Raw genomic sequence first — 144,179 nt, 5'->3', positions numbered from 1 at the left:
CCCTCTGTCTGAAACGCTCTGTTTGAGCGTTTCAGGAGCAGTGTTTCTCTCTTTGGCGTGGACTTTGGGCTTTATAACTTTGCAGACATTTTACATGCACAAAAAACTTTATAACACTCTAAAGGAGAGATGAAAAGCACAAAAGCATAATAGGTCCTCTTTAAATCATTTTTGCAAAGAAGCATAAATATGTACAAGTGAAAAATGAATAAATTGACTCACTCATCAGTGTCTTTGATTGCTTTTTGTGGTGTCTTGTTCTTCTCATAGTCCCTGTGTGACCGACTGAAGAATTTAAGAAAAGTCAAAGATTAATTTGTGGGTTTTGTCTGAAAAGATCTCAATCAATCATGAGCATAATAACAGCAGTATTATAACAAGACAGGTGTTCAGTGCTTCTTAAAGTGAAAAACATAAGTGCCAGTACTCTGTTATTCACATGTCTCACAGTAATAAGTTTATAATTACCAGTTCCAATGGTCCCGTATAAGCAGGGCGGTGACGATTGCAGCAACGCCACAAACACAAGCAAACACAAACACAAACACAAACACAAACACCGGCCACAACCACGGACACGATGATCAGAGTGAAATCTGTAAGAAAAGAGGGAAATTAGTGACACTCATTCATAAAGCAACTACAGATCAAATGGTGTTATTGATCTGAGACCACCTAAAGGTAAAATTACAGAAATCCTCACTGTTATTAGATCCAGATTCCAACAGACCTGAACTATAGTGTATTTATGAATCAGGATGTTTGGAAGTGTTTCTCACCATCATCAGACGACTGTTTGACCTCAGGAATCATCATAGACACCTCTATCTGAGGACCAGAGAGCACTCTCACTGCACATCCAACCCGTGTGCTGTTGCCATGGAGACCAGACAGCCCAGCTGTAGTGGTGACAGTGACTGTGCCGTTGGTGTTGGTGACGCTGGTAGAGTTGTAGTGAGGGACAGTCAGTGTTACTGTGGGAGCAGGTCGAGCTGTGGCTGAGCAGGACACAACTGTTGATTCACTGAAATGAAGAAAGGGTCCATGCAGCTCTGCAAAGATAAAATATTGAAATGTTAAAACATTGCAGAGAAGACAGAGAGTTATATAAATGTCTCTAATAACACAGCAGATTCTCACCATAGAGCTGCAGGCAGGTTGTAGCATTGAGAGCACCTTCAGAGAAGGTGTTAAACAAACAACGATAGCACCCTTCATCCTCCTCCATCACCCTCCTGATAACTATTGAGGTGTTTTGCAGTCCATTATATCTAAACTCCATTTTATCTGTAAAGTCAGGATTCACTGTTTGACCGTAGATTCTGTGGTAATAAGCAAGGTTCTTCTCTCCCTCAGGTAAAATCTTCAGCCATGTGACTTGCAGAACATCTCTGGATTGCATCAGGTGACAGTATAAGCAAGCTTCGTCTCCTACAGCTGCATCCACAGTGTGCTGGGTTTCTATCAGAGCTGTTAGACCTGCAGGAGACACAACTCATATAAATTATTATAAGATACACCATAGAAATCAATTCAAGACATGTTTAAAATGTGATCAGAAATCTGTCTGTATTATAACTACGCACACCCATTAGACACTGAATGTATGTACAGTATGTAGTAGTCTATTGTTATGATGACCCCAGTTAGGTCCACTCATTGCCACACCATGTTCTTTAAATATTCAGTTTTCTCTTTAATCTGACTTAATTTACTTTGTTTAAATATAGCTAATATATTTTGTTAAACTTTCAAAATGATAAAATATGAATTAACCAATGCAAAAGTATTAACAAAGCGTAATGAAGCAGTTGCCATAAATAATAAACATACTGTAGTCACACAGCTACGCTTGCAGTTACTTACAGAACTTACATAATAAAGACATGTAGTGAACATAAATTATAACATTAAAACATCATTGCTTTATTAACCAAACAAATATAAATTAATATGTGTAACGAATCAGAGAATAAATGATTAAAAACACATCAACTATACTACTATGATATAAATAATGAATTAACCAATGCAAAATCATTAACCACCGAAACCATGCGTAATTACGCAGCAACATCAGACTAAACATGCAGGAATCACACAGCTGCGCTTTCAGATTAAGACAAACAAATGACATAATGGCTAGACCTTTATAACATTGCTGTATCATCTCTTTCTCACCTTTCTGAAAGACTCCCAACACACAAAGGAAATGTAAGACTGCACGGTGCGCCATCCTGATATTGTACTGAATCTACCGCCAAATCTACAGAAAGTGAAAGTATCTGTACAACCAGGCCGTGGACCAATCAGGGAGAAGGAAGGACACTTCATCTCAATGAATCATTACCAGACTGCTGTTCAGCAACTCAGTACACTGAACTAATGATTCAAATCAACAGTTGTCTAATATCATGGCAGAGGATGATAATTACAACCACAGGCTATGAGCTATTAAAGTCCAGGTTTATAAATGAATTAAAATGCATGAATGTAGGTCTATCATTGACATGATGAACAGGTGCCACATGCACATTTAAAGAGGTTACTTTCCCAAACAAAACAGGAGGGATAAATCCTGCCTACATGTGTGTTGACTCAGCAGAGATCACATTAAATGAGAAAAGTTGATCTACAGGAGAACAGATTAAATATCTGAAAGCAATACAGAATACCTGAGAGCCTTACTGCATTATATTCCATTATATTTTGTCACTTGCCACCTGAATTTTGTGTTTTCCTTTACATAAATAAGATACATATCCACCATAAAAGGATGCAGATGTGCACGAGACATTTTCGCCACAGCTGGTTCAGTCCCAGAGGACAGATGTTATGTTATTTATTCTCATAATCATGTCAATTATGTGGATGTAAATCTTTCTCTTGCAACGTTTAACACATGAAAGTCATAAAACAATTAATTGATAAAACATTATAGTAACACATATAACAACTCAACCCAAAAATAAGTATTAAAAAATATTCTAGTCAGGGACACTAAGAAAAATATCAACTGCTTCAGAAATATTTATTAAAAAAATAGAACAAGTTTAATATTTTGTGGCAAAGTTACAAGTCAATTAACGCATACATGGATTTAAACTTAAATCACTGATACAGGTATATGAGTTCATGATGAGGGAACAAAACTACTATAAAAAAAAGCATATCTTCACCATTAAAAGTTAAACAAAATAATTTAGATGTGTTGACATTCCTGGATTAAGTAAACCAACTACTACCATTTCAAGTTATTCCAAATCAAGTTTGCTGCAATTAAAAGACATCAAACTTACCAGCTGACAGATGAAAGTCCACAAAGACAAAGTGAGCTCCCTGTGCTTGAGGTGCTCTCTGTGCTACAGGTAATGTGAGACTGGAGCAGGAGAATCCATGCTTCAGAGATTTAACTACGACTGAACTGTTCCCAGTTTCCTGCTGCTGACTTTCAGCCCCTGATCTGTCTGAACAGCCTCAACTCTACTGCAGTACATGAGAGGAAAGCAGGTCCTCTAGTGGCCATGTTGTGCACCTGCTGCTAAAAATATGCAGCAGACATTCAATGTAAACTCTGTTAGTGTTTCAACTCTTAGTCTATATATTTTATCTTCATATGAAGTTTAATGAAGTTTATAGTCTAAATATGAAAAAAAAAAAAGCAGCAGCAGAAAATGTATATATAAAAATACGTACAAAACAAAGGATGCTTCATCTGGATGCAACAGTGAATTAAAACTATCACCTAAATTATATTTCAAGATCAAAACTACTGATCTGCTGGAATCAATGAACTGGTGCAGACATGTTCTCTGTGTTGGGGCATTAACAGTCTTGTGGGTTATTCTGTGGTATTAATTAGTTAACTGAGTTGAAAGATAACTTTCTTCCTTTCAGAGATGATGGTTTTGGGTGGCTGTGGTTTTTATCTTTCTCAGTAGACGTCTGTAGCCGCAGCTCGTTCTCTTCCTTCATTAAAGGTGTTTTGGTCCTTCAGATAAAAACAAGATATTAGTCAGTTTCCAAATCATTCAGAACAACAGTGATGAGGATAAACATGCAGACTGTGAATACACAATGTATTGCAAGTTGGTAGCCTGGTTCACCTCCAACATCTCCCATTTGATCAGTGATTCCTCCAATTCAGTCTGATTATCAAGCTAGTTGGTAGGTAGGAAAGTGAAGCCCCCAAATAGACAGAGTGAAGACAGATTAAAGAGGACCTATTGTGCTCATTTTCAGGTGAATACTGTATTTTAGGTTTCTACTAGAACATGTTTACATATTTTAAAGTTCAAAAAACGCTTTATTTTTCTCATACCGGATGTGCTGCAGCACCTCTTTTCACCCTCTGTCTGAAACGCTCTGTTTGAGCCCCCCTCCCTCCCAAGAAGCCCAGTCTGCTCTGATTGGTCAACTGGACCAAACTCTTCGGGATCTGCTCCAGCTCTGCATTAACTTGCTTTGTTTAAGGGCGTACCAAACTAGCAGTTATGCAAACGTGTTACTTAGTGACATCACCACATTACGGAAGAAAAGGTGGGGCTTCAAACAAGGTGTTTCAGGCAGCTCAGGAGCAGAGTTTCTCTCTTTGGCGTGGACTTTGGGCTTTGTAACTTTGCAGACCTTTTACATGCACAAAAAACTATATATCACACTAAAGGAAAAAGGAAAAAGCATAATAGGTCCTCTTTAAATCATTTTTGCAAAGAAGCATAAATATGTACAAGTGAAAAATGAATAAATTGACTCACTCATCAGTGTCTTTGATTGCTTTTTGTGGTGTCTCCTCCTCCTCAGAGTCCCCGTGTGATCGACTGAAGGATTTAAGAAAAGTCAAAGATTTATTTGTGGGTTTTGTCTGAAAAGATCTCAATCAATCATGAGCATAATAACTGTGAGACAGCGGTATTATAACAAGACAGGTGTTCAGGGCTTGAAGTGAAAAACTTAAGTGCCAGTACTCTCTTATTCTCATGTTGGCATGTGTATCGGCCGGTATCAGCAATCTGTTGCGACTTATTCCTACTTATTCATTATTTTTTTAAGCATGTTATACTGTGACAGTCATAATCATCTATTATTACACCTGGGCTATGAATCTTCTATAGTAGTCCTATAATACTCCAATAATATTCCAACTGGAACATTACAGGGTTAAGGTGGTGTGTTTAGTGTTAACAGTTAAAGTGCTTTCCTGTGTTATCTGTAGCCTATAGTAGGGTATCATTCAGGTTTTTGGAGCAGTGTCCCAGCCAGGATGCCCCCCCCCTCCCTCCCAAAAAGCCCAGTCTGCTCTGATTGGTCAGCTGGCCAACTCTGTTCCGCTCCAGCTCCGCTCTAACTAGATTTGTTTGAGGGCGTACCAAACGAGCTGTTATGCAAACATGTTACTTCAAGCGAGGCGTTTCAGGCAGTTCTCTCTTTGGTGTGGACTTTGGACTTTGCAACTTTGCAGACATTTTACATGCACAAAAAATATTACACAAAAGCATAATAGGTCCCCTTTAAATAATTTTTGCAAAGAGGCATAAATATGTACAAGTGAAAAATGTATAAATTGACTCACTCATCAGTGTCTTTGATTGCTTCTTGTGGTGTGTTCTTCTTCTCAGAGTCCCAATGTGACCGACTGAAGGATTTAAGAAAAGTCAAAGATTAATTTGTGGGTTTTGTCTGAAAAGATCTCAATCAATCATGAGCATAATAACTGTGAAACAGCGGTATTATAACAAGACAGGTGTTCAGTGCTTCTTGAAGTGATAAACACAAGTGCCAGTACTCTCTTATTCACATATCTCACAGTAATAAGTTTATCATTACCGGTTCCGATGTTTCCTTATAAGCAGGGTGATGACGATTGCAGCAACACAAACACAGGCCACAACCACGGACAACACGATGATCAGAATGAAATCTGAAAGAAAATAGGGAAATTATTAATGACACTCATTCATAAAGCAACTACAGATCAAATGGTATTACTGATCTGAGACCACCTAAAGGTAAAATTACAGAAATCCTCACTGTTATTAGATCCAGATTCCTCATCAAAACCTGGAAAATAAAAACAACAGACATGAGCTATAGAGCATTTATTAATCAGGATGTTTGGAAGTGTTTCTCACCATCATCAGACGACTGTTTGACCTCAGGAATCATCATAGACACCTCTATCTGAGGACCAGAGAGCACTCTCACTGCACATCCAACCCGTGTGCTGTTGCCATGTAGACCAGACAGCCCAGCTGTAGTGGTGACAGTGACTGTGCCGTTGGTGTTGGTGACACTGGTAGAGTTGTAGTGAGGGACAGTCAGTGTTACTGTGGGAGCAGGTCGAGCTGTGGCTGAGCAGGACACAACTGTTGTTTCTGTGATGTGAAGAAAGGGTCCATGCAGCTCTGCAAAGATAAAATATTGAAATGATAAAACATTAGAGAAGACAGAGAGTTATAGAAATGTCTCTAATAACACAGCAGGTTCTCACCATAGAGCTTCAGGCAGGTTGTAGCTTTGAGAGCACCTTCAGAGAAGGTGTTAAACAAACAGCGATAGCACCCTTCATCCTCCTCCATCACCCTCCTGATAACTATGGAGCTGTTCTGCAGTCCAGCATATTTAAACTCCAGCTTACTCTGAAAACCAGCATTCACTGTTTCACCAAATCGTTCACTGTAAGTAGCCATGTTCTTCTCTCCCTCAGGTAAAATCTTCTGCCATGTGACTTGCAGAACATCTCTAGATTGCATCAGGCAACAGTTCAAGCATGCTTCGTCTCCTACAGCTGCCTCCACAGTGTGCTGGGTTTCTATCAGAGCTGTTAGACCTGCAGGAGATGACAGCTCACATTGTGTTAGGATGTATTTTTCTCTTTGCAAACTATGATATAAATAATGATTTAACCAATGCAAAATCATTAGCCACCGAAATGATGCATAATTACACAGCAACAACAGACTAAACATGCAGGAATCACACAGCTGCACTTTCAGATTATCAGAATAATAAATTACATAATGGCTAGACCTTTATAACATTGCTGTATCATCTCTTTCTCACCTTTCTGAAAGACTCCCAACACACAAAGGAAATGTATAACTGCACGGTGCGCCATCCTGATACTGTACTGAATATACCGCCAAAACTACATAAAGGGAAAGTTTGAATAAAGTCTTCCTCCCTGTAAGGTACATCCAGGCAGCAGACCAATCAGGGAGAAGGAAGGACACCTCAATCAATCAATCATTAACAGACTCCTGTTCAGCTACTCAGTACACTGAACTAATGATTCAACAGTTGTGTCTAATATCCTGGAAGATATATAGCTAAATTATTAGTCTATATTTATCCATTAGGTGTTATTAATTCTAAGGTCTAAGGTCTTTCCGACAGGTGAAGAGGAAGATAAAAGGTTTATGTACACAGGTCTCATATATTTTCAAATAATTTATATATTTTGGAGGGAAGATGGACTTTGTTTCTGTGTCCCATGATATATATTTACAGATAATTAAATGGCCCTAGAACTATCCATATTTATACATACACATATATACACACATATAATGTATATACACACATAGATACATACATATAAACACATATACTGTATACATATATATATAAACATATATATATAAATAAATATATATACAAATATACACACACTTATGTTATTATTATATAGTTATATATATACATATAAACACACATATATATACACGCACACACACACAGATACTGTATATATGTAGCGTATTTGAGACACACCACAAAATCACCACAACTTTCTTTGGGGTCTTTTTTTACTGTAGTGCTTTAATGATACAACATAAAATAACAATGTAAAATAAATGCAAAATAAACTAAATATGCTCTGCCTCACATGTCAATGCAATTACAGGGTGAACACAGTGACTCCACGCATGTACACACACAACATTAGAAGAGTAACGACACACACATTAGTTTTATGCAAATCCCACAAGAAACTACATTACCCATAATGCCACGGGCCAGGAGGCGCGACTCTTAAACCAGCGGCGGCACTTCAAACGAACACAGTAGGCAACAATGCGATGCTAACTCTGCAATAACTTTAAAACACCTTGCAGTACAGACTTCCACTTTATACATTAAAACTGTCTTCTATCATTCTTTCAGAATATAGTCACGGTATCGTGAATTAACACTGAAATGACATTTAGAAACGTGATTCTCCGTCAACATAATTGTTTCTGTATCAGGTCCAAACACACACTGACAGACACCTTCTCACATCTCGCATGTACCACAGTTCAACTGAGGGGTTCAACAATGAAAATACCAACATACTTATATGAAAATAAAGGATAGATTATATATTACCCCTTTTGTTTGTGTTGACAACAATCTCACGACATTGTTAAGATTAATCTAGCATAATCATTCAATATTAAATAAAATTGTAAGAGTACTAGAAATCCGTAACCCCCTCTCATCATTGGCAAATGGAATATCCCCTTTTTGAGACAATACCATTTCACACAGTTTAAGGGGAGTTAAAGTTAGCTGGAATACCAAAACACACCATTACATATATAAAACAAACAAAAACATGTAGTGAACAAAAGTTAAATCACTTATAACATTAAAACATCATTGCTTTAATAACCAAACAAGTACAAATTAATATATGGAACGAATCAGAGAATAAATTATTAAAAACACATCAACTAATAGTAACACACATACAGTAGAATCTTTACTACAGTTAATGTGCATCAGAGGTTCATTGAGAAATAAATAACTTGAGAACACAAACATCAAACATTAAAGCGCAAAGAAAAGTGCAACACATTTATATATTATGTCTATTTTGTAATATATTGTGAAGAAATTATCACTACATATGTAGCTAGATATAAATATGCTGGATTTGGAATAAAACAATCACCTGATTGCTTCACACAACTTTCACAATAAATTAATTCATAAGTAGATTTAAACATATTTCAATTTTTAGTACAGGTCACTGATACAGATATATGAGTTTATTATAAGAGTATTCTAAAAAAAAAAGTGCATGTTATTATCAGTAAAACATTTATATCTTCATAGACAGGTCCTGGAGAGTTTCAACATAAAAAGTTAGACAAACTAATTTAGATATGTTGACATTCCTGGATTAAGTAAACCAACTAGTACCATTTCATGTTATTCCAAATCAAGTTTGCTGCAACTAAAAGACATCAAATTTACCAGCTGACAGATGAAAGTCCACAAAGACAAAGTGAGCTCCCTGTGCTCTCTGTGCTACAGGTAATGTGAGACTGGAGCAGGAGAACTGAACTGTTTCCAGTTTCCTGCTGCTGATTTTCAGCCCCTGATCTGTCTGAACAGCCTCAACTCTCCTGCAGTACATGAGAGGAAAGCAGGACCTCTAGTGGCCATGTTGTGCACCTGCTGCTAAAAATATGCAGCAGACATTCAATGCAAACTCTGTTAGTGTTTCAACTCCTACTCTATATTCTTTTATCTTCATATGAAGTTTATATTCTAAGTATAAAGAGCAGCAGCAGAAAATGTATTTAAAAAGACGTACAAAACAAAGGATGCTTCATCTGGATGCAACAGTGAATTAAAACTATCACCTAAATTATATTTCAAAATCAAAACTACTGATCTGCTGGAATCAATGAACTGGTGTAGACATGTTCTCTGTGTTGTGGTACTAACAGTCTTGTGGGTTATTCTGTGGTACTAATTAGTTGAGTTAAAAAAATTATTTTCTTCTTCCTTTCAGAGATGATGCGTTTGGGTGGTTGCGTTTTTTATTTCTCCCAGTAGGCGTCCGTGGCCGCAGCTCGTTCAGTTCTGTCTTTAAAGGTGTTTTGGTCCTTCAGATAAAAACAAGATATTAGTCAGTTTCCAAATCATTCAGAACAACAGTGATGTGGATAAACATGCAGACTATGAATACACAATGTATCGCAAGTTGGTAGCCTGGTTCACCACCAACATCTCCCATTTGATCAGTGATTCCTCCAATTCAGTCTGATTATCAAGCTAGTTGGTAGGTAGGAAAGTGAAGCCCCCAAATAGACAGAGTGAACACGGATTAAAGAGGACCTATTGTGCTCATTTTCAGGTGCATACTTGTATTTTGGGTTTCTACTAGAACATGTTTACATATTTTAAAGTTAAAAAAACGCTTTATTTTTCTCATACCGGCTGTGCTGCAGCACATCTTTTCAACCCTCTGTCTGAAACGCTCTGTTTGAGCTCCCCCCCGTCCCAAAAAGCCCAGTCTGCTCTGATTGGTCCGCTGGTCTTCTCTGTTGTGATTGGTCAACCGAACCAAACTCTTCTGACTCCCCTCCAGCTCCACTCAATCTAGCTTTGTTTGAGGGCGTGCCAAACTAGCAGTTATGCAAACGTGTTACTTAGTGACATCACCACGTTACGGGAGAAAAGGTGGGGCTTCAAACAAGGTGTTTCAGGCACCTCAGGAGCAGTGTTTCTCTCTTTGGCGTGGACTTTGGGCTTTGTAACTTTGCAGACCTTTTACATGCACAAAAAACTATATAACACAGTAAAGTAAAAAGCACAAAAGCATAATAGGTCCTCTTTAAATCATTTTTGCAAAGAAACAAAAATATGTACAAGTGAAAAATGAATAAATTGACTCACTCATCAATGTCTTTGATTTCTTTTTGTGATGTCTTGTTCTCCTCATAGTCCCTGTGTGACCGACTGAAGGATTTAAGAAAAGTCAAAGATTAATTTGTGGGTTTAGTCTGAAAAGATCTCAATCAATCATGAGCATAATAACTGTTAGGCAGCGGTATTATAACAAGGCAGGTGTTCAGTGATTCTTGAAGTGGAAAACACAAGTACCATTACTCTCTTATTCACGTCTCACAGTAATAAGTTTATAATTACCGGTTCCAATGTTTCCGCATAAGCAGGGCGATGACGACTGCAGCAACAACACAAACACCGGCCACAACCACGGACACGATGATCAGAGTGAAATCTGAAAGAGAGGAGGGAATTTATTATTGACACTAATTCATAAAGCAACTACAGATCAAATGGTATTATTGATCTGAGACCACCTAAAGGTAAAATTATAGAAATCCTCACAGTTATTAGATCCAGATTCCTCATCAAAACCTGGAAGATAAAAACAACAGACATGAGCTATAGAGTATTTATGAATCAGGATGTTTGGAAGTGTTTCTCACCATCATCAGACGACTGTTTGACCTCAGGAATCATCATAGACACCTCTATCTGAGGACCAGAGAGCACTCTCACTGCACATCCAACCCGTGTGCTGTTGCCATGGAGACCAGACAGCCCAGCTGTAGCGGTGACAGTGACTGTGCCGTTGGTGTTGGTGACACTGGTAGAGTTGTAGTGAGGGACAGTCAGTGTTACTGTGGGAGCAGGTCGAGCTGTGGCTGAGCAGGACACAACTGTTGATTCTGTGATGTGAAGAAAGGGTCCATGCAGCTCTGCAAAGATGACATATGATATAAAATTACAGAGAAGATAAAGAGTTATAGAAATGTCTCTAATAAGACAACAGTTTCTCACCATAGAGCTGCAGGCAGGTTGTAGCACTGAGAGCACCTTCAGAGAAGGTGTTAAACAAACAGCGATAGCACCCTTCATCCTCCTCCATCACCCTCCTGATAACTATGGAGGTGTTCTGCAGTCCAGCATATCTAAACTCCATTTTATCTGTAAATTCAGGATTCACTTTTTGACCGAAGTCTTTGTGGCTAGAAGCAAGGTTCTTCTCCCCCTCAGGTAAAATCTTCAGCCATGTGACTGTCTCAACATCTCTGGATTGCATCAGGTGACAGTATAAGCAGGCTTCGTCTCCTACAGCTGCATCCACAGTGTGCTGGGTTTCTATCAGAGCTGTTAGACCTGCAGGAGACACAACTCATATATTATAAGATACACCATAGAATTAAATTCAGAACATGTTTAAAATGTGATCAGAAATCTGTCTGTATTATAACTATGCTCACCCATTAGACATTTTTGTAAATAGATCACTATCCCTCTGAACTGGAGATCACAGAACTCCATTTCACAGTGGAAAAGATCTCCTTGGAAAATGTACTATCCAGCTCTACAACTGAATGTATGTACAGTATATAGTAGCCTATTGTTATGATGACCCCAGTTAGGTCCACTCATTGCCACACCTCATTCTTTAAACATTCAGTTTTCTCTTTAATCTGACTTAATTTACTTTGTTTAAATATAGCTAATATCTTTTGTTAAACTTTGGAAAAGTTAAAATATGAATTAACCAATGCAAAAGTATTAACGAAGCGTAATGACGCAGTTGCCATAAACAATAAACATACAGGAGTCACACAGCTACGCTTGCAGTTAAATAAAGATAAATCACAGTCCTAATAATTCCATAATCCTATATAGGTTAAAATTCGGGAAACACACTGTATTATCTCTTTCTCACCTTTTTGAAAGACTCCCAACACACAAATGAAATGTAAGACTACACGGTGCGCCATCTTAGCCTTTCTGACAGGCTGGTGCAGTGAAATAGAGGAAGATAAAAAGTTGCTGTACTCTAGTCTCATGGACTTTGATCTGAAATGGATTACCAGATCATTAAAGGGCCCTACAACTAGAGACACACCTCACTGACAAACAACACCTCACTGTCATATATATATATATATATATATATATATATATATATATATATATATATATATATATTTGCTGGTTACTTACAGAATTTACATAATAAAAACATGTAGTGAACATAAATTATAATATTAAAACAGCATTGCTTTAATAACCAAACAAGTACAAATTATTATATGGAACGAATCAGAGTAAATTATTAAAAACACATCAACGATTAGAAACTCCTTTCACCCCACAGGTTATTAATCCAGTGTTTGACAGGGATGAGTTAAAACAATATTAACAAACTTAATATAGTAAGATCTTTACTACAGTTACAGCCATAAGGTTAATGTGCATCAGAGGTTCATTGACAGATAAATAACATGAGAACACAAACATCAAACATTAAAGTGCAAAGAAAAGTGCAACATATTTTTATATTATGTCTATTTTGTAATATATTATGAATAAATTATCGATACATAGAAAACTAGATATAAATATGCTGGATTTGGAATAAAACAATCACCTGATTGCTTCACACAAATTTCACAATTAATTAATTCATAAGTAGATTTAAACATATTTCAATTTTTAGTACAGGTCACTGATAAAGGTATGAGTTTATTATAAGAGTATTCTAAAAAAAAAGTGCATGTTATTATCAGTAAAACATTTATATCTTCATAGACAGGTCCTGGAGAGTTTCAACATAAAAAGTTAGACAAACTAATTTAGATATGTTGACATTCCTGGATTAAGTAAACCAACTAGTACCATTTCATGTTATTCCAAATCAAGTTTGCTGCAACTAAAAGACATGAAACTTACCAGCTGACAGATGAAAGTCCACAAAGACAAAGTGAGCTCCCTGTGCTTGAGGTGCTCTCTGTGCTACAGGTAATGTGAGACTGGAGCAGGAGAATCCATGCTTCAGAGATTTAACTACGACTGAAATTTTCCCAGTTTCCTGCTGCTGACTTTCAGCCCCTGATCTGTCTGAACAGCCTCAACTCTCCTGCAGTACATGAGAGGGAAGCAGGACCTCTACTGGCCATGTTGTGCACCTGTTGCCAAAAATATGCAGCAGACAATCAATGTAAACTCTGTTAGTGTTTCAACTCCTACTCCATATTTTTTGATCTTCATATGAAGTTTATATTCTAAGTATAAAGAGCAGCAGCAGAAAATGTATGTATAAAAAGACGTACAAAACAAAGGATGCTTCATCTGGATGCAACAGAGAATTAAAACTATCACCTAAATTATATTTCAAAATCAAAACTACTGATCTGCTGGAATCAATGAACTGGTGCAGACATGTTCTCTGTGTTGTGGCACTAACAGTCTTGTAGGTTATTCTGTGGTACTAATTAGTTGACTGAGTTAAAGAAATAATTTTCTTCTTCCTTTCAGAGATGATGGTTTTGGGCGGTTGTGGTTTCCATTTCTCCCAGTAGGCGTCTGTAGCCGCAGCTCGTTCAGTTCTGTCTTTAAAGGTGTTTTGAACCTTCAGATAAAAACAAGATATTAGTCAGTTTTCAAATCATTCAGAACAACAGTGATGTGGATAAACATGCAGACTGTGAATACACAATGTATCGCAAGTTGGTAGCCTGCTTCACCTCCAACATCTCCCATTTGGATTCCTCCAATTCAGTCTGATTATCAAGCTAGTTGGTAGGTAGGAAAGTGAAGCCCCCAAATAGACAGAGTGAAGACGGATTAAAGAGGACCTATTGTGCTCATTTTCAGGTGCATACTTGTATTTCGGGTTTCTACTAGAACATTTTTACATATTTTAAAGTTCAAAAAACACTTTATTTTTCTCATACCGGCTGTGCTGCAGCACCTCTCCACCCCTCCCTCCCAAAAAGCCCAGTCTGCTCGGATTGGTCAGCTGGTCCACTCTGTTGTGATTGGTCAACCGAACCAAACTCTTTGGACTCCGCTCCAACTCCGCTCTAACCAGATTTGTTTGAGAGCGAGCCAAACTAGCTGTTATGCAAACGTGTTACTTGGTGACATCACCACGTTACGGAAGAAAAGGCGGGACTTCAAGCGAGGTGTTTCAGGCAGTTCAGGAGCAGTGTTTCTCTCTTTGGCGTGGACTTTGGGCATTGTAACTTTGCAGACATTTTACATGCACAAAAAACTATATAACACACTAAAGGAAAAAGCACAAAAGCATAATAGCTCCTCTTTAAATCATTTTTGGAAAGAAGCATAAATATGTACAAGTGTAAAATGAATAAATTGACTCACTCATCAGTGTCTTTGATTGCTTTTTGTGGTGTCTTGTTGTCCTCAGAGTCCCTGTCTGACCGACTGAAGGATTTAAGAAAAGTCAAAGATTTATTTTTGGGTTTTGTCTGAAAAGATCTCAATCAATCATGAGCATAATAACAGCAGTATTATAACAAGGCAGGTGTTCAGTGCTTGAAGTGGAAAAACACAAGTGTCAGTACTCTCTTATTCTCATGTTGGCATGTGTATTATTTTTTTAAGCATGTTATACTGTCAGTCATAATCAGCTGTGATTATTATACCTGGGCTGTGCATCTTCCATAGTAGGCCTATAATACTCCAATAATATTCCAACTGGAACATTATAGGGTTAAGGTGGTGTGTTTAGTGTTAATAGTTGAAGTGTTTTCCTGTTATTTGTAGCCTATAGTAGGGTATCATTCAAGTTTTTGGAGCAGTACCCCGGTCAAGATGCTCCCCCCCTCCCAAAAAGCCCAGTCTGCTCTGATTGGTCAGCTGGTCCACTCTGTTGTGATTGGTCAACCGGACCAAACTCTTCGGACTCCGCTCCAGCTCCACTCTAACTAGCTTTGTTTGAGGGCGTGCCAAACTAGCTGTTATGCAAACGTGTGACTTCAAGCGAGACTTTTCAGGCTGTTCTCTCTTTGGTGTGGACTTTGGGCTTTTTAACTTTGCAGACATTTTACATGCACAAAAATAATACTCAAAAGCATAATAGGTCCTCTTTAAACAATTTTTGCAAAGAGGCATAATTATGTACAAGTGAAAAATGAATAAATTGACTCACTCATCAGTGTCTTTGATTGCTTTTTGTGATGTCTCGTTGTCCTCAGAGTCCCAGTGTGACTGACTGAAGGATTTAAGAAAAGTCAAAGATTTATTTATGGGTTTTGTCTGAAAAGATCTCAATCAATTATGAGCATAATAACTGTGAGACAGCAGTATTATAACAAGACAGGTGTTCAGTGCTTCTTGAAGTGGAAAAACATAAGTGTCAGTACTCTCTTATTCTCATGTTGGCGTGTGTATCGGCCGTTATCAGCAATCTGTTGCGACTATTCCTATTTATTCATTATTTCTTTAAAGGGACTGTTTGTAACTTCTTACACTTGCACTCTTATAAATCATTGCGGGTTCCAAAACAAACTACACAGAAGCACCAAAACCACAAAGTTATATCTAGTGAAGCCCGTCTTGCAAAACAGTGTCAACTAATCCTGCTCCAGCCCCGGACCACAGCCAGAAGACACAGGTGAGACTGTAACCCTGGTCTCCAGGGCCGGAGTCGACACTGCACTCTGCTCCTCTGCTCCTCTGCCTGCCTGCCTGCCTGCCTTCCCTCACACACCGCGCTCGTTCTCACTTGCTCCACCTCTCACGTGCATGCGCGCACACTACACACTGCAGAAGAGTTACGTTATTGTCTCTGACCAAAACTCCGATGTCTCCCCTGTTTCTTCTGAACACAGTCGGGAGGCTGAAGCAGGAAACACAGTATCAGCATTGATTCATGGAGAGACCTTCGTCTGGTCAGCTAACATTACTGCCAAGCAGCTGAAATATAGAGTGATATTGTCCATTTAGCTGATGTGTGTCACCTCACTGTTTTGACCGATGCTCGTTCATGTCTATGTAGAGTGAGCACAATTGCGAGCGCGAGCAACAGGACGCTGACTTTCGTTGACTTAACAGCCACAGGTGTCGCTGTCAACAAGCAGTTTCTGATTCTTAAAAACAGTCCCTTTAAGCATGTTATACTGTGTCAGTCATAATCAGCTGTGATTATTATACCTGGGCTGTGCATCTTCTATAGTAGGCCTATAATACTCCAATAATATTCCAACTGGAACATTATAGGGTTAAGGTGGTGTGTTTTGTATATTTACCCGTGGTGTTAATCGTTAAAGTGCTTTCCTATGTTATTTGTAACCTATAGTAGGGTATCATTCAGGTTTTTGGAGCAGTGTCCCAGTCAGGATGCCACCCCCTCCCAAAAAGCCCAGTCTGTTCTGATTGGTCAACCGAACCAAACTCTTTGGACTCCGCTCCAGCTCCGCTCTAACTAGCTTTGTTTGACGGTGTGCCAAACGAGCCGTTATGCAAACGTGTTACTTGGTGACATCACAATGTTACGGAAGAAAAGGCGGGACTTCAAACAAGGCGTTTCAGGCAGTTCAGGGGCAGTATTTCTCTCTTTGGCGTGGGCTTTGGGTTTTGTAACTTTGCAGACATCTTACATGCACAAAAAACTATATAACACACTTAAGTAAAAAGCACAAAAGCATAATAGGTCCCCTTTAAATCATTTTTGCAAAAAAAAAAATGAATAAATTGACTCACTCATCAGTGTCTTTGATTGCTTTTTGTGGTGTGTTCTTCTTCTCGTCCCAGTGTGACCGACTGAAGGATTTAAGAAAAGTCAAAGATGAATTTGTGGGTTTTATCTGAAAAGATCTCAATCAATCATGAGCAAAATAACTGTGAGACAGCGGTATTATAAAAAGACAGGTGTTCAGGGCTTCTTGAAGTGAAAAACATAAGTACCATTACTCTCTTATTCACATGTCTCACAGTAATAAATTTATATTTACCGGTTCCGATGTTTCCGTACAAGCAGGGCGATGACGACTGCAGCAACAACACAAACACAAACACAGGCCACAACCACGGACAACACGATGATCAGAGTGAAATCTGTAAGAAAAGAGGGAAATTAGTGACACTCATTCATAAAGCAACTACAGATCAAATGGTATTATTGATCTGAGACCACCTAAAGGTAAAATTACAGAAATCCTCAGTTATTAGATCCAGATTCCTCATCAAAACCTGGAAAATAAAAACAACAGACATGAGCTATAGAGTATTTATGAATCAGGACGTTTGGAAGTGTTTCTTACCATCAGCAGATGACTGTTTGACCTCAGGAATCATCATAGACACCTCTATCTGAGGACCAGAGAGCACTCTCACTGCACATCCAACCCGTGTGCTGTTGCCATGGAGACCAGACAGTCCAGCTGTAGCGGTGACAGTGACTGTGCCGTTGGTGTTGGTGACGCTGGTAGAGTTGTAGTGAGGGACAGTCAGTGTTACTGTGGGAGCAGGTCGAGCTGTGGCTGAGCAGGACACAACTGTTGATTCTCTGACGTGAAGAAAGGGTCCATGCAGCTCTGCAAAGATAACATATTGAAATGATAAAACATTACAGAGACCATAGAGAGTTATGGAAATGTCTCTAATAAGACAGCAGGTTCTCACCATAGAGCTGCAGGCAGGTTGTAGCATTGTAAGCACCTTCAGAGAAGGTGTTAAACAAACAGCGATAGCACCCTTCATCCTCCTCCATCACCCTCCTGATAACTATGGAGCTGTTTTGCAGTCCAGCATATTTAAACTCCATTTTATCTCTAAAGTCAGGATTCACTTTTTGACCAGAGTCTTTGCGGCTAGCAGCAAGGTTCTTCTCCCCCCCAGGTAAAATCTTCTGCCATGTGACTGTCTCAACATCTCTAGATTGCATCAGGTGACAGTACAAGCAGGCTTCCTCTCCTACAGCTGCCACCTCAGTGTGCTGGGTTTCTATCAGAGCTGTTAGACCTGCAGGAGACACAACTCATATAAATTATTATAAGATACACCATAGAAATCAATTCAAGACATGTTTAAAATGTGATCAGAAATCTGTCTGTATTATAACCATGCACACCCATTAGACACTGAATGTATGTACAGTATATAGTAGTCTATTGTTATGATGACCCGTTAGGTCCACTCATTGCCACACCATGTTCTTTAAATATTCAGTTTTCTCTTTAATCTGACTTAATTTACTTTGTTTAAATATAGCTAATATATTTTGTTAAACTTTCAAAATGATAAAATATGAATTAACCAATGCAAAAGTATTAACAAAGCGTAATGAAGCAGTTGCCATAAAAAATAAACATACTGTAGTCACACAGCTACACTTGGAGTTACTTACAGAACTGACATAATAAAAACATTTAGTGAACATAAATGATAACATTAAAACATCATTGCTTTATTAACCAAACAACTATAAATTAATATGTGTAACGAATCAGAGAATAAATGATTAAAAACACATCAACTATACTACTATGATGTAAATAATGAATTAACCAATGCAAAATCATTAGCCACCGAAACGATGCGTAATTACGCAGCAACAACAGACTAAACATGCAGGAATCACACAGCTGCGCTTTCAGATTATCAGAATAATAAATGACATAACGGCTAGACCTTTATAACATTGCTGTATCATCTCTTTCTCACCTTTCTGAAAGACTCCCAACACACAAAGGAAATGTATAACTGCACGGTGCGCCATCCTGATACTGTACTGAATCTACCGCCAAAACTACATAAAGGGAAAGTTTGAATAAAGTCTTCCTCCCTGTAAGGTACATCCAGGCAGCAGACCAATCAGGGAGAAGGAAGGACACCTCAATCAATCAATCATTAACAGACTCCTGTTCAGCTACTCATTACACTGAACTAATGATTCAACAGTTGTTTCTAATATCCTAGAAGATATATAGCTAAATTATTAGTCTATATTTATCCATTAGGTGTTATTAATTCTAAGGTCTCAGGTCTTTCTGACAGGTGAAGAGGAAGATTAAAGGTTTATGTACACTAGTCTCATATATTGTCACATAATTTATATATTTTGGAGGGAAGATGGACTTTGTTTCTGTGTCCCATGATATATATTTACAGATAATTAAATGGCCCTAGAACTATAAACATATATATATAAATAAATATATATACATATATACACACTTGTTATTATTATATAGTTACATATAAACACATATATATACATCCACACACACAGATATATACTGTATATATATATATATATATACAATGTATATATTATTATTTTCAGATTATATATATATATATATATATATATATATATATATATATATATATATATATAATTATACACACTGTATATATGTAGCGTATTTGGGACACCACAAAATCACCACGGCTTTTTTTTGGGTCTTTTTTTACTGTAGTGCTGTAATGATACAACATGTGACAGGGACTGCATCAGTTCACAACTTCTCCTCAGACTACTGTGAGGGAAACATAAAATAACAATGTAAAATAAATGCAAAATAAACTAAATATGCTCTGCCTCACATGTCAATGCAATTACAGGGTGAACACAGTGACTCCACGCATGTACACACACAACATTAGAAGAGTAACGACACACACATTAGTTTTATGCAAATCCCACAAGAAACTACATTACCCATAATGCCACGGGTCAGGAGGCGCGACTCTTAAACCAGCGGCGGCACTTTAAACGAACACAGTAGGCAACAATGCGATGCTAACTCTGCAATAACTTTAAAACACCTTGCAGTACAGACTTCCACTTTATACATTAAAACTGTCTTCTATCATTCTTTCAGAATATAGTCACGGTATCGTGAATTAACACTGAAATGACATTTAGAAACGTGATTCTCCGTCAACATACCTGTTTCTGTATCAGGTCCAAACACACACTGACAGACACCTTCTCACATCTCGCATGTACCACAGTTCAACTGAGGGGTTCAACAATGAAAATACCAACATACTTACATGAAAATAAAGGATAGATTATATATTACCCCTTTTGTTTGTGTTGACAACAATCTCACGACATTGTTAAGATTAATCTAGCATAATCATTCAATATTAAATAAAATTGTAAGAGTACTAGAAATCCGTACCCCCCTCTCATCATTGGCAAATGGAATATCCCCTTTTTGAGACAATACCATTTCACACAGTTTAAGGGGAGTTAAAGTTAGCTGGAATACCAAAACACACCATTACATATATAAAACAAACAAAAACATGTAGTGAACATAAGTTAAATCACTTATAACATTAAAACATCATTGCTTTAATAACCAAACAAGTACAAATTAATATATGGAACGAATCAGAGAATAAATTATTAAAAACACATCAACTAATAGTAACACACATACAGTAGAATCTTTACTACAGTTAATGTGCATCAGAGGTTCATTGAGAAATAAATAACTTGAGAACACAAACATCAAACATTAAAGCGCAAAGAAAAGTGCAACACATTTATATATTATGTCTATTTTGTAATATATTGTGAAGAAATTATCACTACATATGTAGCTAGATATAAATATGCTGGATTTGGAATAAAACAATCACCTGATTGCTTCACACAACTTTCACAATAAATTAATTCATAAGTAGATTTAAACATATTTAAATTTTTAGTACAGGTCACTGATACAGATATATGAGTTTATTATAAGAGTATTCTAAAAAAAAAAGTGCATGTTATTATCAGTAAAACATCTATATCTTCATAGACAGGTCCTGGAGAGTTTCAACATAAAAAGTTAGACAAACTAATTTAGATATGTTGACATTCCTGGATTAAGTAAACCAACTACTACCATTTCATGTTATTCCAAATCAAGTTTGCTGCAACTAAAAGACATCAAATTTACCAGCTGACAGATGAAAGTCCACAAAGACAAAGTGAGCTCCCTGTGCTCTCTGTGCTACAGGTAATGTGAGACTGGAGCAGGAGAACTGAACTGTTTCCAGTTTCCTGCTGCTGATTTTCAGCCCCTGATCTGTCTGAACAGCCTCAACTCTCCTGCAGTACATGAGAGGAAAGCAGGACCTCTAGTGGCCATGTTGTGCACCTGCTGCTAAAAATATGCAGCAGACATTCAATGCAAACTCTGTTAGTGTTTCAACTCCTACTCTATATTCTTTTATCTTCATATAAAGTTTATATTCTAAGTATAAAGAGCAGCAGCAGAAAATGTATTTAAAAAGACGTACAAAACAAAGGATGCTTCATCTGGATGCAACAGTGAATTAAAACTATCACCTAAATTATATTTCAAAATCAAAACTACTGATCTGCTGGAATCAATGAACTGGTGTAGACATGTTCTCTGTGTTGTGGTACTAACAGTCTTGTGGGTTATTCTGTGGTACTAATTAGTTGAGTTAAAAAAATGATTTTCTTCTTCCTTTCAGAGATGATGGTTTGGGTGGTTGCGTTTTTTATTTCTCCCAGTAGGCGTCCGTGGCCGCAGCTCGTTCAGTTCTGTCTTTAAAGGTGTTTTGGTCCTTCAGATAAAAACAAGATATTAGTCAGTTTCCAAATCATTCAGAACAACAGTGATGTAGATAAACATGCAGACTATGAATACACAATGTATCGCAAGTTGGTAGCCTGGTTCACCTCCAACATCTCCCATTTGATCAGTGATTCCTCCAATTCAGTCTGATTATCAAGCTAGTTGGTAGGTAGGAAAGTGAAGCCCCCAAATAGACAGAGGGAACACGGATTAAAGAGGACCTATTGTGCTCAGTTTCAGGTGCATACTTGTACTTTAGGTTTCTACTAGAACATGTTTACATATTTTTCTCATACCGGCTGTGCTGCAGCACCTCTTTACACCCTCTGTCTGAAACGCTCTGTTTGAGCCCCCCCCCCTCCCAAAAAGCCCAGTCTGCTCTGATTGGTCAGCTGGTCCACTCTGTTGTGATTGGTCAACCGAACCAAACTCTTTGGACTTCGCTCTAGTTCCACTCTAACTAGCTTTGTTTGAGGGCGTGCCAAACAAGCCGTTATGCAAACGTGTTACGTGGTGACATCCCCATGTTACGGAAGAGAAGGCGGGACTTGTTACAACCCGGCTCTTAGGTTGCAACAAAAATGGGAGTGGAGACGAGGTAAATGCAAAAAGTAACAAAGTTTATTACAAAACACTAATTCATGAATAAATGTAAAGATCAGTATCAGTAATCAGTGGTGTAGGAGTGCATGGATGCGTGTGTGTGTGGGTGCATGGAGAAAAAGAAGAATAGCCGCGCCGCGATGTCCACACAAATGGAGTGATGTCATCATGTCCCCGCCTCAACCAGAGCCTGCAAAAAAACAAAGAGACCAGCGAGCCAACACACACCTAGTGGGGGGGAGGGGTCGTCACACTCCCCCCCATCAAAAAAGGAGTTCCAATAAGAACACCGCAACCGCTATTCACTAAATCAACTACAAAACAATTTACTTTACCCACGATTGATGTTTTTCATTTGTAATATCATTTCTAAACTATAGTTGTAACACTATACTTAAAACTATATCAAAATCCATACTGACCGTTTGTAGTTTATTCCCCAGCAGCCAACCAACCTCCGTCCCGCCCACTCAGCAACTCCGGCGCCTGAAGAAGCATTTAAGGTGACAGAACCTGGACATAGCAGACCAGAGGGGTTAACAATTCAGTCAGACAAATATTTAAGAGCTAGGCGCTCTAGATAAGGCATCGGCCACAACATTATCAGAGCCTTTGATGTGGCGAATGTCCAAACAATAAGATTGCAAATACAACATCCATCGCATCAACCTGCGATTTGGGCAATGTACTGAGTGCAAAAAAGTTATGGGATTATGATCTGTGTACGCAACCAGAGGAACACTAGAGCCTACATAAACATCAAAATGCTGTAAGGCCCAGATGAGTGCCAGGGTCTCTTTCTCAATCACCGAGTAGTTCAACTGAAATGAGTTCAACTTTTTTGAGTAGAAACTCACGGGACGATCCACACCACTACCATCCGTCTGGAACAGCACCGCCCTTGCCCCCACATCACTTGCATCCACCTGCAGTTTGAAAGGTTGATCCATGCAAGGAGCACCTCCAGCAGGTAAACACACTTCAACGAGGCATTTCAGGCAGTTCAGGAGCAGTGTTTCTCTCTTTGGCGTGGGCTTTGTACCTTTGCAGACCTTTGACATGCACAAAAAACTATATAACACACTAAAGTAAAAAGCACAAAAGCATAATAGGTCCCCTTTAAATAATTTTTGCAAAGAAGCATAAATATGTACAAGTGAAAAATGAATAAATTGACTCACTCATCAGTGTCTTTGATTTCTTTTTGTGGTGTCTTGTTCTACTCAGAGTCCCTGTGTGACAGACTGAAGGATTTAAGAAAAGTCAAAGATTAATTTGTGGGTTTTGTCTGAAAAGATCTCAATCAATCATGAGCATAATAACTGTGAGACAGCAGTATTATAACAAGACAGGTGTTCAGTGCTTCTTGAAGTGAAAAATATAAGTGCCAGTACTCTCTTATTCACATGTCTCACACTAATAAGTTTATAATAAATATAATAAATAATAATAAATACCGGTTCCGATGTTTCCGTGTAAGCAGGGTGATGACGACTGCAGCAACAACAAAAACACAGGCCACAACCACGGACACGATGATCAGAGTGAAATCTGAAAGAAAAGGGAAATTAGTGACACTCATTCATAAAGCAACTACAGATCAAATGGTATTATTGATCTGAGACCACCTAAAGGTAAAATTATAGAAATCCTCACTGTTATTAGATCCAGATTCCTCATCAAAACCTGGGAAATAAAAACAACAGACATGAGCTATAGTGTATTTATGAATCAGGATGTTTGGAAGTGTTTCTCACCGTCATCAGACGACTGTTTGACCTCAGGAATCATCATAGACACCTCTATCTGAGGACCAGAGAGCACTCTCACTGCACATCCAACCTGTGTGCTTTTGCCATGTAGACCAGACAGCACAGCTGTAGCGGTGACAGTGACTGTGCCGTTGGTGTTGGTGACACTGGTAGAGTTGTAGTGAGGGACAGTCAGTGTTACTGTGGGAGCAGGTCGAGCTGTGGCTGAGCAGGACACAACTGTTGATTCTGTGACGTGAAGAAAGGGTCCATGCAGCTCTGCAAAGATAAAATGTTTGAATGTTAAAACATTACAGAGACCATAGAGTTATGGAAATGTCTCTTATAACACAGCAGGTTCTCACCATAGAGCTTCAGGCAGGTTGTAGCAATGAGAGCACCTTCAGAGAAGGTGTTAAACATACAGCGATAGCACCCTTCATCCTCCTCCATCACCCTCCTGATAACTATGGAGCTGTTCTGCAGTCCAGCATCTTTAAACTCCAGCTTACTCTGAAAACCAGCAAGCACTCTTTCACCAAATCGTTCACTGTAAGTAGCCATGTTCTTCCCCCCCTCAGGTAAAATCTTCTGCCATGTGACTTGCAGAACATCTCTAGGTTGCATCAGGTGACAGTATAAGCAGGCTTCGTCTCCTACAGCTGCATCCACAGTGTGCTGGGTTTCTATCAGAGCTGTTAGACCTGCAGGAGATGACAGCTAAACATTGTATTAGGATGTATTTTTCCCTTTGCAAAATATGATATAAATAATGAATAAATGCAAAATCATTAGCCGCCAAAACGATGCGTAATTACGCAGCAACAACAGACAATAAACATGCAGGAATCACACAGCTGTGCTTTCAGATTATCAGAATAATAAATGACATAATGGCTAGACCTTTATAACATTGCTGTATCATCTCTTTCTCACCTTTCTGAAAGACTCCCAACACACAAAGGAAATGTATAACTGCACGTTGCGCCATCCTGATACTGTACTGAATCTACCGCCAAAACTACATAAAGGGAAAGTTTGAATAAAGTCTTCCTCCCTGTAAGGTACATCCAGGCAGCAGACCAATCAGGGAGAAGGAAGGACACCTCAATCAATCAATCATTAACAGACTGCTGTTCAGCTACTCAGTACACTGAACTAATGATTCAACAGTTGTTTCTAATATCCTAGAAGATATATAGCTAAATTATTAGTCTATATTTATCCATTAGGTGTTATTAATTCTAAGGTCTCAGGTCTTTCTGACAGGTGAAGAGGAAGATTAAAGGTTTATGTACACTAGTCTCATATATTGTCACATAATTTATATATTTTGGAAGGAAGATGGACTTTGTTTCTGTGTCCCATGATATATATTTACAGATAATTAAATGGCCCTAGAACTATAAACATATATATATAAATAAATATATATACACACTTGTTATTATTATATAGTTACATATAAACATATAAACACATATATATACATCCACACACACAGATATATACTGTATATATATATATATATATACAATGTATATATTATTATTTTCAGATTATATATATATATATATATATATATATAATTATACACACTGTATATATGTAGCGTATTTGGGACACCACAAAATCACCACGGCTTTTTTTTGGGTCTTTTTTTACTGTAGTGCTGTAATGATACAACATGTGACAGGGACTGCATCAGTTCACAACTTCTCCTCAGACTACTGTGAGGGAAACATAAAATAACAATGTAAAATAAATGCAAAATAAACTAAATATGCTCTGCCTCACATGTCAATGCAATTACAGGGTGAACACAGTGACTCCACGCATGTACACACACAACATTAGAAGAGTAACGACACACACATTAGTTTTATGCAAATCCCACAAGAAACTACATTACCCATAATGCCACGGGTCAGGAGGCGCGACTCTTAAACCAGCGGCGGCACTTCAAACGAACACAGTAGGCAACAATGCGATGCTAACTCTGCAATAACTTTAAAACACCTTGCAGTACAGACTTCCACTTTATACATTACAACTGTCTTCTATCATTCTTTCAGAATATAGTCACGGTATCGTGAATTAACACTGAAATGACATTTAGAAACGTAATTCTCCGTCAACATACCTGTTTGTGTATCAGGTCCAAACACAGACTGACACACCTTCTCACATCTCGCATGTACCACAGTTCAACTGAGGGGTTCAACAATGAAAATACCAAAATACTTACATGAAAATAAAGGATAGATTATATATTACCCCTTTGTTTGTGTTGAAAACAATCTCACGACATTGTTAAGATTAATATAATACAATCATTCAATATTAAACAAAATTGTAAGAGTACTAGAAATCTGTCCCCCCCTCTCAATCATTGGCAGATGGAATATCCCCTTTTTGAGACGATACCATTTCACACACAGTGTAAGGGGAGTTAAAAAAACAAACAAAAACATGTAATGATCAGTGAAATCACTTATAATATTAAAACAGCATTGCTTTAATAACCAAACAAGTACAAATGAATATATGAAATGAATCAGAGAATACATTATTAAAAACACATAAACGATTAGAAACTCCTTGCACCCCACAGATTATTAATCCAGAGTTTGACAGGGATGAGTTAAAACAATATGAACACACTTAATATAGTAAGATCTTTACTACAGTTACAGCCATAAATGTAATGTGCATCAGAGGTTAATTGAGAAATAAATAACATAAGAACACAAACATCAAACATTAAAGTGCAAAGAAAAGTGCAACACATTTATATATTATGTCTATTTTGTATATTGTGAATAAATTATCGCTACATATATAGCTAGATATAAATATGCTGTATTTGGAATATAACAATCATCTGATTGCTTCACACAACTTTCACAATAAATTAATTCATAAGTAGATTTAAACATATTTAAATTTTTAGTACAGGTCACTGATAAAGACATGAGTTTATTATAAGAGTATTCTAAAAAAAAAAATGCATGTTATTATCAGTAAAACATCTATATCTTCATAGACAGGTCCTGGAGAGTTTCACCATAAAAAGTTAGACAAACTAATTTAGATATGTTGACATTCCTGGATTAAGTAAACCAACTAGTACCATTTCAAGTTATTCCAAATCAAGTTTGCTGCAACTAAAAGACATCAAACTTACCAGCTGACAGATGAAAGTCCACAAAGACAAAGTGAGCTCCCTGTGCTTGAGCTGCTCTCTGTGCTACAGGTAATGTGAGACTGGAGCAGGATAATCCATGCTTCAGAGATTTAACTACGACTGAACTGTTTCCAGTTTCCTGCTGTTGACTTTCAGAAAATGTATATATAAAGACGTACAAAACAAAGGATGCTTCATCTGGATGCAACAGTGAATTAAATCCATCACCTAAATTAAATTTCAAAATCAAAACTACTGATCTGCTGGAATCAGTGAACTGGTGCAGACATGTTCTCTGTGTTGTGGCACTAACAGTCTTGTGGGTTATTCTGTGGAACTAATTAGTTAACTGAGTTCAAATCATTTTCTTCTTCATTTCAGAGATGATGGTTTTGGGTTGTCGTGGTTTTTATCGTGGACGTCTGTAGCCGCAGCTCGTTCTCTTCCTTCATTAAGTGTTTTGAACCTTCGGATAAAAACACGATATTATTCAGTTTCCAAATCATTCAGAACAACAGTGATGTGGATAAACATGCACACTATGAATACACAATGTATTGTAAGTTGGTAGCCTGGTTCACCACCAACATCTTCGATTTAATCAGTGATTCCTCCAAAAAGTCTGATTATCAAGCTAGTTACATGATAGGTACGTTCAGCCTTCATTTGGTAAAGAGGACCTATTGTGGTCAGTTTCAGGTGCATACTTGTATTTTAGGTTTCTACTAGAACATGTTTACAAGCTTTAAAGTTCAAAACACACTTTATTTTTCCTCATACCGTCTGTGCTGCAACACCTCTTTTCACCCTCTGTCTGAAACGCTCTGTTTGAGCTCCTGCCCCCTTCCCAAAAAAAGCCCAGTCTGCTCTGATTGGTCAGCCGGCCCACTGTTGTGATTGGTCAACCAAACCAAACTCTTTGGACTCCCCTCCAGCTCCACTCAATCTAGATTTGTTTGACAGCGTGCCAAACTAGCCGTTATGCAAACGTATTACTTGGTGACATCACCACGTTACGGAAGAAAAGGCCGGAATTCGAACAAGGTGTTTCAGGCAGTTCAGGAGTAGTGTTACTCCCTTTGGCGTGGACTTTGGGCTTTGTAACTTTGCATACTATATAACACAAACTATATAACACACTAAAGCAGAGAGGAAAAGCACAAAAGCATAATAGGTCCTCTTTAAATAATTTTTGCAAAGAACCAATGTAGGATAAATACGTATAAGTGAAAAATGAATAAATTGACTCACTCATCAGTGTCTTTGATTGCTTTTTGTGGTGTGTTCTTCTTCTCATAGTCCCTGTGTGAACGACTGAAGGATTTAAGAAAAGTCAAAGATGTATTTGTGGGTTTTGTCTGAAAAGATCTCAATCAATCATGAGCATAATAACTGTTAGACAGCGGTGTTACAACAAGACAGGTGTTCAGTGCTTCTTGAAGTGAAAAAACATAAGTGCCAGTACTCTCTTATTCACATGTCTCACACTAATAAGTTTATAATTACCGGTTCCGATGTTTCCGTATAAGCAGGGTGATGACGACTGCAGCAACACAAACACAAACCACGAACAACACGATGATCAGAATGAAATCTGTAAGAAAAGAGGGAAATTAGTGACACTCATTCATAAAGCAACTACAGATCAAATGGTATTATTGATCTGAGACCACCTAAAGGTAAAAGGTAAAAATAAATCCTCACTATTAGATCCAGATTCCTCATCAAAACCTGGAAAATAGAAACAACAGACATGAGCTATAGAGCATTTATGAATCAGGATGTTTGGAAGTGTTTCTCACCATCATCAGACGACTGTTTGACCTCAGGAATCATCATAGACACCTCTATCTGAGGACCAGAGAGCACTCTCACTGCACATCCAACCTGTGTGCTGTTGCCATGTAGACCAGACAGCCCAGCTGTAGAGGTGACAGTGACTGTGCCGTTGGTGTTGGTGACGCTGGTAGAGTTGTAGTGAGGGACAGTCAGTGTTACTGTGGGAGCAGGTCGAGCTGTGGCTGAGCAGGACACACCTGTTGATTCTATGACATGAAGAAAGGGTCCATGCAGCTCTGCAAAGATAAAATATTTGAATGTTAAACATTACAGAGACCATAGAGAGTTATGGAAATGACCCTTATAAAACATCAGGTTATCACCATAAAGCTGCAGGCAGGTTGTAGCAATGAGAGCACCTTCAGAGAAGGTGTTAAACATACAGCGATAGCATCCTTCATCCTCCTCCATCACCCTCCTGATAACTATGGAGGTGTTCTGCAGTCCAGCATCTCTAAACTCCAGCTTACTCTGAAAACCAGCAAGCACTCTTTCACCAAATCGTTCACTGTAAGTAGCCATGTTCTTCTCCCCCTCTGGTAAAACCTTCTGCCATGTGACTTGCAGAACATCTCTAGGTTGCATCAGGCAACAGTTCAAGCAGGCTTCGTCTCCTACAGCTGCCTCCACAGTGTGCTGGGTTTCTATCAGAGCTGTTAGACCTGCAGGAGATGACAGCACACATTGTGTTAGGATGTATTTTTCCCTTTGCAAAATATGATATAAATAATTAATTAACCAATGCAAAATCATTAGCCACCAAAACGATGCTTAATTACGCAGCAACAACAGACAATAAACATGCAGGAATCACACAGCTGCACTTTCAGATTATCAGAATAATAAATGACATAATGGCTAGACCTTTATAACATTGCTGTATCATCTCTTTCTCACCTTTCTGAAAGACTCCCAACACACAAAGGAAATGTATAACTGCACGGTAGGCCATCATTGTTCCACACTGTACTGAATCTACCGTCAAACCTACAGATAGTCAAAGTTGTCATTACGTAGGCTGCAGGTGTACGCAGGTAACGTCCAGGTAAATTGATCTCGGTGGGTGCCAAATAAACACCTATTGACCAACAATGTAGCAACCAATCCTTACCAAATAAATAAGGGCATAAAATATAATCATAACAAAAGTGTTATTAATCAATAAATGGCAAATTAGCTCTTTAAAATGTGATAGAAAGAGCTCCTATTGCCCCCCATGCCACTGCAATGGTACATCCAAGCCTCGGACCAACCAGGGAGAAGGAAGGACACCTCAACTCAATCGTCAACAGACTGCTGTTCAACTACTCAGTACACTGAACTAATGATTCAAATCAACAGTTGTCTAATATCATAGCAGAGGATGATAATTACAACCACAGGCTATGAGCTATTAAAGTCCAGCGGTTTATAAATGAATTAAAATGCATTAATGTAGGTCTATCATTGACATGAACAGGTGCCACATGCACATTTAAAGAGGTTACTTTGCCAAACAAAACAGGAGGGATTTGTTATTTTTTTCACATAATCAAGCGAATTATGTGGATGTAAATCTTTCTCTTGCCACATTTAACACATGAAAATCATAAAAAAAAGAAAATGGATTGATAAAACACTATAGTAACACATATAACAATCTAACCCCAAAAAAAATATTAAAGATATTCTAAAGCCAGGAACACTAAGAAAAATATCAACTGCTTCAGAAATGTTTATTAAGAAAAGGTTTAACAAGTTAAATATTTTGTGGCAAAGTTACAAGTTAATTAATGCATACATGGATTTTAAACTTAAGTCACTGATACAGATATATGAGTTCATGATGAGGGAACAAAACTACTATAAAAAAAAAGCATTTCTTCACCATAAAAAGTTAGAAAAACTAATTTAGATATGTTGACATTCCTGGATTAAGTAAACCAACTACTACCATTTCAAGTTATTCCAAATCAAGTATGCTGCAACTAAAAGACATCAAACTTACCAGCTGACAGATGAAAGTCCACAAAGACAAAGTGAGCTCCCTGTGCTTGAGCTGCTCTCTGTGCTACAGGTAATGTGAGACTGGAACAGGAGAATCCATGCTTCAGAGATTTAACTACGACTGAACTGTTCCCAGTTTCCTGCTGCTGACTTTCAGCCCCTGATCTGTCTGAACAGCCTCAACTCTACTGCAGTACATGAGAGGAAAGCAGGACCTCTAGTGGCCATGTTGTGCACCTGCTGCTAAAAATATACAGCAGACATTCAATGCAAACTCTGTTAAAAAACAAAAAGCAGAAGCAGAAAATGTATGTATATAAAGACGTACAAAACAAAGGATGCTTCATCTGGATGCAACAGTGAATTGGTATAAAACTATCACCTAAATTATATTTCAAGATCAAAACTACTGATCTGCTGGAATCAATGAACTGGTGCAGACATGTTCTCTGTGTTGTGGCACTAACAGTCTTGTGGGTTATTCTGTGGTACTAATTAGTTAACTGAGTTGAAAGATAACTTTCTTCCTTTCAGAGATGATGGTTTTGGGTGGTTACGGTTTTTATCTTTCTCAGTAGACGTCTGTAGCCGCAGCTCGTTCTCTTCCTTCATTAAAGGTGTTTTGAACCTTCAGATAAAAACAAGATATTAGTCAGTTTCCAAATCATTCAGAACAACAGTGATGTAGATAAACATGCAGACTGTGAATACACAATGTATCGCAAGTTGGTAGCCTGGTTCACCTCCAACATCTCCCATTTGGATTCCTCCAATTCAGTCTGATTATCAAGCTAGTTGGTAGGTAGGAAAGTGAAGCCCCCAAATAGACAGAGTGAAGACGGATTAAAGAGGACCTATTGTGCTCATTTTCAGGTGCATACTGTATTTTGGGTTTCTACTAGAACATGTTTACATATTTTAAAGTTAAAAAAACTCTTTATTTTTCTCATACCGGCTGTGATGCAGCACCTCTTTTCACCCTCTGTCTGAAACGCTCTGTTTGAGCTCCCACCCTCCCAAAAAGCCCAGTCTGCTCTGATTGGTCAGCTGGTCCACTCTGTTGTGATTGGTCAACCGGACCAAACTCTTCAGAATCTGCTCCAGCTCCGTATTAACTTGCTTTGTTTGAGGGCGTGCCAAACTAGCAGTTATGCAAACGTGTTACTTAGTGACATCACCACGTTACAGAAGAAAAGTTGGGGCTTCAAACAAGGTGTTTCAGGCAGCTCAGGAGCAGAGTTTCTCTCTTTGGCGTGGACTTTGGGCTTTATAACTTTGCAGATATTTTACATGCACAAAAAACTATATAACACACTAAAGTAAAAAGCACAAAAGCATAATAGGTCCTCTTTAAATCATTTTTGCAAAGAAGTGAAAAATGAATAAATTGACTCACTCAGGAGTGTCTTTGATTGCTTGTTGTGGTGTCTTGTTCTCCTCAGAGTCCTTGTCTGACCGACTGAAGGATTTAAGAAAAGTCAAAGATTAATTTGTGGGTTTTGTCTGAAAAGATCTCAATCAATCATGAGCATAATAACTGTGAGACAGCGGTATTATAACAAGACAGGTGTTCAGGGCTTCTTGAAGTGAAAAACATGAGTGCCAGTTCTCTTATTCACATGTCTCACAGTAATAAGTTTATAATTACCGGTTCCGATGTTTCCGTACAAGCAGGGTGGTGACGACTGCAGCAACAAAACAAACATAAACCACGAACACGATGATCAGAATGAAATCTGTAAGAAAAGAGGGATATTATTGGTGACACTCATTCATAAAGCAACTACAGATCAAATGGTATTATTGATCTGAGACCACCTAAAGGTAAAATGATAGAAATCCTCGCTGTTATTAGATCCAGATTCCAACAGACCTGAGCTATAGAGTATTTATGAATCAGGATGTTTGGAAGTGTTTCTCACCATGAGCAGACAACTGTTTGACCTCAGGAATCATCATAGACACCTCTATCTGAGGACCAGAGAGCACTCTCACTGCACATCCAACCTGTGTGCTGTTGCCATGTAGACCAGACAGCTCAGCTGTAGTGGTGACAGTGACTGTGCCGTTGGTGTTGGTGACGCTGGTAGAGTTGTAGTGAGGGACAGTCAGTGTTACTGTGGGAGCAGGTCGAGCTGTGGCTGAGCAGGACACAACTGTTGATTCTCTGACGTGAAGAAAGGGTCCATGCAGCTCTGTAAAAATAAAATATTTAAATGAGAAAACATTACAGAGAAGACAGAGAGTTATGGAAATGTCTCTAATAACACAGCAGGTTCTCACCATAGAGCTGCAGGCAGGTTGTAGCAATGAGAGCACCTTCAGAGAAAGTGTTAAACATACAGCGATAGCACCCTTCATCCTCCTCCATCACCCTCCTGATAACTATGGAGCTGTTCTGCAGTCCAGCATCTTTAAACTGCAGCTTACTCTGAAAACCAGCATGCACTCTTTCACCAAATCGTTCACTGTAAGTAGCCATGTTCTTCTCTCCCTCTGGTAAAATCTTCTGCCATGTGACTTGCAGAACATCTCTAGGTTGCATCAGGTGACAGGTTAAGGAGGCCTCATCTCCTACAGCTGCCTCCACAGTGTGCTGGGTTTCTATCAGAGCTGTTAGACCTGCAGGAGATGACAGCACACATTGTGTTAGGATGTATTTTTCCCTTTGCAAAATATGATATAAATAAGAATTAAACAATGCAAAATCATTAGCCACCAAAACGATGTGCAACAGACAATAAACATGCAGGAATCACACAGCTGTGCTTTCAGATTATCAGAATAATAAATGACATGTCTAGACCTTTATAACATTGCTATATCATCTCTTTCTCACCTTTCTGAAAGACTCCCAACACACAAAGGAAATGTAAGACTGCACGGTCCGCCATTATTGTTCCACACTGTACTGAATCTACCACCAAACTTTAGTGGAAGTGAAAGTTTATGTAGATCTAGGCCGCGGACCAGTCAGGGAGAAGGAATGATCTTTTCTCCTTTCTTTTTTTCTCCAACAAGCACACTAGATGGTGCTATCACCTCACAGGACATTTCCTTGTTTTAACTCTCCAAAGTTCTATGTCTTGGTTTTTTTAAATTTGTGGCTGTGTTCCATGATGTATATTTACAGATAATTAAATGGCACTAGAACTATCCATATGTATACATATATATAAATATAGACACATATAGATATACATATATATGTGGTATACAGTATATTTGTATATATCTACACATACTGTAGATATACATATATACACACATATATATGTATACATTTATGCACATATATATACACACACACTAACTGTATCTGTATATATGTGTATACTGTTTATATGTATGTATAAGTGTGTGTATATACTGTATGTACTGTATAGATATATACACAGTATATACTGTATATACATATATAAACATATATACAAACATACTTATATGTTATTATTATATACTTATATACATACATATAAACACACATATACTGTATATATATATATATATATATAACAAAAACATGTAGTGAACATAAGTGAAATACCTTATAACATTAAAACATCATTGCTTTAATAACCAAACAAATACAAATTAATATATGAAATGAATAAGAGAATACATTATATTTATATTTATAAAAGATATAGAATTTTTTTTTTCTTCATATGAAGTTTATTGTCTAAATATAAAAATACAAAAAGCAGCAGCAGATAATGTATGTATAAAAAGACGTACAAAACAAAGGATGCTTCATCTGGATGCAACAGTGAATTAAAACTATCACCTAAATTATATTTCAAGATCAAAACTACTGATCTGCTGGAATCAATGAACTGGTGCAGACATGTTCTCTGTGTTGTGGCACTAACAGTCTTGTGGGTTATTCTGTGGTACTAATTAGTTAACTGAGTTAAAAGATAATTTTCTTCTTCCTTCCAGAGATGATGGTTTTGGGTTGTCGTTGTTTTGATTTCTCTCAGTAGGCGTCCGTTTCCGCAGCTCGTTCTCTTCCATCTTTAAAGGTGTTTTGGTCCTTCAGATAAAAACAAGATATTAGTCAGTTTCCAAATCATTCAGAACAACAGTGATGAGGATAAACATGCAGACTATGAATACACAATGTATCGCAAATTGGTAGCCTGGTTCACCTCCAACATCTCCCATTTGATCAGTGATTCCTCCAATTCAGTCTGATTATCAAGCTTGTTGGTGGGTAGGAAAATGAAGCCCCCAAATAAACAGAGTGAACACGGATTAAAGAGGACCTATTGTGCTCATTTTCAGGTGCATACTTGTATTTTGGGTTTCTACTAGAACATGTTTACATATTTTAAAGTTCAAAAAACGCTTTATTTTTCAGCCGCACCTCAAGCACAAAAGCATAATAGGTCCTCTTTAAATCATTTTTGCAAAGAAGCATAAATATGTACAAGTGAAAAATGAATAAATTGACTCACTCATCCGTGTCTTTGATTGCTTTTTGTGGTGTCTTGTTCTCCTCAGAGTCCCTGTGTGACCGACTGAAAGATTTAAGAAAAGTCAAAGATTAATTTGTGGGTTTTGTCTGAAAAGATCTCAATCAATCATGAGCATAATAACTGTGAGACAGCGGTATTATAACAAGACAGGTGTTCAGTGCTTCTTGAAGTGAAAAACATAAGTGCCATTACTCTGTTATTCACATGTCTCACAGTAATAAGTTTATAATTACCGGTTCCGATGTTTCCGCATAAGCAGGGTGATGACGACTGCAGCAGCAACACAAACACAAACACAGGCCACAACCACGGACAACACGATGATCAGAGTGAAATCTGTAAGAAAAGAGGGAAATTAGTGACACTCATTCATAAAGCAACTACAGATCAAATGGTGTTATTGATCTGAGACCACCTAAAGGTAAAATTACAGAAATCCTCACTGTTAATAGATCCAGATTCCAACAGACCTGAACTATAGTGTATTTATGAATCAGGATGTTTGGAAGTGTTTCTCACCATCATCAGACGACTGTTTGACCTCAGGAATCATCATAGACACCTCTATCTGAGGACCAGAGAGCACTCTCACTGCACATCCAACCCGTGTGCTGTTGCCATGGAGACCAGACAGCCCAGCTGTAGTGGTGACAGTGACTGTGCCGTTGGTGTTGGTGACACTGGTAGAGTTGTAGTGAGGGACAGTCAGTGTTACTGTGGGAGCAGGTCGACCTGTGGCTGAGCAGGACACAACTGTTGATTCTCTGACGTGAAGAAAGGGTCCATGCAGCTCTGTAAAAATAAAATATTTAAATGAGAAAACATTACAGAGAAGACAGAGAGTTATGGAAATGTCTCTAATAACACAGCAGGTTCTCACCATAGAGCTGCAGGCAGGTTGTAGCAATGAGAGCACCTTCAGAGAAAGTGTTAAACATACAGCGATAGCACCCTTCATCCTCCTCCATCACCCTCCTGATAACTATGGAGCTGTTCTGCAGTCCAGCATCTTTAAACTGCAGCTTACTCTGAAAACCAGCATGCACTCTTTCACCAAATCGTTCACTGTAAGTAGCCATGTTCTTCTCTCCCTCTGGTAAAATCTTCTGCCATGTGACTTGCAGAACATCTCTAGGTTGCATCAGGTGACAGGTTAAGGAGGCCTCATCTCCTACAGCTGCCTCCACAGTGTGCTGGGTTTCTATCAGAGCTGTTAGACCTGCAGGAGATGACAGCACACATTGTGTTAGGATGTATTTTTCCCTTTGCAAAATATGATATAAATAAGAATTAAACAATGCAAAATCATTAGCCACCAAAACGATGTGCAACAGACAATAAACATGCAGGAATCACACAGCTGTGCTTTCAGATTATCAGAATAATAAATGACATGTCTAGACCTTTATAACATTGCTATATCATCTCTTTCTCACCTTTCTGAAAGACTCCCAACACACAAAGGAAATGTAAGACTGCACGGTCCGCCATTATTGTTCCACACTGTACTGAATCTACCACCAAACTTTAGTGGAAGTGAAAGTTTATGTAGATCTAGGCCGCGGACCAGTCAGGGAGAAGGAATGATCTTTTCTCCTTTCTTTTTTTCTCCAACAAGCACACTAGATGGTGCTATCACCTCACAGGACATTTCCTTGTTTTAACTCTCCAAAGTTCTATGTCTTGGTTTTTTTAAATTTGTGGCTGTGTTCCATGATGTATATTTACAGATAATTAAATGGCACTAGAACTATCCATATGTATACATATATATAAATATAGACACATATAGATATACATATATATGTGGTATACAGTATATTTGTATATATCTACACATACTGTAGATATACATATATACACACATATATATGTATACATTTATGCACATATATATACACACACACTAACTGTATCTGTATATATGTGTATACTGTTTATATGTATGTATAAGTGTGTGTATATACTGTATGTACTGTATAGATATATACACAGTATATACTGTATATACATATATAAACATATATACAAACATACTTATATGTTATTATTATATACTTATATACATACATATAAACACACATATACTGTATATATATATATATATATATAACAAAAACATGTAGTGAACATAAGTGAAATACCTTATAACATTAAAACATCATTGCTTTAATAACCAAACAAATACAAATTAATATATGAAATGAATAAGAGAATACATTATATTTATATTTATAAAAGATATAGAATTTTTTTTTTCTTCATATGAAGTTTATTGTCTAAATATAAAAATACAAAAAGCAGCAGCAGATAATGTATGTATAAAAAGACGTACAAAACAAAGGATGCTTCATCTGGATGCAACAGTGAATTAAAACTATCACCTAAATTATATTTCAAGATCAAAACTACTGATCTGCTGGAATCAATGAACTGGTGCAGACATGTTCTCTGTGTTGTGGCACTAACAGTCTTGTGGGTTATTCTGTGGTACTAATTAGTTAACTGAGTTAAAAGATAATTTTCTTCTTCCTTCCAGAGATGATGGTTTTGGGTTGTCGTTGTTTTGATTTCTCTCAGTAGGCGTCCGTTTCCGCAGCTCGTTCTCTTCCATCTTTAAAGGTGTTTTGGTCCTTCAGATAAAAACAAGATATTAGTCAGTTTCCAAATCATTCAGAACAACAGTGATGAGGATAAACATGCAGACTATGAATACACAATGTATCGCAAATTGGTAGCCTGGTTCACCTCCAACATCTCCCATTTGATCAGTGATTCCTCCAATTCAGTCTGATTATCAAGCTTGTTGGTGGGTAGGAAAATGAAGCCCCCAAATAAACAGAGTGAACACGGATTAAAGAGGACCTATTGTGCTCATTTTCAGGTGCATACTTGTATTTTGGGTTTCTACTAGAACATGTTTACATATTTTAAAGTTCAAAAAACGCTTTATTTTTCAGCCGCACCTCAAGCACAAAAGCATAATAGGTCCTCTTTAAATCATTTTTGCAAAGAAGCATAAATATGTACAAGTGAAAAATGAATAAATTGACTCACTCATCCGTGTCTTTGATTGCTTTTTGTGGTGTCTTGTTCTCCTCAGAGTCCCTGTGTGACCGACTGAAAGATTTAAGAAAAGTCAAAGATTAATTTGTGGGTTTTGTCTGAAAAGATCTCAATCAATCATGAGCATAATAACTGTGAGACAGCGGTATTATAACAAGACAGGTGTTCAGTGCTTCTTGAAGTGAAAAACATAAGTGCCATTACTCTGTTATTCACATGTCTCACAGTAATAAGTTTATAATTACCGGTTCCGATGTTTCCGCATAAGCAGGGTGATGACGACTGCAGCAGCAACACAAACACAAACACAGGCCACAACCACGGACACGATGATCAGAGTGAAATCTGTAAGAAAAGAGGGAAATTAGTGACACTCATTCATAAAGCAACTACAGATCAAATGGTGTTATTGATCTGAGACCACCTAAAGGTAAAATTACAGAAATCCTCACTGTTAATAGATCCAGATTCCAACAGACCTGAACTATAGTGTATTTATGAATCAGGATGTTTGGAAGTGTTTCTCACCATCATCAGACGACTGTTTGACCTCAGGAATCATCATAGACACCTCTATCTGAGGACCAGAGAGCACTCTCACTGCACATCCAACCCGTGTGCTGTTGCCATGGAGACCAGACAGCCCAGCTGTAGTGGTGACAGTGACTGTGCCGTTGGTGTTGGTGACACTGGTAGAGTTGTAGTGAGGGACAGTCAGTGTTACTGTGGGAGCAGGTCGACCTGTGGCTGAGCAGGACACAACTGTTGATTCACTGAAATGAAGAAAGGGTCCATGCAGCTCTGCAAAGATAAAATATTGAAATGTTAAAACATTGCAGAGACGACAGAGAGTTATATAAATGTCTCTAATAACACAGCAGATTCTCACCATAGAGCTGCAGGCAGGTTGTAGCATTGAGAGCACCTTCAGAGAAGGTGTTAAACAAACAGCGATAGCACCCTTCATCCTCCTCCATCACCCTCCTGATAACTATGGAGGTGTTTTGCAGTCCAGCATATCTAAACTCCATTTTATCTGTAAAGTCAGGATTCACTCTTTGACCGTAGATTCTGTGGCAATAAGCAAGGTTCTTTACCCCCTCAGATAAAATCTTCAGCCATGTGACTTGCAGAACATCTCTGGATTGCATCAGGTGACAGTATAAGCAGGCTTCGTCTCCTACAGCTGCATGCACAGTGTGCTGGGTTTCTATTAGAGCTGTTAGACCTGCAGGAGACACAACTCATATATTATAAGATACACCATAGAAATCAATTCAAGACATGTTTAAAATGTGATCAGAAATCTGTCTGTATTATAACTATGCACACCCATTAGACACTGAATGTATGCACAGTATATAGTAGCCTATTGTTATGATGACCCCAGTTAGGTCCACTCATTGCCACACCATGTTCTTTAAATATTCAGTTTTCTCTTTAATCTGACTTAATTTACTTTGTTTAAATATAGCAAATATCTTTTTTTAAACTTTGAAAATGATAAAATATGAATTAACCAATGCAAAAGTATTAACAAAGCGTAATGAAGCAGTTGCCATAAAAAATAAACATACTGTAGTCACACAGCTACGCTTGCAGTTAAATACAAATAAATCACAGTCCTAATAATCCCATAAAGGTTAAAGTTCTGGAAACACACTGTATCATCTCATTCTCACCTTTTTGAAAGACTCCCAACGCACAAAGGAAATGTAAGACTACACGGTGCACCATTTTAGCTGCCTATACTCAACTACCGTCGAAAAGTGTGAAAATGAAGGTTGAGACTGTAACATGTGGTCGCGTGTCCGGAAACTTCCAGGTGAGTCCTGCCGTACCTATTCACCAACTATACCAACCAAGGGTAATTGTGTGGCTAAATTGTTATATTTCTCTATTAGGTGTTATTAGTTCTAAGGTCTAAGACCTTTCTGACAGGTGAAGAGGAAAATAAAAAGTTTCTGCACTCTAGTCTCATGGACTTTGATCTGAGATGGATTTCCAGATAATTAAAGGGCCCTATAACTATCCAGAGACACACCTCACTGGACACACAACACCTCACAGTCATATATATATATATATATATAAACTGGGGAAAAAAAGTTCGGAAACTTGTGTTTGGTGGATTATCTCTCTGTTGTTACAATACTAATGGTCATTGTATTTTACATCGTTGGAAAGCCTGTTTATTTACCTTCGCAATGATGTCGAACTTGTAAGGATCATGCATTCGTGGGATGAGCAGCACAGCTGATTATGTGGGTAGCGCCCAAGAAAAATTTGCCAAAACAGAGAAATAATCGACCAAACACAAGTTTCTGAACTTTGTTTTTCCAGTATATATATATACAGTTAATGTGCATCAGAGGTTCATTGAGAAATAAATAACATGAGAATACAAACATTACACATACAAGACCTTTCTGACAGGTGAAGAGGAAGATAAAAGGTTTCTGTACACTAGTCTCATATATTGTCACATAATTTATATATTTTGGAGGGAAGATGGACTTTGTTTCTGTGTCCCATGATGTATATTTACAGATAATTAAATGGTCCTAGAACTATCCATATGTATACATACACATACTGTATATATACACATATATACTGTATACATACATTATATATATGTGTATATACACACACACATATATATACTGGATGTGTGTATGTATATACTGTATGTACATATATATGTATGTATATGTATATATGTGTGTATATATGTATACATATATATATACACTGTATACTGTATATACATATCAACATATATACTGTATACATACATATAAACACATATATACACCCACACTTACACACATATACATATATACTGTATATATAAAACAAACAAAAACATGTAGTGAACATAAGTGAAATCACTTATAACATTAAAACATAATTTCTTTAATAACCAAACAAGTACAAATTAATATATAGAATGAATCAGAGAATACATTATTAAAAACACATCAACTATTAGAAACTCCTTGCACCTCACACATTATTAATCCAGTGTTTGACAGGGATGAGTTAAAACAATACTAACACACTAAATATAGTAAGATCTTTACTACAGTTACAGCCATACAATTAATGTGAATCATAGGTTAATTGAGAAACAAATAACATGAGAACACAAACATCGAACATTAAAGTGCAAAGAAAAGTGCAACACATTTATATATTATGTCTATTTTGTAATTGATATGAATAAATTAGTGATACATATGTAACTAGATATAGATATTTTAATTTGGAATAAAATAATCACCTGATTGCTTCACACAACTTTAAAGATCACTTAGTACCAATACACTGCAAAAAAATAACTATTGAAATCTATTCCTTAGTGAGACGCACTTGGTACTTCTTCTTCCTACTTTGTCTTTTTCTCCACAAAGCACACTAGATGGTGCTATCACCCCACAGGACATTTCCTTGTTTTCACCAGACACAGCTTGTTCTGCTGGTAAACTGCCTTAAAAGTAAACCTTTACTATTGCACTATGTCACAGTCACTGTAACTGTGAAAAAGAGTGAAGTTAACAGCTTTAAAGTTCTACATGAGACTCTTTTGAAACCACATAATACATGAAACATTGGTCACTGCGTTTTTACATTCTACAAAGCCAGATTAACTGCTTTGCTTGCAGCTACATGAACACATTCAAAGTGCTAAAGTGAATATTGAAATTAAATAGAAATGGTAGTTTTGAAAACCACCTGTGGGAAATGGATCTTAGATAGCATCATTTAGCTTAACTCACTGTTCAACCTCTAAAGTTGAATGCAAAAACATGCAGATTTTTGTAATGCTTGCATTCATGACAGTCTAATAGGCAGCCGTGCGAAAGGCTCATATAATATTTTCAACTCTTCTGGGGCCCTTTAACCTGCCAGGACGAAAGAAAAGTTTATTAGGAGGAGAATTATAACCACATGTACATTTAGAAATGTCTTACATTGTGTCAAATATCTCACCTTTTTCGCATCATTGCAGCAGCAGCAGCACCACCAACGATGAGTAAAACAAACACAGCAGCGATTACAACTGCAATCCCTGATGAAGACAGCCCCGTCCCTGGTGACAAACAGCACAAGGTTAGTCTCTACGGGAATAAGTTCAATGACATTTCCCTAGAAGAGGAAGGTGGGGAATTTTAGATGCTGAGAATGAGTCAGAGATGACCTCCCCAGGGAGCAACTGACACAAATCATTGTGCTGTGACAGGTTTTTCTTCATAGTGAAAGCTAGTTGGAAGTGAAAGTGAAATTACTGTAATTAGATGAGTCACTGCACAGCTGATGCTGTTTACAGTATGCACTTAGTCACACTGAGTTCATTCACATTTTAAAGCACTTCCCAGACTACCATGACGACATATTCTAACCTTAACCATCTCGTCAGAGTTTACTTTATTGAGTTCCTGGTTCAGTGAACAATGGGAAACGGAAGTGTTAGTGAACTGTGACACAACTAGGCAACTCATCTCACAATGATGTCACTTCAACCACATATTTCTCGGGAGTTTGACTACAAAGTGAAACATAAGGAAATGACTAATGGGTACTTAGTGTGCAAACTGGCACATTAAAATCAAATGTATAAACTCATGTTGATCCCGATATGGCACTGTGGGAAGGGATAAATAAGCATATTGCTGGGAATCAGGTAGCTGATCTTCCTGTACACTAGAACAACAAAAGCATTGGGACTACCTACATGTAGGTAGGTCACTTTCTAAAGAGCACACTACAAAATAAGTGACATGCATACCCGTGTCATTTTTCTCCCCGACAGGTAAAGAAAAAGGAATCCTCTCCCGTCTTTGTCCCGCCACTCCGCTGTTCAGCAGACAGTCCGCATGTCCCTTCCACTCTGGATGTACTCGCAGAGTGACGTTGCTGCTGCTGGTAAATGTGTGGTCACTGTTTGTTACCGTCGCAGTCTGTGTTTGTTCTGTGATGGTGACATCAGGTGAGAAGTCCCACTGAATGGTTGGAGCTGGTTTACCGGTAGCAGAGCAACTGAACACAACCTCCACGTCGCTGGGAGCTTGCACTTCAGTTTTCACCTCGGATATCCCTTCACAGAGGAAGAAAACTGGTCATTTTGAGGGCTGAAGCCATTCGGACAAAGATAATTTGATCACTTGAACGCTTTGGTCAATCAATGTTACGACTTTACGACTGTATTATGACTTTTCCACCTCAGAATTCATGTATGAATCTGCTGCAATTTACCTCGCACCGTGAGGCAAATCTGCGTTCTTTTGGACCCATCAGGATACACGTTGAAAGAGCAAATGTAACAGCTTTCATCATCCCACGTAACGTTCCTCAGAGTGATGGATGACGACCCGAGAGACGCCTCTGTGAAGATCACTTTCCCCCTGTAAGGATCATTTACTTGTTGTCCAAACCGCGTGCTGTAGGTTGCCAAATTCTCAATGGAATCGTCCTTGAAGAGCCTCTGCCATGTCACCTGGCGCACACCTGTTGGGAATGGTAATCCTCCAATCAATACATTTATTCAAGTGCTTAGGTACACATTTGAGCTACTTATAATTAACTTTAATAAGTATTTGTTGTTGTAATACTAATTTTTTACTGACAATAGCTGTTTGCACTGCAGCCACTTGTGGCCAAAATGAGTATTACAACAACAAACACTGTTTTGTTTTTCACATGCCAAAGCTTTTTTTTCACCCATTTTCACAGATGAAAAAAAGAGGAACTTAGAAAAATGATTCTGCAAAACTTTAAGAAAGAAAATTTAAGGAACTTAGTGAGATTATCCTGACAATGCCTTTTAAAAAAAAATGTTTTACCTATTCTTAAGTCATAAGCAAAGGAGAGAAAACTATTTAGATCAGACTTAGAAGATGGATCACCAGATTTTTATTTCTCACTGGCCTCTCAGGGCTTCCGTACTGTTACATTTCAAAGGGAAATATTGCACTTTTTACTTCACTACAAGTATTTGACAGATTTAGTTACTTTACAAATTACGCTTTTTGCATAGGCTACAAAACATATGAAGAGCTTATAAAATAGTGTGCCTTGCTATACATTCAGCTACTCAATAGTATATATAAATATTTCTGGAATTATAGCAAAAATGCAAAAACATTTCATGGTTCACGGCTTCTCAAATGTGAGGATTTACTTCTTTTACTTTGGATAATTGTAATAATTTTCATTTATTTTTTATAATATTGAGGTTAAGATGTGACTTTGGGCTCTGGTTAATTGTGGCGTCATTTCCCACTATTTTCTGAATTTTTACAAACCAAACAATCAATTAATCGAAAAATAATTAGCAGATCCAATACAGAAGAGTTAAAATTAGCTCCAAATCAAGCTGTTACAACAGTAACAAAATCTAATGATATAATACATATTGACAAATTAGGGCATTTTTCTGTATTGAATAATTTTACTTTTAATACTTTAAGTACATTATTCTGATTATACTTCATTATTCAGTTAAGTCACATTTTCAATGCAGGACTTTTAATTTTTAGTAACAGAGAATTTTTATAGTGTGGTTTTAGTGCTTCATGTAAAGCTTCTGAATACTTCCTTCACAACCGGTCACATTTTCACTATAAAACTGACATTAAAAAACAACAACAACAACAACAACAACAAAAAGAACTCACATACCTGTCGGGTTGGTTACTGCACACCTGTAGTGCACAGCCCCGCCGTAGTCAGCTGTTGTATTTCCATAACCAGTGATCTTTGAAATGCAGACTTAAAGAAACATAACCATTTGTTACAAAAGGATCAAATAAAATTGACTTTATGAATAAAATACAATGTCCTTCCAAGCCCCTTTAACATAAATAGCCCACTTTGATCATTTCATTTTAATAATGATAATAATCACTTAATAATCTCTTACCTTTAAACAGCAAACTCGTAAATATCAGGATCCACAACATCTTGTTCACTGTCGTGAGCAGAACACTTTCAGTTCAGCTTCTGAGCAGCCTTTTAACTGTGTCACTGAAAGTGAAAGTGAGGAGAGAAGAAGGAGGGGGGTTTTCCCCATAATGAATTAATCCTGTTATTAACAACAGAGAAAAGTATGAGGCTGTAGTTGATTATATATTTACATGACATAAAAATGGACTACATTCATGATGCTGGACTATCAAGGTAAAACATATTTTTATTGAATATTCACAAGATAGCTAATGTTTTTAATGAAATCACTTAAACTACAGGAGATAAATTAAAGGGTGAGGTCACATTTAATGAGTCAGTCGGATTTATTTCAACATTATAACACGCTGCTTTTCTTGGTAATTGGTAATACTACTGCCAGTAAATCATATACTTACTGTGCAGCTGTTGTATTATCAAGTCCAGTAATCACAAGTGGTCAAAAAAGTCCAGAGCAGAAGTCCCTGCTGCGTAGACCGTGGCCGCTGGTGTTTCGAGGTTTTAACTCTATTTCCCACAAGGCGTGTGATCATATTGAAATTCTCACAACATGTGATGCCTGACATTTGTTGCTCAAGTCGACTTGAACTGATCCGGGAATTCCACCCTCATGAGAAGATAGTACTTCTGCGTCACAAAGATGACAAAGATTTAACAAATCTCTAAGACAGAGAAAATGTCTTGAAAATGTAAATATCCCATAATGTCTCATGGACATTTAAAAAAAAATAAAAATAAACAATCTTATTCCCTTAGGTCCCATATTGTTTATTATATCTTTCTGTTTATTATAAAGCAAGTCTAGGTGCTACATAAATACTGTCCAGGGATCAAAACGCTCAACCCACGGAGAAATGCACGCAGCCCGTATTCAGAGACTGTGCCTGTTCTGTAATGTTGTGATGTCACAATGTCAGCGCAGATGCGGAAGACCGGAAAACACTGACCAATCAGAGAGCAGACTGGGCTTTCTCGGAAGGAGGTCTTAAAGGGACCTGTGCTAAAATGGAGCGTTTCAGACAGAGGGTGAATACAGGTATATTCAGACAGACAGTAATAAAAAAAAAAGCTTCTAGTAGTAACCCAAAATACAAATATGAACCCTAAGATGAGCATGCTACGTCTCCTTTAATTGTATGATGTCATGTTCAGTAATCCTCCTAAGACATTCCTGATAATGTCCACACCTTTACAAGGAACTTCTTGTAATAGTGAAACTTTATATCCAGGACATCTGTAAAGAGAACATTCTTGCTATTGTGTTGGCTAGAAGCAGGATATATCACATCACAGCACAGCGCAACAGGAAAGAATAAGAGTGGGATCACATGAGACAGCAGGGGTTGTGAACCCAGGATGGTGTGGTAAATGCATGCCCCCATCATGCCTCTGTAGGTTTCTTGTGAAATATACAATTTCATATGATTAAATCTCTTGTGTAACATTGTTTACAAAATAGCACGGAGGGGAAGTCCTTGTATAATTCCTCTTAAGTGTTTATATTCCTTCTTGGAAAGAACCTAACATGCTTTGCGGAAGGACAGTCACACAGCCTCAGGACAAAAACACTTCAATTTGTTGACACACAATATTGTTTTTTAGTAATGAACATCCAGAGAACTCTCCTCAATCATCAATCATTTTCATTTTCAATATTACATTTATTCATGCTATAAAACCCAATTAATTAAGATTGCATAACTCAAAGGTAGCACAGTTCCAGGTTTGATTGTACCTACATTTTGTATATAGGTGTGTAACAGCGTCATGTCTAGAAGGGAACCAGCAAACTGCAAGATGCCTAAGGTTAGGCATTGATCTCTAATAGTTAAGGTTAGGCATTGATCTCTAATAGTTAAGGTAAGGCATTAATCTTTAATAGTTAAGGTTAGACACTGACCTCTAATAGTTAAGGTTAGGCTTTGACCTCTAATAGTTCAGGTTAGTATAGGCCGTTATGTTTCCTGGATATTAAGAACTCCTCTGCAACAGACCATTGTATTTGGGAAAATTAAAAAAATCCATTCCAAACTATTATTTGCTTCTGGAAAATACCTACGCTTACCTAGCAGCTGACACCTGTAATCTTAAACCAGGATGCGACGCCAAAACATAGCTAGCGGCTTGCGGTTCACCACCCAAAATTACCATGTGCCAATATCAAAGCTCAGGCCCTGTGATCTAGATATAAGCAGAACATGTCTATTATTATTTTGTTCCACTTCTCTGTACAGCAGTTGTCACAGTCAGCCAGTCAGTCAGTCAGCCAGTCAGTCGCAAAACAACTTCAGTTTTCTTGGTTTTAAAAGTTATATTTTCCTGATTACAGAGTCCAGTTGTGTCTGGAAGAAAGAATTAAGGGTCACTTTAAGAAGGATTTAACACTTATTATTAATACATAATAGTTAATAATGGGTGAGCCCTACTGATTTGATAAACATCTGAATGCCACCGTCACTGACTGTTTATCTAGTTCCTCTTGTCTTACCAATATCCACGAGTTAGCAACCACGTCTGGTATGAGAAATATTTCATGAGTCATATCCTTTGACCTGACCCTAGGTTTCCTGTAGGTTTGAATGTGAGCGTGGGTGGTTGTCTATCTCTGTGTGTCAGCCCTCTGATTGCCTGGCAACCCCCCTGCAAAGTACAAGCTAATTACACGTGACATTTTTAAGTTGGAACAACTTCAGAAAATGAAGTAATTACAACAAAATGTAAGTAAACTTAACAAGTAGATATAAAGTAAACCGAACTTAAGACTAATAGTTATATTTAATTACCTTTTTCAAAGCAATAGATTACCTAGATTTTTTAGGGTCAGATTAACTTGTCAGATTTTACAATGTATATTTAAAGGAGCAATATTTCTTCCCTTAATTGAGTGTACAGTGTGTACATTTGTGCCATAATCCAAGATCAGCATTCATATAGAAACCACATTAATCCTTCTAAACAATGCTATAAATAAAAGATGGTAACAATCAGAGGCTTATAATTATAATTTCTTTAATTCATGCACTGTAAATCAGCTATGTTGAGCAAATGTTTAAGGATTTATTATCCATAACAATCATAAAAGTCTTTCTTGCATTGGCAGAAGATGCATACACACAAAAACAAAGCAAGCGTATTATTGTGGATAATAATTAAAAGCATCACTACCTTGCTACAATGATAACTATATTATATTACTTTAATTAAAAATAACGGTCACATCACATAGAGTGAAATACACAAGTTGTCACAAAGCAAAAGAGTGCCACCTTGTGGACAACAGGTCCCATTTCACTTATACAGTATTATTGGATCTCTTCAACTTCCTTCAATGTGTGGCCACTGTGGTAGACATGCTTGAATTATCAGTGTTAGTGTTACAGACATGCATTCTGGTAGTTGAATAAAGCCCATTGTCTCTCTGTATGAAGATACTGTACGGCTCGATGTCTTCTGGCTCCTGCAGAAAGACATTTTTATATTTAGCATTAAGTAGTAAGTTAAATGAAGCACATAAATGAATAAGATGTTTCTGTACCGTGTTTGGAAGACTGCTCGGTGGCTCTGGTTGTCTGTTGGGTCAAACAACAATATCATTAGTAATGAATCTTAATGCGTGTTCACTCTGTATTGTCTGTTGTTAGAGATAGGACAGGAAATGAAAGGCAGTGTCTTCCTTCTTTACTTCATATGGAACTGAAAGTCAAGATTTTCATATTTACGACTGCCTTTTTAAGTCATTTAAACATATAAATAATATCACTTCACTTATGAAGCATTCCTAAAAATAGTTATGAATATGATAGCAGTCTCTCACCCTTGACGTATACTTATGTAGATAAACCCGGAGATAACTGCAGCTACAATGATGACTATAGTTACAACGATTAAAGCCTCTTGAATCGGCATTTGTGTTGAACTGCTGGTGTCTTCCTCCTCTGAAACATCTAAAAGAAATAATCAGAAAAATGACAGGTGCTTGCTCTGTTTGTAAAGAAGCTATAAGAGGCTGCTGTCTGCTGTACATAGGAAATATTGTATTACTAAAATCTGCAAATCAAAGACAAACAAACAGACTTTTGTAAGCTTAATTAATGCATGCTTTTATGAACCTTTAAACTATAAGTACAGGTATCATACTACTATGTTAACAATACAAATAGTTATAGCACGGTAGCTTAAATTTAGCTAAAGTATGAGAGAAAAATGCATAATTTACCTTTCACAGTGATATTAAGATGGAGAGTATCTGTTCCATCACGATGTGAACACTCACAGTTGTAGGTCCCACTATCCACTGGTGTTAAACTGGTCAGATGGAGAAACACAGTCTGATTCTCCATCTTAAGTGTGAATCTGGAGTCACATTCGGGCACAAAGTCCCGTCCATATTGATACTGCAGACGATACTCTTCTCCGCTCCTTACTGTTCTGATCTTACACACTATAACCATGATGGTACTCAGTGTTGCATTGCTGCATATTTGAGTGACATCTGGTTCTCTTCCAATGGTTTTCACTAGAGTCACTGCAAACAATACAGTCTGAGATATCGATTGCTGTATTTTTGCATTTTGTAAATATTAAATCACATTTTAATGACACTAAAAAATTACAGAAATTGTTTAAAAACAACTAGCATGAATTTCACATAATGTGAATTAGTTTCTGTACATTACCTTTGCCTGCAAAACACACAGTCAGCATCAGAAGCAGAACAAAGCACAGTTTCCATTTTGCCATATTGGTCAAGAAGCAACTGCTGCCGACAGTGAGAAGTATATCCTGTACTGAAGGTAGGAGGACACACTCTGACTACCTAAACCTGAAACTCTCATAGAGGTGCAGTACGAGCTGGTGTGAACTAGGAAGTGCTGCTACAGGAGCTTCTGCATCATCAAAAACTTCTCATGTGCCTGTGTTATACGTGTCCACAATAAGGTGTCAAATCATGAAGCATGAGGTCAGTTTGAGCTGCAACCAAAATTAAGTGTTGCACTAGTCGTACGTCACACAACATGCTGAAACGGACATGTTTGCTTTAGTGGTAATCACATATTTAGAGACCTGAGCCGTGAATAGAAAGCCGCAGGGTCTCAACAGTTCTCTCGCCTCGTTCACAAGGGAACCACTGTGTCGTCTGCATACGGTATAGCACTGTTCTAAGTGACAAAAACATACTGTATCTTGCGTCATGCAAATTAAATTATGCAATTATGCAGTTGCAATGACTGCATTTTATTGTGGAATTCTCATTTGTAATAAACATTGTACAAATTGTGGCCAAAAGACCATCTCTTGTATAGTTTTAAGGACGTTATCTTGACATTATTGTGACAATCAGAAAGGCCTCAACTCAAAACTAATTATGTGTGTTCAAAAATAAAATCGCAGCATGGTCTCAGCAGCTCTCTCACCTCTTTCACAAGGAAACCACTGTGACGTCAGCGTAAAGCACTGTTGTAAGTGACAAAAACACATCTCACTTCATGCAAGTGAATTAGCTCTGTTCACGTGAAGAAACAAACTGTAGGCTAGTTCATGTGACTGTAAGTATTACAAGCTTTTGGGATATTGAATCTTTGATTACAGTTATGCAGTTGTAACGACTGAATATTCCGATAATTAATCCCTTATAATCAATATTGTAGAAATCATGGCGAAAAGACCCCAAACCCTTCTCTTGTATAGTTTTAAGGACGTTATCTTGACATTATTGTGACAATCAGAAAGACCAAACAAAAACGTGTGTTAAAAGAAATGAAATAGTCCTACAAGAGGATTTATATTTTGAAAAACGTTATTGCATTTCTTGACAGCGCATTTATGAACAAACTAACCACACCCAGCAAAAATTTAAAAGAAATGGGGGTGTTGAGGCTAAATATTATCAGAATATACCTATCTGACAGATGACACGTAATAATGATCCATATTGAACAAACTGACAAGAAAAGTATAGCTATTAGCATTTGCTTTAAGCTAAAGTCTTTACATAAAAATGTATTAATTTTGATATTTCAATGAAATGAGGGCTAAATATGCTCAGTAGCCTATGGAGTTACATTTGCGTCTTTATTATGCAATCAAATAGAATAGGTCTGAGAGCAAAAGCATCAATACATTTTTATTCACAGATTTATTTTACTTGCATAAAACATTTTTTGAGTACAGTGTGGCAAGTTTTGCTGTCAAACCTTTTCTGTTTGATTGCATAACAAAGACACAAAAGTAGCCTACCATCTCAGTAAGTCGAGAACATCCACATATTACAGTTATATTATCTTGATATTTGGTTTAAATGTTTTCATAGATTTCACAACTTGGATCGGCCACTCTTCCATCTATTTCCTGGTTGTTCAAGCAGGCCGTCACGATAGGCCTGCTGCTGGCTGAATTTGAGATAGTTCGGTAGTGATCACTCGCTGGATGCTGGGGGCTTGTGTAAGGGTCATCAGGGTCATCAGGGTCATCTGGGTCATCTTTGTCCTATAAAAAAATAAATCATGATGCATCATGTTTTAAAACTAAATTATGTTGAACAATAGTTGAGATATGTGTATGTATGATTGCAAACATTAAACTGGCTTCTTTCGGAGTTTAAAGGTGCAGAACATAAGAATACATTACTCACCAAAGAGCCGGGAGTTTCACATACAGATGATCCAGATGCGGTCGGCCTTGAGCAGCTTTAAATAAGAAGAGTGATCAGAGTTAGTGGATCACCAAATACAACACATACATAGAAAAATAAAGGTAGGACGAAGCTTATCTCCTAGAAATCTTCTTAATATAATCGCTCACCCATGACGTATTCTTCTGCAGACAAACCCGAAGATAACTCCAGTTATAACGATAGTTACTATAGTTACAACGATCCAAAAAGAATAGATGTCTACTATTGTAGACGTGCTGTTGACTTCCTCCTCTAAAATATTGTCTAGAAAAAAGTTGAATATTAATATTTTATAACTGATATCTCCTGCAAATAGAATACATTATCATTTATTTAAAACAATTTATATAATCACATATTTCATTTAACTTGTGAAATCTGCATTTTTATTATACAGGCATTATATGAGCACAGCTTTGAATATAAAAAAACAGACTTAAAAACATAACTATTCTACACTTTGTGTTCCTTAAATTGAAACAGCTGAAATTTCTTCTACAAATTCTTGTGAAAACACAAAATAAACCAAACATTTACCTTCCACAGTGATATTAAGATGGAGAGTATCTGTTCCATCACGATGTGAACACTCACAGTTGTACATCCCACTATCCACTGGTGTTAAACTGGTCAGATGGAGAAACACAGTCTGATTCTCCATCATAAGTGTGAATCTGGAGTCACATTCGTGCACAAAGCCCCCTCCATGTTGATACTGCAGACGACACTCTTCTCCGCTCCTTTCTGGTCTGATCTTACACACTATAACTATGATGGTACTCAGATTTGCATTGCTGCATATTGGAGTGGCATCTGGTTCCCTCCCAATGGTTTTCACTAGAGTCACTGCAAACAATACAGTCTGAGATACTGTAGCGATTGCTGTATTTTTGCATTTTGTGAATATTAAATCACATTTTAATGACACAAAAAAATGACAGAAATTGTTTAAAAACAACTAGCATGAATTTCACATTATGTGAATTAGTTTCTGTACATTACCTTTGCCTGCAAAACACACAGTCAGCATCAGAAGCAGGATAAAGCACAGTTTCCATTTTGCCATATTGGTCAAGAAGCAACTGCTGCCGGCAGTGAGCAGTACTGTATATCCTGTACTGAAGGTAGGAGGACACACTCTGGCTACCTAAACCTGAAACTCTCATAGAGGTACAGTACGAGCTGGTGTGAACTACAAAGTGCTGCTACAGAAGCTTCTGCATTCGTATTAACACTCATATCATCAAAAACTTCTCATGTGCCTGTGTTATACGTGTCCACAATAAGGTGTCAAATCATGAAGCATGAGGTCAGTTTGAGCTGCAACCAAAATTAAGTATTGCACTAGTCGTACGTCACACAACATGCTGAAAGTGGTAATCACATATTTAGAGACCTGAGCCGTGAATAGAAAGCAGCAGGGTCTCAGCAGCTCTCTCGCCTCGTTCATACGGGAAATACTGCGTCGTCTGCATACGGTATAGCACTGTTCTAAGTGACAAAAACATACTGTATCTTGCGTCATGCAAATTAAATTATGCAATTATGCAGTTGCAATGACTGCATTTTATTGTGAAATTCTCATTTGTAATAAACATTGTACAAATTGTGGCCAAAAGACCATCTCTTGTATAGTTTTAAGGACGTTATCTTGACATTATTGTGACAATCAGAAAGGCCTCAACTCAAAACTAATTATGTGTGTTCAAAAATAAAATCGCAGCATGGTCTCAGCAGCTCTCTCACCTCTTTCACAAGGAAACCACTGTGTCGTCAGCGTAAAGCACTGTTGTAAGTGACAAAAACACATCTCACTTCATGCAAGTGAATTAGCTCTGTTCACGTGAAGAACCAAACTGTAGACTAGTTCATGTGACTGTAAGTATTACAAGCTTTTGGGATATTGAATCTTTGATTACAGTTATGCAGTTGTAACGACTGGATTTTCCAATAATTAATCACTTATAATCAATATTGTAGAAATCATGGCCAAAAGACCCCAAACCCTTCTCTTGTATAGTTTAAGGACGTTATCTTGACATTATTGTGACAATCAGAAAGACCAAACAAAAACGTGTGTTAAAAGAAATGAACTAGTCCTACAAGAGGATTTATATTTTGAAAAACGTTATTGCATTTCTTGACAGAACATTTATGAACAAACTAACCACACCCAGCAAAAATTTAAAAGAAATGGGAGTGTTGAGGCTAAAAATGATCAGGATATACCTATCTGACAGATGACACATAATAATGATCCATATTGAACAAAGTGACAAGAAAAGTATAACTATTAGCTTTTGCTTTAAGCTAAAATCTTTACATAAATATTTATTAATTTGGATATTTCAAAGAAATGAAGGCTAAATATGCTCAGTAGCCTATGGATTACATTTGCATCTTTATTGTGCAATCAAATAGAATAGGTCTGAGAGCAAAAGTTGCCCCACTTCAATCAAAACATTTTTTTTGCAAATAAAATAAGATTTGTGATTAAAAAAGTATTATTCAAATCAAAAACTTTTGTTTGCGAATCAAAAACTTTTGCAAATCAAAAAGTTTTGTTTGCTAATCTTAAAGTTTTGTTTGTATATCCAAAAGTTTTGTTTGCAAATCTAAAGGTCCTGCACACGTCCTAAGCTCAGCAGCAAACAAAACTTTTGGATTTGCATCAATACATTTTATTTTACTTGCATAAAACATTTTTTGATTACAGTGTGGCAAGTTTTGCTGTCAAACCTGTTCTGTTTGATTGCATAACAAAGACACAAAAGTAGCCTACCATCTCAATAAGTCAAGAACATCCACATATTACAGTTATATTATCTTGATATTTGGTTTAAATGTTTTCATAGATTTCACAACTTGGATCGGCCTCTCTTCCATCTATTTCCTGGTTGTTCAAGCAGGCCGTCACGATAGGCCTGCTGCTGGCTAAATTTGAGATAGTTTGGTAGAGATCACTCTCTGGATGCTGGAGGCTTGTGTAAGGGTCATCAGGGTCATCAGGGTCATCTGGATCATCTTTGTCCTGGAAAAAAATAAATCATGATGCATCATGTTTTAAAACTAAATTATGTTGAACAATAGTTGAGATATGTGTATGTATGACTGCAAACATTTAACTGTCTTCTTTCGGAGTTTAAAGATGCAGAACATAAGATTACATTACTCACCAAAGAGCCGGGAGTTTCACATACAGATGATCCAGATGCGGTCGGCCTTGAGCAGCTTTAAATAAGAAGAGTGATCAGTGGATCACCAAATACAACACATACATGGAAAAATAAAGGTAGGACTAAGCTTATCTTCTAGAAATCTTCTTAATATAATCGCTCACCCATGACGTATTCTTCTGCAGACAAACCCGAAGATAACTCCAGTTATAATGATAGTTAGTATAGTTACTTTAGCTACAACGATCCAAAAAGAATAAATAATGAGAATTGACGTGCTGGTGACTTCCTCCTCTAAAACATTGTAAAGAAAAAAGTTGAATATTAATATTTTATAACTGATATCTCCTGCAAATAGAATACATTATAATTTATTTAAAACAATTTATATAATCACATATTTCATTAAACTTGTGAAATCTTCATTTTTACATCTACAGGCATTATGAGCACAGCTTTGAATATAAAAAACAGACTTAAAAACATAACTATTCTACACTTTGTGTTCCTTAAATTGAAACAGCTGAAATTTCATCTACAAATTCTCGTGAAAACACAAAATAAACCAAACATTTACCTTCCACAGTGATATTAAGATGGAGGAAATCTGTTCCAGCTGTATGTGAACACTCACAGGTGTACGTCCCACTATTTACTGGTGTTAAACTGGTCAGGTGGAGAAACACAGTCTGATTCTCCATCATAAGTGTGAATCTGGAGTCACATTCGTGCACAAAGCCCCGTCCATATTGATACTGCAGACGACACTCTTCTCCACTCTTTTCTGGTCTGATCTTACACACTATAAGCAGGATGGTACTCAGATTTGCATTGCTGCATATTGGAGTGGCATCTGGTTCTCTTCGAATGGTTTTCACTAGAGTCACTGCAAACAATACAGTCTGAGTTAGCAAAAAAAAGAATCCAAAATTAGGAAACAGACGACTCATTATTCGAACAAACTGCAAAAACTGACTGACTTAACATAAATTATATGTAAAGAAAAGCTCCTGTACTGTACCTTCATCGTCAAAACACAAAGACAGAGGCAGAAGCAGAAGATAACACAGTGTCAATCGATACATGATGGCCGAGAGGTCTGAACAACTGTGTTGCAGTCTGTAATCTATAGTGAAGGGGGGAGGGCAAACACTGACATCAAACCTACAATACCTTGAGCTGGTGGGGAAATGACCAAAAAAGGAAATGCAAGACAAGACTACTTCTGTTTTAAAGTTAAGACACTATTTTAACCTTATATAACCTTTGCATCATAAAAGGTCTTTGATGCTTAGTTGTTATAGTATCTTCGGTAAAAGCAGCAATTTGCAGAATTCAAAGCGTCCTAGCAGAGCTTCAGCTACTATAAATATCTTATCGCCTACAATAATGACGCCAGTTAAATGTCCGCCTACAAAGTGACGTACAAAACAAAATTATTTCTATTCTATTGTCATCATTTTAAAGTCTCTACTGACATGGCCTGTGTTGAACAATAAAAAATATTATAAATTTGCATACTATTATAACTATTTACTTACTTATGGAAGTTAGAAAAATCCAGCACACAGGTTTTGAGAGCAATCTCAAACTTTTTCATGTCAAAGTCCAATAGACCCCAAGAGGTTGGTGTCCTACGTGTTAGTATATAGCCTACAACTACATTAAATTCTGTTGATGTCATGCTACTAGCGCTACTAGCTACCGGCCGATAGCCGGTTGAATGGGAACAGAGACGTTAATGCATCCACCACGGTACAGGCTTGCAGCATACAGCCCATTAGTGTATTAAAAGATAATAAAAGTGGTGAATTACAGCCAATATATCAATTATTACAGCTGCATACAGCTAGCAGTAAGCCGGATATGTCATATGTTTAGGGCGGTGCAGTACCGTGGGTCTGATGCACGCTCATAATGCGGAGGAAAATAACTCTGGATTCAGCTGTTAGTTTATTTTACAACTTTTAGGACATAATGATTTAAATGAGGGCTATTTAAGTGTTCCTACTGGGAAGTTGATTTAACTCAAAAAATAAATAAAAATCCTCTGATTTACAGACATCTAGATAGGGACAAAACACAGCTTTTCAGATCCTATAAGACACGACGTGATGCAGCATTTACACGCAAGTTAAAGCATTAGTCTTCTGTGTCTTTACTAAAAAAATCCATCAACAAACTATAATCCTTCTCATGAACAAGTTTAAAGAATCAATGTTGTTTTGTTAACATCCAGACGTATTATTGTTGGACAATATTGTCTCAATGAAAGTAAAAAAAAAAAGTCAACTTATTATGCAGTCATACAGTCATGTTATCTTGATTTTTTGATTCAAATGTTTTCATAGATTTCCCAACGTTCTCCACCATCTATTTCCTGATCATCCAAATGATCAGTCACTATGTTGTTGCTGGCTGAATTCTTCTTGGTGTCGTGTTGACGGTGCCCTGGGGACATAGTCTGGTAGAGATCATTCTCTGGCTGCTGAAGGCTTGTGTAGGGGTCATCTGGGACCTATGAAAACATCAAAATCTTACTGCATCATGTTTTAAAGGGGACATATCATGCTCATTTTCAGGTTCATACTTGTACTTTGGGTTTCTATTAGAACATGTTTACATGTTTTAATGTTCAAAAAACACTTTATTTTTCTCATCCTGTCTGTCTGAATATACCTGTATTCACCCTCTGTCTGAAACGCTCCGTTTTAGCGCATGTCTCTTTAAAAAGCCCAGTCTGCTCTGATTGGCTTGCTCTGATAGTGCACCTATGCAAATGTAGTTTTCAAGCTGTGGGCGGTATATTCTAATGTGCCTGCATGTGACATAGGAAAGGGGGGCCAAACCTGAATGGCTTGTTGAATCACATGTTTTCTGATCTAAGCAGCCCACCAAAAAAACGGACTGGGTTGTTCTTATTCAAACATATTCTCATACAATGGTTTGTATTTACATCATATGAAAAGTTATTCCTCATTTTTTGTGCGTTCTCCTATGACTATATTCAGCAACACGTGTCAATTTATGCTCATTACAGGCATTTACGTGAGAAATAAGTCAACAATTGGGTTAAAATAACTACGGAAGTGGCGTAACTTAAGTGCGGAAATTATGTGACTCACACGGGGCACCAACAGCGGTCTCCTGGGCGAAAGTCTGCTGTTTTTTGACCCACCCATCCACCCTGACCTCCTCCTTGTACGACATTTGCCGCTCTTTATACTTCCTGGTTCATCATTACGTGGATTACATACGAATTATAGTGCATTACTTTTCGTAGGTATAGCTACGAACGGTGTTTGAGATATCCAATTGGATGTGAACAAGTGCTGAAAAAGTGAGTTTTTCATGATATGTCCCCACTAAAGTAGGTTATTCTGGAAACACGAGCGCTACCTTGTACTAAACAAGTGTAATATAAAGTGTATTTTCTCCTAGCAAACCTCTTCTGCAGTGGTGGAATGTAACTAGTACATTCACTCAAATTGTACTTAAGAACAACTCTGAGGTACTTTACTAGAGTATTGTCTGTCCACTTTATACTTCTACTCCACTATAACTCAGAGGAAAATACTGTACTTTTTCCTCTACTATGTTTATTTGACAGCTTTAGTTACTTTACAAATGAAGATTTTTGCTTAAAAACATGTGAAAAACTTAAAATAAAATATGACACTTTGTTATAAATTACTGTGCCTCACAATATATACAATTAGAGCTGAAACAATTAGTTGATTAATTGATTTAGAAAATTTACGGCAACTATTTTGATAATTGTTTTAGTCATTTTTCATGCAAAAATGTGAGGATTTTCTCCTTTTACTTGTAATTATCTTTTAATAATGTTGAGGTCTGTACTATTGGTTGGACAAAACAAACATTGTGAAAGTGTCACTATTTTTATGAATCCATAATGAAAATAATCATTAGTTCATTATACGTCCTCCACCACTGTGTATGTCAATTAAAGGTCACAGGACTGCAACAAAAGGCTTCTTTAACTGTTGCAAAGTGCATTATCTAACCCCCTCCCATTCGCATCAGCTTAGAGGCGCTGTGGTGGCCGTGTGGTTAAGACACAAACTGTATTGTATGCTGCAAACTCCCTCTCATTTCCTCGTTTCCTGTCTGCATGTGACCCATTTCTTCAAATAAAATAAAAAGGCTTAGGCTAAATGCCTTAAATGTAAAATTATATGTCTTTTTATATTATTATATACATTTAAAAGGTACAAAATTATACGTGGCTTACCAAAGAGACGGGGGTTTCACAGACAGGTAACTCTGTTGCTCCTGACCTTGTATTGTATCTGCAAATAAGAAGTGGAAAATACAAATACCAAAATTACAATTATTTATTCAACATTAAAACTGCATTATTTTACCAAGTTTAAAGCTCTCAGTCAGTAAGAGTTTCTCACCTGCAACGTTTTTTTCTCAGGATATGTCCAAGGACAACGCCAGTTACAATGATGAACACAAAACCAATCACAGTAGAGGTGATCAATATCCAACTGATGGGCTCTTCAAGACAAAAAACAATACAAAACATTTACCTTCCACATTGATACTGAAGCAGAATATTTGTTCATTCAACATAAAGCCTAAATTTGACATTTTTACATTATTAAGGGGAGACAGTATGCGCAAAACATTTTGAGATTTTGGACTATTATGTTCCGTAACATGTTTTTTTTTTCAGACTAGTGGAAAGAAAATATCCAAAATACACATTAGGGTGTTTATTTTACTACTTTGTCTATTTGTGTCTGTAGATTTCTCCTAAATTAACAAAAAGTTACCATTAGATAATGCCTCATTTGAATATTTAAACATACATTTTAGAAAACTTGTAATACAGAAAATAATGTCCTTAATGTCAGTTATCAACTGGGGAAGTTTCATGGTGATATCTATTAGTTAAATTTTTTTTACCCTATCCACTTGTAGTGTCTTGAAAATATATGACATTTTTACAATACATATCTTTAAAGCTTTCTCAAATTTTCTCATACTGTGAGCCAGAAATCTCCACTTCAGTACCACTCATACACTAAACTTTCCACTTTCATTCCTATCTATATTCTGAAGATTTTTACAGAGGGGTTTGTTCATATATTATTCATAGCCTAATTTATAGAACATTTAATTCCTAAAAACATGGAGAAAATAGATTTTTTTAAATAGCTGTTGACAGTATTTTCTGGAGTGATACAAAGATATGTCCAAAATTCCCACAGTAAAAACGTCTGACTCTAATATGTCAACAAGAATTGAACCTGGCTTTATCCGATGCTCGGATTTCTGTTCTGGAAATGTATGAAAATTAGCGCATATTTAATAAGATAATGCATCATTTGCATATTTAAACATAAAATGTCAGAAAACTTGTAATACAAAAAATAATTGTCTTAATGTGAGTAATCAACTGGAGAAGTTTCATGGTGATATCTATTAGTTAAACTGTTTACCCTATTCACCTGTAGTGTATCCCCTTTAGTTTTTTAAATTCAGCTTATATTACCAAAGTTAAATGTTTATCATGCTACTGAAATCCTTCACTTCACACTGACAGAAATGCATAAAGTTTGAAACATAAAAGCAAGAAAATAAATGTACCTTTCACAGTGATCTTGAGATGGAGAAGATCTGCTCCATCGGGAAATGGACACCGACAGGTGTAGCTCCCACTATCCACTGGTGTTAAACTGGCCAGGTGAAGAAATACAGTCTGATTCACCGTCATAATAGTGAACCTGGGGTCACATTCGGGCACAAAGTTCCGTCCATGTTGATACATCAGTAAACAGTGTTCTCCCAGGCTCCTTTCTCTGCTGATCTTACAATAAACCAGTGCGTTCTTACGCAGGGATTCAGTGGAGCATAGTGGAGCAACATACGGCTCTCTCCCAGTGGTTATCACATGAGTCACTGCAATGGAAAAGAGACTTTGAATGGCTTAGTTTTATTTACACATACAGTAAATGACTGCACTAGAATAAGAAGGATAATGTTGATACACTCATAAACTGTGTAATGAAAAGCTCCAGTACGGTACCTTCATGGTCAAAACACAAACACAGTGGCAGAAGGTGAACAAGCCAGAGTTTCCACTGATCCATAATCACAGAGAGATGTCAGTAAACTATACTGAAGACAGGAAGATTACACTGGTACCTTAACCTCAATACCTAAATATGAGCCAATGGGCTGATAAGGACGTGTCTTAATAAGGAAGTAGACTTTCTGTACGTTCAAATTAAGACTCTCTCATACAAGAGGTATAGAAGGAAAAGAATAAATTGCTCACCAAAGTGCAGGGGATTTCACACACAGATCAGCCAAATGGACCTGACCTGGTATTGTCTCTGAAAATAAGATTTATATCAGTGGAGCGGCAAAAACACACCAAAAAAACAAATCAAGGATGCATCTTTATTTGTACACACACGATTAGAGCTTTTCTGAGCTTTACAACTAAACTTACAGTATCCTAAATTACAGTGTTTTTCTCAACAAAAACATCGACATTTATACGATTTTTTCACCGGCAATAATTCTTTCTCAGGATAAACCAACTCCAGTTACAATTATGAATAGCAGTGGTGCAAACAAAACTTTTGGATTTGCATTAATACATTTTTATTCACAAACTTATTTTAAGTTTTGCTCTCAAATCTATTCTCTTTGACCGCATAATAAAGACACAAAAGTAACCCCATAGGAAATGAGTGACTACTGTAATTAGTAATGAAACTCTCCTGTACTGTAGCTTCAGTGTCGAAACAACACAACTAACTCTGGTTTCACTGAAAAACAGCTAAAGCCCCATTCCTAAAGGATAAACAGTGTTTATACTGCACATATAAAACCAACAGTAGCATCATAGAGAAGGAATGGGACGACAAACTTACCGAGTCAGAGGTCTTTGATTCTTCAAATTTAAGCAATTCGACGACTTTCAAGAACTTGTTAAAGGACGTACGTCGTGCCTTATAGGCGAAATTCAGATTTAGAGCCCCCACCGCCGCCGCCGGCGCTCTAATGTTAGGGTTAGGGTTCAACCCCCCCAGAATCTTAAACCTAGCCCCGTAAACCGCAACACACATCAGACATCACAATGGTTTTAAGACAAAAATTCTGATTTTTATTTTCATAAAAAACTGTATTTATTATAATATAAATAAACATTTGGTCCCTGATATTGTTGGTTTAATTGTGTTTAGTCAGTTTCACTACGAGAGCTACAGAGGTGAAAAGTGTATTTCTTTATCTATTTGTTCATTTGATACCTCAATGCAGAAAATGATGAAGGGCGCCCAACGGCATTTTGTATTTGAAGTTTTCTTTAAGAGGGCGACCAACGCCCCCCAGAAGGTGGCGACCTAAGCGACCATTTATATGGCCTATGCTTTAAGCCGGCCCCGAGGACGTATGACTTAGAAAATTGGTTTGAAGGAAGACTTGACACTGATCAAAATTAGATATATTACATGTGATATGAGACCAGACAGCAATTGAATGGCCAGAATTTATTTTCCCGGGTTAAGAAATTTATGAACGAGATAGATAGATTTGACTTTATTGTCCTCAAGAGGGAAATTAGTTTCCTCTGGAGTATCTATTCATCCATAAACACCCAGACATAAAACATCCAAGTACAAATTCAAAAAATGTAAACTTCCAGGAGTCTGGAATTCATGTTGCAAGTAAAAATATGAGGCACCTCACACAAACTTTGAATATTCACATGACTAAACTGTCTCAGTGTGTAGCCGTGGTCCATTTAGAATAGCCAACAGAATAGTGGATGTAGAGAGTGATGCCCCAGAGGGCTGTCAAGATTATTACCAGGACAATAAAAAAATTCTGGATCCAAAGGCTCTGATCCAGCTTCCGCTCCAGGAGACTGCTGCGGGCCATCAGCTGCAGGAGCTGACAATGACAACAGAAGCTTTAAGAATACAGTCAGAAATATGTTCAAAACAGAGGAAAAGTCAGTTTGGATTGTTATTATCACAGTACAATTGCAGGAAAGCAGCATGAACAAGTTTGGTACCAAGCTCACAACTAACCGTGGCGTGAATCCTCTGATGATCGCTTCCGGTCGGCGGCGTGTTGTAGTTGTTGGTCGTCAGTCTGAGGGCAGAGTTCACATCCTGCAGGACGTGACACTCCAGTCTGAAAAAACATGTATTTGTATTTGTTGCCATCTTATTTTTCTTTTGGGACCAAATTAAATTGGTTTTAAAGATAAGCATTGGAACATAAATCAAAAAATATATATTAAAAAAATAAATAATTTTAATATTAACATTAATAAATGTCCCCCAAAAGAAAAAATAATGATACAAAATTATAATAATATAAAAAAACTTAATGGAGACTCCCACCTCCCAAATAAATCTCTGTTCAATACACTAGGATATATGTTATGAAACATTTGTAATTTTACTAAAGGCTTTTGTCCAGGATAAGATAGTAATATAAATATGCCATCTTATTTTTTTTGTGACCAAATATTATTGGTTTTAAATATGTGCATCGGTAATTATTAACAACAACAAAAATGACATAGTTCAAAACAAACCATAAATCAAAACATATATAATACAAAATAAATAATATTAATGTCAATGTTTTTAATCAATATTAATAAATGTCCCGTAAAATAACAAATATTAATAAAAAATAAAAAAACTTAATGGCGATTCCCAACCCCCAAATAAATTAAGTTATATAATTTGTTTAAATTTACTTAAGGCTCCTGTCCAGTATAAGATAGTAATATAAACATCCCATCTTATGAATGACATATTCAACACTTTGTGTCTTTGTTAAACATGACTAAACACTCATTTTTTCACACAGAACACATGCTTAATTCATGAAATGATAACTCCTCTTTAATACTAAACAGTTATTTTCAGTCTGACCTTTGCATTGAAGGGATCTCCTCCCAGAACCGGAGCAGGTTCTGGCTGCCAACCCTGGTATTGGTCTCCATTTCAGCAACCATGACTGAAATGACTGCACAAATGAATGATGAGCTTTAAATATATAAAAGGAGTATCAACAAGTTGTTGGGCCTGGCTGAGTGATGGTGCAGACCTACCTTCAAACAGGAACACACTGATCTACACGGAGGTCCAGCTGCTGTTTCCGGGCTTCGCCTTGTGTTACTCTGAAGCTGAGGTTCTCACCTGAGACATAGAGAAGAGATCTGGAGGTCAAAGGGCTGTTACTGAATACAGAGGAATCAGATTGGATTTCCTCTTCTGTGTGCCTCCTACAGCATTGTGTTAAATAATTTAATCAACTGGTACCCCGCCCACTCATTAGCACAGAGTATTAAGTGTTACAGCTCCTTAACCACGGTCTAAATATGTCTAAATAGTATGGAGTTACTTTTGTGTCTTAATGATACAATCAAACAGAAACAGGTTTGAGAGCAAAACTTTCCACACTGTAATCAGAAAATGTTTTATTGCAAGTAAAAATTAATTTGTGAATAAAAATGTGTTAATGCAAATCAAAAAGTTTAGTTTGCTGTTGAGCTTGATCTCGTCGGTGGGACCTTTATATTAACAAACACAACTTTCGGAAATACAAACAAAACTTTTGGATCTACAAACAAAACTTTTGGATTTACAAAAGTTTTTGATTCACAAACAAAAGTTCTTGATTTTGCATTAATACATTTTTAATCACAAATTTATTTTACAAATCTATTCTGTTTGATTGCATAACAAAGTCGCAAATGTAACTCCATAAAATATTAGCATCTCTAATTCATTTGAACTAATACTTACTAAATTTTTAATACACATAGTTGTTTGTTTTTTTAAAGTTTAAATGCAAGGATGTTAAAAGCATCGGCCGCATATTAAGTCTCACTTAACCTCTACTTGCTTTCACTGTAAGTTGACCACAGAGCCAGCAGAACGTCTAGAGTGTAAATGTAATGTAAGTGGGTTTGCAGAGGTGGTTTTAGAGTCACATTATGGAGGACGAGAAGACAGATTTAAATAGGTTTACAGGAAATGGACCCAGGTAGATGCACACCAACAATGACTTTTCAGTTTCCGGTTTAAATGCTGAAACACATTCAAGTGACTGGAGGATGAAACTTGGTCAAGTGTTCCTGCACCACAGTCATAAAAATCATGTGTGTATAAAGCAGTCTAATTTGTATTTTTGTGATATTGATAATATATTTATTTAATTACTTATTTAATAATGCAGCAAGAAGACGCTGAACACCATCTACTATACCGGCCACAGAGAAATAAATGGTGCTCAAAGTTATTTAACAAGCAGCTACTCTGACAAGAAAAGGAAGGAAGAGAAGTACATAAGAGAAACTACTGCGTCAATAACAGCTCGTATTCTGGGGGTTGTGGCTTTTCCTCTGCGCTGCTCACTCTTGCTTGTTTGCAATGTTGGTGATGGTGTCAAATAATAATGGGTTATACTTCTGGAGCCTAACTATTAGAAAGCAAAGAGCCAAATACGATACAGAGAAGCCTTTTTGATTTTAAGGGGTGTAAGACAACTTAAAACAGCCTCGTCCTGCATTAGAAAAGTACGCAGTTAAAACAGCAAAAGAGCTCATAGAACAATGGCCAAGTGTCGGGGAGAAGAAATCACTGAATTTGTCTATTTGTCTAAGCCTATTAAGTATGCAAATTTGTTAAAAAAAAAAAAATACATACTGTATTACATGTACATATTTCTCTATGCATAGAGAAATGTAAAAAGAAATGTACAGACATTAATAAGTTTGGGGAAATGAATAAGGAGTGAAATGCAAAGAAGTTAATCATGCATAAATAAATCAATTTAAAAATGAATTGAAAATAAATAGAAAAGGTGCATAAATAAATAAATAAACAAATAGATAAATAATAAATGCAAAAATAAATGAATGAATAAATACAAAATAAAAACAAAAATAAATTATTACATTTAATAATTAATTCAAATAAATACCTAAAAAAATAAAAGGCAAAATTAAACAGAAGAGTAAATAAATTATGGAATTAATACAAAGATAAATAAATAAAGAAGCAAATTAAAACAGAAATGTCAATTTATGTCACATTTGATCAATTAATTAATGGCTATATTTATTTTAAATATTATTTTTCCTACATTTAATGACATTATTTATTGATTGAGTTATTTATTTATTTACTTATTAATCTACTTTTGATATTGGCAGGTTCCGTCATTACAGAGAGAATTGTATTCAAAGTTAATGAGGAAAATATTCACAGAAAATAATCTGCTCCATCCAAATCGCTCGTTTTACACAAACTACCTGCAGTTATTGCGTCACGTAGTCAGGGGTTTACTCAATGACAGAGAAGGGGTCCTTTAAAGAAAAAAGTTGGGAACCACTGCTGTAAAGAATCAATAATGTGGTTTGCATAGACACCACAATAACAATGAGGCCCACCAGCAGGGGGAGCAGTAGATACTGTACATCATTGTACTGTATGACCTATAATCTCTTTGAATATTGATACTCCTGGTATCAATACATGCATCACCAATCACTGTGACATTTTCAACTACAATGGACACTCTAAAAGACGTAAAATATTTAAATATAATATACATACAAAGTGTTTTCTTATTAGTGTTTGTGCAGGAAATGACTGAACATTAATATTATTTCAATTGTAAAATTGCACGGCAGCACTATGATTAACAAATATTAAAGATATGTATAAAAGATGAATAATAAATATGTTTTATCATTGTGCCCAAATATAAATATATGGTGTTGGTAACTTTAGTATAACAGTCACCAACACATTCACACCATCATTACAGATTTATAGAATAAATTACCAAAATAATATTAGAATATATAAATATAAGAATTAAGAGCAGGTATAAAATGTGAAACTACCCATCATGCAATAGTAGATATATATATAAAAAATTATATTTACCATTCATTATCCATGGTATTTCATATCCCTTTAGTTTAGCTGTAAATGAAAGAAGAAGGTCATTGTATACCTGGACAATTTTGAAATACATGATGAATTATTATCCACGATGCACTGGGTGTACTAATGCATACACGGACTATTTACACATCAATCTGAGGTAGTATTCAAGGGAGTAATACATGATATGCTTCAGAAAATCCATGTTCTAGAAACGAGAAAAGACTTATTCTATTGTGTTAACTCGTCCATTCAAACATCAGAGGAGGAGGAGATGTATTTTGAAAAGGCACATCTGTCTTTTTGCATTTCCTCTAAAAGCTTTGAAGCCTCAAGCCACAGCATGACCCAGATATACAGTCAAACATGTCTCACAGCACTCAAACACTCCCCCCCCTCCTTCCTGAAATATCACAATGTCCTTGCTCCCATAATGTTAATTCAAAACCTAAAACCAGAAGTACAAATATGTGGTGGTTTTACAAAATGTTTAGCTACAGAATCAAGAACAAAGTGCAATACACTGATAATGAAAACAGCATTTTAGAATAAAAACAATGGTGTACATGTGCAGCCAAATTACATAAGAAAACTTAATTTAGACACATTTAGAGATTCACCTTTGACCCTCATGGCGTGTTCGAACATGTTGACAGCTTCACCCTAAATCAGACAGAAAAAAAACATAATTAATTTTGTACATCAGAGGTAGGCACTGATATGAACAGTACTGCAAACTAAAGGCTAAAACTATGCACCAAGAAAGCAAGGTCTTTTATTATTAGACATGCTTTTAAAAACTGCCAAAATGGTTAAATGTAAGATATTAAAACCTCACAATTAAAATCAATTTCCATTTGAAAAAAAGGCAATTGTATTAAACTACAACTCCCATTTATTACAACTGTATAATGACACATGTTTCACCCTTTAAAGCTATTTCTTTTTTTTATTGTGTTATAAAGTGATTACAAAACATGTGAAGACATATGCAGGGACATATATATATAAAAAAAATACATTATACAGAGAAAGACAAATAACAAAGTACAAAAACAAAACAAAAACAACACAAGGGGATAAAAGCAGGTTGAAGAATGTGTGTATGTGTGTGTGTGTGTGTGTGATGTGGATAATGGTTGTGTGTTTGGCATTGAAAGAGGCTAGATGTATATATGTATATGTGTATGTATATTCCCTTCTACATCCACAAGGTGGAGCCACTGACTATTTTGCAGTGTCTCAAAGGCTTCTGGGTAATTTGTCTCACAGGAAGCACCATGAGCTGCTAAACAAGTAGACATCACATGGCTTGGTAAAGGGTTGCTAATAAAGAGGCGTTCAGTATTGTAAATACACTTTATACTTCAGCAGGAAGATTCACTCCACTGCAGGCTTCTTCAGTCATGGTAAGGCAGCCGAGAAGGTGAACTCTTACCGTGTTTAGTTTGCTCTCTAAAGCTGTACTGGTGGTCATGATGTTACTGCAGCAGAGAGGAGCTTTTACTGAGGCGTTTAAGGACCTGTTTGGGTGTAGGAATATTCAGGTGTGCAGAGTTGTGTCCTCAGGAAGTGGCACATTTGCACATCTCTGCTCTCTTTGATTCAATGCATTCATGGTTCAAATGGTCAACATGTCATGTGCAGTTTAGTGACAATATATATAATTATTTTTTTGGTCTTTTTAAGTATAAATTTACATTAATTTAAATGAAAACACTGAATAATTTATAGAATTAAAATAAACTTGTATTTTGTATTTTTTGTAGTATATGCTTTAATTTTATTTGAATGTAGTATATTTGGGCAGACTTAATGGACTTATGGCATATGAGATGTATTTCTCTCCATCAGCTAAATTGTATGACGTAACAAAGTTTGATTTATGTAAACAGAAATGACCACAATCCGTTAAATTGTTCATTTGTACATGGTAAAGTTTATCAGCCTATTTTATCTGTAGTTTGGGATTTATCCTATAATTATTATTACTGTTAATGTGTACTTTATTTTTATTATTTATTCAATTTAATTTTTTTTCTTATTTTCTTTCTGTGGGTTGGGTGGGAGGGGGCTTTGGGGGAAAAATACCAAAATATGGAGGGACAATCATTTACATTTGTGCTCTATTTGTATGTTTCTGTACACCTGATGTTACTCCCAATAAATTATGGAACAAACACATTGAATAATATGAAATCAAGCATAAAAACTGTACTGATCCGTCTCATTGGTAGGAGGACATCAGCACTGTGAAGTCCTTGTTTTCCAGCCCTGTGTACAACCGCTACTGGCAGCACTACGAGCAGGCTATGGCCTGGCACCAGAGACACAAGCGAGCCTACCGGAAGGCCTTGGAGGCTGCCTACGGCCACGCTTACAGCCAGGAGCATCGTCCCAGCAGTCACCAGCAGCAGCGCTACGCAGACTGGAACGCAGGAGAGGGCGACAGCGACGACGGGGACGAGGAGAGCAGCTCGGACAGCGAGATCGAATGTGATGTCAGCAACATGGAGATCAGCGAGGAGCTTCGGCAGTACTTCGCCCAGACGGAGAAACACAAAGAGGAGCTGAGTAAGAGAAATGCCAATTTGTTTCTTCTCCCATCTCCATTAATGTACCAGTACATCAGCTTAGGGATGTAATCAGATATAGTTAGTATAAGGTGAAGAGACTGGCTGCTATGTGTCTGAAAATAATCAGATTTCTTGTCCTTGCAGAGAAGCAGCAGCAGATGGAGGCCGAGCAGCACGAAAGCTACGTCCCGGCCGACCAGGACATGCGCGGCGCCTCCTGGCGAAGCAGCGCAGCCCCTCCCGCGGAGCGACCCGGCGCGAGACGTGGGGCTGAGATGAAGAAGCTATTCGGCAAGGACGCGGCCAAGATCATGGCCATGGAGGCGGCGATGCAGCTCAATTTCGACAGAAACTGTGACCTCAAACAGCCCAAGTACTGGCCCGTTATCCCGCTGAAACTGTGAAGGCTGTAAACTGTTTTGAGTTGGAGGAAATCCCTCCTCTGATCTCTTGGTGAGACAGCAGCTTTGTCGCGTAATGGATTGTGGCTGTCGACGCTGCTGATGTAGAACTAATGGTGTGGGTTCGCTGAGGGTTACAAGTTATTTTAAGCACAGAAAAAAGTTGCATTAATTAGCTGAGCTTCTGCTTAGCCGGGCGCGAATGTCACTGACCTGTCAGCTGCTGCTCTAAATGAAAACTTGTGATTTTGATGCTACAAATATTGTTGGATTTTTTACCGAAAGTTATTTTTAACTCGAGCACTACGTTTTTTTTTTGTCCTTCCACCGTTGTATTTGCTAGAATTCAGGACAAAAAACTGAAAAGCACCAAGAATAAAAAAGAGTGTCAGCTGAGGTACAGTAAAACTGCTCCTGTAGGTGATGTAAATATATTCAAACATGTGCCTGCGTGTTTCCCCCTAATCTCTCTCTGTTTACCCTCCAGCTCGGCGATGTTACATGCTGCAGTAGCTCCTCTTATGCCTGTCAACTTAGTTTAACCACAAAAACATTTTCAACCCCCGTTTCCTCTGTTTCAAATTTAGAGGCGCTCCCGCATGGCTGCGTCTGATATTCCACTTCTCAACATACACGAAGAGTGATTTGTTGTTGTTGCTTCTAAACCGCGCCTCTCTGATTCTGACATTTCATCGGCTTCAAAGCCACTCGTGTGGTTTCTCAGGAGGGACGTCGACTATTCTCTTTTATCTTGTGCCACCACCCAGCACCCTTTTTTTTTTTTAGACTGAAGGATATGTATTTTAATATAAATTCTGTTTATAATAAAGTCTGGATTTGTCAGTGCTGATTTCTTATTTACCTCTTTCTGGTCTGGTTCTTAATTATATTACTGCGATTAAGCTTTTGGGCTGTACATTTCTACATCCAAAATATTGTAATAAAATGAAACATTTTTGCACTTGATAAAGGAAGTGTAAAGAAAGGGGTACTCTGATACTTCATTTAAGTAAAACTATCAAAACAACAATGTAAAAATACTTCATGACAGTAAAAGTCCTGCATTCAAAATCTACTTGAACATGAAAGTACAGAAGGTTGGAAACCACTGGTTTAATCTTAAACTATGCAGTGTATTTATTAGGGCTGTCCTCGACTACAGAAATACTTAGTCAACTAACATTCGTACGATTTTGTCGACTAATCAATTAATTGACTTAATTGACCTAATCGATCTAAGAAATCATAGTCGATGAAGACCAAAACAACCGTTTAGTCGACTAAGAGGGGGCAGCCCTAATATTTATAAGATCAGCATGTTTTTTAATATGAAATCTAATCGGTAACCAGTAACTATCGCTGCCAATTAATGTCGTGGAGTAAAAAGTACAATATCTCCCTCTGAAATGTACTGGAATTTAACTATACTATATATTGAAAATAGGGCTGTCGAAGCAATTTCGTTTTAGAGCCACTAATTCTTTTAATGCATTAACGCAACTTGTGATTTTTAGGTTGTGGCTCAGTTTTAAAGTTAGAGTGAAGATACTGGTATCATGAAACTAGAAAACCTAACTAGCTTGTTGTGAAGGAGGCTAAATAACGCTCCAAACTTGAGCTAAATTTTGGTGAGGAAAAGCTGCCTTGGCCATTTTCAAAGGGGTCCCTTGACCTCTGACCTCAAGATATGTGAATGTAAATGGGTTCTATGGGTTCTTAAAGTCCTAATAGTTCTCATATGGGGGTCAGGCTTGGTTGTGGAGCCTGATGGCTACCAGCATGAAGGACTGATGTTATAAATAACCCTATAGTTTGGTTAACAATGCATCTAAATAATTACATTAAGTGGTTTGTTTTTTGCATCCTTTCCTTTTTCTTTAATAACGCCTGGAGAACCAATGAGGACACTTGGAGCGGATTAGTGGAGTCTGATCCATCTCCGGACCCAGCCGTGACGTCAGCCCTCCCCCTCCACCCCCGCCGTCCCCCCTGAGCCCGAGACGGGACGTCCAGTTGTTTGTATGCAGCCCCCCCTCGAAATTCCAAACAACCTGTGGACATCAGCTTGGAGCTTCGCCACATTTTTTCTCAGGGCCAGCTGCAAAATGGGTAAGTGAGCTGTTCTCTAACTTCTGTGTCTGTTTTACTTTCCTCTCAACAGAAGAAGAAACTGATTCTTTTTGTTCCCTTTCTTGATGCTCTTCTTCCAGCAGCTGCTGCGACCCTTTTCTACTTTTACGCACTGCGCGTGACTCCAATTTGCATGTCTATCTGCTAAACAGTTTAAAGGCTCAAGCGGAAAAATGTTGACTTTCACCTCTTCTCTCTGCATTGATTGCAGTCAGGTAATAGTAATATAATCTATCCTTTGAAAGATCTCATCTCCAGACTGTTAGATTTGGACATCATGGGTCAGTTTGGCACTTGCGCAATTACGCATGATCACGTGTTGAGTGTAACTATGCTCTGTGTTGTTGGTTAGTGTCACACTGTGCAAACAAGCTGCAGTAAACGAAAAGGCATGTAGCCCCTGCAGTATGTTGGGTTTCTTTGTCTGTGTCTGTGTGTGTGTATGTGTGTGTGTGTGTGTGTGTGTGTTAAGGCTTTTAAAGGTTAAGACAGGAGCAACCTAAAGATTTCCCTTTCAAAATAATCCATCACTGCATATGTTTTCCAGACTTTTCTTAAAGTGTTTGAACTTTCTTTAATGTGAGTTTAATGACTATTAACACAAATCTGTATATATATAGTGACACTTCAGTGATTTTCAGACTAACGTCTCCTCCTGCGAGGTTAAGTGTGAGCTCCTCATGTGAGAGTCCATGTTGATTGGATTAAGAGGGAGTGATCCGTTCCCTCGCTGTGGATTAAACAGGCTGGACAAGGTTGGAACACGGAAGACAATGTCTGTTGTGTACAGTACATGTGGATGCAGTTTGTTTTTAGAAGCTTTATTTAGTCAGGTGCCATTGAGATCTGTTTTACCAGAGAGACATGAGAGCACAGTAGGAGAAACAAGTGTACAAACAACATCAGAAACAATTAGACATCTCTTAAAAAAAAAAAAAAGGCCCAAAATTAAAGTTTAAATTCATACTTTTATTTATATGTATTTATTTATTCTATTCTATTCTATTTTATGTCATTGTATGTAATTTAATTTAATTTATTTGTTTATTTATTTGGGGGGTATTTGTTAATATCATTATTGGTAATACTTTTATTTTATTTATTTATTCATCTATTTATTATTTATTTATTATTATTATAATTATTGTTTTGTCTTTTTCAAATAATGTTTTGTTTTAAATTATGTAATTTTTTGGATTATAATTTTCAATGCATATCTTTAAAAGCAATAAAATTAGATTACAAAAAATGCTGAGATCTTCTCTAAAATACAGTAGGTTCAGTATATTGGTGTGTTATAAGTGTTTTATTTTATTTATTTATTTTTGCTTTAGAGCAATGCTATTTGAACCATAACATCTAGAAAGTTCTCTTCCAAAAATATCTAGTTAAAGTTCAAACCAGTGCAGGAAAGGACATAACAACCTACTGTAAGGTTATATTCAGGTTATTATATCAAGGTTATATTCAGACATGTATGTGTAGTATACAGTATTAAGCACAGCTAGATGTTGACATTGATAACACCAGTTCCTCGTGCATGAAAAGCCAAGCAGAACAAACCAAACAGCAGAGAAAGGTGAAAACACATCAGACTTTTCTAGCACGGTTGAGATCATAGGAAACAGATTATAGATGTGGTTTCCAATTTGTTTTGGAAGAGCACAGCGTATTGGCAGACACTGAAACCAGTAGCATTCCGATTGATCTCATTGGCCCACTGATCCAACTTTTCCAAGCATGTCTCTCTTTGTCTCTCTCTCCCATTCACAACATCTGTTTCCAATAAGGCAGCAGGGCCGTTTATCGCCTTCAGGCCGGTGAGAAGTTGAGAACAGACAGGATGTAGTCCGGTGACATGATTTACTGCGATGTGGACCTGGAGCAATTTTCCTGGAGGAAGCCATCGTAAAACTTCTCTTCTTTCAACTCCCCTTGTTTTCTTGTTATTCCCCCAAACTGCTACTTTAGTCTCATCATCGTCAGCAGCATCATCCCATCTTTCATCTCCTCCTCTCATCGTCTTCATCATTATTCTCTCCACCCCCCCCCCACTCTCCCATCTTCTTTCCTCTCCTCCCCCTCCTGTGCGTCCTCCTTTCGTGAATTCGCTCTTTGTGCTCGCTGCAGTTTTTTCGTCTCTGTGGATGTGTGCAAACTCACATCCTCTTGCATCCTCTTGCATTGCTACGCGCTGATCTGCAGAATGGATGCTGAATGTTAACAGCCGTCAAGCGGACGGACTTCAAAAACGGCTGCAGATTTTAAAGGATTGTTTTATTCTGAAGGAATAAATGATCACTCGGCTGGAAAAACAGGAGAAAGTGGAACGATCCAGTGACCTGATTAGAATAACAGTGTGCCGACACTTAAACTGCAGCAGTGGTGTCATAATAATAGTCTGGGGAAAGCCATAATCACTGTTTCATATCTGTATATAGACTGAGTTTGCAAGTTGCTGACTTTTTTTGCACTTTGTTAAATCTTATATTTGACCTCCAATGGTTAGAAAACGGAATGAACACACTCAGGATGTGTGTTGTTATGTAATGCAGTAGATCTATAATAGATTATATGGAAATTGGTAAAATTATGTATCACAAACCTTCAGGCTCAGAACAGCAGAGCACATTTTCCAGCGTTAACAAGTGTTGATTTTTCAGCGTTAATTATCAGGAGTTGACGAGTTGTTTGTTCACTCACACGGCTGAGATGACTCAGGGGGCAGCTTCTCAGAACTATCTAAAAGTGTTAAATTAACTCTGATAGTTGTGGACTTGTATCAGAACTGGCAGAGCTGTTGATCTTTACACCCCGAGAGTCAAATTAAGACCGACAATTGGCAAATTTGGAATTGGCCGCCTTGAGTGTTTAATGATTCAGACTGAACGCCTCAGAAAGAGAATCCGTAGGTTACATGACAGATATGGATGAGTGGAAAAGCTCAGTAAAACTAGGCCAAAACGGCAATGAGCTAACTAGTTGGGAGCATGCTTTTGCTGGTCAATCTATTGTTTCTTTATTGTGCCGTTAACTCTGGACTCTTTTACAACGAAGTAGGCAACTTGTGTAGGCTACTCTTGACAGTGGAGAATTAATACAGTGAATGTTTAACACAGCTAATATGCCACAATAGTGTCCTCCATTTAGGACTCTGTTCCCACAAAAATCTGTATTGTCAAGACAACTTGCTATTGGTCAACGGCCCAAATTTGAACGTGACACTTCCATCGAAATGACTGGATTTTGCCAATGCTGGTGAGACCTGGCCTTTGAGTTTCACAAAAGATAATCTGGCAAGGAAGTGAGGAAAAAGAGCAGGTATAAATACTGAGGTGTTGATGTGGGGATTGGATGCATCCAAAGTCTCTTAAATTGCATCCAAGTTTCCCCCACTTGCGTCTCTCCATGCATCCCCGGTGGGAGGGACGCAAGGAAAAGACGCAAGCGAGGGGAAACACGTGGAGACTTTGGAGGCACCCAGGGAGGGAATAGCCGGCTCTGTTGTAACATGGAAGTCAGCGGCTGGCAGACAAACAGCAAAACTGTTTCAGCGACAGAGTGCTTCTCAAGCATTTGTACTTCATCGTCCTGTTAGTCTCACAATTGATTTTGTGGTTTTATAGATCACTTTTAAAGTGCGATGGATCCAGTATCAAACTATATCACGGAAACTTACAACCTTTCATCCAGGCAGTTTTCTCTTACACTTTAAATTTTTGTTGCCTTTCTTCTATATTGATTTTGCTATTGATTTTATGTCCTCTGCTCTTTGTATAGTGGTTTATTAATGTTTTAAAAGGTCTTCTTTAGCTGTATAACCACATATTTGTGTTGTTCCATTGATTTGGTCCTTGCGTGCATTCACCTCTTCTCCACATATTTGCTCTCATATTTAGTCTGCTTGTCTTTTTCCTTGTCTAGCATGTGAGCGTTTTAAGCTCAGCCCCGACGGCTACTCTGATGTGTCAGAACCGGTCGTCGTCGAGGGGACCTGTTGCCATGGCGACGCGGCGATGCACAAAGCTCCGAGGGCGGGCGTCGTCTCAAAATCCCGGCACATGCGAACGGTCATACATCTGATCACACGATCCCACACAAAAATAGGAGGAATATGAATATATATACACACGGACACGTTCTTCCTCGCCTCCCCTCGAGTGATGATGATGATGAGGATAATGAACCCACCCTTTTTTCCTACACACGGTGACTCACGGCGTGCATGCATACTGTAGACCAAAGCAGCTCCAACGCTGCTGCTGCTGGCATGTTGAGTACAGTAGGTCACAGGTGCAACAGCTCCTGAGTCACATGACACTTAGAGAGGTCACGTGATGCAGGCAGGCAGCCTGGGAGTGGTGTGTGTGTGTGTGTGTGTGGCATCGGGGTGGGGTGTGCAGTTGTTGGGATGACGATGACAACATAACATCATGTGGAGCAGACTGTGGACCAAATCTGGGCCAGTGGGATTAGCGGCTCGTCGGATAAATTGCTGGACGGAGGGGGCGGTGGGGGGATGGGTGTGTGTGTGTGTGTGTGTGGAGGTGAGTGGAGGTGAAGCCATCCGTACTGACAGGAGTCAGATATTGTATAGGTTGCGAAGTGCTCCCTCGCTTTGATTTTTACTCCTACAGGTGGTTCTAGTAGAGGGTGGGCGTTCAGGAGTGTGTGTGTGTGCGTGTGTGTGTGTGTGTGTGTGTGTGTGTGTTTGTGATGACGTTACACATTAAAGTGAAACTTTGCAATCGCATGCAAATTGAGTGCACACAGGAGGTGCAGGTGTTTCGGGCAGCAGATGACGACGAAGGATTAGTTTGCATGAATTTGAATTGAAGTTGCTCATGTGCCTGCTTTTCTGTTTCGTGTGGAAGGGTGTAAAGAGAGGAAGAAATTCTACATTTGTGCGGAAAATTCCTTTAAAATAACAATAAGGCTATGAATTAATCAACAAAAAGGTGTTATGCTGATACATTTAGATTGTGTGTGTTGGAGAGGGGACTAACCTTTGTCAGCATCCGGCGGTTCTGTTCAGGGATGAGAGGGAAGCGTCTCCTTGGCGACCGACGGCTGGGAGGGCGGGGGGTGCGAAACTGGGTCATCATCACCGCCACAGATTAAGGGCCCGGATCTGAACACACACACATCAAAGAACACACACTTAGACAAACACACTATCTCTGCAGAGAGACTATATGAACTTCTCAGGTGAGGAGACAATGCAAGGTGCTTCCATGTGGCTCTCTGCCAAAGGTTTCCCTTTTAGAGGAAGCCACAAGCCCATTAAAATAGCAAGGATTAGACTAAAGCGACAGCGGGAGGCTGGCAAAGCCGTCGCTGAGACACTCCGCTTGTTTCTCTCTGTGTGTGTGTGTGTGTGTGCCGGAGTCTTTGTATGTTTATGTTTGCCAAAGTGATGCCCTGCTTCCAGCTTTCACTGATAAAACACTTCTATCGGACTAATGGAGGCAGATAAAGCCAGACAAACAGAAACATACAGGGTGACAGACAACTAAACTGTTGCATGGAAGAGAAGATGTGACTCCTTTCATAAGAAAAAATGTACAAAATAGAGACACATTATGAAAGCATGCTTTTGTATTTCAAGGCTACATATTTTTCACGGCTGAAAGAACCTTTGTGGACATAAGCAGATATTTTTCATGGTGATGGAGAAGAGGCGGCTTCATGACATGTACTGCAGCTAAAGTTGAGCTATGTTCAGCTTCTCCAAAATGCCTGTTTTGTACTATTAAACATATAGCCTTTATTATAGCAAAAACATGAGAGCAATTATTCAACAGTGTTTATCTGCTCCAACATAAATACTAGGATGCCATTTTCAATTGAAAACAACTAGAAGACATAAAGCAGAAGACACACAGCTTCTCCAAGTCCTTAGCTGTGAGCAGGCAGCAGTGTTTTTTTTGCCCGAGGCTTGGGACAACAGATACGACTACAGATAGGTCATGGCGAGGTCAACCTCCGGGATCAGAGCTCAAAGCCCGACAGTCAGTGTCAGCGCTCGACAAAAGAGATGCATAATAGTCTCGGAGCAGCGTGTCAGGAAGACGGTTAAAAGGTCAATGCGATGCCTGTAGTGAGGCTCAGCGCCACACAGGAGACATTATCTAAACTGCATTAGTGCTCTTTTGGAGAATCGATGTTCATTCATTTATTGGATGACTATTTATTATTTGTAGGGCTGTCAAAGTTAACGCGATAATAACGCAAATTTGTTTTAACGCCACTAAATTCTTTAACACATTAATGCAACAATGCTATTTTTAGGTTGTAGCTGGCTCAGGTTTAAAGCAAGGAGGCTAAATTACGCTCCAAACTGTGGAAAAGTTCATGGCAATCCGTCCAACAGTTGATATTTCAGTCTGGACCAAAGTGGTGGGCCTCTCAGAAGACATCGTGCATCTTGTTGCTGATTGCTTCTTTTCACACGGGACAACTTTCTTACTTATTTACACCCCACTCCAACTGTCCACAAGAGTCTGATACTCTCAGGCAGCAACCCAGAAAGCTTTGAACACTTTGGCTGCGTGTCAACAACGTGGGAGCAGAAATAATTTCACTGATGCTGCTGATATTTCTCTCAGTCCGTCCGTCTTCGTGGCTATCTTATAAATTTGGTTTCAGGCTTTTGGCAGCTGTTTTACGAGGCCACATGAGGCGATTTCTAGGAACTGATAGCGTCGCTAAAAGATCTGAATTAGTGCAGCCCTATTGGCGGTGTTAGACGTCTCCATGGCAACAGCAGAGCCAGTATCACTCTGAGATCAGACCGCTCTGATGTTGAGGATGTGACCATCACGAGAGCTTGTTGTGGAAATCTTTTAAAGTTTGAAATCAATGTGAAGCAGGTCTTTACAGAGGTGTCCAGAGACTGCTGTGTCCTCCTTTTCTTCTTCTTCTTCTTCTTCTTGATGACATAAAGGAGCGGCGATGTCCTCATTACTGTGGGACGACCCCATTTGGGCTCCACTTTTCTCTTCTCTGTCTCGCTGTAACGAGGGAAGACAGGCGTTGGACAGGCACTCACGGCTTTCTCCCTTTAATGGACGCCAAGAGGAGGAGTCGCAGATAAGAAAGTCTGTGCAGCTGAGCAGGAGCTCTTTCTGAAGCCCAACAATCGGCTGAAACAGCTCAAGATGCTGCGTGATTCAGTGAAGTCAGAGGGTGCACGGGTCAACGCTGAACATAAGGCTTCAAATCTGACATTTACACAGACATGCTCCTGCAAACAAACACGCTGTTTAAGGTTGAAACTGCAGGCTGTGTGTATGGATTTATCTTTGGTGAACTGTGTCTGTCCTTTAAACCTCGCTTTATGTTTCTCATATATGGCTGAAGGGGATTATATGTGAATCCTGACTCCAAACACACTCGCACAATTAATATGAGGAGCTGCACAAAGTGAAATCATGTTCTCTCTTATAGATCTCTCAATCCATACATTAAATGTGAAACATTGTAGAATTGTTTAGCCACGATAACAGTGTGAGTCAATGTCCAGATTGAAATATCTCGACAACTGTTGGATGGATTGCCACCAAATTTTGCGCAGACATTCATGGTTCCGGGACGATGTTTCCAAATGACTTCGGCGATTCAGATTTTTTCCTTTAGCACCACCACCACCACTTGAACGCCAAGCATATTAGGTACACAACTTCCCATGTTTCACTTAACGAGATATTCAAGATGAATTGTCTGAAAACAACTCACTGAAATGTTACTTGTTAGGTGATTGTGTCTTATATTAAGTGTGATTTTGACTAGTAATTAGCATGCTAACGAGCTAATCTAAGATGGTAAACATGGTAAACATCACACCTACTAAGCATCAGTATGTTGTGTGCATTGTGAGAGCTGCTAACATTGTTGAGTGATAGTTCAAGGTCGGTCTTAAAGGAGAAAAGTGATAGAGAAGAACGGAAGGAGATGGGTGCAAATGAATGAGACAGACGGGTAGAGTTGTGTTTGTATGTATAATATAAATGCAGAAGTTTTCTCCTGGACATCCGAAACCTCTGGTGTTTTGTCAGACACTGTGTGTGCGTGTGTGTGTGTGTGTGACAGGGTGATGGTGAAGAGTGCCAGGGAGCACTGTATCTCATCTTCTGGACAAGTCCTTAATCTGTGTGACCCAGCAAGGGATTATGGGGGTTCTGGGAGAAAAATGGGACTTGAAACTCACCCTTCAAGCTTAATAACTGTTTGTTTGTGTGTTTATGTGTGTGTGATTCAGTCTTACTATATACAAAGGAAAGCTTTTTCCTTCCTGCAGATCGTATGAACTGTAAGAACGGAATTATGCTATTTACACCTGCCTTATTCATCTCTATCCACCAGGAAAAAGTCTCATTGACTATGTTTACATGCACAAAATATACATGCCCGACATATTGCTCCTGTGGTGAATACCCTCGTTGTCACTGTTATGCAAATTTTGAAAAACTGCATTCTTCAAGCTGTTATTTTTACGGCTATGCACGAGAACAGACTGGTTTGTGTACAACCCACAGCAAAAGATCGTGTGATGCAAACTGCGGTAAAAACCCCAGTTGAGACGCGTATTCCAAATGTGGTGTATCAATGTATCAGAACAACTCCAGTCTTTTCAAAATAAAGTTCCGCTTAGGCAACAAAATTACTTAGGATTCGGAAAAGATCGTGGTTTGGGTTAAAATAACACCGGAAGTGGAGCATCTTAAGTATTTAAGTTACGTGACAAAAACGACTTAATTAGGTTTAGGAAAAGATCGGGGTTTGGATCAAAATAACACCGGAAGTGACGTAACTTAAATACGGAAGTTACGTGACAAATTAATCAACGTTGACTGATTTTAAACGAGGTACGAACACCGGCCTCCCGGGCAAAAGTCTGGTGTTTTTTGTTTGCTGTCTTTAAAGGAAGTATGGGTTCACACCGGGCTCCCTACAACTGCACTCAACACGGTCTCAGTAGTGTTTCACAGAGACAGACTTGAAGTCATTTCTGCAGCTGATCAGGTTTCCTCGTGGCTCGATATCAGAGAGCCATTCAGATGTCAAAAAGTCGGCGTGATGGCTGACCAGCATATGGTGCAGACTGGGTGTTAATTTCAGCCCTCGGGGTAAACGGATCCACATGTCATACATGTCATTTTGGCTGTTCTGCTGTCTTGGTGGATGAAAACAGGGGTGGTGGGGTCACCTTTGTCTGCAGTGTGTGTGTGAGGGTGGGGGTTCCTGACCTGGACTGTTATTGTGTGGGCTGAGCTTTGTCTGAAACAGGGCCACGTGGGCCCGAATTAAAACCTGATTTAAGAGGATTCGGAACAGATGGCGTCCCATTGTTTCAGGATATTATTAGAAAATGGGGGTGAGTGATGGAAACAGCACCCCCACCTCTTCTCTTCCCTGAATAAACACCACCCCACCCAGTTTGAACCGTTTCTCAGGGACTCACCTTGCTTCCGTTCTCATTGGATCGCGGCACTTTGCGCTCAGCCAATCGGCATCCTCGGAGGCAAACAAAGGGTCCCCTCTGAAATAAAGCCAAACACATTAGCGGTTAAGAAGCTGTGATTGGTCAATCAATTTAAAGTGAAGCTGTTTTTCACAACCAGGGAAAGTGTATTAAAGAAGCATTAGGAGTGGAACAACAACCGAGCATCCTCCTTCTTTATTCCTGTGGGACTACTATCTTGACATCGTGATGATTGGATGCTTAAAAAAATACATAAAAGAGTTCAATTAACTACGATGGGTGTTGCACAGGCCATTTTGATGTGTGGGAGAGTCCCGGCCTCTCACTTTTATCTCTCTTAAAGCACACTATCATCCTCTCTCTTCCTCCCCTCCCTGACTCCGTTTCTCTCTCCACTCACCAGATGGAGAGGGGGCGGTGAGTGAGTGTGTGTGGTTGTGTGAGTGTGTATTCATGCATGCATGGTTACCCATGAGTTTGCATATTTACTCCTATCTCCTGTACATTTTGTCCGGCGTATATATCCTCCTCTGCTTCACTGAAGCAAACATATATAGAGATAGTCAGTTTCAGCTGCAGAAAGACAGGAAGCCATTGATTAGACCAAATGGAAATAAAGTGAATGAGCAGTCGTTTTCTCCACAGTGGAGAGTTTTAGGGGTCGTTATCTTTTCTGGCATCATTTTAGGGGGCTGCTAATCCGCATGTGCGCAATAAATCCAATCTGACAGCGCCTTTACATCTTGAGACTGGATTGTTAATATACATAGAGAGGGAGAGAGAGAGAGAGAGAGAGAGAGAGAGCGAGAGAGAGACAGTGCTAAGCTTTAACAGGGAGGGAGAGAGAGAGGGAGGGAGGGTGTATACGAGAGAGGGAGAGAGACACACACAGAGAGAGAGAGAGAGAAAGAGAGGGAGAGAGAGAGAGACAGTGCTAAGCTTTAACAGGGAGGGAGAGAGAGAGGGAGGGAGGGTGTGTACGAGAGAGGGAGAGAGGGACACACACAGAGAGAGAGAGAAAGAGAGGGAGAGAGAGAGACAGAGACACACAGAGAGAGAGAGACAGAGACAGAGAGAGCAAGAGGGAGAGAGAGACGGAGAGGGAAAGAGAGAGAGGAGAGAGAGAGGGAGAGAGACAGAGACAGAGAGAGAGAGAGGGAGCGAGAGAGACAGAGAGAGATAGAGAGAGATAGAAAGAGAGAGAGAGAAACAGAGAGAGAGAGAGAGTGTGGGGGAGAGAGAGAGAGAGAGAGAGAGAGAGAGAGACAGAGAGAGGGAGCGAGAGAGAGAGACAGAGAGAGATAGAGAGAGATAGAAAGAGAGAGAGAGAAACAGAGAGAGAGTGGGAGAGAGAGAGAGAGAGAGAGAGAGAGAGAGAGAGCATCCAGTCACCAGGACAGCCTCTCCACCATCCTCACACACTGTAAGGTACCAGAGCCACAAGGAGACTATATATCCTCTATAATAATCATGGATGGGACAAAGCCGGCCATGGAGCCCAACGCGGAGGAGACTCAGGACGAGGCGCAGGAGAGCAAAGGTACAATCAGTCAATCAGCCGCTGATATCTGCGCCTTTTTCTGTGTGTTTTTTCCTCTGGAGACATTTGCGTCTGCGCCAGCCTGAGCGGTTTAACCTACTTGCAATGGCTGCTTGTGCAGGAGACAATAGCGATGCTTTTTTTTTTCTCCCCTCCTTTGGTCTCTCACCTATATCATTTGGAAAGCAATAAATGCGGATGATCGAGATTATTCCCACAAATCCAGCTGCGCATTTTTGCACGTTTTCTGTTATTTGGCTCCTTCCAAAAGAGGCTGATGGAGGAGGATAAGAGGGGTGGGTTGGGTTGGCTGGAAGGTGCACGGTTTTTATGGTGCATGTATTAATGCATATTTGCTTGCACCATCATGAGCTTGTTTGTGCGTAATGAGCAGGCTGTGGAGGCAGTGCATTGTTTTCCATCAGGTGTGGAGCAGCAGCTTCATGATCCTCCATCCTTCGATCATTATCAGCCATCCACCCAACAGAGGCTCGGTGTCTGATCTGTCAGCAGCCTGATTAGTCGACTGCAACATATGAAGCCTGCTGTGTTTTTGTATATCTGTTGGTGTGAGCAGGAGGCTGCAGTGATGCTCCATCACTTACAACCAGACATGTTTTTTTTTTTTTTTTTTTAAATAATATTCGTATTAAATTTTTACATATATACATATATACATTTATACACATACAGACAGACTAACAATATTAATAATTAAATTATACAATGAAATGTTTAGTCAGAATTTCAAAGAAAGAGAGACATGACATTTCATGTATTTCACTTATCTAACAAATAAAACAAATAAAATAAAAAGATGAGACAAAATAAATAAATACCTCAAAGAAGAAGAACAAAAAAAAACAGAACTCAACAACACACAGCAGTTTCAATTTGACTGTGCCCCTTGACAGAAACTACAACCAGACATGTTCATGGAGCCTCTTTAGGCTGCACACATCCTCTTTCATAAATGTGACTCTGCAACAAGCAACCGTATCTTATCTTTAAACTCATAATGCTGTGTCTTTGCAATGTGCATGCAAAATAAATCAAGATAATAATAATAAATGGTGTTTTACACGCACACCAAAGCCATAAATTAGTGGATTTAGTGCAACCAAACTGTTGCTGTTACTGTGTGTGTTAGTGTAGGCGTGTCTCTGTGCATCGGAGGGACTCAACGCCCATACAGAGTGGCTGATTTGTTTTCATTGTGGCTCGGTAGTAAAATCACATCCTTCAGTTGGTTAGTGATGTCACACTCACAACAGGCTTTCTTCAATATGAATGCACAGATCCTTTTGCCTGATGTATAAATCAGAAGGATGGAAATGGTGATTGGAGAGAGTCATGTGTTGCAGCTGATCTGGCATGATGCCTTTTTGCCCTGTTTAGCTGCTAGAGAGAGCAGGATAGTTGATACCAAATCAGAGCGCATGGGCCTGGGGGGGCTTTTACACACACTCACTTCACAGCAACATCCAGTATTTCCCCTCTGCTCTATTCCTTCTTGTGTTGCAGTTTTCCTCCTCTTTCATGTGTGCAGATGTGTTATGAATGAAGGGTTTGTGTTTGAAATGAGACATTTTGAACGAATTTAGCTTCAGAATGTACAAAATGGAATGAATTGTCACTCATTTTCTAAACAAATTTTCAGATTATTAGCTTCAGCGTTACAAAATGGCAAGAAATGTTATCATTTTAGGAGTAAATGTTCAGATTTCTAACTACAGTGTTGCAAAATGGCAAGACATGTTGCCATTTTGGGAGCAAATTCTCAGATTTTTTAACTTTAGTGTTGCAAAATGGTAAGAAATGTTTCTATTTTGTAAGTACATGTTTGGATTTTTAGCTTCAGGGTTACAGAATGGCATGAAATATTACTATATTGGTAGCAAATTTTCAGATTTTTAACTTTACTCTTGCAAAATGGCAAGAAATGTTACCATTTTGGAAGCAAATATTCAGATTTGTAGCTCTAGCATTACAAAAATGTACTATATTGGGAGCAAATATATAGATATCTATATATCTATATATAGATATATATTAAAAAATAACTCCAGCATTACAAAATGGCATTAAATGTTACTATTTTGGGAATAAATTCTCAGATTTTTAACTTCAGCATTACAAAATGTTACTATATTGGGAGAAAATTTCAGATTTTTAACTTAAGTGTTGCACAATGGCAAGAAATGTTACTATTTTGGAAGCAGATATTAAGATTTCTAGCATAAGTTTTACAATATGCAGATTTTTAGCAACGATATTTCAAAATGTTACTATTTTGGGAGCAGATATTCAGATTTTTAGCTTCACCATACCAAAATTACTATCGTATTATAGAGTTCTTGATATTATATTTTTTGTGACTTAAAAAACAAACATTATTTGTAGTTCCTGCAGCACTTCTTGGACCCTGCTACAGTGATATCGCTGGGTCACAGTCTGTCTATGATGTAATGCAGGAGAGTGGGGTGTCCCTCAACAGTGATGTTTTAAAAAGACATTACATCACCCTCTCCTGAGGCATGCTGCTACGCACAGGCCGGTGTCCAATGAGAGCCTTTATCATGCAACTTTCATTGACAGAGTGGGCGAGTCTGTTAGAAGACCCTGAGGATGGTTGTGCACGAGGGCGGCCGTATTTATAGTTATAGCAATTAACCCTATGAGTTCCTTAATCACCATTTTCTGTTGAAGCAGTGAGATTATCACCCAGTTCAACCTCTTCAGCCCGGACTGCTGTGCTCCAGGTGTGATGTTGCGCAACCGAGTCCACCCACACCAGCGAAACCGAAATAGACTGGATTGGAGGATGGCCTATTTGTCGGTGTAATCATTTGTGTGTGCCTTTGACATCTGGAATGTGACCATAAGCTTATAGCATCCGTTAAGAAGCTGAAGATTTACAGTGGGGGCAAGAAGGCAAGAGCTGTCATGTAAGGAGCTTGTGCTGATGTGTGCCAGCAGCGCTGCCTCTTCTGCTTCGGTTCAACACGTTTCTGATTCTGACAGCAGATGTGGGAAGTTTTGGAATAAATACTTACAAAACTCCCAGATGCATGATGCAACAATCAAACGCTTTGTGTGAAATGATCCAATAGAGGATCATCTTGGATTTCCTGCCACCTTTTATCTGACAAGTTCTTTGTCTTAAAGGTTTAAAACCAAGTCAAGCCAGACGTATTAGCCTCATATCTAACAAAATATAATATCATGTTCAGTATATTTGCCATAAAACTGTGACTTGAATCCCCACATCAAACGAGTTATGTAAGCAATCGTTGCTAATCGATGTCTGTTCCTATTATATTTGCCATTATGAGCAACTCGCATAAATCTCCCCATCAATATATGATGTATGCATGATAATATTACTATTATATCAGCCTCAAAATTCCTTTAACAGTCAGGCAATATTGTAATTATGCAACGTTAAAGGAACGTTAAACGTTTTGTGCGCTTTCCTACAAATGTCAAGCAACATGTGACGAACGTGTTAATTTCCGACGACTTTAGGACGACTTGGTGAAATTTATGCAACAAAACGTCTTATTTAGGTTTAGGACGAGATCAACTTGGTCAAGTTTTGGCAACAAAAGTTCTTAGTTAGGTTTAGGCAACAAAACTACTTGGCTAGGTTTAGGCAAGAAAAGTACTTTGTTAAGTTTAGGAAGAGATTGACTTAGTTCATTTTAGGCAACAAAACTACTTGTGATGGAATTTTCCATCAGTTCCTCTCTTATTGGTAGAAAGGTCAAAGTGTTTGTCAGAGTGTCCCTCTGTTGACATTCTTGGGTTGGAGTCCTGTCTAGAGGAGCCACCGTTATCTGTACAGCTGTGCCTGTAGTGGAGACCGTAGAGCCAGTCGCTAGGGCAACCAGGGTCAGAGATGCCAGAGGAACGAAGTAAGTCATAACATGATAAGGGGTAAGACACTGAGCACCGGGGAGGAAGGACAGAGTTGTGAGGCCTTCACGCAGAGAGCATCTATTGTGGAGACCTGTCAATTCTCCTTGGCCAAGCTTCAATAAACCTTCTTTTGTAAGACATCATCAGCTCCGGACCTCTTCCTTCCAAAGATAACTTGTATATCAATTATTCCATCACACTACTTAGTTAGGTTTAGGAAAAGATTGTGGTCTGGGTTAAAATAACTCCGGAAGTTGCGTTACTTAAGTACAGAAGTTACGTGACAAATATATCAATGTTGACTTCTGGTTTCACACGGGGTATGAACAGCAGTCTGCTGGGCGAACGTCCGGCCCTTTATGATCCACCCCGACTTCCTCCCGATGTGGCATTTGTCGCTCTTTATACTTCCTGGTTCACGATTACGAGGATTACATACAAATTCATTTCATGGATATTACGCAAATTATAGTGCATTAACTTTTCGTAGGTATAGCTACGAACGGTGTATGAAAACAGCCTGAACCAAAAGATTGAAGAAAGACTGGAAACAGATAGCTTTCATGTCATATCTCGTTTGTTTAAGCCACAATTATTAGCAAAAATATTTTGTCTAAAATGTATTAAATAGGATAAAGAAATGTAAACTAAGCCCCTTTCAGCTACACAAGTATGATTATATGACTTAGATGTTCTGTCTTCCCATCATGCATTAGCATCAGGTACTAAAGAGCATGATTAGCTGTGACGACCATAATTATGGTAAACAGTCCATGCTCTTGATTGCACCACTATTGTGTGTCTCTGCATGATATTGAGCTGAGAGTGATTACAAACTGGAACATGAACACAGGCAGGGTTTATAATCTGTGGTGGTGTTTGTGGGTATGGATTGATCTTTTTGCTTGATTGCGTCCTATAATCTCTAATCTGCATGTCTGCGGAGGTGCACTGTGCTCAGGACTCAGATAATGAGACATCAACTACGCTCTCTGAGGTACGATTATATCTGATTTCATTAGTCTGAGACTGTTTGATTAGAGAAAGCACCTCCCATGTGACATTTTTATTTCTGCCTTTAATGTGGCTTTCAAAGTCGTGCTAAGTGCATTTCAAGTTCCTCTTTTTCTGTCCGGCGTCCTCCCCTTTTGTTGCAAATGATTGGCCTGGTCACATACACCTTGCTTCCTTCCTGCGTGTGTGTGTGTGTGTGCTCTTGCATAACGCGTCGCTGGCTCGCCGCCTTTGGATATGATGTTCAGATTAGTACCGTAAGAGATTACATCATCGTCTGGAGGGGTACAGGTTTTGTTGAATTTTCTGCATGGAAGGGCAGAGCTTTGCTGCAGCCTCTGAAGCACAAAGAGAGTTCCTCTTCATCAGCCTTTCAAGCTTTAAAATCTGTGATGTTTGACCTGAGCGGAGGAGGATATTAAGATTCTAGTGCTAGAGATGTAACGCAAGATGTTTTCAGATTTAACATCAAGTGAAGGAGAGCAATGTTTTAAAGGAATAGTTTAACATTTTGGGGAATACGCATTTTTACTTTCTTGCCAGGCATTAGAAGACGATCGGTACCAGTTGCCAGGCAACCAGCAGAAACCCAACCAAGAAATAAAGAATTGGCATTTTTACACTTCAGTTTTTGTACAGATTAAACAGATATAACGTGTTAATTAGAGAGCTTTAGAGTTGATGGTAGGTGGATTTTTGTTAGGCTACATTTGGACTGAGTCAGGCCAGCGGTTTCCCTCTGTTTCCAGCCTTTATGCTGAGCTAAGCTAACCGGCTACTGGCTGTAGCTTCATATTCAACGTATCCTCATACAACAGTTCGTACGATTTCTTCCGAAAAGTTATTCCTAAATTTTCATGCGTTGCCCTACGAATGTCCAGCAACATGTGACGCACGTGCACAATTCTCGCTCCAGTCTTCTCGAAATAGAACAACTTAGTTTAGGCAAAGATCGACTTGGTTAGGTTTAGTCAACAAAACTACATAGGTTTAGGAAAAGATCGTGGTTTGGGTTAAACAAAGCACCGGAGGTGGCGTAACTAACAAAAAAATTTACGTCGACTTTCACATGGGGTACGAACACCGGGTGAAAGGGCGGCGTTTATTGCTCTTAGTACTTCCTGGTTCACAATTATGTGGATTACATACGAATTGGTTTCATGGGATATATACGAATTACAGTGCATTACTTTATCATAGTTATAGCTCAAATGGTGTATGAAAACATCCTGTCATATTTAACATACAGACAGAAAGAAACCGAATAACAACATTTCCTAAAATGTCTATTCCTTTAACTTCATCACATGATCAAATTGAATGTAAGTTGAACCTTTCATCTACTAATTCCCATTTGTAACCAGTATATGCCTCTAAAATAGCATCGGATGAGAGGGAGAAAAAAAAATTCAAAATGTATAACTTTTACTGTTTTTTTACTAATACTATTTTAATGCTATTATTTAGAAATATTACAAAAAGCCCACAACAACATACTGTATCTACGTAGCTTATTAATTAAGTCCTATTTTCTGGGTTGCTCGCAGCATCGTCCGGCGCATTTGAGAAATATACTTTTTCTTTTAAGTGTGCTGCATAGTGTTGGCTTACTTTGGTTGATAGTAATGTTTGCTAATTTAATAAATAGCTAAAGTTAACATCAGTTACTCCCACCTTACATTTTAGGGAAAGTTGGAAAGACTATTCAGGTGTTTGGTACTTTATTTTGAAAATAAAGTCATAATATTACGAGAAAGAAAGTCCTAAAATTATGAGAATAAAGTCATAATATTCTAAAGTAGTAATTTTACGTGTTAGTTTAGAGGGGAAATAGAGCAGCGTGTTAAAAAAAAGAACGTGGAGCATCTTGTGAAGTTATACTTTAGTTTAGGTTTCACAAATAACAAAATACTTTATCTTATGGCACATCAGCACCACATTATCATCAGTATCAGGACCTTGAAGGGATTGTGCAAGAAACTGCGTTTATTCCGAAGACTGAACCACACTGATCTGGGGGATACTGCCTCTTTTGTGGAGGAGGAAATAATTTTTTTCTCGTTAAGTTCTGACTTTATTCTCGTAATATTACATCTTTTTTTCTTGTAAAGTTACGACTTTATTATCGTAATATTACGACATTTATTTCTTGAAATAGTATGACTTTATTCTCATTAAATTAAGAATTATTTTCTCGTAATTTTTATGACCTTATTCTCGAAATCTCAATTTATTTCCTCCCCTGAATGTGGCCCTACTCTGTCATAGTTTCTGTGTGAGAGTATGAACACAATGCTTGGTGGAATTGGCTGCGATGCACGGGGCACCAGCTAAAATCTTGCCTAGGGCGCCTAATTAGTCAGGGCCGGCTCTGTGAATATCTTTGGGTTTTGGACTGTTGTCCAAATTGCAGTTGCCACCTCGGGCTCTGGGAAATTTTGATGGTCATTTTTCACTATTTCCTGACATTTTATTGAACAAACTCACCAAACCAAAACCTCCAATGAGTGACGACGATGTTACAAGATGAGAAAATTAACCAGGGTGGCTTTCTGATATTGCCCGAGCCATGAAGATACAAGGCTCGGGCAAAAATTCAAGGCCTCAGGTTGAGGCCTTGAATCTAAAGGCCAATGTCTGTTTGATGACCGTGAGTCTGCTGGTGCTGACATTTAGTTTGTGTTACTGATAAATATTGGACAGGTTCCCTCTTCCCTGCTCTCTTGACCTTACAAGCATAACTTGTTGTATGTTACACAAAACATGTTAATCCTTTATGGATCAATGCTGCTGCTGTGATAAATAGTCAGAATGTCCTGTCCTGTATTTGTACACTATTCAAACCTAGTGTATACAGTAAATATTAGAAGGTGGTCAGGGGTCACTTATGCTCCTTTTTTTGAATGAACTTGTTGCCTGCATTCAGCATTATTATGCCTTGTAATCCACTTTACTGTCCAAAGCCAATCACTGCTGCCACACACACAGATCCTAAGAAGCTTCTTCTCCACACTGTTTGAGGAGTGAGAGTGAGCAGAAAGTCACTCATTATTCAGCTTGTGGATGTGTGTGTAATAACTTTAGGGCAGAAAATGCATCAGTTAGCCTACACACATTTGGTATGGATGATGATATGATGCTTGTCTAATCCAAGATGAGCACAGGAGGGGTGATTAAATATATTAAATAGATATATTGATGATCTTTTGTGACTTTTGTTGTCTTTCTACAGTAATTTACAGTCAATTACGTTTATGTCTGCAAATACTGTTGATTACTCTTAAAAAGCATAAAATCACTTTATAACTATGTGCTTAATGACTGCAATTTTAAGGAAAAAACACATTGAATGAATAGTGAGTTCTGTAATTTTACAGGCATTTCTTCATTATCATGAACAGGAAAAATCTGTCAAATTTGACCTCACATTCAATGCAAAATTACATTTAAAATCTATAAAAAATACAATAAATTGCCATTAAAAAAAAAATATTAATGTAATCATAAATTATGGTCAATTACTTGTACTACTTTTTATGGGTAAACCTTTAAATTACTGCAAATATATGTAAATCTATAAACATTTCATTGTTTTATGGAAAAAAGGGGAAAAAAAGTAAATTATTACCTCACATTCAATGTAAAATTACATCTAAAATCTATAAAAATACAATAAATTGCGATTAAAAAACATAATTTTAATGTAATCTTAAATTATGGTCATTACGTTTAATTCTATATATAGATATCATTTCATTGTCTTATGGAAAAAAGGGAAAATCTGGAAAGAAATACAGATTGCCTGTAAAATGACTCTGTTTTTTACAGTGCACATAGCTTATTTTGAGCCATCATTTGTAATATATTAACAACTTAAAGTATCAGACACCAGATTCTGTTTTACCTGCTCACTATTTGCCAATTTGTCGATCCAAGACCAAAACGTTTTACCACCAGTGGGTAAGCTGACTGTAATAGTAGCTGAATTGGACAAACTATCATTGTACTGCTGCTTCTCTCTCACACACACCCACATACACTCTAATGCGTACACTTGCTGTTACTGGCATCCGTCTCCTACTTGTCTTTGTTACACATAACCACCTCTCACTGAGGCTCGCTCCAGTTTTATATCTCTTTATGGCAGTTTTTTCAATGACAATATCAAGAAGGAAAAAAAAGCTCCCACACACTAGATTGATGCTACGACGTTTCAACATCACGCCTTCATCCAGAAGGTCGATGTATAAACTTCTAGTCCCTCTAAGGACTTTAAGATGTGAGAAGATGTGTTATTATCTTTAGTCCCAGACTCAAATCATATTTGGAGGTTTAATGTGACGGTCAAATCGAATGAGTTTTGCTGTGCTCTCAGTTTGGGTTTGCATGCAATCCAAACCGCCATAACTGAACCGCTTTAAACATCCTGATTCTGTCCTTGCATGCCCTGAAAACACTTACAAATCTGCCCCTCCCTGCAGATCTCTGACTTCTTTGATTGATTTGTTCCAAATAAACCACCACAATCCTCTTTTTTGTTTCCCCTCCTCTTTCCTAACCCTCCACTCCTCCCCGTCTTGTCCTGATTCTTATCCCTCTCTCCCACACACACACATCATGCACACACCCCTTCGCCTATTCTCCTCTCGCCCCGGAGGTGTGTGAGGTTGCAGGAGCATGTGAAAGCCGTCAAACAGGGAGAGGCTCATGTGTTCCTCATTTGAAGCCATTTGCCCAAAGCCTCCTCTCAGCCTCCATCTGGATATGTGTGTGTGTGTGTGTCAGTGTCGGTGTGTGTGCTTGTATTTGTTTACGTGTCAATGACCAGGAGTGGTTTAAGGGGAATGTCTGTGTCGGTGCTTTGCTTGCACTAAAGGAAAAGCTCTATTTTAGTGTGGGCAGGACCGTGTGGTACGCTGTTGTGTTGATATTCAGCCCTCTCAGTCCCCACACTGTGGTCACATTTATATTTAAAAATGCTTCCTTTGCTTGCATGTTCATAAAACAAGCAGCATTTAGAACGGATGTGTCTTTTTTGACATTTCTTTTCTGCACGAATGTCGACAGGGGTTCGGGAAAATCCCTTTAAAAATAGTTTTGTTGTTTCTAACCTTAAAAAAAACAACTGCCTATTTATTGTATATCAAGCAATACGTCCAAATTCACTGGTTTTCAAATGATTTCTTTGGGTTTGGGTCTTTTGGTAAGCTATGACAAAACATTTGAAGACGTCACGTATATGCATTTTCCCCTATCATCTGATGTTTTATAGACTAAATGATTAAAGGTGAATTGACACTGAAAATAACTGTGAAGCCCCAGAAAGAATCAACAGATTACGAGAATTTGGACGCGTCGCCCTCCAACACGGCATCTATGTTTGAACCCCAGTCTGCAGTGGGTATATGAATAGCAGCAAGTGGCAGGTTGGCGCAGCATGCCTTGTTCCTGAGCGATGCCAACCTCCTCTGGCCTTCCTCCATCACCCACTGATGCCCAATCTGCTTCTCTCATCCATAGCCCATAAAACGCCTGATGCCGATTAAGCACTCGTCATCGTTAGCCGCGGTTGACATCGATGAGTGACTGGGCCTGTGTGATGTGTAGGTCATTCTGTCTCGGTTTCAGGCCCAGGTCTGTGGTCTGTGGTTCTACACATTCAGCGCTAACAGTCTTAGAAATCGGACTCTCAAAAGAGAAAGTGAATCTCCATAATCACATGAGGGGGAGGAGGGTGGAGTGGAGGCAAAAGGGGGTCATCGGAGGGCCAGAGTCTTCTTTGACATCTCAGGGAAAGTGACATTAGTCAAGTTGGTTGCATAACCGCCGAGCCATTCAGTTCAACGGCACGGCACTTCTGGCCAGAGGGGCCATTTTACATTTTGGTGGAACAAGACTCAAACTAATAGCGCTCTCTCCGCTCCGCTGAGCCGGCGCACGGCAGCTCAGGACAGGTGATCCTGCTTCTGCTGTTCAGAAGACGAGAGAGCTGTTAGGAGAGTCAGTGGACTATCTGCCATCTCCGTTTAGGTCTGCTGTCACCGCTGCGCCCTACAGCCAGGCACTTTTAAATAAACCCCTTTTAATGATCTGCTCTTAATCGTACTTGCCTCATTATACAAAATAGCCCCGAAGGACACGAATACAGCTTCTCTTGCAGCATATTGTGTGATAATACACTCCAGATTAGGAGATTGCCTGAAGATAAAACAGGATTCATGAAATTTCTTAACTTTTGCACCTCATTTCATATATGGAAACTAATTTGCACATGAAAAAGGACGAAAAGAATAGATGAGAAATAAATTAAGAAATCATTTTTGGCATAGTATCTTGGAAGTTTGACTTACTATGTCATAATTGTGACTTATTTCTCATAATTTTGACCTAGAAAGTCAAACATTTGACTTACTATCATGTACTTTTAGCTGACATTTAGTCAAAATATGACTATGATATGATATAACATGACTATGTTTTTCATCATCTTCTTTTTCTTGTCCTTTTTTTTTTTTTAAATGGGCGTCCATATTTCATATTTTATTGACCACCGCTGTGTTTTCACTCATTTTGGTCATCCGTGTGCTTTTTGCAGGCTGTTCTCATACACCGTTCGCAGCTATACCTAAAAGAATGAATGCACTGTAATTTGAATGTATCCCACAATATCAATTCATATGTAATCCATGTAATCGTGAACCAGGAAGTATAAAGAGTGACAATCGCGCGGAGGGAGGAGGTCAGGGTGGGTAAAAAAAAAACAGACTTTTGCCTGGGAGATTGCTGTTCATACCCCGTGTGAGTCACGTAACTTCCGTACTTAAGTAACGCCACTTCGTAGTTATTTTAACCCAAACGTTGACTTATTTTTCATGTAACTTCTGTACTTAAGTTACACCACTTTTGGAGTTATTTTAACCCAAACCACGATCTTTTCCTAAACCTAACCAAGCAGTTTTGTTACCTAAATATAACCAAGTTGTGTCCTGTTAAGACGGAAGTTTATTTTGAAAAGACTGTATGCATGTAACGAGCGGAAATTGACACATGTTGCTGGACATTTGTAGGAAAGTGCACAAAAAAATGAGGAATAACTTCATAAGATATCAAGTTGTATGAGAATACGTTGGCTTCTCTTGCCTCTAGCTGCCACAGAAAAACAGTGAAAGAAATACTTAAATACGACTAAACTAACACATTTGATCCAGGTAAGAAATACACCTCCATTTACCAGTCATAGTGGTGTAAGCAACTGGATTATACATTTAAAAAAACATTTTTACAGTATGAATCAGGGCCTGCATGCACTCCAGCTGCAGCTCAGTTGGAGCTCACACACCAAGAGACAAGCAAAAGCACCTTAACTCACCCGGAGAGCAGATGAATATTTGATGTTCGGCATAGCTATATGTGAAGTCACTTTTCCTCTGGTGTGCTTGAATGTGATGCTTCACCGGTTAATTCCTGTTTTTCTAATATTTACTTGCTTATAAATGTAGTTTTTGGCGTGCACAGGTTGGAAATGTCAATGCTAAACGTGCTAGTTCAAACAAGGTGATTCTATTTTTTGTGTTTGCTGTGTGTCTTGGGTGTTGTGTCCTTGCAGCTGTCAGAGTTTAGCCCATTTTGACCACAGAAAGAGAGAAATAGAGGAAAGCAACAGCCAGCAGATCAGCGGGATAAAAGTATTGATCACGCGGCAGAGCGATGAGAGATTTGAGAGTCCATCATGCTCAATTACGCCGGGCCAGATGCTGACCTTGTGGCATTCATAATGCTGGCGTAACCAGCCAAGGGCTTCTCACAAACAGAAGATTAGGGTCAGTTATGCACCGTGGGAAAAAAAAAGAGAGAAATGGTTGGGAATAGTGATGGCAGCTGGCTTCATCCTCTTACCTGCATGGCTCAGAGCATATTGTGTCCTCTTGATCAACGCCGCAAACAAGCCGATTACTGAAAAACATTTGCGGTGATAATGTGTTAGTCATCAGGTGGATATGAGAGGATTTTTTTTTAAAACAGGAAATGAAACAAAATGCAAATTCTGACATATTATCTTTGCAGGAATACTTTCTGAACAACTAGGGCTGCAAAAGGTGAAAATGTTGAAGGATAATTCCAGTTTATCACAACTTAGTTTCGCTTCTATTGGTCATAACAACACCACTAAGATGATTGCTAACAATTAGTTGTTTAATTGATTGAAAATGAATCATTCATTCACCTGCACATAACCGCAACCAAAGCTATTTTTAATATGCTTCAAGTCTATTTTCTTCAGTGTTATGTGTGAAACGATTGTGTTGAGCTTTGAACAAAAATGACCTTTACTCAGTTCTGCACCTGTCTGCATCACGTGTTGACACTGATGCTGCTGCTCTGCTAATGTGCTGTGTTCACTGCACTTCCTGTGACAAGGTGTTAAGGCCGATACAATCATTCGCACGTCAATGTATTTGTTTCGAACTGTTGTTTTTGTCATGACTACTTTCACAAACACACGTTTAATATACATGATTTGTTCAGCGAGATAATCTCCACAAATGAACACCACTTTTATGATTTTTGAAGCGTGAATGCAATCGCCTGAAGTAAAAAGCTAACGTGAGGCTATAAACACCACGGTCACATGAGTGAGAGTACATAACGAGGCTGTGAAGGCGGAAAAGTCGGTTTGATGACGTTTAGTAGTTTCATTTAGCTACTTGTTAGCAACTGCCTTTTTTAAGACACATAAAGGCTTCAAAATTCATGAGTGGGATATTTACTGATGTATTTTATGTAGAACAAAACGTTAAAATCTCTTCAGCTTCGGTCGTGTCAAGAACGTAACCCTCGAATTGCCAAATCTTGCAAAAACTTACAAAAAACTCTTGCGAGACTCACTGCCCGACGACCTATCCTAACCTTAACTATTCAAGGTCAATGCCTAACCTGAACTATCTTGTGAGAGATTCGGAATTTGCGTGTTACCTTCTAGATACGACCCCGAAACAGGACGGCAAACTTTATTACTCCTTTCAACTTTGACAAAGGCAGCGCAGACCAGATCCACTTTTTCCATTTTTACCTTTCACAACTACTATTTTTCACATTTTCGTGTCATTTATTCTTGTGTAAAGGCCTTTAGTCAGACAAAACGAGCAATTTGAAATCGTCACTTTGGGCTATGAAAGCTCACCATTTTCTGACATTTTATAAACAAAACAATTAACCAATAGATTATAATAATAGATTCATTGATGATGAAAATCATTTGACATTTTGAGTCTTCTCACTATTGGTTTGAATAATCTGACTAAACTGTTGGACTGTATAATCACTTTAACTGCTCGTGTTTCTTCCTCACATTCAAGCAATTACTTTGGTGGCACAACTGGAATAGGAATAGAAACAATGACAGAACCAACAAAAATAAGACCCACGTTGTAATAAAGTGGAATTACCCTTTAAGGAAACACAGCTTTTGTTTTGAACTCCATGACGATGCGGTTTTGATCAGGGTTTTTAAAAGCGTTTCATAAAAGCTCAGAGGAGCATTTTATCCTTCAACTCAAGTGGAAAGACGGAAATCTCCCAAGCTGAAGTTATGAGGTTACGTGTGTGTGTGTGTGTGTGTGTGTGTGTGTGTGTGTGTGTGTGTGTGTGTGTGTGTGTGTGTGTCTGTGTGTCTGTGTTGTTGTGGCTGACGTCTGCTGCCATCAAACAGATGGGGCTTCTTTTTCATCTCAACCAGAGGAGACGCAGCCATCCATCCCCCTCCCATCTCTTTCTGCTATACTTTCCCACACCTTTCCTCTCTCTCTCTCTCTCTCTCTATCTCTCTCTGAGGTCCTCCTTAACTCTTGTGGGAATCTACCCATAATGCACTGTGAGGAAATTGCCCCATAATGAATACAGCACTTCTAAATTGGAATACAGCCGCAGGCGGGGACCAGACCGGCCGCTGAAATATTCACAAAGCTTTATTAACGCTGATGTTATTCCTGGCAGATGCACTATGCGTACTAACAGTTGGCGATAATCATGCGGTGCCACTGGGTTGCACAGTTTATAGCAAATTATTACGACTGTCGATGTAATCTTCTCTCAGTTTATATTTAAATCTGCTTTACAGTCAGCAAGGAAATCAATGTTGCCAGCACATACTGTAAATTCAAGCAATATCATCTATCAAACGCTACAAATTCAAACCTAACGTGACAATGAAGTTTGTAAGGCGACATCATGTGTTTGAGGGATTATTGGGTGTCAGGTGATTGACAGGAAGTGGAGCGTAATCACAAAGGACGCCATCAATCGGTGACAAGTTCTGTCTCCAACCACGTCTACTCTGCGCCGCGCCTCGTTCACCCAATCAAAGAGCCTGAGACGTTCTCTTGTCCAACGCAAAGAGAAGAAAAGGCACAAAACTAAATGGAGGTTTTGTATTGACTGTGTGGATTATCTGCTGCTGTGGAAGATGCTTTTTTAAATGACACAAACGGCTACTTTGTGCAGAAAAACCAGGACTGAAGATGAATAAACATGACATAACTGCCTGTAATGTTGCATAATATCACTGCAACTGTGTATTCACTTTGGAAATGTATCAAATAGAGTATAAAGATTTAAACCAAAAAAAAGCAAGCGTGTCTTAATAATTGTAACCTGAACTTAAAGCTGCTACAACAATATTTTTCTAGTAGTGGATGAAAGGAGGGGTCGCCTATATTGAAGAGCTCACAGAGAATTGTCACCAGTTCTCAGCTTTACTGAGCTTTTTTGTGTCTTTCAGCTCATTGTTTTGGTTTTACAGCCTCCAACTTTACTGTTTTCCGTTTTTTCCAGAAGACCGTTCTGATAAACTCACCGTACGCTACCTGCTCAGCACCAAAAAGGAGACAGACAGTTAGCGGCTAAAGAACCAGATATTTCCCTCAGGAGTTGGTGGTGACCAAACACAGTGCTAAAAGGAGAGTGAATATTGGATTTACATTCCTGAGGTGGACAGAAACACGACTCCAAATTAATGCTAGTGTTGCGCCGTAACTGCTGGATGTGTAAATAAGCAAATGTTTGTCAGCACGTTCACCATATCAACTTCATAAGGTGGTAAGAGGTCAACGTTGCAGCCATAGACTGTATATAAGAAGTGGACGTTTTTTGCAACCAGGAGTGACACAAGAGGGCGTTGCTAATTCAACTGAACGCTGAATAAGACATTTTTAGGCGCCCAAAATGTTACAATGAAGTTTCATGAACTGAAAACACAATGTGAAAGAATTAAAGTTCTAAGACAAAAACACGAACAACTCCCAGACCGAACAACGCCGTGGTAGCGACCTGTCAATCACAAGGTAGCCACGCCCTAAAGCATCCCCTGCTTTATGGTCTATCTGACTCTAAATGGGACCATAATTTACTAAATGATCATCATGCTGTATTGAAGAAGACTTGAAACTAGTGATTGAGACCATAAACTCATGTTTACAATGTTCACTGAGGTAATAAATCAGGCTCATCTTCTCATAGACTTCTGTAGGTTTACTACAACAAATCAGTTTTACATTTGATGACACAGAAATCAAGATGAAATTGAATTTCTTTTGTTGCGTATCGATGGTCTGTATCACGTATATGAATTATTTGAACCCATGCAGAGCTGGTAAAACAAAGCAATCTTCTTCTCTCCCCCGTCTATCTCTTTCATGTCAAATAATACCATATCTGTCTGACCCACTTCCCGAAACCGGACTAGCGGAATATGATAAAGATACTTTGCACATCCCTCCTTCCATATCTCTCGTCATCACTTCAGTTGACACGTTCACATCTTGTGCTTTGTTTGTTATTTTTGGTTCCACGCCGTTGTCATATCATTTAGCAGCAATCTTTAGTTTTTTTTTATTGAGGTTACATCACTCTACATCGGTGCCTGTGTGTATGTGTGAAGCGGCTGCGAAGGACTACGCTACCGCCGAACTGGGTCGCGGGTAACACGTTGCTATGGCAACTGCTATTTGCCGGCCCCGGGGCCAAGAGCTGCTTTTTCGCTTACACTGTCTCTCTCTCTCTGTTCTTTTTCTCGTTTCTTCCTTGCTCGCTCTTCTTCACCTCCTTCTCTCTTTTTCCTCTTCCCTTTGTTCCTTCTGCTCGCTCTCTATCGATCTCTCGCTCGCTCTTCCTCTCCATTCACCTCTGCTTTGCTTTCTCTCTCTCGTACTCCTCGCTTATACCATCATTCCTTCTCATTTTCTCTTCATCTCCTTCTCACATCCCTTCCCTTTTGTCTTTGGAAAATACAAACAGAGAGCAAGCAGCTATCTGTCCAACTGTCACTCTCAGCTGCAAATTGAAATCCTAATTCAAGCATGGGGACATTTTTGCACTTTTGGAGGAAGAACAAGCTCTATCAGCGGGCGGATGTTAATCCTTAATTGCAGCTCTTGTCCGTCAAATTAGTTGCTGCAGACATTCCCAAATCTGCTGTTCAGGCAGCCTGTAAAATGTTCTGACAAACCGAGGCATGGTCCTCGGTCTGAGATTGTTGAGATGATATACGATACAGCATCGTAACGGGAGCGTAACATATTGTCTAAGCGATTAACTCCAGCTGGTTCACTGTAAGTACAGCGTGGGCACGCAGCCATATTTCATGGAGAGAGCAGAGGAGAAGACAAGCAGGGCAGAGGCAGAGACGAGAGGTAGCGAGATGCAGCGGGGTATAAAACGAGAGCGATGGGCCGCCCTCGGTGTGTCACCTAAATTCTACACTAATGAATAGTCCATTGATTTCCATTAGGGCTGGCTGGAGCTGACCACTCCGGCCTGTCTGTTTCCCATTAGCGCACTTTAAAACTGAGGCTGACAAACAGTCGTAGCCACAGGCGGACCGGATGAGGAGCCCACTCGGTGCTTAAAAGAAGCTTGTGAATTCAACCATGAAGCTGCATGGGGCCGGGGAGAAGATAGAGTTAACAGAGAGCCTTAAATACCAGTCGTGCACTCTCAAACTCTCTTTAAAACAAATGAGCAAAATCTGCAAATCGGCTCCTTTTCCCCACCTTGAAAGGAGGATGCATGAACATCAAGATAAAGCCACCAGGAAATTCTTGATTTGCTTTTGAAAACGCAGGATCACATCTCACTGGCATGTTTTATTCTCTAAAAAGACTAAAAGACTAACATACTAAATTACCTGTTGAGATTGACCTTTTACAGCAGGATAGAGTGTCTTTTAAACACCCTCCCGGTCCCCATTGTATCGACCAGTTAGTCCATTGCAGCCCCCCCAGCCCCCTCGAGGCCTGGCCTGTTTCTCAGCTCAGATTTTAGAGCCATCCAGCCTTATCAGCTTCACCTCTCCACCAGCCCGCTTCCTTCATTAACATTAATAGGATTTGGATCTATTATGCAACGAGCCTCCGCTTCGTTACGCAACCGCGCAGTCTTCAGCGGCGGCAGCCCACTTTGGAGGGGAGCAGTTGCATCTTAGATTTATGGCTCGGGTTTTTCATTCACTCACACATGGAGCGGAGGGGGTGTTCAATATGCGCCGGCACCATGACCTCACGCTGAGGTCAGAAAACCTCAGCGGAGGAGGAAACGGAACAAGAACAGAGAAAAACTTTCTCTATTAAGACTGAATAGATTTATAAACACTTTATTAAATTTGATGTAAATTACCAGCTGTTTGTTGATAATCACAAGATGAATCATAAAAAGCTGGTGACTGGTTCTACAAACAGTTTTTAATTTGTAAAGTTGCTAAAATAATCTAATTCTGTGGAGACAAACAGGTCCACTTTTCCATTATTGCACATACACCTAAACAAGGGACTACAGGCATGTTAATGGCTAAATGCTGACATCAGCATGCCAACATGCTCGCAATGTCAGTGCTAACATGCTGATGTTTTAGCAGCTTGTCTGCAATGTTAAAGCTACTATGAGGAACTTTCATTTAGTGTCGATTTTGGTGGTCCCTGTGGACAAAAGCGTGAGTGTGAGTGTCTGATGGTCTCGTTTACTTATGTAGGTCATATAGAGATATCGATATTAAATATATAAAGACTGTTTCATAACTAGTTAAAAGTTCCTCGTAGTAACTTTAACTGTCTTAGTAACTAGCACTAAACACAATGCACTGCTGAGGCTGATGGGAATGTCGTCAGTTTAAAGTATTGTGCAAAGTGAAACTTTGATCCGATGATGGCTGGATAAAAAGTCAGTAGGACTCATCACCTTGAAACCATGAATGTCTGTACCAATATTCACGGCACTAGTAGTACAGCGGGTTCAGTACAGGTCTGACAGATATGTAACATGGTCAATTGTGTATTCAAGGCTTTCCAAACAGAAATGTTTAGATTCAACAAACCCATGAACATGAAATAATGATGCTTCAGAGCTGCCAATTGGAGCAGGTTGTCATGGAAACAGCAAAGTGGCACACACAAGACAGTTCGTTTTGTCTTTTTTTTTTTTTTTTTTCCCAGAGTAACTTCCTGCTTTGCTGGAGGAGCTATTTTTAACGGGTGTTATATAAGATGCGACTCTTGTGTTATTTTCCCTTCTTTTCATTCCTCTTCATCCTCTCGACTGTGATGGGAGCTGAAAGCGCCGCGTTTCCCCCCGTACCTGTATCCCGAGCGAGTTACAAGCCTCACGCGCTGCCCCGGCTAATGGAAATTTCTTTTTACTAATTTATCATCATCATCATCATTCTGTAGAAACTGCTCGAGCGCAAGGGATAATTGTCCGTCATTCATCATCGTTTTAAAGTTGTGAGAAATGAGAAAATGCAGGAGAAAGATGAAAATATATGCAGGGTGTGCAGGCAAATTTGAACCTATTTCAGTTTCTCATATCTTATCTGTCTTTTGGATATTTAATAGTGTTGAAACCAAATTTTATTCTCACTTTCATCTGCAAGAGTAACGCCATCCAACAGCAAAGACATCTTTAAACAAGTGCCACTTAAATGTCACCTCTCTGATGCCCTGCAAAACGGCTTTTTATTTCCAAATTATTTATTTAGGTCATGAGTTATTCATGCCTGAGAAAAAAAAAGAGTTTGAAATGTTTCTTTAAAGACAAAAAGGGAGATACAGTATTGTCGCTTCTCTGAGCATGTAGCGCAGCGTACATGTAATATTCAGCGCTCCCAGCTGAGCTCAAACACTAACTGTGAGAGATGCCATGATTAGCCGCTCGACGTGCCTGACAGCGAGGAGTGTTGTTCTCCTCTTGTGATGCTCTTGCACACGTATGCTTGATTCAGCCCCCAACAGTATGCACGCAGTTTCTGCACATGAGTAATGGCTAAACAGCAGTGGGCAACGTCGAGTGTTGCAGCGAGTGTCATCACCGGAGCCGATCGAGCTACTTTATGAAGTGTCATGTTGCAGCAGTCTGCTCCTGCTTTTAAACTTGACAGAATGAAGCATTTTTTCTAGCCGTAGTGAGCTAAGTAAAACAGGAAAGCTTCGCATCAGTGAATTAACCCCGCTCTCTTTTTGTTTCCGCCTGCAGGATGCTTCGAGTGCTGCATCAAGTGTCTGGGCGGGGTGCCCTACGCCTCCCTGGTGGCCACCATCCTCTGCTTCTCGGGCGTGGCTCTGTTCTGCGGCTGCGGCCACGTGGCGCTGACCGGCACCCTGACCATGCTGGAGAACCACTTCTCCAGAGACACCACGGACCACGCCACCCTCGCCTTGGTGTAAGACAACAGCTGCCTCGACACCGTCCAATACCAAGCGCTAATATAACACACAATGAATGGAACATGCTTCACACTAAGTTTTCATAAAGACTTAAGGAGCGTGATGAATCATTGATAAGCTCTTGGCACCATTAATGGTTTCAGTAAAAAGCCTTGAAACAGCAGTGAATATACTGGAATTAATTAAATCTGTCGACGAGAGCAACCCACATTATCTGCCAGGATTCAGAATACAGTACCCGTAAACTAGTAAATGTCTCAAGTGATTGAGCATTTGCAGAAAGAGCACATTTTGAAAGAATAATGGAGGGAGACGACAATTCATCCGCCAAAGAGATTTCAAAAAGTGTATATTTACGACGTTTACATGCACGAAATATTCATTTTTTTTGGTCTTTATTCCAAAAAAAGACAATATTCCTACTAAGCTGGTTACATGATTAATGAAATATTCCTATTTACTGTGCATGCAGCAGTGCATACTCTGATTAACGTAAAATGCCCCATGACATTTGGGTGATGATAAATCCAAAAACCTGTTGATATCCAAGTCTTAATTAGGTTTACAATCCTCTATTAGTCAAAACACCAATACACCTCGCTGCCTTAACCAGTTTTCAATCAGTTTTTTATTCAGCGAACCATATAAGCTATTGGTCATATCTCTCTAAACGTAGCAAACATGAGCCACTATAAGCTACAGCTCACACCAGTAAGGCTGTTGTAGCAAAACCACTGAGGGGCGAATTCACAAAAGGATCGCAAGGCTTTCGCGGCCACTAAACCTGTGCAAATAAGACACAAAGAAGCCGTGCAATTCTCAAAGCACCTGCAAAGGGTGAATGCACCCCTAACTGTGCTCCTGTGCTATTTGCACATATTTAACTACGGTAATATGCAGACATTTGCTGCAAAATCAGCCCCCTAATAGCCACGCGCAGTTACAGTGAAGTTATTAGCATCTTCAGAGAGTTGGTGGTAACTGAAGCGCATAAGGGGGTGTCCCTCAAACTCATTTATTTTAGGATGCAATGACAGTTGTGTCATGAAAAATAAATGAATAAAGCTCCCCAAAATGTCATTTTTGAAAATACATGATAAAAAACGTAACGTTTCTGTTACAGGTATTTAATAAACTCAAAAAAATGTCTCAAATCTCTCAAAAAACTCTTAAAATAAGAAACTGTAATTCATATTTTCCTCAATAATGCTGTGTGCATTTCTGTGCTCCATGGCGTATATGGGCACAATGAAAGGAGAGAAGTTAAATGAGCCCAAATCCAACCTGAGCCGGTCTAAATGGCCCGATCTCGCCCTGAATCAACTCAGCGTGTCGGGGCCCGTCTAGCTCAGGCTGACTCTCACCCCTCACAACCGCAACTGCCTCAAGCGCATTTATACTTTGTTGTCTCTCTGTTATTGGTGAATTTTTAACACCGTCCTTTCTTTTCTGTGCGCGTGTGTTCAGGATCCAGATCTTTCAGTACATCATCTACGGCATCGCCTCCTTCTTCTTCGTCTACGCCATCATCCTGCTGGCTGAGGGCTTTTACACCACCAGCGCCATCAAGAAGGAGCTGCAGAGCGACTTCAAGACCACCGTCTGTGGACGCTGCATCACTGCCTTCGTACGTCAACGCACAAGCAGCTGCTGCGAATCATCACACCCACTGACCCAGATACACTCCGAATGAAAGCCTCTAAATGAGATTTAATTACTGTGATGTGTATTTGATAATGTTCTTGCTTAAAATAGCGTTATAAGGCTTATAAAAACAAACAGTCACTCATAATGCATTTACGACCCAGGACGACGGTCATCATGAAAGTGTTGCGGAGGCACAATCATGGACACACACCGACACATAAAGACAGATGTGCGCAAACACACACACAAACACTCCCACTGGAGGGTAACTGGCACAGTTTGTCCTTTCTAGCCTGATTACTCTAATTGCTGCAGATGTCCAGTAACATCATCTTAAACACAGACTAATAATATTAACTTATTTTTCTTTTCTTCCCTCCTCAGTTCATGTTCCTGACCTACATCCTCGCTCTGGCCTTCCTCGCCATCTTCGGCTTCACGGCGATACCCGTTTTCCTCTTCTTCAACATGTGGAATACCTGCGCTGCCATGAAGTCTCCCGACGCCAACATCACCTCGCCTGACTCCATCTGTGTGGACGTCAGGCAGTACGGTAAGTTGTCCCACCAACATCCACTTGAAGGCATGGGACGATATGAACATTTCATGTCACGATTATCCCGGCCAAAATAATTGCGATTCACAATATTATCCAGATAATCATCAAAATGTGCTTAAAACTCTTAAAATGGCACTAAAGCATACTGCAATCACAACGAATCGCCAGAATGTTGGCATTGTCTACGTTTTTGCAAACCACAGATACGTTGAATATCAATGTTTCTAAACCAAAAAGTATGTTTCATAAATATGTTTCTTATCAGTCTCATATCCCGCTCAATGCCACGCGGTTAACGTTGTGAAACGATTGGTTAGGTTTAGGCAACAAAACTACTTGATTAAGGTTAGAAAAAACATCATGGTTTTTGTTAAAATAACAACGTGAGGTAACAACGTGAGGTAACAACGTGAGGTAACAACGTGAGGTAACAACGTGACGTAACAACGTGACGTAACAACGTGACGTAACAACGTAACAAGGCAACGTAACAAGGCAACGTAACAACTTACCGGAACTGCGTAACGGAGCAGCGTTACGGAACTTAACAGCGTAATTTAACAGCGTAACTTAACAATGTACATAAATAATAACTGCCCTTATCAGACTTTTTTCTTACTAAACTGGAGAAAATTAACAAATCGCCTCCTGATTAAACCATGTGATTTCAATAATGGTCGCTCAATATACTACGTCACTTGCTCCGCGCGTCGCTCGTTGTATTACGTCACTTGCAAAACCGAAGGACATACAGACTCCCTCCATTTTAGTTAGATTTGAGTCCTGAAGCTGTCAAATCATTTCACAATAGCTATTTTTAAAATTACGCTGTGTTACGTGTCTTCAAAGTTTGAGAGAAATTCCCCTGATCAATGCAAATGAGCTCAAAACAACCCGTCTATCCTCGGCAATACAAGCTTTTGCATATAAGAGAACATCCTGGTGCTTCTCACACACACATGTAGCCAGGGGTTACCTGCAGGACAGCAGAATATAGAAACAGTTTTCAAACTAATCCCTCCACTATCAACATCTCATATATATCTGCAGTTCCGATTTGCTCTAAATGTCACTTTCTATATAGAAAGAGGTCAAAAAAGGCATTTAGATTATTGAGAGCCTGAATGGATCTCTCTGGAAAATCCACCTCCCTGCAGTATTACAGCACAGTATGATTGCATATCAGTTTGATGGCCTCATGTACAGTATGTGACCCACATTTGAAGGACAGCTGGCCCGCTTACAAAGTAGGATGAGGAGACATATGCTTCATTGGCAGTCGTACTGTACGACACTGTATGAAATATTAACCCCAATTACTGGCAGTCATCAAATTATTATCGGAGCGGAAGCTTTTTCTTCTTTAATCTTATTTCTAATGATAATATTAATGAAAAGAAGAAAAAGGAAAAGGAAGAATATGAGCCAGTTCTCCAAACTGTTTTTACAGTAAAAGTAAATCAATATAATATTTTTCCTGTAGGAGAGGCTCAGAGGGCCTTTAATCTTCTTCCAAGCCTGATTTATAATGCCTTCAATCATAGAGTCTCGGGGGAGGAAAAACCCTTTTGTCTCGCGGCAGTTCTGTGACGTTTCATCTCTCTGATCCTGCAGGTATTATTCCCTGGAACGCCACTCCGGGAAAAGCTTGTGGAGTCACACTGGGAGACATCTGTAACACCAGCGAGGTGAGAGGACGCTGACCTAACCTTTCTTTTCCGTTTTATCTCTCCTCTCTCTAATTGTCTCTTTCCACCCACAGTTCTACCTGTCCTACCACCTCTACATTGTCGCGTTCGCCGGCGCCGGTGCCACCGTCATCGCATTGGTAAGCCGCTCACGATCCCCACACTGATAAACGGTGCTTCTCAAAAAAAAATATGCACGTTGCCATGGCGTGCTTATCCGTTGCCGTAGCAACCCCGCCTCTCACACGTTTGTCAGTATGCTGTCCGATGGGTTGAAATCCAACCCTGCAGCCTGCCTCTGCTGCATGAGTGTAGTGTAGACGGGGTCAGTGTTTCACTCGGCTGTGGAGGCGGATGGTTTTGTTTCACGTCCAGGGAAATGGAGGTACTAAAAAAGCAATAAGCAGATGTTGCTTTGGATGATCTGAAAGCCTTCTCTGTGCTCTGATGTTTCACAGCTAACTTCTTTAGGAGGTAGGAAGAGATACAGAATCATATTTAAAAAGACAGGAGTACCATTAAATGTGTATTTAAACCTTTTGCTTGTTTTTATTATTTTTAACCTTTTTGTCATTATCGTCTCCATTCAAAACCTATTTAGCTACAAGTGGGCAGTGCTGAATCACTCTCTGGCTCTGTCTCAACGCCGTACTGTATACGGTTGTAAATCTGAGCAGGTTTTGAGTTCTGTTCATACTAAAAGTATGCGATTTGGAGTAGTAGCCTTGATTTTTGTACACAATTGTCCCACAATGCAATGCACAAAGGAAATGGGGGAGCTACTCACAGCTGCATAGAAGTGAAACAGCTTTGAAAAGTATTAAAATTATCTGGAGCTGTTTCACATCATCCACAGATGGTTCCAGCTCTACCATTTCCTGTGTGCAATATTGCATTGTGTGAGAATCCATCAACAGCAAAAACAAAAAAGTAACATACTACTCACTACATACCTAATGTGTGTATTATCGTTCGACTTTACATACTTTTGTGGGAATAAACAGTAGTATGTATCTTTTCTGACGCACTGAGCAGTAATTGACGTCGTCACTTCCTGAGAGCCTCCTTGCCGTTTGGAGACGTGTAACCATGGTAACCCGTGCCAACCTCATGTGACCAAAACGATTTGTGAGAATCAAATTCTGAATCCAAAATATAATTTACACCTAGCAAAGTGAAATCTTATATTTACAGTTAAATTAAAGTGTTATTAATGTTACAGAGCTGTCCGTCAAAGTCTGTTATAAACGTTATCGTCACTACCGCATTGTATTGTGGGATATTTGCGCTGCCGTGGTGACTATTTCACCGGAAATAGTATGCAATTTGCGCACTATTGGTTTCATACTAAGGTTTCGGACATACTAAGTAATCTCACATACTGTTTTAGCGTACTAAATAGCATGTAAGTGTGGAATTTTGGATGCAACCAAGCAATTTTTTAAGTGTGCATACTATTTTTGAGAACACTTGAAAATCTGCTTAAAATGAGTATTGAATTGGGACACAGTATCAGTCCTCCACTGCACATTATTTACTGTAAATGAATAAGTAATGTCGGTTTCTCTTCAGATCCACTACCTGATGATTTTGTCGGCCAACTGGGCCTACCTGAAGAGCGCCGTCTCCACGCACGAGTACCAGGACATCAAGACCAAGGACGACCAGGACCTGGAGGCCGAGGCGCGCTCCAAGGAGGGCCAGAACTCCTCCTCCTACTCATAAGGACAAGCGATCCTCTCTCCCGCCACCACCCATCTCCTCTCCACGCCTCGACACCCCCCACCCTGCAACACCCAGCGCCCGCCCCCCCTCCCCTCCGGTAAAACAAACCACCTCGGTCATGTTTGATAGTCCAACAACCTCCTGATTCTCCATCCTCTTCCCTTCCATGATGTTTATCAAGAGTTGTGGGCTCACACCAGAAGGGAAGAGAATAGAGGATCGGGAGAAGCGGCAGGCCCAGACGGAGGCAGATGCTTCGGAACGGGAGAGCTCGCCCCGTCGGGTTGGAGCTCAGGTGCGGTACATCTGTTCAGAAGCGTCTCCTCCCACGTGCTTTTTGGGCGGCGGCTCGTGAACGTGGCCCCGGCTGTGATGGCCTCGCGCCCTGAGCCAGCACAGCTCTAAAAAAAACATTGTTCACTGTCTGCTTCAGCCACAGGGAAGCCAGGCAGCGACCAACTTCCTCCGTTTTTTTTGGTGTTTTATATGCATATATATATGAATATGAATATATTGTGCGAATGTGTACGAATGTTGTTGTTTTTTTTAATACTCTCTGAAAAGTATGCCAGGTTCTATTACGATCTTTATGTTTTTTGCGCTCATAGTTTTTTTTTTCTCCTTTTCTCCATTTTAGACTTTTTATTGCTAATGCTCGATACGTTGTTGCACTATTACGAAACAAAAAAAAGTAAGGGGGATTCCCTTAAAAACACAAAGCACCCCCCAGTCTCCCCCTCTCTCTCATAGAAACACCTAAAAGACTCAAATCATGTGGTATCTCAAGGATTTTTGTGCATTTACATGATAAGTTTATTTTACTGCCAAGCTATTTATGGAGTTACTTTTGTGTCTTTATTATACTAATCAAACAGAACAGGTTTGAGAGCAAAACTTTCCACACTCTAATCAAAAAATGTTTTATTGCAAATCAAATAAATTTGTGAATAAAAATGTATTAATGCAAATCAAAAAGTTTTGTTTTAGAAAATCTATTTTCTTTGCAATAAAACATTTTTTAATTGCAGTTTGGCAAGTTTTGCTCTCAGACCTATTCTATTTGATTGCATAATAAAGACGCAAATGTAACTCCATAGGTATTAACTGTTTATTTAAGACCAGAGGTGCAGCGAACTTTTATCAAAGGAATCGTTTTGGGAAATACGCTCATTTGCTTTCTTGTCAATAGAAAGTGGTATCAATCTTCTCATCTAACTCTCGACAAGAAAGCGAATAAGCGTATTCATACAACGTTTTTTTGCTACACTCATCACCAGCGGCAGCAGAAATCAAAGATAAATCTATCCGGGTCTCTTAACACAAAAAAAAGACACACACCTCAGGTATCAAACCAAATCTGATTTTAACCAGTTGTGTTCTTTTCCAAAGCGTCACCACCGAAAACACAAACCCTTACCGGATCGCTACGCTGTCCTGTGTGAAATATACAGTAAAATCCGCTTCTATCATTTTCTAAAATCCCTCCCTTTTGTGAATGAAGTTCACTTGTAAATAGCCGAAACCACCCTCCTCTCGACGCGTGGAGAACACAATCAGTGTTTTGCCACGCTCTTCTATTCTTTCTTTTCCACAGATATATATGTAAATGTACCCTTTGAGATATGTGTTTAGCACTCAAAATAATAGTTCTGCATTTGATATAATAATAATTGTAATGTAAACATCTTAAATGATATGTCGTGAGAGGGATACAGTGATATGATGCGATGGATTGAGGTGCTTGTGACGTATACATTTTAAAATGTGAAGAAAAAAAAATGGATTTTTAATGTTTTATCAGTTTTAGGCAGCTGAGTTCTTCTTGTGATTCAGTAATAATTATTTTATGGAACTTGTTTGTGCTTATTTTTTCTGACGGCCGGCCAAATGAGTGACTCGTCAACACGTGAGTTGAGGGAAAAAAGTCACTTTTTAATTTTTATTTCTAACGTCATGCCTCTCATATGAGCCACAGAGACTGTTTTGGATGTTTACACTCTGAATAAAACAAGTCAGGAATTTTCATACATTAATTTTATAATCAGTTTAGTAATCATGAACTATATTCTATATTGAACATCACTGGTTAGTTTACCCTAACAAAAAAAAAAAAAACACTGAAGACAAATATTTGATGAGATGAAGCATGTCAGTATCGTCCATGTGTGCAGCTGTCTATTCTGTATAAAAAAAGGACTATATTGCCATGTGTGTTATGTTTGATAAATATACGTGCTTTGCCACCAGGTTGATGTAAAGGCAAACTTCAATTTCCTATAAGACGATGCGTGTCAGGGTGTTGTCGTTTCCTCGTTATTTGCATGAAGGAGACATGACTGTGTCTTTGCAGTTTTTTCAGGTGATGTGTAGTCAATTGTACTGACAACTATGGTAGGCGGTGTTTGCCCCCCCCCCAACCCCTTCCTCTCCACCCACTCTTTTCTAAAGAAAACTCCATTGTACTTTGATGGCATTGTAGTCCCTGTAGGTGTTTCATTATGGTTTGATTTTTTAAGTTGGAAATAGTTCTATGACTCCTATATAGTGATGATTTTTGTAACCTTCTCTAGTAAAACCGATATTTTTTATTATCGTGACACCGTTGTCTCCCGTCTCGTTCTTGTGTTCTCTGAAGTTGCTCCCTGTTTATGGTAACAAACCCATATTTAAGGCTGGAAACTACTTCCTTGAATGATTTATTAATTGTTTGGTCTATAAAAAATCTGAAAATAGTGAAAAACAGTGTTGTAAGTACTGTACTTAAGTACAATGTTGAGGTACTTGTACTTTTCTTGAGGGAAATATTGTACTTTTTACTCCACTACACTTATCTGACAGCTTTAGTTACTTTACATATTTATATTTTCTATTAATAATCTGAATCAACTAATAAAATCATTGTAGATTAAGCTTTCCAGCAGTTAAGTATATAATATTTGCCATACCATAACCAGCTGCAATATTGTAATGCATCAATAATTATAATCCAATAATATATATTATTCTGACATGGGCTTTTCTGCATAATAATACATACTTTTGATTTATATATTTTGATTCTAATACTTTTGTACTTTTACTCAAGTAAGATTTTGAATGCAGGACTTTTACGTGTATTTTTATATTGTAGTATTACTACTTTTACTTAAGCAAAGATTCTGTGTACTTCTTCCACAACTGGTTTAAAATAACGGTCCAAAACCTAAAAGATATTCAAATTACTATCATGTAAGACAGCAAGGGAGAAATTCCTTACACGCAAGAGGAACATTTACATAATTTAATAATCAATTATCAAAGTATTTGCGGTTTAATATTCTGCTAAATGAAGCAATCAATGTCTCAACTCATTTTACTGCACGATAAAGTAGTTGACAAAATGTTTTAGTAAATAAAAAAAGGTTGGAAGCACTTGTGTGCTGCAATCAAGAAGCAACTCTTACAACAGGTGAAGCTATTTCACTTCTGTTGCCTGATTAGAACTCTGCTCAGACATTTGTGTGTCTCATTTACCTATCAATTTTGTTAGAAACAAAACAATTTTTATTCAAAATTACGATCTAGTGAGGTATATTATTCCCAGAAAAGCTCAACTTCAACCTGCCCAATAAGTGAACACCTGTGTGTCACTATTTGATCCTGAAATTCAACATCACAGATGGAAATAACAGCTCACCAATGTTGCTGCGGAGCCACACACTTCTGATACGTGGGTGCCACCCTGTGGGCAAAAGAGGGTACTGCCTGTCAAATGAAAATAAAATGTGAATAACACTCATAAGACCGATTTTTCCTCCAGTTTCATTGCTGGCTGCTGTTTTATTTCAAGTGTAAAAACAGTGGGAGTCATTTGCCTTAAAGAAGGCATAGCTAATGAAGATTATAAAGGCCGCAGTGAAATTAGAGTCATTTGAATCTTACAACAAAGGGTTCAGGTTCAGCTGTGTGCTCTGCTTTTCATAGTGAGAGGAGGGGTACTGATCAATAAATACTTAATACAAGGAATTAATAACTCCAGTGACAACAATGAGTAGCAAATCAACATGTTTTAAGAGCTCTGGTTTGACACAATCATCACAACAGAACACAAAGTAATATTTTATCTGGAAAAAAATGATTAAAAGCTCTATTAAATCTAGTTGATCATGTGATATAAAATCTGCACAAAAGTAGTCAATTTCATTCATTTACTTACCACAAAGACGGTGGCTCCTATCTTTGATTACACTTTTAGGTACCATCATATATGCTGTATGTCAAGAGTTATACTTGGACACTTTGCATTTCTAAACCTATTTATTTAGTTTTATGGAACAATAATGATGTAAGACAACTTTTAACAGCACTTAAAGCATTGATAACTTAGATTTAGTTGTTTTCTAATGCTAGTTTGTTTATCGAAAGACCTGAAAATCATTTCAGGAGTGTGTGTTACTGGGCCGTTTAAGGACGATCAGTATGTTTTAGTTGTAAACGTAGCTGTATCTGCTTCTAGAGGAAGAAAATAATCTCAGGACTTCTCTTTTTGTGGGCTAAAACTTGAAGCCACAGCTCCATTAGTGACGTCAAAACTGTTTTGTTTTTTAACCCTTGGCAGTTTGTGTTTAGAGAACTGTTAGTACTTAAGAGATGAAACACCCCTGAAGTCACAATCACTCATGAAAGGCCTTTAAATTTCAGGTATCAGCCAGTTACGTCCACCTCTGATGCATTTGAGGTTCATCACTGACCACAGATAAGTCTATAAAACGTATCAGAAATATCATTCTATTAACTGTCCGTTGTATAAATTAATGATATTCCCAAAAAGGACCAATCTGGATCAGATGGAGAGTTCTGTGTCTCTTGTGTGGTGAACATTAGCACAAAATATTTTCAGTTTTTGTCTAAAAAATAGCAGTATTTGCTTAAAAATGCTGATTTTATCTGAGGGCATCACCAGTTCCTCTTTTTGCAGAGTCATGAACCACACCCAAACCGTATGTAGCAAATGCAGAAGCATCACATGAGCGCTCACATTCAGCGCTCTGCTCAGCAGCAGCTGGGGTCAGGGAGACTCTTCTTCGGATGCAGATCCACTGTGTTGGTGTTGATCAGGTGATCAGCTCTGTCGTCCAACGCCAGAATGCGACGTACCGCCTCCTCGAAGGCCGATGCTACGTTTGTAGCATCCTTGGCGCTTGTCTCAAAGTACGGGTGGCCGCCGTTCTCGCGGCACCACTGCCGAGCATCCTCCCCTGACACCTGCCGCTCGGGCACATCCAGTTTGTTGCCCAGCACCACGAAGGGGAAGTTGTCAGGGTCCTTTACGTCAGCGTAATACGTGAACTCCTTCTTCCAGTTGGCCAGGTTGCGGAAGCTCTGTCCGTCGTCCACGCTGAAGGTGAGCAGGCAGCAGTCGGAGCCGCGGTAGAAAGGCGTGCGGAGGCTGCGGAAGCGCTCCTGACCCGCCGTGTCCCAGATCTGCAGGGTGACGTGGTGGCCGTCCACCTCCAGCTCCTTGTTGAGGAATTCCACGCCGATAGTGTGGAAGAGGTGCGAGTCAAACTTGTTGGTGACGTAGCGGTTCATGAGCGATGATTTGCCGACACCGCCGTCGCCCAGAAGGATCACCTTCAGGAGGGCCGACTTGGACGTCATGGCTGCAGTGGGCCTCGCTAGACGGCGCCGAGCGACTGCACGGGCGATTCGGAGACACCAACGATAGAGAAAGTAGTTCTGAAGAGAAGAAAAACTTCAACTCAACTTAAAAAGCAAAGAGCACAATAACAGTTCGTTGGGTAGGGATTCGGTTTTCAAATTTGGGATTTGGATATTCGTTCCGGGATTACAAACATGCACAAAACAAACCAAAACTTTTGGAAAATGCTTCTTGTTCAATAACAAAAAAAATACAAACAACAATACTGTAGAATCCTTAAAAATTAATGCCTTTAATTAAGCCTAAAAGACACGTGTTGCAGCGCTCTGCTGTCCATCTCAGGCGAGAACTGAGAAATGTCTGGCCGAGCCATGTGATGGAGACGAGCCAGAGCCCTCGTCGCCTCGTTGCTTGTCAGAGCGCAACCCATGCGAGGCTCGGGCCTAAAGGGTTGAGAGGAAGCCGCGGCAGGCTGCATTACGCCAGGCACTGCCGGGATTGTCGGTGCGTAATGCACGGAGACAGCAGGCGCAAAACGCCGCTGTTAAGGGGGTTGCATCTGGTTGCTATGATATAGAATATCAAAATGTCAGCACAGAGTAGAGTACTTGCTCTGGAGGAAGGGAAGGCTGAAGCACTGCCGGTCTATGTGTATTCATTTCTCCTCCATTGTCCAGCACTTGTAGCCTAAATGTAGGATGTGACAGCTGGTCTTTGCGGAGTTTTGTGCAAGTTCAGCGCAGAATAGACGCTCAGCATCTCGTCATGCTGCTGCCACGATTGTGGCGGTTGCTTGCCACCCCTTGCTTGTCAATGCTGCGGTTATTGCGACAGCCCTACCTGCAACGTGACTTTGAGGTACGTCTACACTTGCACATACAAAGACGCATGTGCGCTGTCCACACGAGGACTCATCATGACACAATTTTGATAATTTTTTTGCTTTAATGACATATGGACCAAACGATGAATCGATTAATGGAAAGATAATCTTCAATTAATGATAATAATCACTTTAGTGATTTCTGTATCTTGTCACTTGAAATCATTCAAATATCAACCTTAACAGTTTAAATAACGAATTTGAAAGGGGCTGACAGTGGAGTTACAATATATTTTGTTTGCATCCTAATACCTTTCACAGTGTGCATGCAGTTTCAAAGTCATGGTGGTCTTTATTAGACAATGTCTGTAAACATGACAGTATGACATGGATCATTCAGTGTGTCGGTATTCCTTCACGAAAGACTTTATTGATTTCTACCTTTGGCCTCAGAGGAAGTTGTGCTTGAGATAAGAACAATCTGCTTCTTAATCAGCTTTTTTTAATCACACACAGCCTGTAAGGAAGTAAACTAACTGTTTACATGCTCCCTCACACTCGGACTGATTAAAGTCAGTCGACTAGATAATCCTATTAAAACAGCCACGACCCACTCATTATACGACGCAGCTAATAATGAACTTCCTACACTGTGTTTGTAATATGTAATGCATGAAAAGATGCGTGCCGTACATCACATGGACGCTGATCACAGGACCAGTGAGTCGTCCACAAGGGATTCAACAACAGGGGGGAAAAAAAGGAGTAACTCACTTTTATATCAGCACACGGATCATGTTGCCATCAATCTGTAAAAGAGAGAGAGAGAGAGTTTAAGTTTACAGATCACGAGTGGCCAAAGGAGTTCACCCACTCGCAGGCTCAGCTGCAAAGTGACTAATGAGGGTTTAAGCACAAATTTAATCACGTACCACACACTTGCATGCTTAACATACCAGTTTAAGCTAAATGGCAATCATTCCACCCACATACCAGAGCAAATCTGTGAGATGAAAGTGGGAAATCTCAGCGAGAGCAGGTTTAAATGGGGGCGAGGAGGAGCTTTGTTACCACCTCATCCATCACGGTTAAAGATGGAGCACTGATCCATCACCGGCTGTCACGGTAGCATCTGGATAACAAATAACTTTTAGAATAACAGCAACTAGTGTGCAGACAAACTGCCTTTAAAGGAATACTCCACCAAATATCTATTTCTTGAGTGTAAAATACTCTTGAAATGTGGCTGAAATTAAATAATTTGTTTAAAAAAAGTCTTGTTTTATTCAACCAACAGTCTCAAAACCAAAGATAATAAGTTTACTATCATATATAACAAAGAAAAGAAGCTAGAACTAGTGAACATTTGGCATTTTTGCTTGAGAAACAACTAAAACGATTAATCAACAATCAAACTAGTAGGCAAATCATTTTCTAATATAATAATTTAATGTAATGTAATACAATATATATATATATATATATATAGGGCTGGGACAATACATCTATCTCCCGATTCAATACTATCACGATACTTGGGTGAAGATTCAATATGCATTGCGATTCTACAAGTATTATGATTCAATACCACAATTTCTTTAATACTAGACCATGAAGGGAAAAAGTTGAATCATACACTTCTAGGGACACTTATTTTTTGAAAATATCTAAATTAATACAGTAAAAATGTTTGATTTCCAGCATGTATGTAGTCCTGAAGTCAAATATATCTGGATCATTGTCAGGAATTATTTATTCAATTTTTTCCAGCAACCCAAAAATAAAAAAATAAAGACATTTCCCTCACAACTTTCTCATTTCGGCTCGCTGCGGTTTGTTTTAGTTGACGCATACGGAACGAATATGAGGAAACGTTACTCAGACTACGACAATAAAAGTGGTAACTTCCTTCTACCTGCGTATTAGTACCTTAGTATTCTGTTAGCATAACATTGGCTAGCTTATCTTTGTCCGAATGATTGTGTAGTTGGCATTTGGCTTGTAGATCTTAAAAGGGACTGTTTGTAACTTCTTACACGTATAAATCACCCGGGTCGGTGTCCCATGCGCGCTCACATATGCACACTCGCGTGTGGCTACGCTGTTAAGACAAGACTCCAACACAAACTACACGGAAGCACCAAAACCGCAAAGTGATATCTAGTGAAGCCCGTCTTGCAATACAGTGTTGGCCGCGGCCGTAGTACGCGGGGGAGACAGTAGCTTCGGACTCCAGGGCCGGAGTCTCTGCTCCTCTGTTCCTCTGCCTGCTTGCCTTCACTCAGCTCGCTCCACCTCACGTGCATGTGCGCACACTACACACGGCAAAAGAGTTAGTAGCTCTGAGAATATCTAGTGAATGTACAGTGGACGTTTGTGCAGAAATAACTACTGCAGCTCCTCCAGAACAGAGGTTTCCCGTGTCTTGTGAAGTGACGGGGCTCCGCAGCGAGAAACGTTATCGTCTCTGACCGGGTGCCGGTGTCTCCCTCCGGCCGTGATTGGGAGGCTGAAGCAGGAAAAGCCAACACTAGGATCAGCAGTGATTCATGGAGAGACCTTCGTCTGGTCAGCTAACATTACTGCCAAGCAGCTGAAATATAGAGTGATATTGTGCTTTTAGCTGACGTGTGTCGCTTCACTGTTTCGACCGATGCTCGTTCATGTCTATGTAGAGCGAGCACAAGCCTGACGCTGACTTTCGTTGACATAACTGACAAAGGTGTCGCTGTTAACAAGCATTTCTGATTCTTGCAAACAGTCCCTTTAATGTGATATGGGTAATGTGTCAGGTGTTGTGCCTGCTGGCTCACTGGAACAGGACCCTAATTAATTTAATTAATTACACCTGTGTTACCCTGCAATTACATGTCAGAATGGCTACTGTGAAAAAGGGCACAATTGGCCAAATGTACTGCTTGTTAGGAGAAGTTAGGAAGGAAGGACTTAAACTCTACTGTCACATGAACTAGCAGCAAGAAGCACTTTCAGCCCCAAGGACCAAAAATTGGTAAATGATGTCTTTGTCCTGAGACAAAGTCATGCATATTCCCTCCAAACAACCTTAAACCTACAAAATCCCCGTTAATGATTAAATCAGCCGGGTAATAATTAACCCACACAGCAGCTGAGTGTGTGTGAACCAATAACACTATCAATAAAGAACATTTATGACACATTTTACAGTCTTTTCACAGTTTACAACTTGTAAAAAAGAGGGTTTTATTACTCCAAAACTAGCATACACTTTCATTAACACGGTTGAATATTGAAAACGTCTCACTTGTGTGTTTAGTCGACGTAAATATTTCATGAAAATGACGGATAAAAGCAAAGCAAATACGGTTTGTCCGATAATGGAAACGTTAGCTGTCCGATAACAGCAGCTTCACTACACAGTGTAACGTGAGCTGTCCGATAATGGGAGCAGCTAGCGAACAGTTGCACGCTCACGACTTTACTGATTAAAAAAACATTTTTTGATATTCAATTTCAAGTTTTTGTCTATTCGGTAACTGTACCTGTCGATGTGGCGGTCACAGCCCGGCTTCTGCGTTCAAACTCCCCTCTTCCATCCCGGTAGAGAGCTTTCCGTGAGCGGTGTCATGGAGCTCTCCGGTGTCCCCGCTGCTCTGCTCTCTGGCCCCGGAGCCGCTGATGACGCTCACATGACCGGCAGCGTCACGCCTCCTCATCATGCGCTCTGCTGCATGGCAGGGCACTGGGTTAAACCAGGGGGGTTAGGTTTAGACACTCTAAAAAGGGTTATTTAACAAATATGAGGGGTCACAAGATAAGATAAGATAAGATACGATACGGTAAGATAAGAATTCAAGTGTCAAATCAGCAAACATCAGCAAACAGAGTGAAACACAGGAGAGGTAAAGGTATACAAAAGTTATAAAAACAATAATAGAGATATAAAAGATACAGAGTGAATGGGTGAACATAGTGTGTACAGTCCATCAATAAATAAATGTAGTATGTACAATAAATAAATGTAATAATATGTACATATGTGCAGTCTATAAAGTGGTATATAGGATGTATAGTGTAAAGTAAGTGTAAAGTGGTTAGAGTCCAAGATGGTTGCAGATAGGGCATGTTTAAAGTTCTTAAAGTCCTAATAGTTCTCATATGGGGGTCAGCCCTAGGCCTGACCCAGGGACTGACCCAGGCGTTTTGTTTTGTGCTGAGGGAGGGATGAGTCTGTGGCTGAAGGTGCTCCTCATCTTGACTAGCTCATCATGGAGGGGTTGGGAGGGGTTATCCAGGATAGCGTCCAGCTTCCTCCTCATCCTCCCCTCTGCCACCACCTCCAGATCGTCCAGTTCAGATCCAACCACAGAGCTGATAGATGCACCAGCCTGTTCAGTTTGTTGGCATCCCTTGTGTTGGTGTTACCCCCCCCCCCCCCCCCCCCCCAACATGCCACGGCAAAGAAGAGGACACTGGCCACTACAGACTGGTAAAACATCTGCAGCAGCCTATTGCAGACGATGACTAACAAAGAAAACACAGTACTGTTAGGATGATTTTTCCAGATTATTCTCATATTATTTTGAAGTACAGGCTATTTCCACCACTTCAGACACTCAAATCAACACAAATTAGTTTTAAGGGGTCACAAGCGGGACAAAAATGTTGCGAACCACTAGGTTAAAGGAGCTGACAGCCTGCTGCAACCTAGGAAACTACTGAATATTACAATATCCCCTGTACATTGTCAGTGCTTTTGCACTACATAAATTAAAGGTGCTATTGATGAGAGTGATACGATTCAGCTACTAGATGTTGCATTCTCTCTCCCCTTACAAAAATAAGTTTATTCAAGTATGCTATTAGTATACTTCTTTTAAACTTGAAATAAGAGTTTGCTTTCAGTATACTTGTTATGCACATATCAGAGATAAACTTAACAAAATTATTCTTAAGTATACTTGGCTTATACTGACAAGTATACAGAAAAGTCTAAGTGTACTTGGCAAGTATACAGAGAAGTGCAAGTATACTTAGCATAGTATATTTGGCTACTACAAGTACTACAAGTTTGCTAAAGAAAACTTACAAGTATACTTGTAGTAAAAACTATTAAACTAGTAGTTTACTGAGAGCATACTTTAAAGTGTATATTCATTCATCAGAAAGGACTGAGAGGTCCAAAACAGCCACACTCCGACTGTATCTGCTTGACAATATATTGCAGCTCCATATTTGACAACGACGAGAAGAGGGATTTTATCTTTGGACATCCCTGATTTGTCCTTTTAAAACCAACTGCAAAGAACAGAAAAGTTGTGTTGAGCCAGGAAATACTCATCTCACTCACATCCAGCTCAGGTATTGAAAGGTTTTATTCATAAAAATATATATTTAAACAGTTTTCTGAAGCTCTTCAGCCTTTACAGAACAGGCCCCGTCGATGTGACGTCACGATGACGTGTTAACGATTCATTGTGCCACGTCGGCTGACTGAAGGACCATGGGATATCCACCGTTGAGGGCAGATTACTGACTCACATGCCAACCGGTTTCTGAGGTCACATGTCTGAAGCTCCACATGAATGGGATATTGTAGGAAGCTGGAGGCATGCTTTCTTCTTTCTAAAGGAATTTAGACATTCACACCAAGTGTGACTCACAATAAGTGCAAGACATCAAGAAAATTATACATTAGTGAGATCATAGGTGGCTTTACATCATTCCTCTGACCAGAAAGTGTTCATATAAGAGAGGAGCCAGGAACAGCAGCTAAATGTGCGGCTACTTATAGATTAACTGGAGGAGACAGGAAATGATTCAGCGGGGAAAAGATGACGAGAGCTACTTCTTTAAAAGTGGTTGCGGTCTGCAGCTGCAATAGGCAGGGACTTGGCTTTTCCAGCTTGTAGGAGAAAGGTAATCGCACATTTACAGATGAATGCACATGCAAAATAAAGGATGCATCCTCGAAATGTGCTCGTTTAAACCATAAGTATGCGCTCCATCCTGCAGGAATGCTATGTCCTCTGTTTCCACTCTGCATTCCACGCTGACCATTCCTCCTGTTTCAGTGTCAAAGAAAATACTAGAAGCATTTAACAGGCCACAGGAAAATGTCTTTTTGGCATCGTTTCGAAAAGTTATTAAAGTTGCTCAATCCATGCAGAATCATGGGATCTTTCGAATGAGGTGAAAACAGGAAAACCACTAACACGAGGGCGGTCTCACGCAATGATACACAACATAATTAATTATATAAATAGAATTATAATTCACTGTGACTGATTAATCAGATACTTGTATTTAGAGGCAGACCCAGCCGCTGTGGTACCACTGCTGCCCACACCCGCTGCAGGTCACAAAAGTCATTACGTCGTCGTCAGGGCCGCTCTGCCTTACCCACGCGGGCAGGAAAAGGGCACCCCTGGACACCTGCGTCACCTTACAGTCCGACCCCCCACACTTTCTGCAGCGGATCTTCTGCGTCTGTGTCCCTTCTACCCCCTGAGGAAGCTGCCTTTCGCTCACACCCCGGGACGAGTACTCCTCCCTCAGCTGCCGCAGCTCTGCGCCGGCCATCTCTTCCGCGGACATCCGGGCGAAGGCCTCAGGCGATAGCGAGCCGCCCAGGAGGCCCTGACGTAGATGCCGGTTTTTAGTGTTCCTCAAGTTGGCCACCTTGCTCCTCACGCAGGCTTTGTATTTGACATGGCTGTGTTTGTGCAGCTCGTGGGTGTGCCGCTCGATGTCTGCAGCCAGCTCTGCAGCCTTGTCTTGATCAGGAAGGTCGGGGCAGAGGGCGGCAAGAAGGAGCTGAACACATTTTGATCTTACAGGTGAGAAACTGGATGAAGAGGTGCTATCTGCAGTGAAAGAGGATGGTGATTCTGGTTCTGCACACTTCACCTTAGTGTCACATGTCTGTGTTGAATCATGGGAATCCCCTTGCTTGGAAACTCCCCCATCTGGTAGAGAAACCCTACGAGAGTGCTCAGCATCCTTCACATCTGGTGTATCTCTGCTGTACTGTCTCTTCCACTTAGACAACAAGCTCTTCGCTGTCTTCTTCACGCTGTCATCAGAGCAGCTCCTCAGGAGCCTGTAGAGCGCTTTAACAATGTCCGACGTCTCCAGCTGCTCCGCTGTGATGTGCGACTTATCAAGGTCACCGAGGAGGGTCAAGACGTTCCCATAGCTCCTGTCTGCATTGGCTCGCTCTATCTGCACAGCACAGTGGACTAGTTCTTTTGCATCCATGGTGGCTGCAGAGAGATAAGACACTTAAATAACACCTAAAAGTACCAATACATATTTGTTTAAGTATGCACCATTCAACATATTCAAACCTTAATTTATGTGTGTTTGTGTTGGTTTACCTGTAATCCCTCATGGTTTGCAGCTACTTCACACAAGCAGTACGCCTGAAAAACGTCTGCATTGGAGCAGCCATGTTGGATCTGGGATCAAAACAGGAAGTTGCCTGAATTCCCCTCTAGATGGTGCCATAGCCTCACAGAATTGGACACTCATGGGTAGTTTGCCATAACTTTCTAATGAAGGAACTATGTGTACTTTAAGATGAGCATGTATAACACCTCTTTTTTATTAGTTTTTCCTCAAATTGTTTTGACCTAGGAATCATTTTTCTAAAGAATGGTGTTGTCCTGAATCCTATAATCCTCCTTGTAGGACTTTGTGGTGTGTTAAATCTGTTATTGTATCATAATAATACCCTTACCAAAAAGAAGTTTATTCAATTGTGCAATTAGTGTACTTCATTTAAACTTCCAATAAGAGAGTATGCTTTCAGTTTGCTTTTTATGTTCTTATCAGAGATACTTTACAAAATTATACTTAAGTATACTTGGCTTATACTGACAAGTAAACAGAAAAGTCTAAGTATACTTGGCTTATACTGACAAGTAAACAGAAAAGTCTAAGTATACTTGGCTTATACTGACAAGTAAACAGAAAAGTCTAAGTATACTTGGCTTATACTGACAAGTATACAGAAAAGTATAAGTATGTTTGGCTATGATTTAGTACTACTAATTCACTTAAGAAAACTTACAAGTATACTTGAGGTAAAAACTATTAAGCTAGTAGTTTACAGAGTATACTTTAAAGTATACATTCTTACCAACAGTATACCTATAAGTTCACTTGTAGTATAGTTCACTTTATAGTATAGTTGCTTTACTAAATTAAAACTTAGTTGTGTAGTCAAAGATTCATATTCATACACTTAAAGTACACTTAAAAGTATACTTTTTTATACAACTTAGTCCCAAGAAGTATTGAAGTAGTACACTTACAAGTATATTACTAGTACATTGATATTAGTATACTTACTACATAAAGTATACTTGGGAAATATACTGAAGTCTACTAAAATAAACTTGAAGTATACTACTTTTTCGTAGGGCCTTGCAGTTGTGCTGTGTTTTGTCTAACGTGTACTGTAGGATTTATGTGAGGATTTAGGTGTTTGCATTTGGCTTTTCGGGTTATTCTCTATTCAGACACCAGGCGAGATTTCTGTGTAACTCTTTTCTGTGCGCTGACAATAACAACAAAGCTGGATTAACGTCTGTGTTAAAGCATAGGAAGAGGGGAGGGTGTAAATATTCAATAAAGTGATAAATTCAAGACTGTTCATTGGTTATCTGTATGATTATGACTCTTCTGGGTGGTTGTGAAGCTGATGGAGGATTTGCATGAGCTGTAGAGTTACATGTACGGATCCTGGTTGCAGAAACATGCCGTCCTCACATCCAAACGGCCTCCAGACAAGGATTTAAGAGTGGATGGTATATATCACAGCAGGATGAGGCAAGCCTTTTCAGCTGTTGTGTAATTATATGTAATATAGGCAGAAGATGAAAGAGTACGCAGGATAATTCATGGTTGTGGAGCGAAGACGAGAAATGTTTCCGTGCGTCAAAACCACTACAGTGGACAGAGTAGTTAGCAGGTAGTTGTAATTATGTCCTCTTAATGAGACAGTTTCATATAATCACACACTTGAGAGTGTGTGGACATAAATATAGAAACTCTGGGTGGTTGAAAAGTTGCATATTTAACATAATTTGAATGGCAGCAAAAACTTTATTTAGGGACTGTATGAAAAGTATTAGGGTGGGGAGGAGGGCAGAAATGGGGGGGGTTCATGTTTGCCCTTTAAAAAATGCGAGACCCTCCTCAGTCATCATTTGTAACACTTTGATCCTATTTTATTTACAATACATTTTGCAAGGAAAGGCTGAAATTAAACATTAATCTGGGGTTAAAAAACAAAAACACAAGACTCTCTCCTGCTAATTGATGTCACAATTGATTCATCTGTTTTGTCAGCTAATTGTTTAATCATTTGGTCAATAACTTATCAGAGAAATAGTGAAAAATGTCCACATTTTGTCCGACAGTCCATTATGCGATTAATAAGCTATTGGCAGATAAATTGTTTTAGCTCTATTTTCCTCCCTTGAGCAAACAGAAAAGATAGTCCTCCCCTTTTTCTGACCCCTCCCCCCTCCCCTAAACATTTGCGTACAGTCCCTAAGGAGACATTTCACTCCAAGAGACACCTTAATTAAATCATTCCGCCTTTGTCGGATGCATTATCTTCACATCTGCCATGACGTTTTTGATGGATTTGACAAGTCCAGTTTGTAATCTGTGATACATAATGTCCCTTTGGCGCTGCTCCACTGACTGTGAATGGAAAGCCTGCTGCCTTTGTGTACATAAATCACACATGAGCTGGACTAGAATTTGAGTTTTTAAATCACATTTAATAGCAACGCCATAAATCAAAGTCCACTCCCGTTACATTATGTTATTATTATCGCTCCATGACATATAAATAGATGCTATTGCGTAACCTGAGGGATGACATCACCCTCTTGATCAGCTTTTTAAACCCCCAAATGGGAAGTGGAAGGAGGCTTTTAAGCAGCATTAATGTTGAACTTTTGCTTCTGAACACAAGTGTGCAGGCTTAAGGAGATTTCTGGAAGTGTATCCGGTGATGTGTAACGTTGGATATTCAAGTTTTGTGTTTTTTTGTTTGTGTATTTTGTGGACTGAGGGTCCCCCACCTCAAACTGTGTGATGCTTCTATATGTGTGTGTGAAGAGATGGGTGGAGTCCGGCTGGGCCTTCAGTGAAGAGACTAAAGAGAAACCTCCCCCAGCAGTCGACACACCGCAGGGCCCCCTGCCTTCTGCTTCTTCAACCGCACATGACTGGAATTCCCAAAAACACACACGAGGCTCCTTGGATCTTATCAAGTCATTGCACTGCGGCCTGCTCTGTCTCCTTCCTTTGCCTGGAATGGAATTTTACCAGCACGCTGCCGCCGTGACGCCCAGCCGTCGACAGGTGGCGCTCCCTGCATTGGAGCTGTATGAAGGAGTGGAGTCCTGCTGTATCACATCCTGCTTTTGTTGTCTCCGCCTCTTGTGCAGACCACGCCACACTTGATGGCGTGTTCGCATGAGCACACACACACACACACACACAGACAAACTACCCCTCCTGAGGAGGAGGGAGGCCTCTCTTGTTAAAGTGATCAGTTTCTTCATGGGCAGACATACATGACAACATGCTAAGTCCCTGCTAGACCCCCCGCAATCTGAAAACACCCCCCCCCCAACACACACATTCATACAGCACAAGTGTGTGTCGTGCTGTATGAATGTGTGTGTGTGTGTGTGCACACAAAGCGAAACCAAAGAATAAAAGGTGTTCACAAAAATGGTGAAATCATGACTCATGTGGCTGTAAAATAGTCACTTTATGAAGTGTTTTTGTCCCACATCCTCAGTGCTATTATATTTAAGAACTGTAAACACATTATTTGGGGGGGAGGGAGGGATGGGAGGTTGGAAAAGGGGATGGGTTGTGTATTTTTTCTTTTCGCTGAGGGGAGGGTAGTCTCACTTTTTTGGGAGAGTAGAAATCTTTTCCCACCACACTAAATGTTATGTCTTCATTAATTTAAAGGAGCAGTGTGCAGCATTTAGGGGGATCTATTGGCAGAAATGGAATATAATATTAATAAGTGTGTTTTCTTTAGTGTATAATCACCTGAAACTAAGAATCGTTGTGTTTTCGTTAGCCTAGAATGAGCCGTTTATATCTACATATATGGAGCAGGTCCTCATCACGGAGCCGGCCGAAATGTTTCTACAGTAGCCCAGAACGGACAAACCAAACACGTATTCGCGTCAGCCATCGTAGTTTTCCTACACGCTTGGCGCAGGGGAGAAGTTTCAGTTGGTTTCAATCTGCAACCTCACCATTAGATGGCGCCAGATCCTACATACTGCAAATTTAAGTTCAGCCTTTTGTTATGTTTGTTAAAGTTAATACTTATAATTTCAGTCCTGGCATTCTACGGTCTGTTATTTCTTTATAACAGACCGTTGCTATGTGTAACAGACCGTTGCTATGAGCTCAGTTCTGATCTCAGACTCTGGCGGACCATTTCTGTTTCAAATTATTGTTTTCTTAAGTAAGTAATTGTTGTGAAAGAATCCCCTTCAGGGCGGTGCATGACCCCTCTGCGAACCCTGTCAGGGTTTATTTCACAACAATGACTGGCTCGCTGTACATTATCCCTTACATATAGTAAGGTTTGAATTAAATTACACAATCTTAAATCATTTTGCCTTTTTTGTTCATTTAAATTAGTCAAGCTTTAAATTGACAGTATTGTCTCTGTCATGTCATGCTTTTATTTTTAACTGACTTTGATTGTCTTTTGATACCTTTTATTTTATTTTAATGCTTTTTTTTACTGGTTCTGGTTTAATGTCTTTTATTACTCTATTATTTGCTCTTAATATTGCTTAACTGTTGCCTATTTTCTTTATTTTTGAAATGTTTTATACCAAAAAACATGTCATTTTGAATGACAGGTTGTTATTGACAGGAGATTATGTATTCGGTTTTGTGTGTGTGTGCAGCTTTGTGTCCGTCTGAAAAGTTTTCTACAAATAATGTAGTTTTGAATGACATTTTTTTAATTTAATTTTGATGTTATGATTATTATCTCTGCCAGGAGATTATGTATTCGGTCATGTGTGTGTGTGTGCATCACTGCGTCTGTCCGTCCGTCCACAGTTGTACCAATTAAATTCTATTGAATTGTTTTACAAATTGTTTTGTATTTGCACAGATTAAGCAAACAAGATATGATGTGGAAATAGGGAGCTTAAGAGCAGTTGGTAGGTGGATTTCTATTCAACTGGGTGATATTAGATATGAGGTAGATATTGTTAAAGGCTGTGGTTTTAATGCTGGGAGAGCAAAGTCAACCTCTATTTGTATCTGTGCTTAATGCTCTTGGCAGAGTGTGTGTGCGCAAGAGAGTTTGTGTGTGACGGGGGGGTTGCCTGGCCGCCCCTTACCCATCACACCCACCCATCATGACCTTGAGGGTGATAACACATGACTGGAGTGACGTTTCTTTCTCTTTGTGTTTCCTTCCTCTCCGTTTCTGCCACCGAGTTCATTCCGTTTTGACTGACACTCTTTCTGTGTTTCTATTTTCGGGGTTATAAACCAGACGAAGTGCCACAGTCTTCATCTCACACCGCGTCAGGCAGGAAACGAGACTCCCCAAACACGCAACCACAAAAAAACTAGCGACTGTTATGTCTGCTCTGGCTCATCATAATATTGTGCTTTTCTGATCACACTCTTGTCAAAGCCAGAAACAATACGGACGTGGTATCAGCTTGTTTGTGGTTTCCCCTGCAGCGTGGAGTCAAGTGACAAGATACAGTAACACGGAAGTTTATGTTACTTCTTTATTTCATATCACTTCTTGTGATATGATGCAACACTTTTCTTGGAAAGTTGCAACTGTAGGTTTCAACTCTGTTAACCCATAACACCAAAAGCAGTGACCTGAAGTAAAAAAAGAAAATATGAGTATTGATTTTAATACTCTCATGACTTTGCTCTGAAGGACGTGACATACCAATCCTCTGTGGTTACAGCCATATGTTCCCTGCGATGAATTATCCACATTGTTTCAACACATTTGTTTTCCCATGAAACCCCCTCTCCCACACACACACACACACACCAACTGGACACATGCTCTGCCTTATGGGAAATCCGCCACCACCGTCCCTGGGGTTACAAATAACCACATCCTCCCACGATGCTCGCAGTTGTGCAGCATCAGTTGGACTAAGGTTTGTAATGTGATCACGGTGGAGGAGCGAGGCTCCAAGTGCAAACTGTGCACAGGTGTGAGGGGCTGTTCACGGCTCTTTAGTTTGGTTCAGCTGTGAGAGCAACGGCGATCAAGTGGCACCAAATGAATCCAACATGACTCCTACTATTACTGAAAAAGTAGTTCAAAATGACACCCCGTATACCCTTTTTTGCTTGATTTATGAAAAACTCTCTGCAAATAATATGTCTTTATGAATGATGGGTTGTTTTTGTTGGAGATTATGTATCTGTGTGTCTGTCTGTCTGTCCACGGCTAATCTGGCATATCCTTTTTTACTTGATTTATGAAAAGTTCTCTGAAAATAAATGTCGTTGTGAATGACGGGGTACTTTCTTTTAGTTTTGATGGTATTGTTTGTGTTTTGTATTGTTCTCCAATTGAGGTTGTGGGTATTTGTAATAGGGCCTTAAAACTATTTTAAACTATAAATGCTGTTGTCAGTGGTTTTAGTCCGTGCTAAGTACTTCTCTCTATAAAAATAAAAATTAAACAAACGTATATAGCATCATCTTCTGCAGACATTTAGCTTACAAAGGAAGACAAATAATATTCACAGGCACCTTTAAATTGTATTTCTAACTATTTTTAATCTAAAACCTAATCCCAACCTTCAGGTGAGGTGGACCAATAACTGATATGTAATCCACATACACATTTAGATTTCACATATCCGGCTCATAAAGATTCAAACATTACTTCACTCCTACCTCATAAAGAGCTATAACCACACAGGCAATGTGCACACACAGTTAAACATCTACCTGTATGACGAGGTTTAAACAGGTGTGATTAAGTACTCCGAAGATAAGAGCTGAAAGTGCTATTGTCTTGAAGGGCGCTGCCTTGTGTGTAAAATGACCAATAAAATAACAGAAGGCTCTTCTGTGCCATATCTTCTCTCTCTCAGATATGAAGATATTTTTATGAATCAACTTTATAAATTTCCCCAAAACATAACTCCTGAGATGATTTAGTTGCTGTTTAAAACGATCAAACTTGCACATGAACAGTATTTTTGCAAAACAGAAGGGCAGCATGTACTGTCCTTTTTACATTTTTAGCCTCCCCCTTCTCTCCCCCTCACTTCTCTGGTAATTTCCGTTGGGTGATTGAATTCTGAATTCCAGATATCCCACAGTTAAGATTCATGGGCCTGCAGTGTGTATGTGCACAGGACACTTCTTTTACCTCTTCCACCTTTCAATCTTATCCCCTCCTCACTTCTTTTTTCCCGTCTTCTCTTTCTCCTTCATTTCCTGCTCTTCACCTCTCTTCCACTGCTCCTCTGCAGATTTACCAAACACATTCCTCCGACATCCTCCATTTCTCCTCTCGGCGCCTGCCCTCTACTTTCAGCCAATCTGATGAATGCACGATTAGGAGCATTAGGGCTGCACGAAGAGAGGTGCAAATAAAAGTGCGAAAAAGTGTAGGATGAGGTGTGTTTTCAGACACAAGCCACGGAAATGCACACGCATGCATTTACTGTACGCGTGTGTTCATGTGCATGCTCGCACGCGCCTAAAAATTCCTGCTTGGTCATGTGGCGAAGATATTAACAGCCAAATGAGAGCAGGAGTCGCCACCTCTCTCTCCCTCTTTCACTGTTAAGTAATCAATAAAGACACACACAAACACGCACTGTTTAGTTTGAGCCATGAGATGAGAAAGCTGTGAACACATTAGGTGTCGAAAAAAGGTGCAATCACTCCTACAGATCTTCTGTCGGAACAAAAATAGAAACGCTGAAAAATATGCATTTCTGCATTAAACTCAGCTTTTTAGTGACTTAAAGTGAAACTACGTCACTTTTGAAAGAATAAATAACTCAATCTTCCTCTTACAGATGAAAAGTTAAACTTACAAGCAATAAAACAAACCCTGGCTCATTTTATTACACTCAGCTTTTTTGCCGCTACAACCTATCTGGTATGACCAGTAGCTTATGTAAGCAAACTTCAAATAGATGCTGACATTAATGAGTGTTATTGCTGACTTAATGACTCTTTTTCTACTCTAAATTTTAGCATTTCAAGGATAAACAGAAAATGAGAATCTTGGGAAATGAAGGCAAATTCAATGTCATTATCTTGCAATTACCCCTTGTGGCCACAGTGGCCGCTGTTCAGCAGACGTTACGTTGTCTCGCTTTATTTATTTATTTTTTAAAAATAGCTTATTTTTAGCCACGCTAGCTGTGTTAGCATGCTTACATACTTAACTAAGATGGTGAACATGGTAAACATGTAGCTATACCTATGAAAAGTATTCGTGTAATATCCACGAAATACATTTTTATGTAATCCACATAATTGTGAACCAGGAAGTAAAAAGGGCGGAGGTCGATGTGGGTCAAAAAACACCAGACTTTTGCTCAGGAGACCGCTGTGAAACCAGAAGTCAACGTTGATTTATTCGTCACGTCACTTCCGTACTTAAGTTAAGCCACTTCCGGAGTAATTTTTAACCCAAACCACTATCTTTTCCTAAACCTAACCAAACAGTTCTGTTGCCTAAATCTAACCAAGTAGAGTAGTTTCCTGTGAAGACGGAAACAAGCGAAGATTGATTATGTGTTGCTGGACAGTCGTAGGAAAACGCACAAAAAAATGAGGAATTACTTTTTGTAATATGTCGTACAAACTGCTGTATGAGGATACGTTGACCTGCTAAACACCACCATGCTAGCATTGTTGTTGTGAGCATGTAAGCTTGCTGATGTTGTGGTACAGCTTCACAGAGCTGCAAGCATGGCTGGAAATCTCTTTAGAGGAACCGAAACGAAAAGAGTTCCAGTACTTGTAACTTTAGCTAAGAAAAATCCTTCAGCTTCCGTTACTGTAATTGTATCTTCATACCAGTCCAGAATATATTAATAAACACTGTAGCTTTAAAAGTGCATAATTTACTTAAATTAAAGGAGAAAAGGCTGCAGTGCAGAGGTCAAGCAAACCTCTCGGTATGAACACACAACACACTGGACATCACACACATCTGATGACTGGCCGACTGAACCCTGCTGCTCTCCACTGGGCCTGGCACTTCTGCAAATAGTTAACCTCTGACCTGCTGCACATGTGGAATCTGACAGACGGAGGTGGTGGTCACTGAACTTTATACCTTTCTGCAGCCAAAACTCTACTGAGAGGATAAAAGCTGCTCTCACAACGAGGCTGGCATGATGAAACATGTGGGGACATCTGAAGACGGAGCGCAGGTCATGCTCCTTTCATTCCCCCTTGGCTTTGAACTATAGCCCTTTGTAACTCGGTTGATCTGAGGTAAACCACAACGCCGCATCTCACTTCCTCGCATTCAGCATGTAGCACTTGTCTCAGTCCAAAAGGGGAACTTTAAAGTAAAAACACACACATACAATGTGCCGGTGCACAGCTCAGAGGAAGTAACACTTCACAGGACGATGGTGAGTCGGGTTGTCTAGCATCAAGACTTGATAGCTTGTTTTACTTGTCAAAACTAGCGCAGCCTACTAAAAAAATGCTGTTTTGGGACTTTTATTTAGATTTTGACTTTAAAATGACCTTGAAATAAGATGTAATAAATTGATTTCCATTGACAATAAGTAATATGATTTTACCAGATGTGCAGAAAAATGTGATTTGATGCTCAAAACTTGACCTAATGACTTCTAGCGAGTGGATCTTTTCCATAGACTGTATATAAGAAGTGGACGTAGTCGACTTGACGTCACCCATTAGTTTGTGGACTTCCGTTTTGAAGCCTCAAATTCAGCATTTTGGCTATTTGCAACCAGAAGTCACACAAGAGGGTGGAGCTATGTACAGCTGAACGCTGAATAAACTGAAAACACACTGTGAAAGGGTTAAAGTTCTGCGTCAAAAACACGGACAACTACCATTTAGTGTCTATTTGACACTAAATGGTACCAGGATTTACTAAGTGAACATCATAGTGTATTGAAGAAGACTTGAAACTAGCAATTGAGACCATAAAGTCATTTTCTCATAGACTTCTATACAATCAGACTTCTTTTTGCAACCAGAGGAGTCGCCCCCTGCTGGTTATGAGAAAGAATGCAGCACTTCCGTATTGGCTTCACTTTTCAGACTCCGGAGTTGCCCACTGATCTTTTCACAATGATCTACAAAAGCAACAAACCGTGGTTCATTTTACAAACAATGAAACCCTTCCTGTGAGCACCCGAGCATCCTTCGAAGACAAATTGATCGTATAACCTCCTTAAAGGCCAGCAGTTACATCAGCAGTTGAGAATTAGTGAATGACCATTTTAGGCCATTTTGTTTCTATGTCTAAACATACCAAAAGAAGTGCGGAGACTCTCGGGTTAATTATGTGTACTGACGGTGAAACACAGCAGCTGTGGGCAGCGGTGGAAAAGGGGAAATGTTTTGCTGGTCCAAAGGTTCACAATCTCGCCCTGGCTGCCTCGACATGGTTACATAACAGTAAAACATGTGAAAGGAAAAAAGGCAGGAGACCGAAAAAAAAAGAGGGGAAAGATAGAGGAGAGAGAGAGAAGGGGAGGAGGGAACGAAACTAGATGATGTCATGCATTTCATAGTAAACGAAGGGGATCAAGTCAGCAGAGCAAACACTTACGTCACATTTTTTTCTCTTTCTTTTAGTCAGATGCCGAGACAATGAGCGACAGCTACGACGCAGACCTACAATTTCAGCAGATCTGCTGCAATCAGGCCTTATTTGGCATCCCAGGGAAGAAAAAAAGGAAGGAAGGAGGCGCTGGCCAAAATTCCACATCAGGTTTTTATCAAACCAAGACTGATGTGGTGTCAGCAGCAGCAGCAGCAGCAGCAGCAGCCTTTAAACGTCCGCTATGAAAGCTAGATAACAATATCTGGAGGCTATCAGCTCAGCCATTTTTAAGGCCTGAAGTCTCTCCTTCAAGTAAACAAAGACATGTTTCTGGCCTCTGATCACTTGTGGAGCAAACGCACACATCTACTCTCATCTGGGAGCTCATGTGGAGGTTTCTTTGTCTGCCACTGATTCGTTGTGGCGACCCCGCAGCACAAACAGTTCATTTTAACACATAAAGACACATTCAGCCGCTCACATCTGACACAACAACTAACAGGAAACCGAACAGACACCTCCTTGTCTGCTCTCGGCTCGCCCGTTTTCAGAAATAGCCGCCCCCGCTGTTATCAAGCCTGGGTCACACTTCCTGTCTTTCTGCAGTTTGAATCCACGCAAGGGATTCTGGGAAAGGACTGGAAGTACAGGAGGCCCCGCCCCCCCCCCTCCTACGCCCACCTCTGCTTAAAGCAGGAAGTCAGCGCTCCCACTTCCTCCTTGGCGAGAGCGAATGCAGAAGTGGAGATGGTTTAGGTCGCAGAAAGGTCGCTCTCAGTTCTCTATGTGAACCTCTTCGTCGTCCTCTTCCTCCCTGTTATCAGTGTTCACAAGTCTTCACATTTAGATTTAACCAGGCCGTATTGCTGGGCCCGCTGGAGGGAAGGGAGGCAAAGTAGAACCAGAACCAGGACTGCGCAGAGCAGACTGTCAGACCCTGCTGCAGTAAAATGAGAGGTTTTCTAAAGGGACTCTGGTGCTCGGAAACACTACCGCTTTTGTCCACAGGGACCGCCAAAATCAACACAAAATGAAAGTTCCCCATTCAAACTTTAAGCAAAAAGAATCCAGTTTGTTCTTCATCTGTGAACCAGAGTTTAAAAAACACACACACATTTTGTTATGTGGGTCACACAGAAACTTGGCAAAGCATTAATTGTGACCTTTGCAATGCTGTCGCAATATTTCATAACAAACACATGTATAAAACACAAAACATCTGCATCAGCCTTTGGGTTTTGGTGCGAGCAGAACAACTTCTTTCTACAGTCAATAACTGAGAATGCAATGCAGATAAAATACAAAAAATGTTGTCTTCTGAGAAATGAAGTGCTGTGAAACAGGAAGTCAACAAAGAACTGTAGAAGAAAGATGAGGTAGGTTGAGGAAACTAGGTGCGCTGAAAGACTACAACACATGCAACTCCCATGATGCACTGAACTTCAGAGAATAATTCTATAAAAACAGACAAAAGTGGGCTTTGTGAGATAGTACACAGGATTTTAACAGTCCCTCTTTTTTCATTCATGACATCTCGCCCTTCTAGTTTTTGCCTTCACACACGAGTCGTACTTCTTTTTGAGCATGACCCGACCTTTAGTCTTCATCCCTAACATGACGTACCACAATATGACATGATGGGACTTGAAGTCTTCGCTTGACCACCATCAAATGTCTAAAATAAATATTATAAATATTAACTTTCAAGAACTGAAAACACACTGTGAAACGGTTAAAGACAAAAACACGGACACCTACCAGACTGGACAACGCCGTGGTAGCGACCTGTCAATCACAAGGTAGCCATGCCCTAAAGCATCCCCTGCTTTATGGTCTATTTGACTCTAAATGGGACCATAATTTACTAAATGAACATCATGCTGTATTGAAGAAGACTTGAAACTAGCGATTGAGACCATAAACTCATGTTTACAATGTTTACTGAGGTAATAAATCAAATAAATAATAAGAAGTAGGCTCATTTTCTCATGGACTTCTATACAATCTGACATCTTTTTGCAACCAGAGGAGTCGCCCCCTGCTGGCTATTTCACAGAATGCAAGTTGGCTTCACTTTTCAGAACTGGAAGTTGCCACCTTGCCCACACATTCACACCACATAGGGTGACATATTTCTGTGAAAACTGCACACATTTGGAGGTGTATTTTCTCCCTTTCCTTTCTTTATAACAAAGTAGTAACATATAGAGTGATATATCTAGTGATCAAGTCAACTCAATACGTGGAAGCAATAGTTATATGCTGACGGAGAAAAGAAATCCCTGTTTTGGGTATTTTCCTTTTTAAAAACAAGTTAGATACTGCTGGCTGACACACCATTCCTCCCACGTTCCTGGAACAATGGCAGCTCTCTGCACCGAACACAGAGTTTCTTCAGCTCAGGGAAGTGTGGTGGAGTGAAAAAAGAAAACCCTCTTGATGTGGTTACATATTGTCCGTATAACGGGAAGGTTATCTGACTGGTTTCAGTGTAACAGAGGAAGGGACGGCCCACATTCTTTAGAGCTGACCTCATGCTTGGAAGCCATTATACCTGCCCTAAAAAAAACAAAAAGGGGATGTAAAATCCAAAAAACAGCTGAGACTGAGATGGATTATGTGTTGCAACACTTTGTTCCTTTTCCTCACCCACAATTAAAAGTATGTGAAGGATGAATGGAGTTCAGCATTGAGTAAAAGAACGCTCTTAATGAGCTTTCTGCTAACAGTGAGTGAGACAAACACATATTTAACATTGCTACGAGTTTCTGGGAGCTATGTGAAGAGGAATTTCTCACTTTCTTTTCTCTCACTTCCCTGAAAGATGCTATTACCGTTGCCAGAGATAAGGGGCCCGATTGGGGAATTCCTGCACCGAAAATGGGAGCATTTGTGTCCAAATATGGTTGCATGCTGGCACTTGGCAAGAAGCTGAAAATGAGGTAAGAGCGACATATTTGAGCACGGTGTGTGTGTTCCAATGCGGACGTCCAGAAGGGAAAAACGTTGCTTTTGGACGCCCACGCTATGAAAACAAGGGAAGCGACCCCTGACCCCAGGTGGAGTCTCAAAGCGTCGGCAAGTCGGTGCACCTGCTGTGCACAAACAAGCGTCGTTGTTTTCAGTCACAAAGATGCCCTGACACATATTTTCTGGCGGTCCGGGAAGTCTCATGCATATTCATCTTCTTCCTCCTACTTTACCTGCCACAGTCAATTCATCACCCGTGCACGTGCACACACACACACACATACAGTATATACACAACAACAAAGGCTGCTAATGAGCAGCAATGCCCACAGATCAGTGTAACAGCACGACAGCTGTTGCAGCCGGGGGTCCCTCTTATTGGTCGGCTGTTGTCCGCAGCCAATGGCGCACCCCAATCAGACAATGGCACGCCGGGCTTTTCCCGCCACGGGTGTGTTAATACTGTACAGCGAGAGAGAGAAAAAAAGGGCAGAATGAGCTGAGAGGGGGAGGAGGAGGAGAAGTGGGTGATGGTTTGGAGGGGTGAGTCACTTCAGCTGCCACAAGATGAAACTTTCTCTCACACTTTATAACAACCATCATTTATAAGTGGTAAATAAATAGTTAATTAAACATAGTTGATGGTTATTTTGCTATAATTTATGTTATTTTAACAGTTTATTGTTGCACACATAACATTTGATATGGTATACTGTAAGTATTTGTTAATGATTAAGATATTAATTGTAAACTTTAAAGAAATTGTTTGTAAAACATCTATAAACGTTACATAGATAGATATTTGTAACACTTTGTTAATGGTAAATATTGTTTTTTTTATACCGTCTATAAACATTATTTGGATGCCTAATATAAAGTTGCAACTGATGATTATAATACCTTGTTAAATTGTAAATAAATACTTTGTAAAGCATCTATAAACATAATTTAGATAAATAGTTAATACTTTGTTTATGGTTAATAATTGACTTCTGGTCCATCTGTCTATGTAATGTTAATAAATGTTTTACAAACAATTTCTTAAAGGTTTACAAATCATTTGGTATTCACTAATAAATACTTCTTATAGTATATGAAAAATTTAATAATATGTGCAACGATAAACTGATAATGAATACTAATATAATCAGAATTTAATTGTTATCGTCTCTTATCGGCTATGATAAAATATATAATTAATTTATAAACTAATTATTTCATATTACACAAACTACTGATAAAGTAACAGAAATAAAAACAATACTAATAATTAGTAAAACATATTAATTATCATTTAATTGTTTGTTAACAGTAAATAAGTTGAATTAACTGTCAATATACCATTTATAAATGATGGTTATTGTAAAGTGCGACCAAATCTAAAATACGGGAAACGCATTATGAAGAGAGACGTTGGGGAGCATTATCAATCGAAGGGCATGAAGGCGGGAATGACTTCCTATCTCAAGATAGAAAGTTGCACATTGTGGTTTTAAAGGCTTCTTCCTGTTGTGGTTTCATCAGGACCGTTTCCAAGAGTTAATGTGTAACAATAAACACACAAAACGTTTCTTTATAGATCGTTTCACAATCTCATAACTTGTGGTACCTTGGATGGTTATGTCATTATGCCTAATAATCAAATACGCCATTCAGAAAATGAATGGGATTTTCACCTCCGTAACCTCACTGTTGAGCTCTATTTAGAGATAGAAAAATAAGCCACATAATAACTGTCTCTCTGTTAATAGCATGTAAACTTATCCAGAGATTTAGAGCATGCTGGAAAGTAACCAGAAGAAACTATTAAATGATTTTACTGCCATAATCCCCCCCGGCTGTTTCATAAATAAAGGTATTACTTTCCACATATATATATATATATACATTCTGGGCATCATACTGCACATGCCCAGTGCCTCACAGAGTCAACAAAACACAATTCGTAGCATCCCAAACATCCCAAGGTTTATACGTCACTCTTGATTCCCATACAATGTGTGAGATGACATAAATGGAGCAGAAGCGTTTACAGTAATTCCCATCTGCTGCAGCGGCTCGGTCTAATGTCTGAGGAATGCACAACAGGAGACGTTGGCTCGGGGAGGAGGAATGTTCGCAATTATGGCTGGTCTGGGTGGACTGGGTGTGTGTGAGAGAGAGAGAGAGAGGGTGCAGAAGGGCTGAAAGACTGGCAGACAAAGGAAGAGAAAAATGTGTCTTGAGGGACAATGGCGGTCTAGTTCAAGATTGCTTCAAAAATAAAATGATGGGAGTATATCTGTGTGTGTGTGTGTGTGTGCACTCCCACATGCAAACCATTCCTCCACAGTTTGTCTGCCTTCACTGTGCTGCTAGATGGATGCAGGGATTACATAAGACGGAGTCTGATTGGCTGCTTCGAAGCATGACAACGGGACTGTTCTGCACAGATGCATCCCGGTGGATTATGGGTAATATATTGGAAAGTTTCATTAAGGGCAGACTGTCTGTCTGTCAGCACTATTGATATTAATACAATAAACAAAAAAAAAGAAGGAAAAACAATGAGATTAATCTTTATTTGTGCAGCAGATTTCAAAATAAAAGTCCCGCAGTGTTTCAGGGACAGTATGAGTGATTGATGGTATTAGCGATGGAGTTGAGAGCAGATTATATAAGATTGCATGAGAGCATGGAAATGCATTTTTAAAAAGCCATTTTATAGTAGAAGAGAGTGGATTAGCTTGCTTTATTTTCATGGGTAGGTCGAGTTCAGAGGCTCTTATTGAATCTTTGACTTTAAAGTCAAACTGGAATATAAATATTTATAATAATAATAATATTGCAGCTATTTTGCAATTTTTTTTCTAAGCCATTGTTGCTAGGAGACGCACATATAGCCTACAGTGACAGACGTTTTACTGGTAAGACCAGTGGGTTACCTCCGGGTCTGAAAAGTGAAGCCAATGCTGAAGTGCCTTAAACCTGCATTCTCTTTAACAGCCAGCAGGGGGCGACTCCTCTGGTTGCAAAAAGAAGTCTGATTGTATAGAAGTTTATGAGAAAATGAGCCTACTTCTCACTTGATTTATTACCTCAGTAAACATTGTAAACATGAGTTTATGGTCTCAATCGCTAGTTTCAAGTCTTCTTCAATACAGCATGATGTTCATTTAGTAAATGATGGTCCCATTTAGAGTCAGATAGACCATAAAGCAGGGGATGCTTTAGGGCGTGGCTACCTTGTGATTGACAGGTCGCTACCACGGCGTTGTCCGGTCTGGGAGTTGTCGTTGTTTTTGTCGTAGAACATTAATCCTTTCACAGTGTGTTTTCAGTGCATGAAAGTTAATTACAACATTTTTGATCGCCTAAAAATGACTTATTCAGTGTTATTCCAAAATGACAAACTCGAGGTTTCAAAACTGTAGTCCACAAACCAATAGGTGACATCACGGTGACTACCTCAACTTCTTATATACAGTTGGGCAAGACCCGCCCTGCATAGCTGGTTGAGGTCAGGCATTGACTTCGAGGGGTTAGGATCAGGATAGCCCATTGGTCAGGGCATATGACCTGAACAAATCGGGTTACCGGTACCCATGGACGCCTGGCAAACTCTAGTGCTTGGATGATACGCAGGGCGGGTCTTGCCAAGAAAAGCAGATTGAAACAGGCGAGTCACTCTTCACACACCAAGAATTTCTGACTTGTCAAGACATCTGATCAGAAGAAGACAGAAGACAACAAAGCCTTTGCACTGTGGTGATAGTGGCAGGTCTGGGCATGTTTTAGCCTCTATCTTGCAAAGACACACACGGCCGGTGAAACACAAGCTGAGAGCAAGTCCAAACACTCTCCCCTTGGGGCTGAAATCAGCAGATCCGCGAGTTTGAGTCGCAGCCATCGATTTCTCGAGCCATCTGCTCACTTTTGGCCCCGGCGAGCATTTCCATGACAACGCAGTGTTGATAAATGGAGGAGAGTCTTATTTAAGTCTGCAATCTGTTCATGCGGTGAAGTTAATTCTCCGCTGCTTCCTTTGTATGTTTATTAAAAATGACTGCCGGTGGCCGCTGATATGAGATGTAATCCTGGATCAACATTTTCATAACGGAGGGGGAACTCGCTGTCGTTGGGAACATAAACACATATTTCTCCCAGGAATCAAAAACAACTTGTCATTTTGATTTATTTTAGAAATTATACTATGGGATTTTATTAGAGGAGTTGAAGGCATCCGACCTTCATTGCTTTTTATCCAGCTGTGATTCTGTTCAAATGTAAACCAGATCACAGTTTCATTTAGAGGAAGTTTACACAGTGGGTTTGCAGAAAACAAAGCACAACATCCCTACAGCTGCTCCAGTTCCCATGAAAACAGGTTGCTCCCCTTTTGTCTGCAAGGAGATCCTCTTTCTTGTGACCTTTATTTCTCGCATTTTAACCACGAGTTCTCAATTCCTCCGGGCTCCGTCCACTCCCACTCATGTGTAGCTGCTTTATTTACAGATTACAGCCTTCGGTCAAATTCAATAGTGCTGCAACCGGCTGAGTTAGATGGTATAAAAGTGTCTCAATGAAGGTATTTGTAAGGTGTTAAATCTCTATCGCAATGCAGCACATACTATACCATGACTTAGGACGTATCTGACCAGTTTTACTTGAGTTAGGAAAATAAGCTTTGTGGCTATAAGATACCTCGTTTGTATGAAAACTACAGACATGAATTGCAGATCTAACAGTGGGGTTTCAGTTTAGACGTTTTGTCTACCTTACAGAGTTTAATTCACTTTTTATGCCAAGAGATATGTGTATTATAAATCTGAAGCTGGTCTCACGGGAAGGCGTATAAATAGCACAACATTACAAGGGACATTCCGCGTGTCATGAGGACGCATTTTAGCATTTTCGCGTGTCATTTGTACGCCATGCATCAAAACTACGGTAACGTCCGCAGTTAGGTTTAGGCAACAAAACCCACTTAGTTAGGTTTAGGAAAACACCATGGTTTGGCTTAAACTAACTACGTAAACCGTACGTAAACAACGTAACATAACTACGGAAAACACATCACAAACGTGACGAACACGCGACAAATGTCTAACGTAACTTGCCAAACAAAACACCGGTCCCGAACACCGGTCTCCTGGTGAAAAGCCCTGCGTTTGTTGGACCTATCCATCTCCCCGCCCGCCGGCCATAAGCAGCCCTTCTCGCTTTTTATTTGCGTCACTAGCTTTGAGCATAGCATTGACGCAGATGCATTAACATTGGACTCAGTACAGACTATACGGCGCATTTCCTAAAAATGACCTTTAATGTCAAGTCAATTTTAACTAATTTTACTTCTATAAAATTGCAGCAAAGTCACACTTGAGTCAAACATTTTTTTCCTCGCACTTCTTTGTGTCCTTGCAGGGACCCCTGCCTGCCATCTCAGCACACATCTCAGTGGGCGACGGTGTCAGATAAATGCTTAAAATGTAGGTAAGTCACGTCAACTTCAGCTCTGACAACAGCAGGTTGGGTTGTACAGCCTCGAGGTACCTCAAATGCCATCTTTATGACTGTCTCTCTCTCTGTCTGTCTGTCATGAGTTATATAAGATCCAGCCTGAGGACTCTAACACACACACACACTCACGCTGAATGACAAGACCTGCACGTCTATCTGGCAACATTCTCCTTTATATGATCAGCATCTTGTCGGGGCGGATTAATGTGTGTGTTTTCTTTGACAGTGTGGTGGGTGATGGGGAAGTCGCTGCCAAGTAAGACACGTGCCTATTCTTGATAAGGTTCAGCTAAGCCGGGCACACACTACACGATAATTAAGCTGGTTTTGGGTCCAATTCCCACCCTCCTGACAATCATCAGCAAAGCACTGATTTTTTGATGGTTCTAAAGATTATCTTTCCAGATATTCCTGTGGTGTGACGTATTGTTGAGTGTTTTTTTACATCCCCCGATCGGCTCAGAAGTCTGATTTCAAATATTAAACATGGTCAATATTAACGACCAGATCTCCTGATGACGCAGTCACGTGGGAAAGAACGGCCGGGTATCACCTGACAAAACTCAGCAATACAAAACCAGTTTATTATTAAAAAACACAACAAATTCTGCATCGCATTGAGACTTAATCTTTAGCTTTAAGGCCACGTTTAGCTGCCAATGAGCCAATTCGCATGAAAACTTCAAACAGTATGCTCCTAAAGCTTAAATCATCTTAACCATAAAAGCATCCTAAGGTCTTTGGTGCTGTGCTGGAACATGCATCACTATGTCCTTTCTATTCAAAGTAATGAGAAAAAGTAAGCCGTCGCCGTGCAGCGAGCGTCCCGACATGCAGCCTTTACCGTAGCTAGAAGCACCGGTTGTCCTATTTATCCGCCTTAGAATCTGACTGAACCGTTTCACCCCTCTGGCAACCGCTGCCGAGCCCTGATATGACATAGATGTGCAAAAAGACAGAATCCATTTAGCAGCGCTGTTCCCGTCACTGTGCAAATTGATTCGCTTTCTAATGGCTTCAGGTTGTCTGCGGGCCGATGTGTGTGGTGGATGCAGGAATGCGAGAGGCTGCCAGTCCCTAACATTCGCCTATTGTTTCCATATCAGATGCTGGAGAGCCGATAGAGACTGCATTGTGGGGGAAACTTCAGTCTTCACTTGACCACTATCTAATCTCATCAGCCCGTTAGCCCGGCGGAATGTA

At 39.2% G+C, this 144,179-nt stretch overlaps 10 protein-coding genes and 2 long non-coding RNA genes across 14 annotated transcripts; 2 read left to right on the top strand and 10 right to left on the bottom strand.

Annotated features, from left to right (window-relative positions):
* Nucleotides 1-5,819: 5,819 nt before the first annotated feature.
* Nucleotides 5,820-7,122, bottom strand: LOC141763316 (OX-2 membrane glycoprotein-like). The gene is made up of 5 exons (XM_074627886.1): nt 7,060-7,122; nt 6,488-6,826; nt 6,129-6,401; nt 6,028-6,057; nt 5,820-5,917 (listed from the first exon to the last, which is right to left on the bottom strand). Exons 1-5 carry the CDS (start codon nt 7,112-7,114, stop codon nt 5,820-5,822), a joined length of 795 nt encoding a protein of 264 aa, XP_074483987.1. The 5' UTR covers nt 7,115-7,122.
* Nucleotides 7,123-23,905: 16,783 nt separating this feature from the next.
* On the bottom strand, nt 23,906-25,506 carry LOC141762784 (OX-2 membrane glycoprotein-like). Its single transcript, XM_074626843.1, has 5 exons — nt 25,412-25,506; nt 24,841-25,179; nt 24,482-24,754; nt 24,182-24,275; nt 23,906-23,968 (listed from the first exon to the last, which is right to left on the bottom strand). The coding sequence occupies exons 1-5, from the start codon at nt 25,464-25,466 to the stop codon at nt 23,944-23,946; spliced, it is 786 nt and encodes a 261-aa protein (XP_074482944.1). The 5' UTR covers nt 25,467-25,506; the 3' UTR covers nt 23,906-23,943.
* A 2,528-nt stretch (nt 25,507-28,034) lies between these two features.
* LOC141763315 (uncharacterized) lies at nt 28,035-34,381 on the bottom strand. The gene is made up of 11 exons (XM_074627885.1): nt 34,327-34,381; nt 33,771-34,109; nt 33,410-33,682; nt 33,136-33,223; nt 32,884-32,946; nt 32,045-32,115; nt 29,825-30,163; nt 29,465-29,737; nt 29,367-29,393; nt 29,169-29,256; nt 28,035-28,128 (listed from the first exon to the last, which is right to left on the bottom strand). Exons 1-11 carry the CDS (start codon nt 34,379-34,381, stop codon nt 28,035-28,037), a joined length of 1,710 nt encoding a protein of 569 aa, XP_074483986.1.
* A 1,562-nt stretch (nt 34,382-35,943) lies between these two features.
* Nucleotides 35,944-48,204, bottom strand: LOC141763314 (uncharacterized). Its single transcript, XM_074627884.1, has 9 exons — nt 46,402-48,204; nt 45,960-46,063; nt 45,719-45,808; nt 44,294-44,545; nt 43,827-44,135; nt 36,849-37,187; nt 36,488-36,760; nt 36,202-36,304; nt 35,944-36,010 (listed from the first exon to the last, which is right to left on the bottom strand). The coding sequence occupies exons 2-9, from the start codon at nt 45,997-45,999 to the stop codon at nt 35,944-35,946; spliced, it is 1,473 nt and encodes a 490-aa protein (XP_074483985.1). The 5' UTR covers nt 46,000-46,063; nt 46,402-48,204.
* Nucleotides 38,195-40,258, bottom strand: LOC141762783 (uncharacterized). The gene is made up of 5 exons (XM_074626842.1): nt 39,924-40,258; nt 39,563-39,835; nt 39,280-39,379; nt 39,026-39,088; nt 38,195-38,601 (listed from the first exon to the last, which is right to left on the bottom strand). Exons 1-5 carry the CDS (start codon nt 40,183-40,185, stop codon nt 38,466-38,468), a joined length of 834 nt encoding a protein of 277 aa, XP_074482943.1. The 5' UTR covers nt 40,186-40,258; the 3' UTR covers nt 38,195-38,465.
* A 28-nt stretch (nt 48,205-48,232) lies between the features above and the next one.
* Nucleotides 48,233-57,744, bottom strand: LOC141762785 (uncharacterized). Of its 3 annotated transcripts, XM_074626844.1 has the most exons (9): nt 56,874-57,744; nt 56,430-56,738; nt 56,017-56,146; nt 55,853-55,907; nt 53,679-55,707; nt 53,214-53,522; nt 52,805-52,940; nt 52,635-52,689; nt 50,606-52,489 (listed from the first exon to the last, which is right to left on the bottom strand). In XM_074626844.1, the coding sequence occupies exons 5-9, from the start codon at nt 53,740-53,742 to the stop codon at nt 52,298-52,300; spliced, it is 756 nt and encodes a 251-aa protein (XP_074482945.1). In that variant the 5' UTR covers nt 53,743-55,707; nt 55,853-55,907; nt 56,017-56,146; nt 56,430-56,738; nt 56,874-57,744; the 3' UTR covers nt 50,606-52,297. The 3 variants fall into 3 exon arrangements, 2 of the variants coding, with proteins under 2 accessions (XP_074482946.1, XP_074482945.1); XR_012592900.1 differs by lacking the exons at nt 50,606-52,489; nt 52,635-52,689; nt 52,805-52,940 and adding exons at nt 48,233-49,460; nt 49,539-49,572; nt 49,818-49,947 and having other exon boundaries at nt 53,208-55,707; XM_074626845.1 differs by lacking the exons at nt 50,606-52,489; nt 52,635-52,689; nt 52,805-52,940; ... (4 more) ...; nt 56,430-56,738; nt 56,874-57,744 and adding exons at nt 48,233-49,460; nt 49,539-49,572; nt 49,818-49,947; nt 50,220-50,524.
* A 189-nt stretch (nt 57,745-57,933) lies between these two features.
* Nucleotides 57,934-62,880, bottom strand: LOC141762762 (uncharacterized). Its single transcript, XR_012592890.1, has 5 exons — nt 62,166-62,880; nt 61,475-61,786; nt 60,277-60,379; nt 60,108-60,165; nt 57,934-58,370 (listed from the first exon to the last, which is right to left on the bottom strand). It is a non-coding gene; the product is annotated as an uncharacterized LOC141762762 (long non-coding RNA).
* Nucleotides 62,881-63,132: 252 nt separating this feature from the next.
* Nucleotides 63,133-69,981, bottom strand: LOC141762761 (uncharacterized). Its single transcript, XR_012592889.1, has 7 exons — nt 69,257-69,981; nt 68,439-68,481; nt 67,819-67,857; nt 64,971-65,058; nt 64,792-64,885; nt 63,931-64,036; nt 63,133-63,790 (listed from the first exon to the last, which is right to left on the bottom strand). It is a non-coding gene; the product is annotated as an uncharacterized LOC141762761 (long non-coding RNA).
* gemin8 (gem (nuclear organelle) associated protein 8) lies at nt 69,068-71,638 on the top strand. The gene is made up of 3 exons (XM_074626812.1): nt 69,068-69,227; nt 70,056-70,392; nt 70,539-71,638. Exons 1-3 carry the CDS (start codon nt 69,225-69,227, stop codon nt 70,796-70,798), a joined length of 600 nt encoding a protein of 199 aa, XP_074482913.1. The 5' UTR covers nt 69,068-69,224; the 3' UTR covers nt 70,799-71,638.
* An 11,839-nt stretch (nt 71,639-83,477) lies between these two features.
* Nucleotides 83,478-112,807, top strand: LOC141762758 (neuronal membrane glycoprotein M6-b-like). Its single transcript, XM_074626810.1, has 7 exons — nt 83,478-83,949; nt 104,401-104,587; nt 106,059-106,218; nt 106,623-106,791; nt 108,412-108,485; nt 108,560-108,625; nt 110,058-112,807. The coding sequence occupies exons 1-7, from the start codon at nt 83,880-83,882 to the stop codon at nt 110,208-110,210; spliced, it is 879 nt and encodes a 292-aa protein (XP_074482911.1). The 5' UTR covers nt 83,478-83,879; the 3' UTR covers nt 110,211-112,807.
* A 1,190-nt stretch (nt 112,808-113,997) lies between these two features.
* LOC141762759 (ras-related protein Rab-9A-like) lies at nt 113,998-120,360 on the bottom strand. Its single transcript, XM_074626811.1, has 3 exons — nt 120,196-120,360; nt 117,449-117,483; nt 113,998-115,928 (listed from the first exon to the last, which is right to left on the bottom strand). Exon 3 carries the CDS (start codon nt 115,848-115,850, stop codon nt 115,242-115,244), a length of 609 nt encoding a protein of 202 aa, XP_074482912.1. The 5' UTR covers nt 115,851-115,928; nt 117,449-117,483; nt 120,196-120,360; the 3' UTR covers nt 113,998-115,241.
* A 1,650-nt stretch (nt 120,361-122,010) lies between these two features.
* On the bottom strand, nt 122,011-124,503 carry tceanc (transcription elongation factor A N-terminal and central domain containing). The gene is made up of 2 exons (XM_074627246.1): nt 124,033-124,503; nt 122,011-123,918 (listed from the first exon to the last, which is right to left on the bottom strand). Exon 2 carries the CDS (start codon nt 123,911-123,913, stop codon nt 122,960-122,962), a length of 954 nt encoding a protein of 317 aa, XP_074483347.1. The 5' UTR covers nt 123,914-123,918; nt 124,033-124,503; the 3' UTR covers nt 122,011-122,959.
* Nucleotides 124,504-144,179: the final 19,676 nt, after the last annotated feature.

This window comes from Sebastes fasciatus, chromosome 24 (assembly GCF_043250625.1).
Source record: "Sebastes fasciatus isolate fSebFas1 chromosome 24, fSebFas1.pri, whole genome shotgun sequence".
NCBI classification, from domain to species: Eukaryota; Metazoa; Chordata; class Actinopteri; order Perciformes; family Sebastidae; genus Sebastes; species Sebastes fasciatus.
Note: the sequence above shows the minus strand (reverse complement) of the source record. Positions and strands in the feature narration are given on the sequence as shown.

Excerpts from the sequence above, each read along its gene's own strand:
- tceanc (XM_074627246.1), bottom strand. The coding sequence starts at position 123,913 with ATGGATGCAAAAGAACTAGTCCACTGTGCTGTGCAGATAGAGCGAGCC.
- LOC141762759 (XM_074626811.1), bottom strand. The coding sequence starts at position 115,850 with ATGACGTCCAAGTCGGCCCTCCTGAAGGTGATCCTTCTGGGCGACGGC.
- gemin8 (XM_074626812.1), top strand. Across the intron at positions 70,393-70,538 it reads GAAACACAAAGAGGAGCTGA|AGAAGCAGCAGCAGATGGAG; the intron begins GTAAGAGAAATG and ends TTGTCCTTGCAG.
- LOC141762784 (XM_074626843.1), bottom strand. The coding sequence starts at position 25,466 with ATGGCGCAACGTGCAGTTATACATTTCCTTTGTGTGTTGGGAGTCTTT. Across the intron at positions 24,755-24,840 it reads AACCTGCCTGAAGCTCTATG|AGCTGCATGGACCCTTTCTT; the intron begins GTGAGAACCTGC and ends TTATCTTTGCAG. Across the intron at positions 24,276-24,481 it reads CAAACAGTCGTCTGATGACG|ATTTCACTCTGATCATCGTG; the intron begins GTGAGAAACACT and ends CTTTTCTTTCAG.
- LOC141762783 (XM_074626842.1), bottom strand. The coding sequence starts at position 40,185 with ATGCAATCCAGAGATGTTCTGCAAGTCACATGGCTGAAGATTTTATCT. Across the intron at positions 39,836-39,923 it reads AACCTGCCTGCAGCTCTATG|AGCTGCATGGACCCTTTCTT; the intron begins GTGAGAATCTGC and ends TTATCTTTGCAG. Across the intron at positions 38,602-39,025 it reads GCAATCAAAGACACGGATGA|GACCAAAACACCTTTAAAGA; the intron begins GTGAGTCAATTT and ends TTTTATCTGAAG.
- LOC141763315 (XM_074627885.1), bottom strand. The coding sequence starts at position 34,381 with ATGGCGGACCGTGCAGTCTTACATTTCCTTTGTGTGTTGGGAGTCTTT. Across the intron at positions 30,164-32,044 it reads TACTGAGAAAGATAAAAACC|GTCTAACAGCTCTGATAGAA; the intron begins GTAACCACCCAA and ends CATCTCCTGCAG. Across the intron at positions 29,738-29,824 it reads AACCTGCCTGCAGCTTTATG|AGCTGCATGGACCCTTTCTT; the intron begins GTGATAACCTGA and ends TTATCTTTGCAG.
- LOC141762758 (XM_074626810.1), top strand. The coding sequence starts at position 83,880 with ATGGATGGGACAAAGCCGGCCATGGAGCCCAACGCGGAGGAGACTCAG. Across the intron at positions 83,950-104,400 it reads CGAGGCGCAGGAGAGCAAAG|GATGCTTCGAGTGCTGCATC; the intron begins GTACAATCAGTC and ends TTCCGCCTGCAG. Across the intron at positions 106,219-106,622 it reads GACGCTGCATCACTGCCTTC|TTCATGTTCCTGACCTACAT; the intron begins GTACGTCAACGC and ends TTCCCTCCTCAG.
- LOC141763316 (XM_074627886.1), bottom strand. The coding sequence starts at position 7,114 with ATGGCGCACCGTGCAGTTATACATTTCCTTTGTGTGTTGGGAGTCTTT. Across the intron at positions 6,402-6,487 it reads AACCTGCCTGAAGCTCTATG|AGCTGCATGGACCCTTTCTT; the intron begins GTGAGAACCTGC and ends TTATCTTTGCAG. Across the intron at positions 5,918-6,027 it reads GGAATCTGGATCTAATAACA|ATTTCATTCTGATCATCGTG; the intron begins GTGAGGATTTCT and ends ATTTTCTTTCAG.
- LOC141763314 (XM_074627884.1), bottom strand. The coding sequence starts at position 45,999 with ATGTTGTGGATCCTGATATTTACGAGTTTGCTGTTTAAAG. Across the intron at positions 36,305-36,487 it reads CAAACAGTCGTCTGATGATG|ATTTCACTCTGATCATCGTG; the intron begins GTGAGAAACACT and ends CTTTTCTTACAG. Across the intron at positions 36,011-36,201 it reads ATGCGGAAACATCGGAACCG|TCGGTCACACAGGGACTCTG; the intron begins GTAATTATAAAC and ends TAAATCTTTCAG.
- LOC141762785 (XM_074626844.1), bottom strand. The coding sequence starts at position 53,742 with ATGGCAAAATGGAAACTGTGCTTTATCCTGCTTCTGATGCTGACTGTG. Across the intron at positions 53,523-53,678 it reads TGTGTGTTTTGCAGGCAAAG|TGACTCTAGTGAAAACCATT; the intron begins GTAATGTACAGA and ends TATTGTTTGCAG. Across the intron at positions 52,690-52,804 it reads TGCAGAAGAATACGTCATGG|CTGCTCAAGGCCGACCGCAT; the intron begins GTGAGCGATTAT and ends TCTTATTTAAAG.